This window comes from Molossus molossus, unplaced genomic scaffold (assembly GCF_014108415.1).
Source record: "Molossus molossus isolate mMolMol1 unplaced genomic scaffold, mMolMol1.p scaffold_m16_p_1, whole genome shotgun sequence".
Taxonomy (NCBI): Eukaryota; Metazoa; Chordata; class Mammalia; order Chiroptera; family Molossidae; genus Molossus; species Molossus molossus.
In genome coordinates this window covers 189,651,585-189,795,419 of record NW_023425344.1, presented here as the reverse complement: position 1 = coordinate 189,795,419, position 143,835 = coordinate 189,651,585, and the positions used below count along the sequence as shown (strand labels likewise).

Below are 143,835 nucleotides of genomic sequence, written 5' to 3'. Positions count from 1 at the left end.
CCCATCACTCTATCTAAAAAACGAATGGAAAAATATCCTCAGGTGAGGATTAAATAAAAAAAATTTGAAGACATGAGCTTGAGCCAAAGGCTGCTGTCACTTGCTCCCTTATTTCAGCATCGCACGGCTGCAAGACCAGTGACGCTGCCAGGCAATCACTCAGCTGTACTTTCCCAGCTTTTGTTCTTGAGATGACAAACACCTGGATAAGTGATAATTCACATTTTTTTCCTGATGTTTGCAAATGTCTGGATGGATCATGCCACGTAGACAAAAATCTGTATAATTAACTTGAATATTCACATTTCATCTTGTTATACTAAAAAAAAAAAAGCAACAAATGCTTTTAAAATCTGCCAAAATAATGCAGTCACATGTATCAGACAACCTTGATTAATGTACAATTATTATTGTTTTATTTGAATGTGCACTGTTTCATTTATTTATTTTTTTCTCTTTATTGATTTTAGAGAGAAAGGAAGGGAGAGGGAGAGAGAGAGACACACATCGATGAGAGAGAACATCGATTGGCTGCCTCTTGCATGCCCCTCACTGAGATCAGGCCCACAACCTGGGCATGTGCCCTGACTGAGAATTGAACCGGCAACCTCTTGGTGCATGGGTCGATGCTCAACCACTGAGCCACACCGGCCAAGCAGTGTGCACTGTTTTAAAAGCCTCCCTCTTATTAAATTTTTAAAAATATCCCATAATGTCTGGAAAACTTTAAAACAGCTTTGTAAAAAGTTATCTATCAGAGAGTCACGTTAAAAACTGAATTTATGTTGAATAATTAGTAAAGATAGGTGTGCCAATTCATTTTGCTGCCCACGAGTCTGGCTTGAAGCTATATTTGTGGGTAACAAACATTTTATACTTATTTACTAAGGCTATGTTAAAGTATCATACTGCCATCTTGTTTTGATGCAGATGACACTACTGATCTTTGATCAGTGGGGGATTGTGCATTTTAGTGATATTTTTGGAACTAAGAGAGAATCTGTGCTAAGTTGGGTCACATTTTCTCACTCAATGAAAGGTTGGCAATACTAACTTCTTATGTGATCAGCAGAACACTTCTGATGTATTTAGCCTAACTCAAAGCTATGCATGTAAACAGAGATAGGCCTCTACCATAGTCACAGTTGTAAACACACTTATATACCAAACTCCTTTTAGTGGTTAAAAAAAAAAAAGCTTATGTAAGAAAGCAAGACTATCCAACATGAAAGTGGTTCAATCATTTTCAACTGCTGTCACCCACTAAGATCTGACTGTGTCCATTGGTACAAGTCGCCGGAGGTGCCCATGAGCAAATAAAACTACTGTATATATTTAAAAACCCAAGATAAATAAGTAGTGCTAAAAAGAATACAAATTAAATCATCAGTTGTGTGGTTAACGGAAATGAGCAACCTTTGCTAAAACAGTCCCGATGAGGAAGGAGAAGAGATTTTGTTCATGTTCAAATGGCTGCCGTGGTCAGACCTCGCCTCTTGTAGAAATTTACCTTCGATCTCCTTCAACTCGTTTTTTACGAACTAGGTAAGAAAGAAACAAAGATTAAAAAGACAAAATGAAGGAATACTCCCTAAATTTCAGATAAACAACATTAATCCCACAGGAGAGCAATCCCACACACTTGAGGATACAGTTATCTTAAATTTCAATATTCAATTACCCATTCAATAATGATAATGAGAGAATAATCCTGTGTCTTGTGGGATTTACATTTAAATAAAGCTATGCCTGATACTTGAGTCTTTGAATGTTAGAACTTTGCCCTTTCTTTTCTTTTCCTTCCTTCCTTCCTTCCTTCCTTCCTTCCTTCCTTCCTTCCTTCCTTCCTTCCTTCCTTCCTTCCTTCCTTCCTTCCTTCCTTCCTTCCTTCCTTTCTTTCTTTTCCTCACCTGAGGACATTTTTGCACTTATCTTGAGATAAAGCAGGGGGGAGAGAGCGAGGAAGAGAGAGAGAAACATCGATGTGAGAGACACACACGGACTGGTTGCCACCCATAAGATCCCAACCGGGGCCGGGGACAAACTACAACCGAGGCACGTGCCCTTCGTGGGAACCGAACCTGGGACTCTCTGGTCCGTGGGCTGACACTCCAACCACTGAGCCAAACCGGCCAGGGCAGACCTTTCCCATTTCTATGGAGTAGAATAGATTCACGATGTAGTGAACTTCTAAATATTTTGTGGTCACTTATCCACAGCCCATCTCAGCTTCTGAGCCACTCAGTCACCAATTAGCTTTAACTAAGTGCTCCAGGATGACATTCACAATCTGTTCATTCTGATTGTGGCTTAAAGACCAGGAGGATCTGCTATTAGAAGTTCCAAGTTTCAAAACCTGCTGTAAATAAAATCTAAGTATCAACTTCCAAGGAAGGTGTGATTCAGATGGCAAGGGAACGCAGAGATTAAGGTTCCCCTAAACTGGTTCTCAGTATCAAAGAAGTTGCCTGGCTGCCGGGCCCCAGTTTTTGCAACTCTCTTCTTCCCCCTTTCACCTCCCCACCTGCAGGCTCTTCTGGTGTGTAGGAGGAGGGCTACTCTAACCCTCCTGGATTTGGCAAAAATGGTGGCTTGGCTGTGGTCCTGCCGCAACTCTCCACTTTAAATAGCCCAGCCTACTCCTGTGTAGGCTTGAGAAAATTCAAAGATGTTGCCCACAGCTACTGCTCCTGGGCTCAGGATTGCCTCGGTTTACTCAAACCTCTTGTGCCTGTTTTCCTTTGGTCTCCATGTTGTTCAGCTGTGGACCCCCTCTGCTTTTCCTAGACACCTTCCGAATGTGGCCTCCACTGTTCCCCGAAGCCCTGTTTGCTGAGATACCTCCTCAGCCTCACCCTCTGCACCCCGAAGGCAAGCACTGCCGTATGCCTGGCCAGCCAGCCTCGAGATGCCACACACTGTGCTTTGGCTGGGCCTCAGGGTCTTGGCTGAGCATGTGTGGGCAGGGAACTGGACACTAACCTTTATCTGTCCCCTTATGGTTCTAACCCTAATGCTTCTGTCTGTCTGCTATCTGAATCCTCCCTGTGGCCAGCACTATCCTTGGTGCAACACTGTGCACAGTTCCCCTGTCCAAGGTCTGGCATTCCGACCCTGAACCTCAAACTGGGAACTAAGGTCTGCTATTGGCTGACTGCTTTCCAAGTGGACACTGCACTTGGATGTCCTTTTGCCATGCTGCCTCAAGTGGCTGGAATGTCTCCAGACCAAGCCTTCCCAATCTGTCCCCATCTTCTGTTCTGTGGTTGATTAGGACACACTCCATCTCATTCTAACAGGACAGATGCCACAGATCCTCAGCAAAGAGGGGACAGCAGGAAAGATTAATGAGAGGCTCACTAAAAAAGCTACTTCTGAGTTTACCTTCATGTCATAGTTCCATTAGTTCATTTCACATGTAAATTACCAAATATCAGGCATAGCCATATTTAAACCCAAGTACAGAAGCACAGTCAGGACTCAGTGTATGTGAACTGGGAATGTCTGTGTCATGGTGTCCATCTTCTGGTGTAGAAGATAAGAAGGTGATTACATGCGATAAATAGTAAAGGAGAAGCAAACACATGAAAGGAAACCAAGCAAAAATCATAGGCTCTCTGGAAAAGGAACACACAGTTCTTCAGAGAATGCTACAATAAAACTTAAACTGTGAAGATGATGAGGATTCCCATGACCATGGAACAGTGTGCCTTTGACGAAGGGCTGGCACTAAAAGCCGGTGGAATGGTGAGATGTTACATCTGAAGTGGAGAAATGAGTGATCATTATGCTCTTCTAATTTCTAACAGCACGTATTATGACTGCATTACCCAGGTCATTATTCTTTGTGATGGCAGCTGCCACCCTTGTTCGTGGCCCTTGCTTAGTAAACTGGTATCCAAATTTGAGGATCCTTGAATTCTCCTCGAGCATCTGGGCAATTTCCATCTCAACAGCTGTTCCCAACTGCTGTCTCTGGTTGCAGGTGCAGACACATACAGAGGATGAGGAAGAAGAAAGAAGAAACAGTTACTTGTGTGGGAAAGATACATGGCTCTTTGATAGAAAAAAAAAAAAAAAAGACAAAAGTCTCCAACTGAATGGGACAAAGTCATTTGGGACATTTCTTCACATGCAGTCATTTGTTCTGTGTCTAGAAGCAAAACCCAACAGATAGACAGCCAAGTCTGCTGGCATGCTAATCCGAGGACGAAGCCAATTATTTATAAAGAAAAAGATGATTCCAGATGTGAAATTAAAGCAAAATTAAATTGGTGTTTCCATTTACCCCAGTATCTGTGGTTTAAACAAAGGGTGTTTTTTAATAGTGAAATTGTTTTATAGCAATCAATCCAATTACTGAATTTTGTATTCTGGGATCCATAGCCAAAGATAGTCAAAGATTATCCATTATTGGGCCATTCTCTCAGCAGAGTCTCACCAGGAGATCCCCAAGAGGCTTTACTGTGGTTTGAACCATAGCTGGGTGAGTTCTCAAATACTAAAGGGGTTACTGGTCTACAGAAAAATCCCCAAGTTTTTATGTTTGTGAAAAGAAGTATTTTGCTTGTCTTTTATGTTGAGACATAAAATAATAAAAACATTAAAAGTATGTATTTTTTTTTAAATGGCAGCATGTAAAAGTAAGAATTTAAAATTAAATGTAAGGGACACAGTATATTTTTTCATAATATATTCAGTAAATATTTTTTAAGTAAAAAAGTACAGGCTTGTTTAGAAAAAGCAAACAAAAAATTGTATCAAGTATAAAAGCTCCCTTCCCCTAGTATCCCCATTCCCCACAGAGACAGCCAGTTTGGCATACAGTATGTAGTCTCTTAACATCTTCTACGCATTCACATGTGTATGTGATGTCATGTATGTCTAAGCTTTTTTCACAGAAATGGATTCTACTAGTATATTGTCCTGAAAGTTTTTTCTTTTTCTTTTAACATTAATAACACCTTTTCATGTAGGTGAATATACATTTACCTCATCCAACGGCTGCACAGCATTCCATTGTAGTAATGGGCCATAATTTATGTAGCTAGGTCCTAATGACTGATGGTTACATTGCTTCCCATTTCTACCATTTCAAACAATGCTGCAGGAAACTTCCCTTGCACACACAGTATATCCTGTGGCATTTTTGTAAGTGTACCTGGAAGGCAAATTTTAGCTGGGTCCAAGAATAAGCATGTTTTAATTTTAAAATATTTTTTCTTTATTGATTTGAGAGAGAGAGAGAGGAAGGGAGAGGGAATAGAAACATCGATGAGAGAGAACATCGATTGACCGACTCCTGCACGTCCCCCACTGGGGATTGGGCCCACAACCTGGGCATGTGCCCTGACCGGGAATAGAACTGGTGACCTCTTGGTGCATGGGTCAATGCTCAATCACGGAGCCACACCTGCTGGGCACATGTTTTAATTTTTAAAATATGGTTTTAAAAAAAATGTTTTTATTGATTTTTCAGAGAGAGAAAGAAATATCAATGTGAGAGAGAAATACTGATTGGCTGCCTCCTGCATGGCCCCCACCAGGGATCGAGCCCATAACCTGGGCATGTGCCCTGACTATGAATCGAACTGGGACCTCTCAGTCCATGGGACAATGCTCAGTCCACTGAGCCACACCTGCCAGGGCAGCATGTTTTAATTTTTGATATATTACTGATTTACTCTCAAAGATTATGACAATTTTTACTTCTGCTAACAGTGTTTGAGAGTTACTGTTTTCCCTACCCAAATCAACACGGGATATTACCAACCTTTCACCTTTGTCAATCCAATAGGCAAAACATATCTCATTTGTATATATTTAATCGCTTTAATTTCTTTTCTCAAATTATGAATAAGAACAATTAATTTTCTCATGCATATTTATTTCTTTTTTTGGAAACTACTAATCTCTGTAATTTGCCCATTTTTCGCCCCTCCTGGGCTTTTTATTATTATTACTGATTTGTAAATTTCTTATATATTAGGAAATTAGCCCTTTGTCAAATTTGTTGAAACTACTTTTCTCAGTTTGTCTTTCTTTTTGATTACTATAAAGACCCTTTTTCCCTTTCATATGGTCAAATTTATCAATCTAGATTTTATGTCATGTTTACAAAGTCTCTACTCCTGATTTGTTCTACTTGTTTTATGATTTTGCATATTGTAATATTTAAATTTACTTCATCTGAAATGAATTTTAGTATAAGAATTAACAGGCCCTGGCCAGTTTGGCTCAGTGGTTAGAGCGTCAGCCAGCAGACTAAAGAGTTATGGGTTTGATTATGGTCAAGGGCATGTACCTTGGTTGCGGTTCATCCCTGGCCCTGGTCAGGGTTATGCGGGAGGCAGCCAGTTGATGTGTTCCTCTCACATCAATGTTTCTCTCTCTCTCCCCCTCCCACTCTATCTGAAGATAAATAGAAAAATATCCTCAGGTGAGGATTAAAAAAAAAAAATTAAAACAGAACACCAACTTAATTTTGTTCCAAAATGCTAACAAATTGTCCCACCATCTTTTACTTCATTTTTCCCTCCATGATTTGAAATACCACTTCACTGCAAAATTCTTAGGTATACTTAAGTGTTTCTAGACTCTATTACTCTGCCAGTCTATTTCTCTGTCACTATTATGCAACTGGATTGCTTTACAATATATTAAAATATATATACCTTTTAAATTTGGAAAATTTAAGTATGGAGTAGATGAAGGAAAAAAGTTTATGGAGAAAGTTTTGTGTCCTAGGCAGGTTCTAAGGCTTAACTTGGCTCTTCATCTTTCTTTTCATCCAAGCACCTGTCAATTGAGTATCTTACCAAGACATTAACAAAATGTGGTACTTCCAGTAAAACAACAACAGTTTTGGAAATCCACAGAGTAGAGATTAGCATTATAAGCATTGTGGGTCTATGGGAGGGAGAAGCAGCAATAAAGTAAGAGATACTGACCTCATAGTATCATGAGCAACTTTAGCTCATGACACACTTTCAAACAATAGACTGTATAAGGACTGAGACCCAATGGGCCAAAGTGGTGCTATCCAAGGGCAGCAGGAGCTCAATGGTGGGTGTGGTCAACTGAGAGAGATAATATAAAAGTCCCTTTACTTCCCCTTACACATCTTAAGTATTTGGAGTTCTGCACTTGGGTAAATTGGAGGATGGCATGTTGACGGTGATGTAAAGGATATAGGAGATGAAGAAAATTATATTGGGAAGGGGGCATATAACAGAAGAGGAGAAAGTAATATAACATAGGGCATCTTTGTTTCTCAGCCTGAGTCCTTTTTAAAAAAAATTTTTTTTTTATTTGAGGTCTTTTATGTTATAGAAACCCAGGACACCATAAGGGCACCAAAAATTTCTTATCATTGGCACAGTATCTTTGTCTTTTTTAAGTCACTAAGTACAAAGAAAAATAGAAACAAAAGTTCAAGCATACATTTCTTCAGATTACCTTCTGTTTTCTTTAAATAATCCATTTTCTCTATTCAAATTTATTTGTTGATAAATACGTATCACCGACTGTTTTTCTCACAGGGCACCTGATTAACTCTGAGTGACCTGGAGCCCACACAGTGGCGGGTTCTTAGCGGGCTTCACCTGGGGTGCTGCCTGCTGCAGTGATCCTAACTGGGTCTCAGCTGTTGGCCTTGGCTGAGGACACTGTCTTAGAGATGAGTTTGTTTCATCATTAGACAGATGAGGAAACTGAGATGTATTTCTAAGTCTATGAGTCAGTGAACAAAACTGTGGATGGCAGTCATGTTTTGACTGAATTTCCTCGTTCTTAGAATAAAGCAAAGAATTTTTCCAGTTGTCACGAGTAAGGAGAAGTAATTTCAGAGGCATATTGGGGGACTAAAGTTGAAAAATTACACAAATCCCTGCCTAGCTGACTGAAGAGGTGATGAGGTAATGCTTCCAGGGGGACTTAAGAGAGACTGTGTATATCAGGGTCTCCTTCACATGCGGTGTAAAAAGCTGCTCTATTCTAAATTTTCAGGATTTCAGCTCATTCACTAGGTATAAGGTTGTCAGATTTAGCAAACAGAAATACAGGACACCCAGTTAAATCTGAATTCCAATAAAAAGCAAATAATGTTTTAGTATAAGTATGGGACAGACTTACACTAAAAATTAATTGTTACTTATCTGAAATTCAAGTTTAACTGTATTTTATCTGGCAACCCTAACTAGATGGTATTTTATAAGAAACTAGGAACAGAGTATCTAGAACATTCTTTCAGATATGGTGTTTCACTATGGCCTAAACCAACCCCCAAAATTAAATATACTTTGGAATCAAGTGTCCACTTCTATCTTAGATCTCCTGGGAATATTTACTAAGCACCCTCAACTTCTTCCAAATATGAATCTATTTGATAAATATCCCTGAGCTCTCACTTCTTTTCCTTTTGGCATTTTTCTCTGGCTTGTTTTCCTGCTCTCCCACTCCCTGATGATTCTTAATTTACTAGCAGCTGGACACATACCAAGATACACAGCGTCGAGCGTCCCCTGAATGTGTATGGTCATCCCCCTGTGCTCCCCTCCACACCTCTGCATTTGGAAAGCTGTTTTGGTGATGCCTCCCTGTCTCCTGGTGGGGTTCCTCTGCTCCCCTGGCAACAAGCCTCGGGAGGAATATAGGGCCTGAAAAATCCCCTTGTCCTGGTTAGCAGAAATAGAGAGTAGAGCTGTCCATGGAACCTGTTGGGGGTCTCCAGGCTTAGGCAAAAGTCCTGGGTAGGACCCCAGGGCTCTATCAGATCTTAGAAAATTTCCCAGACATGCAGGGGGCAGTGTCAGCAGACACTTCCCCCACTGTCCCTCCCGCCACCCAACAGGGGAATGCTCACAGTACAAGTCTCCTTGCTCTCTTCTCTTTCTGTTCCCTTTCAGGGCCTTGTCTTCCTACTACACAGTGTCTAGACCCCTCCAATTCACTGAATCCCACTGCAGACACTTCCCTGTAGCCAAAGGGGCAGGGCTACATGCTGAGAACTGAGACCTGCGGTCTGTGGACGGGAGCCAGCTGAGCAGCTCCGGAGACACTGCAGGCTGACTCTGGGAAAGAGAGGTCTTCAGGGGACAGGAAGTGGTGGCTCCAGGGAAAAGGACTTGCTTTGGCTGTTGATGGGAACCTAAGAAATGCTGTAATGGAGCTGAGATAGTGACTGCGCTATGGGTGAGGCCTAATGCGACTACTCTAAGCCAGGCCATCTTCTAGAACCCGCCTTCCCTTAAATGGGCCCTGTGGCCGGCACCAGACTGCAGGAGCCCAGTCTGCTCTTTCCTTCAGCTCTGGCAACCTCCATCCACCAACAAGAAGTCTGTCTCTGGGAGTGGCCACTCTGCTTTCTCCTTGTAGCCACAGTCCCCAGTGACAGGGAACAGCAAGGCTGGGACAGGTACGGTTGAGATTCCTGCTAAGAGGCAACAGTGATGATGGCTGAACGAAGCAGCTGTCACACCTCTGCCCCACCCGTCTTTCTCCTCTAGGGCCTGGCTAGCCCAGGGCTGGGGGCTCCTGGCTCTTGGTGTCGCCAGCTGCCCCACTGTGCATTGCTTAATTATTAACATGCTCTCCGCGACTCCCCCACAGGCCAGCAGCTGTTATAATTTATAGGAAAGCCAGAACATCAAATCGAGTGATGGAGCTGTCCCTCCACTGTGGCATCCCTTTCACTTGTACCCCGTGGGTCAGCTTACCTGGTTGTCGATCTTGATTTCTGTCAAGGTGTCATTTTCTCTTAGTGCCTCTACCAGGGCCAGGATCCCAGCTCCAGTTATAAAGTTGGATTCTATGTTCAGACTTTTCAAGGTCTTGTTTGCTTTCAGCATATCTGCAAAAGCCTTATTATTCAAAAAGGAAATAACTATTAGGGTTTCTAAAGATTCATTTCCTGAACTCCCCACCCCAAATTAAGTATATTTTTTACAGTACTTAAAACCATAAGTCAAATCGTACTTTCACCTTCAAGTGACAAAGATAATAATTTAAATATGAATTTCACATATCTGCAAAAAGAACATTACTGATAGGATCACCAACTTTGCTTTGTTAAGTAAGAATATTAAAAAAAACAAAAACCAACTGTCATCTGTTATCATTATCAGTATTTTTTTTTTTTTTTTTAGAAAAGGCATTTTAACATGAGAAAATATGTACAAAGGACATAATTTCAGAATTATTTTATTTTGTCTCTTCTAGTATGAATGGATTAAAGAAACCAACTTTACCACTGACTAGCATTCAGGCACTACCGATTTAGTCATATTATTTCAGGTCATCTAGAAATCAGAATTCCTGAAAGGTAACTCTTGGAACAAAGTCATCACTCAGAGTGGCAAGCCCACTGGAGACTCTCAGTTCAAGTCCCCAGACAGCACAAATGTACCTGCTTGCTCCCAAAGTTTTCCACTTCTTGAGGAAAGATATAATTTTTAAGTGACTGAAACTCTCACAGTGTAAGAAAACAAACACAGAGGACCAGTATCTTGAAGAATTGCTAAAATACAGAAAATAGAAAGACTGGTGGAGAAATTAGCACAAAGCTGCCTAAGAAGCCAGAGCTAAGTCCTGACTGGGGCATTTCATTAAAGCGCTGCCTTAGGTCCTGGCTGGTGCGGCTCAGTTGGTTGGAGCGTCATCCGTTCATTGAAAGGTCATGGGTTCGATTCCTGGTCAGGGCACATACCTAGGTTTTGGGTTTGGTCCCTGGTTGGGGCGTGTACAAGAGACAACCAATCGATGTTTCTCTATTCCTCCCCAACCCATCTCTCTTAAAAAAGAACCACCTTAGCCCTGGCCGGTTTGGCTCAGAGGTTAGAGCGTCGTCCTGTGGTCCAGAGAGACTCAGATTGGGTTCCCGCTAAGGGCACGTACCTTGATTGCAGTTTGTCCCGGGCCCTGGTTGGGTCATGCGGGTGGCAACCACTCGATGTGTCCCTTTCACGTCGATGTTTCTCTCTCTCTCTCTCCTTCCCACTCTATCTGAACAAAAGAACCACCTTAGGAGCAGATGAGATAACCAGAACAGGTGGAGAGCACACCACCCCTCCCTGTGGCTTCCCCCCAAAAGAGTACCAGCCGGCACAACTACCAGTGAAAACTCTTCCGGGAAGAGCCTCTAGTGAGGGTGCTAGGACTTGAAAAAGAAGCAGTGCAGAAATTGAGGCACCTCTAGACCATCACCAGATACAGCGTGGGTGGAAGGAGGGGACAGGCAGCTATTGCCCAGGAATGAGATACACTGAAGTCTATTCTTGCCAAAAAAGCCCTCCTAACTGCAGCAGTTGTGGGGGTTCCCCAGCTGTCTGCCAACTCCTCATACACTCACTACAGAGAAGGTCAATTCACCTGCCTGCTTGCAAAAGCATTCATTCATTCATTCATTCATTCATTCATTCATTCAAAAAAAGGTTACTGGTCTTCTACTATGTTCCAGCAGCAGAGGAAACAAAAATTCCTATCCTAGGGACCTTATATTTGAGCAAGAGAGCAGAATTGATCATTAATAAAAGATGTAGCCTGTCAGGTGGTAAATCAGATCTACACAATGTCAGAGGAAATGATTCTGGTTTATACAAGTTAAACTTGTTCTCCATTCAGAAATATGAATGGGCAACCAGTGACTGCCAGTCATGTTAGGAAAGCCAATATCACGAAAGAGAGAAGTTTATGAGATACTAATGTTAAGAAATGCTAAGAGAAGCCCAGCCAATGTGGCTCACAGGTATATATATGTATCTCCCAATAATTGTAAATGCTAGTGATAAGTTTTAAATTTTGGAGTCAATTGATGTACATAACATAAAATATAATGACAGAATGTATAAAGCTCAAATGTGGGAAAAGAATAGAATAATTACAATTTGGTGACAGAAGAGAAAGGAGGGATGGAAGGTAGAGTGAGTTCAGAAATGCCCTCATCTTTTCTAATAGAGGATCAAAAGTTATCTAAGATGATATATTAAAGATGAAAATGTATATATAGTAGTATTTTTCTACCCTGGCTTAACATTAAAATGACCTAGAGTCTGGCTGGTGTGGCTCAGTGGTTGAGTGTCGACCCATGCACCAAGAGGTCGCCGGTTCGATTCCAGGTCAGGGCACATGCCCAGGTTGTGGGCCTGACCCCAGTGGAGGACATGAAGGAGGTGGCCAGTTGATGTTCTTTCTCATTGATGTTTCTATCTCTCTCTCCCTCTTACTTCCTCTCTCTCTAAAAAAACCAATAAAAGAAAAAAAAAAAAGACCTAGAAGCTTTAAAAAAATATACCAGTGCTTGGGCCCCATCCCAGAATAATTAAATCAGAATCTGGTGATCTGGATAGCTATATTTAAAAAAAAAATTGTTGACAGTATTACAGATTGCCCTCTTTCCCCCTTTGCCCTCAGTTTGCCCCCAGTTTGCCCCCCTCCATCCAAACCCTGCCCCACCCCAGGCCTTCAACACTCTATTGTCTGTGTCCATGGGTGGATAGCTGCATTTTGTTGTTGTTAATCCTCACCTGAGGATATTTTGGTGGTATTTTTCCATTGATTTTCAGATAGAGTGGAAAGGAGAAAAGGGGGGGGGGGACACCGATGTGAGAGAGACACATGGATCGGTTGCCTTGAACCCGCAGCCCAGGTATGTGCCCTTGACCAGGAATTGAACCTTTGACCCTTTGGTCCGCAGGCTGATGATATAACCGCTGAGCCAAACCGGTCAGGGCAGATAGCTGCATTTTTCAAAAGCTCTCAGGTTGACTAATATTCAGGATGGACAGACTAATTAAAGTTGTAAAGACAACAACTAGAAGAATGAAAAACAAACTAATAGTGATTGCTCTGGGGAACAGAATAAGGAACTAGGTCTAAACTATTTAAATTGTCTTTATAGAGGAAAAAACTGGAAAAGGAGAAGGAATCTAACTTGGGTTTCTCGGGCTCTGCATTGTTGCCCTTGAGGCAGGGAATTCTTTGTTGTGGGGGGTTGTCTTGTGTTTTGCAGGTCTAGCAGTCTCTGAGACTCACTAAATGCCAACAGTACCCATCCCAGTATGACAACCAAAATTATCTCCAGACACTGCCAAGTGTCCCCTGGAGGGCAAAACTGCCCTGAGTTGAGAACCATTGGACTAGAAGAATAACCCTGTGTATTAGTCAGGCAGTTGCTTGAACTACAAAGAAAGTTCAAAGATTTGAACTGACATTATTGTAGACCATGTAAATCAAAGTGCATTTATTCAGCGCTGGGTCTTTAATTAGAATTAAGTGTACACATTTTAATTAGAGCACCAGGGGAATGCATCCATAAGGAAAGGCACCTTATGGACGCTTCAAGCTTTGGGAGTTACTTTCATCATTAGAATAACAAAATGTCAGAGCAATTCTGCCTGTAGAAAAAGCTGCAGGACCTCCTGGCAAGCAGCCACATCTTGCCAATTTCTTTTAAACTTGACAAAACACTTTTCTCATACTGGACAAAACAGGGAAGACCCAGCCAAACATAACCCTGGGCTGCAGGCCCAGGTTCATCCAGTTCAGCAAATATTTGAACATCTATTATATGTGCTGGGGATGACAACATTAGTAACACAGAGACTAGATTTCTTAAATGCTACAGAAATAGAGTGAAAATACATTTTTAAAGAGAAGGCTCTGCTTCCTGTATTTTACACTACTGTATGCAAATGCAGTTTTCTGTGCTATCTAAACCTGTGTCGTCCAAATGGTAGCCACTCGACACATGGGGTTTTGGAGTCCTCAAAAAATGGCTGCTCTGAATGGAGACATGTAAATATAAAATGTAAAACACACACTGGGTTTTAAAGAAGCATATGAAAACAATAAGGTAAAATACCTCATTATATTTTCAATATACATTTTGAAATGGTAACATTTTGAATATATTGGTTTAAATAAAATATATTATTAAAATTAAAATGAATTTCATCTGTTTGTTTTTTATTGTGGCTACTAGAAAACTGAAAATTATACATATGGCTTACATTTGTGGCTGTCATTTGATTTCTATTGGGCAGTGCTGTACTAAATGCTTGATTTTCTGAGGGGGGGGCATCATTGTTAATAATAGCATTTTTTTTTTTTTTTTTTTTTACATATTTGGGCCTTTCTTCTACATTGGCATTCAGTGAGGACAAGTTCTATTAATACTCACTTCTGTAGTTGTGGTTATATGGAAGCACATGGTGAAATAAACTTGATTATAGATAATTTAAACTCACTTCCTGACTTGACTTCATGCTGTGCCATGTTAGTTAAGTTACTCAACCTCTCTGAGCCTCAATTGCTTCATCTGTAAAATGGGGATAATCCAATCTCATATACACGTAGTTTGTCTACATTTGCAATGATCCCACGAGTGCCTCCATGAGTCAGTTTTTGAACCTTACACAGAAAATATCTTGAAGCTCTTTGCTTTAATGCTGATTTTTACTTCTCAACAGTGAGGCATTCAGTCATAAACACAGTCTGATGATCTCTGTTGCCTGTGGGGGAATGGACCAATTTTCAACCTATACAAAGGTTCTTTCCCGACAATGGCATAGCTAAAAAGGGGGTCATCTGGGGGCATCCAGGTAAGAGCTGGGCCTTCTTGGAATAAAGTCGAAAAAGGCTTTTCTCTTCTCACCCTGAAGGACAGTTATTCTTCCAAACAACTGTATGGTGTGCCTGTCACACAGTACGCATTCAGCACACAGTTACATTAAAAACAGCATCAAAGAGATTATTATATTTGCAACTTACTTAGTTCACTTAGAAAGTTATCTATTTGACTTGAATAGGTTGGATTATTTACTAGTAGTGTTGACAGTGGATTATAAACAATTCCCATCCCTCCCATTTTACTCTAAATGATATATTAAATAAGAGTGACAAATCATTTCTTTATTCATCCCTGTAGTCACTTACATACAAAATGCATTGTGAATATTATTGCTTTATTGAAAACAAACCTACTAAAAGGCAGATTATGTAAAATCATACGCAGGTAAGAATCTTTAAATTGTTAACTTCATCTTACCGATGATCTAGTTGTACTCTTTTTCTAATTTAATGGTAGGTTTCAAATTCAAAACTGCTTTCAACTCACAAATTTAGATACGAAATAACTGCCGGTGAAACATCAGTGTTGTAGATTAGTCCCTCTTTTACATGAGTGCTTATGTAATCACGGAAATATTTTCTACTGCTGAGAGGTTGGCGGGCACACTCGTTCATTCACTTTAGAAGTGTTTTTCAAACATCTACCCTGTGCCAGCACCATAACTTTCATATTGTCTGTTTTTAATGGTATTTTAGATCTTCCAAAAGACATGTTATTTGAAATCACACCATCAAATAAAAGAAAGTTTCTGTTTTTCTAGTTGAGTATTAGATGCTGGAGAACCACAGGGTGATACTCAGGATCCTGATAACTGACATATTTTAGCAAATATTTGACAGTGAGGCATTGCATGTACCTACAGCATAGTTTGATGGTTAAGCATTCAGGCTGTGGAACCAGGAAACCCTGGTGGTGAATCCTGACTCTACTGCCTACTGGCTGTGTCACCTTGGAAAAGTTAATTAACCTCTCTGAGCCTCAGATTGCTCATTTGTTAAAGTGGGAACTAATAATAGTACATACCTGTCAGTAATACACAGGGGATTAGGTGAGAGACGTATGTAAAGCATAGAGATCAGTGCTGGGATTCACTAACTGCTCAAGAAATGTTAGCTATTAATAGGAGGAATAACACTGATGATGGTGCTGGTAGCAATATTTAATTGGGCCAAGGGGCTTCCTTATTTAGCTGAATTATCTAAAGTGCATAGAAGGAACAGGGATTTGGTTTTTTGTTTTCATGTTCTGGTTAATAATGTCAAACAAAAAACATTTCAAGATGTGGTTGTTAAAATAGTTTTGAAACATATTAATCCATTTTTAAGATTGAAATAAAATATACTTTAATATTTTCATATGTGCCAAGTTCCTGTAGGATTTGGGGTCTTATAATATCCATCGATTGTGATGGAATGTTACTGTAGATGCAAAAGTTTCAGAAAATTTGTACTAAGCTCAGCACAAAAATCCAAATATTTATTTAGCAGAATGCTTAATCTAATTCTGTTTCTTTCTCCTAAAAGTGTATTGCTAACAAAATTCTACTTAATTCAACATGCCTGACAACTGGGTCTGTTTTATTGTCTCATTTTAACTAATTCTGTTTATTAACTGTGTAGAAAATACATTTATCAGAACTACAAGTCGTAAGACAAATTAAAGAGTTTATAATGAATTTAAACTTTTCATGTTATATTTCTAAGAATTTTACTCACAATTGCCACAGGGTCATTGCTGCGGGTTGCAGCCAGGCTGAACTTCTTGACATGAGTGTTGGTCTCCAGAGCCTTTGCAAATTCCTTCAGGGTTGGAATTGGAATGTTCTAAGATAGTGGAGGTACAGATAGTTGATGAACAATCAGCAACACCCTTACCCCAAGCTAAGGACCCATAGCTTTTAAGTACTTAATTATATATTTAGATGACTAACTGCATGGCATCCTCTCTAAAAGACATTTATCACCCATCTTCCAGCAACCAAGCCATCCCTGGCCAACAGCAACACTGAGGGTCCAGTAAGGGAACGTAATACAATGTGACATTCTGGCATCACCTTTCTGTTTACTAACCTAGAAGTTAGGCATAAACCATATTCCCCTCTTTTCTTTTGTTCTCTATATTCTAACCAGGATGACCTGTTTGCTTTTCTTTTTTTTAACTTTTTTTCTTTATTGATTTTAGAGAGAGAAGAAGTGAGAGGGAGAGAGAGATAGAAACATCCATGAGAGAGTGCACTGATTGGCCGCCTCCTGCATGTCCCTCACTGAGGATCAGGCCCACAACCTGGGCATGTGCCCTGACCGGGAATCGAATCAGTGACCTCTTGGTGCATGGGTCGATGCTTAACGAGTGAGCCATACCGGCCGGACTGCTTGTTATTCTTTTAATATACCAGGGTCTTTCTCTCTTCCATCCCTTTAGATATGCTTTTTCCTTTGCCTGGAAATTCCTTTGTCCTTTCTCTGATCAATTCCCACTCTTGTTTTAAGACCCAGCTAAGCCCTGGCTGGTTTGGCTCAGTGGTAGAGTGTCAGTCCGTGGATCAAGTGGATCAATCGTGTGGGAGGCAACCAGTCGATGTGTCCCTCTCACATGATGTTACTCTCTCTCTCCCTCACCCTCTGTCTGAAGATAAATAGAAAAATATCCTTGAGTGAGGATTAAAAAAGGAAAAAAAAAAAAAGACCCAGCTGAAATATCACCTCTTTTGTTTATTGGCTCTCATAGGCAGAATCAAAGTTTTCCTTACCTGCAATTCCGTATCATTGTGTTTAAATTATTTGTTTAGTGTTTTTCTCCTAATAATAAGTTCTTCATAACAGACAAAATGAATCTTAGTCCTTCTTCTACAGCACTTAGCACGGTACTGCTCACTGGGGAGGGAGACAACATGGGGTGCAGCTGGAGGTTGACATGAGTCCTACATGTGCTACAGGCTAGTTCTGGGACTGTGAGCAACTTAACCTCTGTAAGGCACACTAAGGATGAAATGAGATCATGACTATCAAGTATTTAGAAGAAAATCTGGTACATAATGAGTACTCAATAAAAGTCAGTTATTATTATTAAATGCTAGAAAGTGGCCCAACAAGCATGAACAAAACATATAAAACATATGTCAGACAATGTTTTCTCTCCTTCTCTCTTACACACACACACACACACACACGCATATCTCCATTTGATAGTGACATGACCTACTGTCAAATAGAATAAAGTGGAAGTACCAAAATGTGACTTCCGAAAATAAATCATAAAATGCATTGCGGCTTTCTGACTGTTCTCCTTTTCTTGGATCACTCACTTTGGGGGAAGCCAGCTGTCATGAGGGAAGGACACTCAGGCGGCCCTATGGAGAGGGCCATGTTGTAAGAAACTGAGGCTTCCTGTAAAGAGTCACACGCGCACACCATCTAGGAAGTAGATCCTCCTGCCCCAGTTGAGTCTTTAAGATGAGTGCAGCACTGGCTGATAGCTTCACTACAGCCTCATTTGAAATAATGAGCCACAACTACCCAGCTAAATCACTCTCTGATTCCTGATACTCAGAAACTGTGTGAAATAATACATGTTTCTTCTCTTAAGCCTGTAGGTTTGGAGTAATTTGCTATTCAGCAATAGATAACCAGTACACTATGTTTAACATAACGACTGTTACTGTTCTCGAGAAATCACTTTTTTTACACCCACTTCTTTTGAATAGGATATGTTGCCTCAAAATCAGTGACTCAAAAGATTTCAAACAGGTACTCAGTCATCTCCATTAAGTTCTCTAAACTCATAATAAATCAAGTGACTGACAACAGTCATAATGAGATACCTTAATGTTGTTGAGATTGACTTCTTGGAGGCTGGGATCGTTGGCTTTCATCTGCTGCAGACTTACTTCCACATTTGTGGGGTTGGGTGGTTCCTCAAATACAGGCTTAACCTTTTCGCCTTTGACCACATCTGAGATAAAAGTTTTAATTAGAAAAAAATAAGTAAGAGCTCTCCTGTCAAAATCAGTGATGATTTCCCCCCAAATGATCTTTCTTTTATATGTTCTGATTCTAATAATACTTTATCATCAATGACAGTAAGCTTATTCTCAATAGCAAGCATGAGAATGGTATGGCTCTGAGTCACAGTTTCGAAGGTTGATGTTTCTCAATTGCAATGAGAAGTCTCAGTGACACTGCATGGAGTCAAAAGTCAAACCTCAAAAAAAAAAAAAAAAAAAAAAAAAAAAATCCTGGGCAGCTATTGCTGCTCTAAATGGACCTCTTTCAGATTATAATAACCAAACCCTATGGTCTGGGATGCAAGAAAGAAATAATGAATCTCCTTATTTCCCAAACCTTAATATGCCTCTGGCTTTTTGGTCATAACCCACTCTCCTCTGATTTCCATTGTGGAGTGTTAGTTTTGAGGAAGTTATGGGAAGAGAAAGGAATAGAAAAGAAGAATGGAAGAATTTTCAAAAGCATTTAACAGAAAATGTTTGCATTATATATATATAAAATATATATAAAGGGTTAACATTCCAAAATACAGAGCTCCTATAAATCAATAAAACAACGCAATTAAAAATGAACAAGTAAAAAAATGAACAAATAATATGATCAGAAGAATTTCTGTCACCCAACTAAAAATATTAAAAAATAATTAAACGCTGAAGTAAAAAAGATGATATACCATTTGGTTAGGGGAAAAAAAGCACAAGACCATGACATTCAGAGCTGGCAACAGCGTGGAGAAAACGGCACTCTCACGTGTTGCTGGTGGAAATGTGAACTGGCGCGTGGGTTTTGGGACAGTAATTTGGCATCGCCTATCAAAACTGAAAATGTGGAAACTCTATGACCCAGCAATTCTATATCAAGAAGTCTAATTTACAGAAAAAATAGCATGAAAACATAAAGATACACATTCAGGAATGTTCACTGATGTATTACTGGTGACAGTAAAACATGATAAAATGTCCATCAATGTGAAAATGGTTAAATAAGTTATAGCACAATCACCTAATAAGAGGCTATGTAGTCAGTAAAAAAAATCAGGCAAACCTACATGTAGTGGTAAGAGAAGAGAAACCACAATTTAAAAAAAAGTTAATGAAAAATAAAACACTGAGGTATAAACCTGACAAAATATGTGTAAGATAGGTATGAGAAAAACTATAAAACTCTTGAAAAAAAATTAAAGAAGAACTAAATAGAATGTAGACAGTCCATGTCCATGGATAGGAAGACTCAAGATCATCAAGATGTCAGTTCTTGACCAACCTGACCTCTAGATTAAATGTAATCCCAATAAAAACCCCAGCAAGTTATTTTACAGATATCTACAAACTAATTCTAAAGCTTATATGGAGAAAGTAAAATATCCAGACGAGCCAACACAATATTGCAAGAGAAGAACAAAGTAGGAGAACTGACACTACCTAACGTCAAGACTTACTATAAAGCTACAGTAATCAAGCCCTGGCCAGGTGGCTTAGTTGGCTGGGTGTTGTCCCATGCACCGCGGGTTGCTGGTTCAATTTCTGGTCAGGGAACATGCCCAGTTGGGGGCTCAGTCCCCACTGGGGGCATGCGGGAGGCATAGACTGATGTTTAGCTCTCACATCAATGTTTTTTTAAAAAAAAAAATCTAAAAAAAAGTTATAATAATCAAGACAGTGTGGTAATAGTGAAGAATATACAAGTAAATCAGTGGAATAGAAGGCCCTGAACAGACCCACAGAAATATAGTCAACTGATCTTTGACACAGGAACAAAGGCAGTACAATGGAAAAAAGATGGAACAGCTGGACATTCACATGCAAAAAATGAATCTAAACACAGACCTTACACTTTTACAAAAATTAACCCAAAATAGATCACAGACTTGAAAGTAAAATGCAAAAGTATAAAATTCCTAGAAGATAACATAAGTGAAAATCTAGGTGACCTTGGGTTTGGTAATGAATTTTAAATATAACACCAAAGGTATGATCCATGAAAAGAATCTAGACTTCATTAAAATAAAAAGTTTCTACTCTGTGAAGCTACTGTGAAGAGAAAGAGGAGATGAACACAGACTGGGAGAAAATATTTGCAAAAGTCACATCAGATAAAGGACTGTTATCCAAAAAATACAAAAACTCAACAATAACAAACCAACCAGATTAAAAAATGGGCCAAAGACATTAGCAGATACCTCACCAAAGAAGATGTACAAATGGCAAATAGGTTAAGGCCTATTAAAAATGAAATTCTGTAAAAATAAAGGCAAATGAGCATGTGAAAAGATGCTCCATATCACGTATCATCAGGGAAATGCAAATTAAAATGAAACACTACTATACATCTTCTAGAATGGCCAAAATCTGAAACAATGATAAAACCAAATGCTGGTGAGGATGTGGAGCAACAACTTTTATCTTTATTGGTGGGAATGAAAATGAAAACTGTCTTTGGAAGACAGTTACATGGTTTCTTACAAAACCAAACATACACTTACCACAAGATCTAGCAATCATGCTCCTTGATACTCAAAAGAGGTGAAAAGTTATGGCCACACAAAAACCTGCACATAAGTGTTTATAACAGACTTGTTCATAATTGCCAGAACTTGGAAGCAACCAAGATGTATTCCAGGGTGAATGGGTAAATAAATTGTGGTACATTCAGATAATGGAATACTATTCAGCACTAAAAAGAAATGAGCTATCAAGCAATGAAAAGACATGGAAGAACCTTAAATACATATTAGTAAGAGAAAGAAGCCCGTTTGAAAAGGCTACACACTGTATGATTCCAACTACACAACATTCTGGGAAGGGCAAAACCATGGAGACAGAAAGAGATCAGTGGTTGCCGGGGTTAGAGGGGAGGAGAGATGAACAGGCAGAGCCCAGAGGATTTTAGGGCAGCACAACTACTCTGTATGATACTACAATGGAAGATACATGTCATTATACATTTGTCCAAAACCACAGAATGTACACGGTCAAGAATGAATTCTAATGTAAACTATGGACTTTGGGTGACATTGATGTGTCAAAGCAGGTTCATCAACTGTAACACATGTACCCCTCTGTAGCAGGATGTTGATAATAGGGGAGGCTACCCATGTGGAAGGGCAGGGGGTATATAAAATATCCCTGTCACTTCCTTTCAAACTGCTCTAAAAATGTTTTTTTTTTTTTTTTAAAGTTAATGATATGTATGTGTATGTATAAAAGTAAAGACTTTAAAAAGTTTTTATTTCCATCACCTTTGATCCCCTCGATGCGCTCTTCCACCTCCACCCAATCCATCCACCCTTGTAATCACCATACTGCTGTCCATGTCCGTGATTCTCTCTCTCTTCTTTCTTTTTTGCTCAATCCCTCCACCCCACTTCCCCCAGAGCTATCTGCCTGCTCTCTATGTATGAGTCTGTCTCTGCTTTTCTTGGTAGTTCAGTGTGTTCCTTAAATTCCTCATATGAGTGAAATCTTATGGTACCTCTCTTTCTCTGACTGGCTTATTGCACTTAGCATAATATTCTCCAGGCCCATCCATGCTGTCGAAAAGTGCACCCAACTTCTAATAGCAAATATGTTGTCAGAAAGTTTACCCTTTGATGTTCAAATTAACAATGATGAACGTTTTTCATCTGTATGCATAAGAAACTAGGAAGAAAAGGAATACTGCTCATTGTCTGGGTAAATTACCCAGTATAAATGATGATGCATAAATATGCTGCTGAGACTAGAAAGCATCTCCCAAGTTTTCATCAAAGCAAATAAAACATAATTAATCTCAGAAACGCTGTGATCTTTGGTGAATTTTTACGGCACCTAGACCACATTGTACCAAACTCACCTGGTCTGTCCCTACCACAAGCAGATAAGTTCCTTTGGGCAGTGACCATCTTTCTTTTATCTTTGGACCCAAGCCTAGAACACCCCTGACACACAGTAGGTATCTGAAAGATGACTAATGAGTAAGTGGGAGTCTAATGAACTGAAACTTCTCCATGAAAGGCTGACTGGAAGACAGTGTTCTGGCACTTTCTGTGTGAGCAAATCCATGCCAGTGTGTCTTTCCTGCTCTCTGGGGGAAGTGGGTATTCAAATTCTAATGACAAGCAACCATTAATTACTGAGACAAAAAGACACCCAAATAGAGAAAGGAACTTATCTAAGATACTACAGTTGATTAAAACATCCTTGAGAACATGAAACTCTGTTTGCATTCTGTGCTGACTATGCAACCTTGCTATCAGCAATTTTATCTTTTGATTGAAGGGACCTACCAAGAGAGTGTGTTTTGGACAAAACAACTGATTGTTACTAGTTACACTGCCAGACAGAGCTCCCATTATCAGCTACTCTGTTCTGGTTTGAGCCCAGTGATCCTTGGTGAAATGACAAAAGCCACCTTCAAAGCCTGGATTCACTAGGAGGCCCAGCCAACAGGCCTCTCCTCCCAGCAACTCCTGGAGGCTCCCAAGTCTCACCGACCACAGATTCCATGTCAACTCACTTCTCACAGGTCCTTTGCCACCTTTAGTGTCGGATGTTTCTTCATCAAACTTTGGATTATTGAGCAAATTATGTACTCCAAGAACAGCTGAAAGCAAAGAAAATCAGTGAATAAACATTAAGTTTGGGAAAACGTTAGGATATCCACACTATTAATTTGTTCCTTGAAGAGGAATTCTTTGTATCATAAAGACAAGTCTCCAGACCCCCATTCCCTTGCATAGCGAGTGGTACATGTATCCTGTTAAATAAACTCATACATTCAAACAAACGATTTCCTTGCAAGACCACCAGCAATCTTCACAGGTCCTTCTACATCTGTACCTGTGACACCATTTAGGATCTGAGGGGTGGTAGTCTAGTTATGGCCCCAAATTACTGAAAATCTGCCGAGACCTCCTAGTAAAGTAGATCCAACTCTTCAGCTTTCTCATCAGTAAAATGTGAGGGTAGAACTGAGTCTAAGGATATTTTAAGATCCAACATTATATAGATGATGGCATGTATTTTTCCAGAGGTAAAGAGCAGAAAGATCATGGGTCTCTTTCAGTGTAAGCCTCACCAAGAGAAGCGTGTCCTTTCCCCGAGCAGAGCATCCCAGGGGTGAAATAAAAGAGATGCCAGCAATAGAAGGCTGAGCATGCTCCGATTCTGAGTCTCCTGTATTACACGGAACTTGCACCAGGAGGCAGCACAGCATGTGAGAAACAGCACTGGGGAGCATGAACAGCAGGCAGGCTGAAGCTGCAGCCCTGCAACCAGCCTTCCCTTTGCTAATAAAATTACAGGTGAAGGGTCCCAGAATAGCTCATCTGTTCACAGGTGGCAGAGACGCACCTCTGAGCTCCTCAGCAGCTGTGTTATAATTGACATATTAGAAGAAGGGACGTGGCCAGCACACCAAAAGAAAGAGCAAATGTTTAGAGCTAGCAAGTCTAGGGGTTAAGAGGGGCACCCAGCAGCAGTCAGCCAGAGTTTGAACCCTATCATGTACTACCTGTATGACTTGAGAAATTACTAAATGCCTCTGAGCCTCGGTTTCCTCATCTGTAAAATAAGGATAATAATTATACTTTATCTACTACAAAGGTTAAATGACTTCTTATGTGTCAGGCACTGTTCTAAGTGCTTTAGAAATTCCTGCTTGTAATTAAGAATTTGTCACTGTGTTCCTGGCATTGTCTAGGAACAAAATGCCCTATTTGATAAGCACAGGCCACTGAGACCACCCAACAAATATATCTTGCTTTGGCCCCATACTCACTAATAACTTCTAATTATCATTTGGCTCCCATTGCCAAGTGTTAATTTTTGTGTTATCCGTTCCTGTGAACCTGGAAAGCGAGTCAGCCCCACCCCCTGATCCCCAATCTGAGCTGCTATGTCATTGACAAGATCAAGTCTCCAGAACAGCAGAGCTGAGAACTAGACTGGGATGGATAGTGACCATACCGAAATGCGGCCGCTGTGCAGGTGCTCAGTGCAGGTGCTGATGAACCACCTGTCCTGCTCTCGGTCTGCTGTAGTAAGGTGGGCAGGGCACTGCTACTCTTCCAAAGGCTGGCAGCCCATTCACCCAGGGACTGCTCTACATCTTCCTGAGAGAGCCACCCTAGAGGGGACGCTGCCACCCACCCTAACTGGGCTTCCTCCTGAGCGCTGAGGGGCACTTGCTGAGGGAGGGAGGCTACGTAAAATGAATAAGCCAGTTTTCTTTTGGGATTATGCCCCTAGTTTTACTACATGAATTTTAGGATCTAGTATCTTCCAAATGATGGGTGTTTATCTCTTTCTTCCTTCTTAGGTATTTCCTGGGAAGTTAAGCCCAGCCCTGCATTCTCCCTTTGGGCAATTCCAGTACAGACCAGGAGGCAACCTTCCGGAGGAACAGTAACCACGATATGATCCCTCCACAGCAACCACAGGGCTAAGAAGACTGGTCATGCTGTGGTCGGTTTGGCTCAGCGATTAGAGTGTTGGCCCACTGACCAAAGGATTGCAGGTTCAATTCTGGTCAAGGAGGGCATGTACCTGGGTTGCAAGTTTGACCTCTGGCCCCGGCTGGAGTCATGGGGGGAGGCAACCAGTTGATGTGTCTTTCTCACCTCAATGTTTCTCTCTCTCTCATCCCTATCTGCCCCCCCCCCATCTAAAAATCAATGGAAAAATATCCTTGGGTGAGGATAAAAAATAAAATAAAGAAGACTGGTCACTGCTAAGCACCTTCCTAACTGTGGGGCACAGGTGCCTCAGCTGCTGCAGTGACTTCCGAGAGGGATTCAAGAACGTGAATTTAATACTGACCACTGACAGCACAGAAAGAGGCAAGTCAGCTGGAATGGCTTGCATGCTATTAGAATAAGGCATAGCTGGTTCTCCTGGGAGGAAGGAGATTGTAATGACATGTCTTCCAATGGAATAAAAATGTGAGAATTCTTGCTAAAGCTACGGGCTGTTTTTTAAAGCACTGCTCTCCTGTGATGACCTAATGACCCGAATAATCCACATATCCATCCCATTTGGAAAAAAGTGCATCCCACTGGGACACAAATATGCTGGGATACGAGTGGGCTCTTTCTCGAAAGATATACAAGAAATGGGAGGGGGCTAAGGTAATTAAGGTGAGAGACTTACTTTCATTAAATATTCTTTTGTACTTTTGGGGCTTTTTTTTTATCTGCATGTAAAACCAATTCAGATACTATTACCAATAATTATTGTTGCTACTGTTAAGAAAACTAGAAAAAAGGTCAGCAGATTGGACTGAATGTGGACGTACCATACTGAGTGGACAACAGTAAATTACTCCTGTTCCACAGTTCGGTTTAACAGACCTCTTAGTGGGGATCAAATGGAATGGCAACTGGGGAAGGGCAAGAACTTCATGGAAATTTTGTGATGAGAAAGTGCCAAATATGAAAGCTCTTTAGAAAGCAGAAGGGCTGTTGTTTTATCGCCTAACTTCTCAGCACTCCTTCATCTTTATTCCCTGACTTCTTAGAAACTCTTGAGTTTGGTAGGATGGGTATAATTGGGGCATTTTATAGCCGAAATAAAGCAGAATGCTTGCTCAAGTCTTACAGCTACATAAGACTGAAATCAACCAGGCATTACAATCAAAATCAGTAGCTAAGGAGAAGCTCAGAGGCTACTGCTATGGTGCCAGCCTGGAGGTCCCAGAGCCAAACAGGAAAGTGACCCAGAGCTGAAGACTAACCTGCAAGATCGTAGAGTTCGGTGTCGGAGGCACTGGCCAAAGCTTCTTCCAGTTCTGGATCAAGGGTCACTTTTTCTTCTTTACGAGTTTCTATGGGCTTTTCCTTGGGGATAAAGACTCTCCCTTTAAATCAGAAGAAAAACAAAACCATTGTGTGCTGCTGCCTTATTGCAGGGTAAGTAGACCCACTAGAGAATGCAGCTCTGGCCATTAAGAGCCGAGTCATTAAGTCATTGCACATCCAACTGGGATGCCTTAATGGCTGAGATGATGCCAATATCAATAATCCACCATTGCAGGGAAGGAAGGTCAGAGGAGTTCTGCATTCTGCAACACTGAGTTCCAAGGAGACTATAGTCCTTACACAGAGAGAAGTGGCTTCTACCTCCCTCCCTTCCATCAATCAACAGCATTACCCTTAGACTTGGGCAAGGGAGGCCCTGCCATAAAACCCACACTTTCTTATTTTTTTAAATTTATTTATTTTTGTTACAGATGTTTCTCCTTCCCCCCCACAGATTCCCCCCTCCCCTTCCCACCTGCCCTGTCCCCAGCTTTGTTGTCCATGTCCATTGTTCGTGCATACATATAAGTTCTGTGGTTTATCTCTCCCCCACCACCCCCTCTTCTGGGGATTGTCAGTCTGTACCCCACTTCCATGCCCTTGGGACTACCCCATTCCTCAGACTGTTATGTTCGTTATATTCCACAAATAAGTGAGATCATATGATACTTGTCTTTCTCTGTTTGGCTTGTTTCGCTTAGGATAATACTTTCCAGGTCCCTCTATGTTGTTTCAAAGGATAAGAGATCTTTCTTACAGCTGCATAGTACTCCATTGTGTATATGTACCACTGCTTTTTAATCGATTTGTCTACTGATGGACACTTGGGCTGTTTCCAGATCTTAGCTACTGTAAATAGTGCTGCTACAAACATGGGGATACATGTATTCTTTCTGATTAGTGTTTCAGGCTTCTTAGGGTATATTCCTAGAAATAGGATCACTGGGTCAAATGGAAGTTCAATTTTTAATTTTTTGAGGTAACACCATATTGTTTTCCATAGTGGCTGTACCAGTCTGCATTCCCACCAGCAGTGCACTAGAGTCCCCTTTTCTCCACACCCTCGCCAACACTTGTTGTTTGATGATTTGTTGATGGCGGCCATTCTGCCCAGTTTGTCACTCTTCAACTTTACTTTCTTAATAAAATGACGTTAGCCCTGGCCGGTTTGGCTCAGTGGTTGGAGCTTCGGCCTGCGGACCAGAGAGTCCCGGGTTTGGTTCTCGCTAGGGGCACGTACAAAAAAAAAATAAAATGACATTATCAGTGGTGCATGACCCATTGAACACACATGGTTCGGAGCAGCCCGGACGCCTCGGAGGCGAAGGCGGCACTGCTGTGACTCATGCCAGCAGGAGCTGTGTTCCTCCCCCATGGCCATGACACAGGAGCTCAGAGATGGCATTCACGCGATTCCATATTTATCGAGTGCCTCCCCAGTGTCAGTTTCTGTGCTAGGGTGTTAGAGAGACACAGCCTCACAGTGGAGATCTCACTCTAATGTGGAAAACACACAGTATCCGAGACGAATACACAAAAGGATAAATACCGTCACAGTGCTGTGAAAGTAATACATGAGTGTCAGGGCAGAAAGAAGGGGTCTATTCAGATGAAGGGAAAGCTGGAGGCCCAGAATGTAAAAAATGGGCCCTGGCTGGTTTGGCCTAGCGGTAGGTGGGTTCGATTCCGGTCAAGAGCATGCACCTCAGTTGCACGTCCCTGGCCCTGGTCGGGGTTGTGTGGGAGGCAACCAATCGATGTGTCCCTCTCACGCTAATGTTTCTTTCTCTCCCCCTTTCTCTCCTTCTCTCCCCCTCCCAGTCTGTCTGAAGATAAATAAAAAATATCCTTGGGTGAGGATTTAAAAAAAAAAAAATGTTAAAAATGGGGATGTGTGTCAGCGGGAAGAGTCCACAAGAAGACACTGAGATGGGAAAGCAACTCGGCAGGTTCGGGGAACAGAGGGAAGATACTGGGGTTGAGGCTTAGTGAGAGAAGGCAGTCAGAAAGGTGGGCAGGGTGAACTCTCCCAGGACTGTGAGGACCACAGTAAGGATTTGGGGCTTTAAGCAGAGAAGCAACATGATTTGATTTGTGTTTCAAAAAGACTGCGGTAGCCTAGGCTGGTGTGGCTCGGTTGGCTGGGCATCATCTAGTGCACTGAAGGGTTGCCGGCTTGATCCTGGGTAGGGGGCATGCAGGGTGCAGCCCACTGATGTTCACGATGTTTCTCTCTTTCCCTCTCCCTTCCTCTCTCTCTAAAAATCAATTTTAAAAATCTTATAAAAAAGATTGTTGTTTCCATGAGGTTATCAATGATTTCATTAGTACCTATGGGCCCAAGTTGCCATCTATAACTGAAGAACCCGGGCAGGTAATTGGTACCCACTTCTTCCTCCAAAGAGGGTAAGTGTTGAAAGTAAGGAGGCAGGGTTTCCTGTCTTGATCCTGAGTTCGCTCCATACTCCTCAGGGCCTCCCCAGGTCTATCATAGTGTTTCTCTCACTAGACTGCAAGCTTCTTGAGGGCAGGGCAGGGGCTTACTCACTGTGGCCCCAGCACCTGGCACTTGGCTCAGCACAGAGAAGGCAAATGCTGAATGAATGAATGATTTACTGCTCTGACCTCTAAAGGCAGCATCTAAAGGAACAGAGCCAACGCCCAGACGCGGAGTAGACCTCTGCAGCAGGTAAAGCACCGGGCTAAGAGAAACCACTCACACCTACGGACCCTCTTTCAGGCACAACTCTGCTTCACACTTCCAATACTTTTTCTTTGGGAATTAAGATTTTTTTTTTTAATAGAACTAATTTGAGTACCATCACACTCTAAGCATTCATTTAATTAGCCTCCATGCTTCTTTGCTACTTAGTTAATGAACTTTATTTTTGGGAGCAGGTTTTAGATTCACAGAGGAAAGTACTGAGAGTTCCCATATATCCCCTGGCCCCACACTGACAACCTCCCCTCTATCAATATCCCACAGCACAGTGTTATATCTGTTACAATCAATGAACCTACATTGATATCATTATTACCCAAGGCTTATAGTTTACATTACAGTTCACTCTTGGTGGTGTATATTCTATGAGTCTGGAAAAATATCTACACAAATATCCATCAGCCATGATTCCTTTTTTTAAAAAATATGTTTTTAGCCCTGGCCGGTTTGGCTCAGCGGTTAGAGCATTGGCCTGTGGTCCCGAGAAACCCGGGTTCAGTTCCCTCTAAGGGCATGTACCTCAGTTGCAGTTTGTCCCTGGCCCTGGTTGGGTCATGCGGGTGGCAGCCACTCGATGTGTCCCTTTCATATCGATGTTTCTCTCTCTCTTCCTCTCTCTCCCTCCCACTCTATCTGAACAAAAAAATGGAAAAATATCCTCAGGTGAGGATAAAAATAAATAAATAAATAAATAAATAAATAAATAAATAAATAAATAAATAAATATAAAATATGTTTTTATTGATTTTTTAGAGAGAGAGGGAGAGGGCAACACTCCCTACTGGAGATTGAGCCTCCAACGCGGGCATATGTCCTGACCGGGAATCGAACAGGTGACCTCTTGGTGCATGGATGATGCTCAACCAACTGAGCCTCACTGGCCGGGCTGCTATGATTCTTTTTTACTACTGAATCCAGTTTATGGGCTTATTTCCCATTCCCAGGTCATTTTCCTTGCTTGACCTTCCAGGACAACGCTCTTAGGAGTACCTCTGTCCCAAGATGCACCACCTGTTGTCCTTACCTTTCTTTTCTCCAGTGAAAGGCACAAAGTCTTCCCTGTCTTTCTGTTCCAAAGCCTCCTTCTCCAGGTACATGAGGAGGTGCTCGCGGTCAAACGGGCCGGTGGCTGCTTTCTGTGTCTGGTCTTTCTGTCGGAATCCAGCTGGTAGCAGGGCACTCTGATAAGACAGAGGTATGAGCAGGAAGGAAGGTGTCTGCCCAACTGATACTTTGTTTCCCCCCACCCCCCACTGTATATGAGGGAAGCATATGACGGATATCTGTGCGGAGATGTGGGGATGTGGGTGTAAGCTCAGAATGGGGTTCTTTGGCATATCTGAGGCCCTACTTGCTCTAATATCCTGTGCTGAGTGGAGGGCTCCCAGCGAGTGCAGGCAGCACACAGATGGCTGGAGCAGCTTCTGGTCTTCTGCAGCTGCCTTCTAGAACATGATGACAAAAAGCCAGCCTCCCTTCACAGGCTCACAGATCCCACTTAGGTTTGGCCAGATCGGTAGCCAAGGTACAACACGGAAGGCACACGGAGATTCTACAAAGGAGCCATTATGGCTACACTCTCTTATTTCTAACTCCTCTTCTGGGAAAACATCCAAGCAGGTAAGTGAATATTATCGTAGATGTTGATACCTGCTTGATTAAGCTCAGAGATTCCTTCCTTAATTTTAAACAATACAAACAGAATACTTATATTTTTAAAAGTAAATACAGCCTGCCCAGCCGGTGTGGTTCAGTGGATTGAGTGTTGTCCTGTGGACTGAGAGGTCCCAGTTTGATTCCCGGTCTGGGCACATACCTAAATTGTGGGCTCAATCCCCAGTAGGAGTGCAGGAGGCAGCCAATCAATGTTTCTATTTCTCTCTCCCTAAAAAAAAAAAATCAACAAAAGTAAATACAGCCCCAGATGGTTTGGCTTAGTGGTTAGAGCATTGGTTCACGGATCAATGAGTCTCGGGTTTGATTCCAGTCAAGGGCATGTACCTCGGTTGCAGTTCATCCCTGGCCCTTGTTGGGTCATGCAGGAGGCAACCAGTTGATGTGGCTCTATCACAGCGATGTTTCTCTCTGAATCTCTCTCTCTCCCTCCCTCCCACTCTATCTGATAATAAGTGGAAAAATATCCTCAGGTGAGGAATAAAAAAAAAAAAGTAAATACAATCTGCCACATCAGATTATCATATAAATAATTTTTAGTGACATTTTTATTTATAGCAAAATCATTATTTTGGATGCCACTGATTCTAAGTTTAATATAATACCAGCAGGGCTGAAGAAAGTGCTTGCTAAACAAACACTGTAACAAGTTACTTAGCTTTTCAAGAACTCATAAAAATATTAATATACTTGATATCATGGTCATGGTTATTCTAATCTACCTATTGTTGTAGGATCACCAAAGATTTCAAGATATTTATACATTTTTTAAAAATATGTTTTTATTGACTTTTTTAGAGAGAGGAACAGAGAGAGAAAGAAACATAGATGTGAGAGAGAAACACTGATCGGCTGCCCCCTTGCACATCCCCTACTGGGGATTGAGCCCGCAGTCCAGGCATGTGCTCTGACTGGGAGTCAAACTTTACGGTGCGTAGGATGATGCCCAACCAACTGAACCACACTGGCCAAGGTTATACATTTTTTAAAAAACTAGATATAAAAAAGATCTGCCTTTGAGGTTAAAGACCTGGTTTAAATACCATCTCTGACATTTACTAGTATGGGATCTTAGGTAAATTACTTTTTCTAGTTTTCCCCTCATTTATGAAATGGGAATAATATAATTTACCTAAGGGGCTTTTGTGCCTAGCATAACGTGTGACTCATAGAAGAAACTTGGTAAGATTTGTTCCTTTTCTCTCTTTCCTCTCTTGTCTCCCAAGTCAGACTAGTCTTTCATCAACCAATGGAAACTATTTTTCCCCATTTTCGTTAAACTGGTTTTTGAGAACTACTACATTTGCCATATCATATTATAGATGGTTGTTACTGAGGGTCTCCATAAATGTGTAAGAATGTGACTCAGAACCAATCAGGGAAGAACACAGAATTTGCATTTGGGGCTAAGAAATTTCTACACTATTGTTTCAGGACCATGCCATGCTATTTACCCTGGACTATCACCAACCACACTGCTTCAGTTCTAGGTCACTAACCTCAGGATCTAGGTCATCAAGAACATTTTCCAAGTGTTTCAGTTCCTCTTCTGAGAGTTTTCCAAGAAGCTCATCTTCATCAATGTTCTTGTATTTCTCCAGCTCTTTTTGAAAAGGGAGTGCCATGGTTTCTCATATGCCTTTCTCATGGGCCACGGACATTTAAATGGGCCAGCTTCCCGAGACTTCAGAATACTACTAATAAGAAAGAAACACTGTTATCTCCTTTCTGTAAACAGGATTTATTAACAGGAGATGGGGCTATTCTATCTGCCAGTGAAGTCTCTATTGGACGCATAAGTCAACAAAAAAGGCAATATTACTTTCATTTGCAGAGCAACCTGACCACTTACAAAGTGTTTTCCTACATATTATTTTACTTGCTTAGATCTTTACAACAACCTGAAAAGAAAGCCTAGACAAACATTAAGAACCCATTTTACAGATGAAGAGTCTGAGATAAAGAGTGGCTTGAGGCTCCAGAACTGGCATGTGCCCGGCCTTCTGATTCCCAGGGTAGTGAGAGTCTCTCTACCACACTACTCTGCCTCCTCCAGCTTTCCACAGAAAGCTCAGGAACAATGCATGAATTGTAAGGCAGCTGTGAGAAGCACGCTTGTGTCTTTTCAGAGAAAGAGTGATATGAAGAATACAAAATGGGGTTCATTCAGGAAAGAGTGTTTGGGACGTCCGTGTGAGAAAGCATTGTCCAGTGGCTCCTCCGCCATTAAACCAAGTCGATTCTAAAATCCTGGCTGCATGAGCACCCTCTCCACTTTCCTCCTCTCTTTTCCTTTTCTATTTTCTCTTTAAAAAAACAACACCCAAATATATGTATATGTATATGTGTGGGTGTGTATAATTTTTTTATTGATTGCAGAGAGAGGAAGGGAAAGGGAGAGAGAGAAACATCAAACCCTGGCTGGTGTGCTAAGTGGTTAGAGCACTGGCCGACACATTGAAGAGTTTGGGGTTTGAGTCCTGGTCAAGGGATGTACCTGGGTTGCAGGTTCAATCTCCAGCCTTGGTCGAGGTGCCTGTGGGAGTCAACCAATTGATCTCTCTCTCTCTCTCTCTCTTTTTCCCTCCCTCCCTCCCTTCCACTCTCTCTAAAAATCAATGAAAAAAAATCCTCGTGTGAGGATTAACAAAAAAAGAAACAAAAAACCCAACATCGACCAGCTGCCTCCTTTGATTCCCCACTGGGGATCGAGCTCACAACCCAGGTATTGAAAGCATATTGGATGCCCTGACCAGGAATCCAACTGGTGACCTCCTGGTGCACAGGACGATGCTCAACCAATTGAGCCACACGGGCCTGGCTACCATTCTCTTCTTAGTCCCATTTCCTTTTTGTTTCCTGGGCCATCCTGCTTAATTCTTTTTTTTTTTCTATTTTATTAATGTATTTATTTTTTTCTTTATTGATTTTAGAGAGGGAGGAAGGAGAGACTTAGAAACATCAATGAGAGAAAACATCGACTGGATGTCTCCTGCATGCCCCCGACTGGGGATCGGGCTCACAACCTGGGCATGTGTCCTGACCGGGAATCGAACCAGGGACCTCTTGGTGCATGGGTCAATGTCAAACAGTGAGCCACACTGGCCGGGCTCCTGCTTAATTCTTTACACCCCTAGTCCATTCTCCTTTCAGTCCCCTCTTTTTATACCACCTCATCCCTAAACTTCCACTCACAATGAAATTTTTACTCAATCCCTCGTTTTTTTGCAGAGGATTTTACAGGTATTCCCTAGAAATATAATACTGCATTCAGGAAATAACAGTGTACTCAACCAACTGTGTTTCTCCTTAGGAGGTATTATTATCAGTTAAAACAATTCATATTTGCTGTATAGCCGTCCCTCGCCACTTCGTGCTTTGACTTTCGCAGCTTCACTCTATCACGGTTTTTTTAAATACCATACCATACCATACCATACCATACCACACCACACCACACCACACCACACTACACCACACTACACTCGAAAAAACTGCGATAGAGTGGAGCCGCCAAAGTCGAAGCGCGAAGTGGCGAGGGACAACTGTATGTAAATAAAGAATTCTACTTTGTGGAAATTCATTTATTGCAGTAAAGTCTGGAACTGATTAACCGCGATAAATGAGGGCCGACTGTATACCCACTAATTGCCAGGCAGAGTTCTAGGAAACAGGAACACAAAGATAAACAAGATATGACCTCTTCTCCAAGGAGAACACAGCTCAGCAAGACACACACATAGGATAGTACCACTTGCTAAGTGTTGTAACAGAACTGATGTATAAAGTAGGTTTAAAACACATGAGGAAATGATTGGATAAGGGGTCTAAGTTTGAGAGGACACTGTGAAAAAGAGGTTGAGGTTGAGACTTGAAGGAAGAGGTCACAGGGAAGATATGAGTGGGGAAGGGTCATTCTTAGGACAAAGGGACAGCATAAACAAAGGTACAAAAAAGAAGGTACATGGTAAGTTGGTGAACACTTTGTGTGTCTAGAAGGAAGGGTTTCAGGGAGGGGAGGGCAAGAACTAAAGACAAGGAAGAGACCTGTGAAGGGCCTTCCCTATATGCCTTGCCAAGGAACCTGGGCTTTGCTCTGTTGGGAGATACGAAGCCACTTGATGGCACAAATTTTTAAAGTAGAGGAATGACCTGGGTAATTCAGACAGTAAGAATGAAAGATGAGTTGCCATGGAAAGAATGTTGTTCCCTCTCCTTATTAATCCAACTATTCACCATATTCAAGTTGGTGATTTTCTATTTATGCGTTGTTTCCATAGATGATGTAACTCTCTTCCTTTCATCAGCCCATCTTCTTTTAGCTTTAAATGCTATATTCCAGTAAAAACAAAACAAAACTCATCCCACTAAAGTCAGAGAAACCCACTGGATCATATGCACTTTGTTCTGGTCCCAGCTACCACCAATTTACTGTGTGATTCTGGACAAGGATCTCAATCAGCTGGGCACTTAGCCACCAAACGAATTGGTTGAACTACCCTCCCTAACGAATTCCAAGATGCACTGTTTCCCACATCTGAAACTGAGATGTGTCTTACAATGATGGCTCTACAACCCGTGACACAGCAGCAGTCGAGATACACTTGTCACTGCTACATATGCATAAAATATCAAAATGAGCAGAACGGGTGTCAGGGATTTGGAAAAAAATCCCAGGGACTCTTTTACATCCTAGTGACGAGGGAGGGGAGAGGCAGCGACTCAGGTGTATTTAGCGACACTCTCAAAGGAAGGTCCAGATTAGGCCAGTTCCATATAATTACACAATAGCTTAAGAGCCAACATCAATAACTTTTATAAAATTATCATTCTTGATGGCACAGAGGAGAAACTGGGTGGAAAAAACCAGACACTGATGACTGTGAGTCAAAAAAATGATTCAAAAAGTTGGAATCTGAACATGAAGACATTTTAAGAATAGCAGCCAATTCATTTCACTTGCATTTTCCCTTTTAATGTATGCACAGGGATGATATGTTATTTTTAAAATCTGTGTGTATTCATAGCAGCTTTATTTGTAATAACCAGAAATTGTAAACAACCTAAATAATCATTAGTAGGTGGATGGATAAACAAATTGTGATATATCTACATTGTGGAATCCACTCAGAAATAAAAACAAATGAACTATTGATACACATGATGACATGGATGAATCTCAAAATAATGATATGGAATGAAAGAAGCAAGTGCCAAAAGAATGCATATGGCACAGATTCATTTATCTAAAATTCTAGAAAATGTACACTGATCTATGTGACAGAAAGCAAATCAGTGGTTGCTTAGGGATCAAAGAGAGGTACAGCGAGACAGAGGGACAGATGACTAAGGGGCATGAGGAAATGGGGTTATGCATATGTTCATTACTTTTGCTGTGGTGATAGGTTTACAGGCGCATGAATATGTCAACACTTATCATACTGTGTACTTTAACTATGTGCATTTTATTTTATGTCAATGAAAAAAGACTTAAAAAACCTGTGTGTAAGTCTACAACAGCTTTTTTCAATAAAGTAAAAAATTATATATTTTTTTATGAGAAGGCATGTACCATATTTTAATTTTTTCTTAGCGGTACATAAAATATTGGTGTGTTTTCTTTATTGATGTTTAGAGAGAGAAAAAGGGAAAGGGAGAGATAGATAGAAACATTGATTAGAGAGAATACTGACTGGCTGCCTCCTGCATGCCCCTCACTGGGGATCGTGCCCACAACCTGGGCATGTGCCCTGACCGGGAATCGAACCAGAGCTCTCTTGGTGCATGGGTCGATGTTCAACCACTGAGCCACACTGGCCGGGCTATTGGTGTGTTTTCAACTGATTGTATCTTAGAGTTGATAAGGTTCTATTTGTATTTCTATTCCTGGATTCTACCACTATACCCCTACCCCTTTCCTTCCCCTGAAACAGATCTGCTTCCCTGATTTTCTAGATGTTACCACTAACCTACCAGTCAGTCACTTCCGAAGCTCAGACTCCTCCCCTTCATTCCATGTCCGGTTGGTTAGCCATCTTGTAGAATCTTACTGCACGCTCCTTTTCACACCATCCCTTCCTGTCACTCTGGTTTTAAACTTTGGTTTCTCGGGGCCTGCACTACTCTAATCGCATCTTAAAAGATTTCTGTTCTTCCCTCTAGGCCACCCAGAGCACCACGATCAGATCATCTTTCTTAACAGTGCTAACAAGCCACTACCCTGGTGAAGGACCTCAACGGCTCCCTCGTGTCTACAGAACATTCAGACAGGCCAGCATCCAAAGCTCTGTAATTTGGCTTTGATCTGCACTTCCTGTTTTCTGTTTTCATTACTTTCCTAGGGAGCCCTCCAATCCAGTCAAAATGGGTTATTCACTCTATGTGGTAGACAGACTAATACCTCCCTAAAGATGTCCACGTGCGAATCCCCAGAACCTGTACATGGCAAAGAGACCGGAGTGATTAAATCAAAGATTTTAAAATAGGGTAGTTAACCTGGATTATCTGGGTGGGCCCAGTTAATCACAAGGGCTCTTAAAAGAGGAAAGAGAAAAGCAGAGGAGTCAGAGAACAAGATGTGACCACAGAAGCAGATGCAGTTGCTTTGAAGATGGAGGAAGGGGCGGAGAGCCAAGGAATGGGGGGAGGGAGTCTCTGGAAGTTAGAAAAGGCAAGGAAGTAGATTCTCCCCTAGAGTCTTCAGAAAGGAATGCATTCACTTTAGCCCAATAAAACCTGCTTTGGACTTCTAACCCCCCAAACTGTAAGATAATAAATTTGGGTTGTTTTAAGCCACTGAATTTGTGACAGCGGCAACAGAAACGAATATATTCTTTCATCCATGCACTTCCATTTTCCAACGTAATTGTTCTGGACATCTTGTTTGCCCCTCCACATCCCCTCTCCACCCTGTTCTGTGCCCCAGGAGGAGGATGAGTTTACACTGCACCAGTGGGCTCCATTGCTCTCTGGTTTCTGTTTGGCCAATAGGAGGCACTAGCAGGAAACTGGAGAGCAGGGGAGAGGGCGGTCCAGAGGCCACGTCTCCTATTGGGCAGCCTTCTTTATACAGCTGCACTCCCCTTGCTGACTTCAGTCCTTGGGGTGGTCAAGGGTCTGTCTGTGGCTGGGGCCAGATTTCTGCCTCACTGGATTCCTTAAACCCTCCCTACATCTTTGTAAATAGTCTCTTTATGAAAATTCCTTCCAATTATTCAGTTTGAGTGTGTCCTCTGTTTCTTACGAGGGCCATGGCTGATACAGTAATACCACTTGGAATGCCCTCCTTCGTTCTCATGGCTTATCCTTGTGCTCTGCCTTTGAGCCCTGGCTCAGATTCCAGCTCCCTGGGACCACAGTCAGAGCTGACCGAGGCCTCAAAGATCACCCGGTCCAGCAGCACAGATGGGTTTCCTCCAACTTCTCTGATCACTCCGCCTCAGTCTCTTTGGACAATTCCTCTCCCTTCACTGTAAATACTGGCGAGTTGCGTGGTCCTGTCTTAGATCTTCTTTTCTCACACTACACATTTTCCCAGGGGGAACTCATTTCAATGTTTTAATTATAACCCGTACCCTGAAGATCCTTAAATCTTTGTTCCAGACTTTGTTCCTGAGGGCTAGATTTATATATTTCCAACTGCTGAACTGACATCCCTATTTGGCTGCCTCAGGCTCCCCAGAAGTACTCTCACCATCTTTCCTTCCAAACAGCTTCTCTTCCTTGTCTCCTCTCCACTCATCAATCGCCAAATCCTGTCTTTACCCAAATCTGTTAAGAATCCACCTACTTCACTCTACTGCACTGCCCCCTCCCTCTTACCCCCTACCAATCCACTCGCCATACAAATGACCAAAGTGATTTTTTAAAAACAACTCTACTCTACTTACTTAAAATTCTCCAGAGGCTTCCCATTGCCTTGAGGATACAGCTCAAATTCACAGTCTGGCCTCTGTCATCCTCACCAGCCTCATCCTGCACTGCACTCCCCGCAGCTCCTCCTGGCTCCAGCCTCCTGGACCACTTCCAGGTCCTGGATCATGCCTTATGCTGTTCCCTCTGCGGCGCGCTCTTACCCCCTCCTGCTCTGGCTCACTGCTGTCCTGCTCATCTTCTAGTCTCAATGTGAGCTTCAACTCCTCAGCGAGGCTTGTTCAGACCCCCAGACAAGGTCAAGCCACTCCTCACCCCCATGGCACACTACTTGATCAGAGCTTTCTTTGCCTTTATAGCAATTGCTTATTTTATCTTGTTTTCCTTGGTAACCTCGGTGAGGGTGGAGACTCTATCAATTTTAGTCACTGTTATAATCCTGGCTCTCGGCACAGGTCTTGAACCAGAGCAGGCGTCCAATGAATATTGCGCAACAAATGCCAGATGAAGGAAATGAGCTCAGAGAGGTGAAGTGACCTACTGGTCTAGAGCTCATTTCGATATCTGCCTCCACGCTCTGTCAGGGAATTTTCTGAGGCCACAGAAGTTGCTCTGCTTCCTCAGTTAAAATTGCCTATGTTCACAATTTGCTGTTCACCCCTTGTTCTCCCATTACCTTTTCATGTATGTTACATCTATGGTTCTCTTTCCAGCTACACCACAAATTCTAAGAAAAAGGACAATGTCAAAATCTTTACATTCCTTTTCCAGCTCAGGTTTGTATAGTCATTCAACAAACATCTATTAAAAACCCATGTTTTCCAGACACTGCTGGGACAATAGGAGTAAACAAAACAGATGATATCCTGTGCTCCAAATGAGCTTATGGTTTTGCAGTGAGAGACACATTAATTAAGTAGTTACAATGACCTGTGTTTTTAAAAATATTTTTATAGTCCAGCCAGTGTGGCTCAGCGGTTGAGCATTGATCCATGCACCAAGAGGTCGCTGGTTCAATGCCCAGGTTGTGGGCCCGATCCCCAGCAAGGGGTATGCAGGAGGCAGTCAATCGATGTTCTCTCTCATTGATGTCTCTCTCTCTCTCCCTTACTCTCTCTCTAAAATCAATAAAGAAATAAAAATAAAAACAAATGAATAAATAAAAATATTTTAAATGATTTTTAGAGAGAGAGGAAGGGAGAGAGAAACATCGATGTGAAAGTGAAACATGGATTGAACCTGCAACCCAGGCATGTGCCCTGACTGAGAATCGAACTGGCAACCTTTCAGTGCATGGGATGATGCCCAGTCAACCGAGCCACACCAACCAGGGCTACAATAACATGCTAATACTATGGAACAACACCTGGTAAAACAAACTGCAAGTGTTGTGTCAATGTACCAGGGGATCTCAAAGCCAGAGGAGAAAAAAAGAAAAGGTGTGTCCTCCTGGAGTACAACTTTGAGTTGAAGATTTGAGGGAAAGTTATTATTTTTTAATAACAAACACAGATATACTAAGAAGAATGCAGCATTCACATAGCTTTTAAAATCAAGTCGCAGATTCCTGGCTCATGGCTGGCCTGCTTTAGCCCCACCCAGGCCCCAGAAGGGTTCACATTTGTCCTCTCCTGTTAGTGATGCCACAGTGGAAAGTTTGCAAAGCACTCCACAGCCTCACCTCCGGAAAGGGCCTGTCCCATGGCAAGCACTCAGCATGCAACAAGATACTAATGTGCACACTGGAATGAGGCAAGGCCAAACAAGGCTTCAGGAGTCCAGGTGGGCACACACCGAGCCAGTCAGGACAACGGAAACAGGAGTAGGGAGTTGATGGAAGGAGGAATGACTTGGGCCCTCAAATAACTCTTCCTATTACCCAAATATACATGCCCTGAGGAGGAAATCAAGGAGTGCAGGGTTTTTGGTTGTTTTTTTTTTGCTTCCCTTTCCATTACCTTCTTTGTGAACTGTGGGAGGGAGAGAGAGGAAGAGAGAGAGAGAGGAAGAGAGAGAGAGAGAGAGAAACATTGACCTGAAAAGGACAAGGACACATTGAGTGGTTGCCACCAGTACGACCCAACCAGGGCCGGGAACAAACTGCAACTGAGGTACGTGCCCTTAGCGGGAACCGAAGCCGGGTCTCTCTGGACCGTAGGCTGACACTCTAACCGCTGAGCCAAACAGGCCAGGGCTGAAAGGTTGTTTTAAATGGGCAAATCAGTGCCACAAATTGCTTCAGAGTACATCCTTACCTAGGAAAGATACAAAGGACTGCTCTTGGAAAGGACAGACCACATTGGGAGGGAAGGGGGAGGGATATGATTGGAGAAGGGGGACCGGGGATTCAACTGTACTGGTGATGACTTAATCCCAAGCGGGGTTAGTCAGTAAGGGAGAAGTTGTTATTCCTTATCACATATCTTCAATATTTCATAATAATTTTTATAAGAGCCAATCTGTATAAGAGCCAAATCTACATTTTCTTAAGAATAAATAAATTAGAATAAAATCAGCGTATCAACATATCCTTCAATAAAACTTGAACTGATCTTACATATTTAATTCCTTTCTAGCTGTGGGTAAATACAAAGATGTATACAATACACATAGCTTGTGTTTTGGAATCTAGCTATTGAAGATGGCATCGTCAAGTCCGTTTCTTTTTTTTTTTTTTTTTTTATCCTCACCCGAGGACATTTTTTGTTCAGATAGAGAGGGAGGGAGAGAGAGGAAGAGAGAGAGAGAGAAACATCGACGTGAAGGGACACATCGAGTGGCTGCCACCCACACGACCAACCAGGGCCGGGGACAAACTGCAACCGAGGTACGTGCCCTTAGCGGGAACCGAACCCGGGTCTCTCGGGACCGCAGGCCGACGCTCTAACCGCTGAGCCAAACCGGCCAGGGCCCGTTTCTTTTTTTAAACAACCAAATGGCTCCTGCCATATTCTAGATAATTCTTGCAAGAGATAAAGGACAGAGAATAGGTTGAAATAAGGAGGAATTTCAGGCAAAAGATGTGACTAGGCAATTGGAGGGAACAAGCTGAAGGAGAATGAGAAACAGATCTTACCAGAATGAAAAGTCTGTATCTGAGACTATTTGTTCTTAACTTGCCAATCTTACAACACGAAAGGTGGCATAGCTCAAATTGTGCTTGAAAACAGTCTCCTTTGAAAACAAGGTGCCCACCAGGGACCATCCCCCTCCAGGTTCAGAAGACGGAAGACTAAAAGCATGAGCCCTGGAGTTAACCAGCCCTGGGTCTGACGGTTACAGACCCACGAGTGGATGACAACCTCTCCAAGCCTCTGTTCCTTTCTCTATAAAACAGGCAAAAGACAGTCCTTTTCTCAAAAGGTGGAGGTGATGCTAAAAGTCATCATGTGTGTACTGGGTTCAGTGCCTACCACACACACACACCCTCAGTCAAAGCCATTTCTCGTCTGTTCTCGGTCTGGGGATAATCTGCTTGGGGTACGTGTTTCCTCTGTTATCTTTGTCAGGCTGTTGAATGTAGAGCGGCAGCATGCTGTAAGAGCCCTGAGTCAGTGTTGCCAGCTGCGGCAAGCCACCGTGTGTAGGCTTTCGAAAGATAGGTTTCTACCTGGGCAGGAAGCAGCCAAGAAACTTCTTGGCTGGGGCAGAAGCTCTTTAGCATGAAAGTCTTACTGTCACCTGGTTTCTAATTCTATTGTCAGGTTCCACTTCCTGCTGCTGCCTTATCCCTTTGTCTGGCCGTATTCTGTTTTCTGGGGAGTCTGTGATTCTGCCTCCTTGCCTTCCACTTGGCTATTTGTGTCGGTTTAGTTTTTAACTCCCTATTGGTTCTAGCCATGTCCTCTCATCTTGCCTTCAGGAAGTTATCAGCTTTTCACTTCCTGACTGGCACTAAGGGTTCCCTACTTTGTGTCTTTTGACTTATGTACCCCTCTGGCTTCTGCCGGCTTATGTAGTTTTTGACCCATCTACATGGTCTCTTTCTCTGGTGTCAGTATCCCAGGTGTTTTTTTCATCCTCACCTGAGGACATTTGCATTTATCTTCAGATAGAGCAGGAGGGAGAGAGAGAGGAAGAGAGAGAGAGATACTGATGTGAGAGAGACACATCAACTGGTTGCCACCCACGTGACCCCAACCGGGGCCAGGGACAAACTGCAACCGAGGTACGTGCTCTTAGTGGGAACTGAACCCGAGACTCTCTGGTCTGCAGGCTGACGCTCTAACCGTTGAGCCAAACTGGCCAGGGCTGTATCCCAGGTTTTGACCAATGCTTTGTTATGACTTATGGGTATGTGTGCACCTTGACTCACAAATGCTTACCAAGTGATATGCAAAATATTTAGCAACTGGTATGGAATGGGCACTGCCCAGTCAGAATGGTTGTCTGCTATACACAACAGAGATGGCTGTCCTTGCATATACTAGCTGAATAGAGGCCCAGTTCACTAGACTCCAGACCACTCCAACCACTCTGATGACAGGCCTCCTGTTTCTTTCTTAAGGCTAGTGCCTCAGACTTGTTTCTTACTCCTTATGTCCAGGCCTGTTTCATGAACTCCTGTTATCCACAGTTCTAGAGATGACCTCTCATTCCCACTTTATTCTGCTGTCTCCAGGGGAATCCCTATACACACACACACACACACACACACACATTTCAGGAGAGCAAAAATATCCTTGTAGCAAAAGGTTCTTATAACATTAAGTGATGTATATTAAGAGTTATTTCTGTTTTCTTGGTCTAGAAAAAGGAAGTAGTCATTGCACATGCCTTCTATGAATGTTTTGTAACCACTTGGAGTCTATGAGGAAACATTTGGTTGTATGTAATTTACAAATAAAGGGAATGAAAGGAAACCCTACAACTTCTGTCTGTCAAAAAGCTGGATGTCTTTCCTCCAACACTTCCCTAACTCAAAATAAAAAGAACCACCACCTGGACTGTGCTTCTACATTTACACAGATCTTGAACAAAGAGAGAAAAGGAACAGGGCTTTCAAGATGGTTCGTGGGTAGGGCTAGAACTTCTAAGGTTTGGGGATTATTAATACTTTGAGGTTAGCGTTAGGAGATGGGGTGTCCTAAGAAAATAATTGATAGTGGCCAAATGAACCAAAAAGGGGAACAAAATGATCCCGCTCATATCTGCAATAGTGTTTAAATGTTGGGAACTTGAGGCCATAGATTCACTGTAAGTGCCCACTTCGCTGCATCTGTCTGTCACAGACCACACAGCCTTCCTCAGTGCTCTCTTTATTTACTTATCTATTTTATTGATAACCCTCAATTTTTTAAGATACGTTTTTATTGGTTTTCTAGAGAGAGAGCGATAGAAACGTTGATGTGAGAGAGAAACATTGCTCAGCCACCTCCTGCACGCCCCCTACTGGGGATCGAGCCTGAAACCCAGGCATATGCTCTGACAGGGAATCGAACCGGGACCTCTCAGTCCATGGGAAGACACTCAGTCCACTGAGCTACACCAGCCAGGCGATATCCCCCAATTTTTTTAATTCAAAAAGTTTCAATCTACAAAAAGGCAAAAGAATACTACAATAAGCACCTGTATACCACTGTCTTTGATTCACCAAATGTCATCACTTTGCTGTATTTCTGAGCTTGCTGTCCCACTTAGACCTTTATTCCTGAACCAGCTGAAAGTTACAGAGATCATGACACTTTGCCTCTAATACCCACATCTCAAAATAAGTACAGAGTCCTACATAATCACAGTACCACTACTGCACTTAAGACAATTAAAAGTAATTCCATATTATCATCTAATGGCCAATCCATATTCAACCTTCCTCGATTGTCTCCAAATCATCTTTTATAGCTCTTTTTTTTTCTGATCTAGGATCCCAAGTTCACAAACTCCAATTGGTTGTCACACTACTTGAATATTTTAATCTTTAACACTCCCCTCTCCTCCAGTCTTCTTGGTAGGAACACTCCATAGTGAAGTTATGAGCAAACTTATTGCAAACCAACAGGAGACCCATTCTAGGTACTGGCAAGCCTGATCACTAGGCTAAAGTGACAACCTCCTCATCTCTCCAGTGTAAGGACACATTTTCCCCAGGTAATCTATGGTGAGATACTTTGAAATAATGTGAGAATCCTGTTCTCCCACCACCTTTCACTCAAAGGTTTTGTACCTTGGATGAGTCTTTGTCTGAATCAGTTATGTTAGGGTTGGCAGTGTACTGGTTTTCTGATGCCTTCTATTGTGTAGTATTTATTACTCAAATAAACCTTTCAGTCAGCACCTGTCCTCTTTCCTCAGTGTGCCTACTTTCTGGTTACTTCTTGCTGGGGATTCCTCCCCACAGCCTTACTGATCACATCTGACCACTGCTGCCCCGCCCTGGGGAGCCATTTGCTTCTCTCTTTACCTGCTGATCTCATCACTTCACCTTCAGCAAATCAAAAACAAATACAACATGTTGCCCACGCATTTACAGTAATCTGTAAAAATTAAAACAGTGGTTATGCAATTTTTATTGGGTGAGACTAAAGAGAGTAGATAGAGGAAATCACTTTTATTAAAAAAAAAATTACATTGCCTAAGCCCTGAAAAATCTTTCCTCCTCACTAGGGTAAAGCCTGTCACAGCCTTTCACAATGATGTTGAACAGAGCACCCTCATCTCTTCAGTTCCCTGATGTGCCAATCTTGGGAGAATAGAGGTTTAGAAATCAATTACCCAAATGTCCCATTTCACATGGAAGAGGAGGCTCAGAGAGGTGAAGGGACTTGCCCAGAATCCCTCAGCTTCTTAATGGTAGAGCTAGGACAAGAACCCGTCTTAAAAACACCTGTTCCAATGTTCTTTTCATCCCCTTTCCAAGTACCTCGTGATTCGGATATGGGTAAGATGAAGCCGTAGCATTTCATTGCTAATTTGCATTTGGCCCGCATCACCTTCTCACCTTTGAATTCTTTTTTTTAATCAAGTTTTAAAATTGTTAAAATTTTTTCTTTATTAATTTTAGAAAGAGAGGAAGGGAGAGGGAAAGAGAGATAGAAACATCGATGAAAGAGAACATCCACTGGCTGCCTTCTGCATGCCCCCCACCTGGGATCTGGCCAAAAATCTGGACATGTGCCCTGACCCGGCATGTGCCTGACCTCTTGGTGCATGGGTCGACGCTCAACCACTGAGCCACACTGGTTAGTCACCTTTGAATTCTTTAAAATTCCCGATGAAGCCTTTTATTAATATTATTTTTTAAGGCATTTAAAAATCAACCTCCATTTCTGCATGTCAACGGGGAAAATTTAGGAAGACTCAAGGGAACACATGCTACCATTTCTTTAACCAGGGAAAATAGAAGGGTCTCGAGGCTCTGCATCAGGCCGCTCTCTGAATGCTCTTTCTCCGAGGCGGAATCGCCCTGCAGGTGACAGCTCCAGAGATCTTAGAAAAAGGCTCCAGCCGGAATCGAGCCGGAGTCCACCCTTCCCCACCCTTCCCCGTCGCCCGCAGTAAGGAAGCAGTGAGAGGCATCAGTTGGGCTGCAGGCGCTCGTCAAACGTACACAGGAGAGGAGAAAGTGGGAAACAAAGCCCAGGGTGGAAAAACCCAGCCCCGCAGCCCTGGGAGGACAGGAGACCGCGCCCTCACTGCAGCGGCCGGCGGGCTGCAGAGGCTGCAGAGGCTGCAGAGGCTGCGGAGCCGCAGTGCAGAGTGTGGGACCCACATCCCGCAGGCAGCTCCCGCCCGTGCAGCCCCGCGCAGCCCGCGGGGCCGAAGACGCACGAGGCGGCCCCGCTCTCCGCGCCCAGCCTGCCGAGCGCCGACGCCGCAGAGCATCCTCCAGCCGCAGGGAGGGCGCGGCCGCCCCCGCGCTGCCGACCCGGGCTGCAGACAGCGCCAGCCCCGGCCGGCCCCCACCACCCCCTGCGCGCTCACCCGTCCGTGCGCCCATCCTGGAGCCGCGGTGCGAGCCGTCAGTCCGTCAGCCCCGAGGTAGCGGGGCCGCGAGCAGGGGCGGCGCCGTGGCTGGGCGAGCGCCGCGATCAACAGGCGGCTCCCGACCGGCGGGCGCGGCGCCCGGGCGCGCGGCGGCAGCGGAGCAGGCTGGGAAGCGTAGTTCCGGCGGCGCGGTGTCCGCGCGGAGGCGGGACCCCCCACCTGGTCCCCGCTCCCCTGGTCTCCACTCCAGTCTTTCCCTGCAGTGTCTTGTCCTAGAACCTCCGTCCCTAACCCGTAAGCGCTCTGCAGGCCAGGAGAGTCTCAGCCTTGGGAAAAAGCTGTGCAGGCTCTTTGAGAAGATAAGGCGGCAAATAGGGTGGGGTGGGGGTGGGGTTGGCCAGGGCTCCTCAAGCTTGTGGGGAGCTGTGGGGTGAGTGAGCATCTTTGCATGGAAGTCTTGTCAGGACCCAGTTGAGATACAGACCAGGCTCAGATACAGACAGGCCTGCCCTAGGTTTTACTGGTTTCCGCGGAGGAGTAGCTGGGTACCTGCTTGGGGATGGGGAAGTATGCGAGCAGATCTGAAGTTTGGGGGTGAGGGTAGTGGAGATCCCACGCACATGCAGTAGAAGCTTCGTTCGATGCGAGGCCGAACTACATATAGCCTTTGAGAGCCTTAGTATCCTCATTTGTAAAGTAGGCTTAAAGCATGATTGTGAGGACCAAACGCGTATTAGGTGCATGCGTCAAAGTGCCTGTTTCTGGCACGTAGCACATGCTCAATAAAGGTTCCTTCCTTGGGAGTTACAGGGACCTTCCCGGACACACTTTTTACCTGGAATGCCCTACATAGAATGCTAAGCTTAAGATAGCTGTGCCTTGTTGGGCTGGGTAAATAAATGTTAAAACTCACCGGGTTTATTGTCAGCTCATCTTTGAACATACACTGAGATGTCATCTTTGCCAGGTTCCTGGGAACTAGAAAGAGAGAAATGGAAGTGGGATGTGGTGACATATGAAAAAATACTGAAATTACCAAAATGTATGGCATAATGGGGTTATCTTCCAGAAGCTTTTTCTAATTAGACCTGATCTTCTTTTTGAACCCTTACTACATACTTATAGTGTAACTCTTGCTTACAGCACTTATCTGGACAGTTTAATGTACTTTGAGTTTTGCAAGTAGCTACTATGCAGTATTTTACACTAAGGTGAGATTTACATGTCACAGATGTGGTGGAAGAAAAAACAACCGATGCAGCATTGCTGATGTAATCTCTGTTTGAAATAGGCAATGGGTGAATGGAGGTGAAACAGCATGATAGTCTGGCATGACCTGTGCAGTAGTCATGTGGCAAAAATAAAATATAGTAGAAGCACTGCAGAGGAAATTCCTTATCTGAAAATAATAATACAACTTTGCATTTGTGAACATATTTTCCTATTCATGATCTCGCTTGATTTTTGCAACAACTGGTGAGATGCAGAGTGAACATTTTTCTCCAGTCAAGGTTCCAAGAGGTACAGAGAGGTGATATGACTTATTCACGGTCATCTAGCTGGTCATTAAGCCTATCTCCCCCCCCCCCCCCGCCCCCCCCCCCCAGCATTCTGGGCATTCCCGGAAGAGGCACCCTCAGCACTGTCTTTCCTTTGTGCATTTCAAGAAAGGCCATACCTTCCCCGGCAGGTGGGCTGCATCAGAAAATTAAATGAATTCTCTAAGGCATTTGGAACTAGCATGATAAACAATGGCACACAGAAGCTGCTGACTGAGAGACCAGTGTGGATTCCACTATCAACTGTGATAAGGGACTGCACCCTGGGCCTTCTCACCAGAATGACAAATCTGAGCTTGGAAAGAGTTAAATGAAATGGAGGTGTGACCAAACCCGCTTAAATCACATTCCCTTGTTTTCCTGTACATTTATTATTCCAAGTGTCCTGTGTAATAGACATGATATCTTTTTATTTTTTCTTCATTGACTTTAGAGAGAGAGGAAGGGAGAGGGAGAGAAACAGAAACATCGATGAGAGTCCCGGTGCATGGGTTGATGCTAAACCACTGAGCCACACCGGCCAAGCCAGACATGATATCTTGACTTTATGTTGTGTATTTGTCACAAAACACAGCATTCTGATAAATAATGAGACAGCTTACAGATCAAACCAGCAGTTTTCCCAGAGAAAGCTAATGGTAGGCATATACTGAAAATAAAGCAATTTTATTCAAGCAAGAAGAAGGAGTAGCAAAGGTTTGATATAGCAAAAATACTTAGTACTGTAGAATGTCTGTGGATGATGAAATGAATGGAACATTATTCAGAAAAAGACTGTGAAAGGAAGCAGGCATAAAAATGATTTCTCAAGTTAAAGTCATAGTTGGCAGCCAAAGCAGAGATACAAGAGCAAGTCCCAGAGCTATGGGTAAGCTCCAGGAGGATGTTGACACCAAACGAAAGAAACATTTTGAAAAGGAACTTCTAATCAATTTCTGTCTGTACCAGGAGGGCTAGAAGCTAGTAGGTGTTAATGGATGAGTGAGAAAGATAGAACAATTAACCTTTCTATTTTTATGTTAAAAATTAATGGACAGATATCATGCATTTCAATCTGTTTAGCTCTTTAAATCTATGTCTAAAAATTTTTAAGGGAGAAAAGGATGTCAGCCATGCCTATGATCAGTTGAAACCCATCACTATTTCTGGACCATATATTATAGGTTTAAGTATTCAGTTTGCTTTTTGAAAAATGAAAATGTAAAATTAAAACAGAACTCCTAGCCCAGCCAGTGCGGCTCAGTGGATTGAGCATCGTCCCATGGACTGAGAGGTCTCAGTTTGATTCCCGGTCAGGGCACATGCCTGGGTTGCGGGCTCCATCCCCAGTGGGGGAGTGCAGGAGACAGCCAATGGATGTTTCTCTCTCACATCGATGTTTCTATCTCCCTCTCCCTTCCTCTCTCTAAAAATATCACTAAAAAACAAACAAACAAACAAACAAACAAACAAACAGAACTCCTAGAGCTGGAAGGGACCTTACAGATCCTCTTGTCTAGTCTCTTCTTCATGCAGATAAAGAAGCTAATAGATCAACAGTAAAAGTAATTTGGTAGAAAGTTAAAAGAAAAAATTCTGTGTGGTTGTTGTAATGAAGTATTTTTGTTATTCACAATAGAAAATGTAGCATACCTCATTAGAAACACATAGTAGATATTGTTGCTTGCCTACTCAACATCTGTTCCACCCTCTTCCTTCTTCTTTACAGAAGCCTGTACAGGTGTTCACCCAATAGGGAAGGTGACCCTATGACCATCTCAGAGGTATACTCCTAAACCTATCATGGGCAAGGGGAACTGGATCCTCTTGACTGGCCAATGAGAGATTAGAGGTGAGAATGTGACCCAGTTCTGAGGAGAGGTCTTCTGAAGTCCTTCTGGGAAAGGTTTTCTTGTTTGTTTGTTTTTAGTCCCTTTTTTTTAATCCTCACCTGAGGATATTTTATATTTTTTTTATATTTTCTGTTTACCTTCTATTTTCTATATTTTCTATTTATCTCCAGATAGAGAGGGAGGGTGAGGAGGGGGAAGAGAGAGAGAGAAAGAGAGAGAGACAGACATCCACGCGAAAGGGACACACTGACTGGTTGCCTCCTGCATGACCCTGCCCAGGGCGGGGACGAATCACAACTGAGGTACATGCCCTTGGCCGAAATTGAACCTGCAACTCATTGGTCCACAGGCCGATGCGCTACCGCTGAGCCAAACTGGCCAGGGCTGTTGTCTTGTTCTTAAACAGAAACATACAAGGAAATACGCCCCTGTCTCCACTGGATGATTTTGCTTACAGCTGTGTTACTTGAAACTGGAATAAGCCTTAGACACTGATGATGGCAGAGTGAAGAGATAGAATGAACCTGGGTCTGTGATGCTGTTGTTGAGGCAGTAAGTCAATCAGCCCTGGTCTGCCCTACTTCTGGATTTCTTGTTATATGAGATAATAAATATCCTTATTGTTGAGTCAAGTTGAGATGGAGTTTTCTGTTACTTGAAGCTGACAGTATCCTGAGTGTTACAGATGAAATGTGAAAGTAAGTTCTTTGGATGGACCGAAGAACTTCCCAGAGTTGACAAAAACAAAGAACCACAACCCACAGGCCAAGGATGGGGATACTATCATGTAATAGATAGTGGTATGGTTTTTAACATTAGACAGTTCTGGGTTTGAACCCAGACATTTACTGCCTGCTTGACTGTGAACAAGTTTCTTTAATTTCTCTATGCCCATTTTCTTCATCTCTAGACTGGGTATAATAATACTTACCATACAGAGTTGTTACACAATCAAATTAGATAAGTTGTGTCAAGTATGCTACAACCAATATGGTAAGTACCACAGCATCAATGACTGTGTTGATGAACCATGAATTAAGTCATAGTGCAATTGGCAGTAAGCATCTAAAAGTGAATCACTATATGTAATAGCGATCATGTTAAATGTTAGATGTCACAGTAATGCAGTCAGCAAAATCCAGAATCGTGAAACTCTACAAGACAAACAGCCTATTTCTTCAATAAAGGAATTACAAAAAAAGTAAAAGAGAGAGAGCATATAGATGCATAGAAATAAGAGAGAAATAACCAAATGCAGCGTGTAGATTTTGATTTGAACAAAGCAACTCATTAGGGCCCGACTGGTTTGGCTCAGCAGTTACAGGGTCGGCCTGTCGACCAATGAATTGTGAGTTTGATTCTGGTCAAGGGCACATACCTCGGTTGCCTGTTGTCTCTGGCCCTGGTCGGGTCCTGTGGGAGGCAACCAGTCGATGTGTTTCTCTCACATCGATGTTTTTTTTTTCTTTCTCTCTCTCTCCCTCCCACTCTGTCTGATGATAAATAGAGAAGGATCCTTGGGTGAGGATTAAAAAAAAAAAAAAAATCACAATAGGGACCCTGGCCTGGATGGCTCAGTTGGTTGAGAGTCGTCCCTGCTGGATTCCCAGTCAGGTCCCATGCTCAGGTTGCAGGCTCGATCCTTGGTCAGGCTGCATGCGGTTCTCTCTCACATCCATGTTTCTCTGTCTCTTCCTCTCTCTCTCAAATCAATGCAAACATTTTAAAAAGCAACAATAAATCGCATTGGGGGAAATGTGAACATAAGATATATTATTATATTGAGGTATTATTTTAAATCTTTTGGATGTGATAATAGTTTCTATTATGTTTTTTAAGAAGAGTTTTTATGTTGTGGAGACATACTACTGAATATTACTGAAAAAATACTAAATTGTTATGGAAAAATACTATTTGGGGTTTACTTTTAAAATAATCCTGTGTGCCCTGATCGGTTTGGCTCAACGGTTAGAGTGTCAGCCCACGGACCAGAGAGTCCCGGGTTCGGTTCTCGCTAAGGGTGTGTACTTCGGTTGCAGTTTGTCCCCAGGCCCGGCTGGGGTCGTGTGGGTGGCAGCCAGTCGATGTGTCTCTCTTGTATCGATGTTTCTCTCTCTCTCTTCCTCCCTCTCTCTCTCCTGCTCTGTCTGAAGATAAATGCAAAAATGTCCTTGGGTGAGGATAAAAAAAATAAAAAATAATCCAATGTGAGAGTGGTGGTAGAGTGTCAGGGTGAGGGTACAGATGAAACAAGGTTGGTCATAAGTTGATAATGGTTGAAGCTGAGCGATGAAGCCTTATTACATTTTTAAGTGCAGCTTCATTGAGATATATTTCATGGACCATAAATTCACCCTTTTAAGTGTACAATTCAGTGTTTTTTAAGTGTATTATGAAACTGTCACCCAATCTAACTTTAGAACATTTTCAAAATCCCCAAAAGAAACCCCATACACATTAGCAGTCACTCTCTCTTCCCACCACACTCCCAGACCCTGGAAACCACTAATCCGTGTTTTGTCTTCCCTGGATTTGCTTATTCTGGACCTTTCATATAAATGGAATAATAAAGCATGTGATCTTTAAGTCTGCCTTCTTTCACTTAGCATAATGTTTTCAAGGTACATCCATGTTTGTAGCATGTATCAGTACTTTATTTTTCTTTTTGACCAAATAACATTTCACAGTATGGATATAACTTATTTTTTTGTCAGCTGATGGACAGTTAGGTTGTTTCCACATTTTGGCTATTATGAATAATGCTGCTATGCACATTGGTGCACAAGTTTTTGTATAGCTATATGTTTGTTTTTTATCCTAACAGGAGGACACTTTTACATTCATCTTCAGACAGAGCTGGAGTGAGAGAGGAAGGAAGGAAGAGAGAGAGAGAGAGAGAGAGAGAGAGAGAGAGAGAGAGAGAGAGAGAGAGAAACATCAATGTGAGAGAGACACATCAACTGGTTGTCACCCACACGACCCCAACTGGGGTGGGGACAAACCGCAACCGAGGTCCGTGTCCTTAGCGGGAACTGAACCTGGGTCTCACTGGTCTGTGGGCTGCCGCTCTAACCGCTGAGCAAAACTGGCCATGGCTAGATATATGTTTTTATTTATCTTGGGTATGTACTTAGGAGTGGAGATGCTAGGTCATATGGGTTACTTCCAATGTGGCTGTACCAATTTACATTTAAAAATTTTAAAATATGTGAGGGTTCCAGTTTCTCCACATCTTTTTGTTGTTGTCAATCCTCACCCAAGGATATTTTTCCATTGATTTTTAGAGAGAGTGGAAGGGAGGGAGAAGGAGAGAGAGAGAAACATCAATGTGAGAGAGTCATATTAATTGACTGCCTCCTGCATGACTCCAACTGGGGCCAAGAATTGAACCTCAACCCAGGTAGGTACCCTTGACCAGAATCGAACCCTTGACCCTTTGGTCCACAGGCCAACATTCTAATCACTGAGCCAAACCAGCTAGGGAAATTTCTCCATATCTTTGCCAAAGCTTGTTAATGTCTGTCTTTAAAAAAATTGCCCTGGCCAGTTTGGCTCAGGAGTTCTCTCTCACATCAATGTGTCTCTCTCTCTCCCTCTCTCTCTCAAATCAGTAAAAACATTTTAAGAAAACAACAATAAATTGCACTGGGGGAAATGTGAACATAAGATATTTTATTATATTATTATTTTAAATCTTTTGGATGTGATAGTAGTTTCTATTATGTCGGCCCATGGATAAAAGAGTTGAAAGTTTGATTCTGGTAAAGGGCACATATCTCAATAGCGGTTCAGAGTTGTGTGGGAGGCAACCAATCAATGTGTCCTTCTCACATTGATGTTTCTCTCTCTCTCTCCCTCTCCCTCTCCCCCTCCCCTCCCCTCCCCCATCCCCCTCCCCCTCCCCTCTCCCTCTCCCTCTCTCTATTCCTCTTCCTCCTGCTCTACCTGAAAATCAATGGAAAAATATCCTCAAGTGAGGATTAAAAAAAAATTATAGCACCCAGCCGGTGTGACTCAGTGGATTGAGCGTCCTCCTATGGACTGAGAGGTCCGGGTTCAATTCCTGGTCAGGGCACATGTCCAGGTTGTGGGCTCAACCTGGGGGTATGCAGGAGGCAGCCGATTGATGTTTCTATCTCTCTCTAAAAAAATCAATAAAAACATATTTAAAAAATTATAGCCACCCCAGTGAGAGTGGAATGGTATTTCATTATGATTTTAATATGAATTTCTGTAATGACATTGATCATTTTTTCATGTGCTTGCTTATTGGCCGTTTTTATATCGTCTATGGAGAAATGTCTTTTCAAATCCTTTGCCTAAGTTTTAATTGGGTTATTTGTCTTTTGTTATTGATTTATAATTTTTAATATGTTCTGGTTGTAAATCCCTTATCAGCTATGTGATTTGCATATATTTTCTCCCATTCTGTGGATTGTTTTTTCTTTCTCACTTTCTTATTGCTTTAGTAAACATCCTTTATCAGTTTGTGGAAGTTTCTGTCTACTTCATTTGATGCTTTTATCATGCAAGAATGTTGGATTTCATCAAAGGCTTACCCTGTGTCTGTTAAGATGATCATGGGTTGTTGTTTTCTTTCCCTTTAGTCTATTAATATTGTATATTACATTGATTTTTATTTTATTTTTTTTGGTATGTGCCCCTAGTGGGAATTGAACCCAGGACTCTCTGGTCTGCAGGCCAATGCTCCAACCGCTAAGCCAAACGGGCCAGGGCATTACATTGATTTTCAGAAGTTGAAATAACTGTTTATTCCTGGAATACATCCCATTGGTCATGGTGTATAATCCTTTTTATATGTTGTTGGATTTGGTTTGCTAGTATTTTGTCGAGAATTTTTGTGTTCATATTCTTAAGAATATTGGTTTATAATCTTTTTTTCTTTTGATGCCTTTGACTAGTTTTGGTATCAGTAACACTATAAAATGAGTTAGGAAGTGTTCTCTCCTCTTCTATTTTTTGGAAGTGTTTGTGAAGGATTGGTATTAATTCTTTAAATGTTTGGTGGAATTTACCAATGAAGCCATCTGGGCGTGGCTTTTCTTAGTTGGAAGTTTAATTTATTTGCTTGTTCTATATCTATTTAGATTATATATTTCTTCTTGAGTCAGTTTCATTAGTTTGTGTCTTTCAAGGAATTTATCCATTTCCTCTGAGTTATCTAGTTTGTTGACATACAGTTGTGATCATATTAATTTATTATACTTTTTATTTCTGTAAGGTCAGTAGTGATGTCCCCTCTTTCATTCCTTATTTTGGTATTTGAGTCTTTTCTCTTTTTTTCTTGGTCAGTCTAGCTAAAGGTTTGGCAATTTTGTTGATCTTTTTAAAGAATCAACTTTTAATTTTGTTGATTTTCTCTATCATTTTCTAGTCTTCATTTTATTTATTTCTGCTCTAATCTTTATTAGCTTTATCATGGCCCCAGATAGTTTCACTGGTGAATTTTACCAAGTATTTAAGGAAGAAATGATACCAATTTGCTGTAATTTCTTCCAGAAAACAGAAGCAGAGGAAATGCTTCTTAATTCATTCTGTGAGGCCAGCATTATTCTGATAACAAAACCAGACAAAGACGTTACAAAAAAGGAAAATTACTCATAAAAATAGATGCAAAGGTCCTCAGAATTACTAACAGATAAAATCCAACAATGTATAAAAATAATTATATATTACAAACAAGTGGGATTTATTCCAGTTATACAATGCTGTTTCAACATTCAAAAAAATCAATGAATGTAACCTATCATATCAACAGGCTAAAGAAAAAAATCATATGATCACATCAGTAGATTGACAAAAAAAGCTTGTGACAAAATTGAATATTCATTTATGATAAAAAGCTCCCAGCAAACTAGAAATAGAGGAGAACTTTCTGTGTGATAAAGAACATCTGTAAAAACGCTACAGCTGACATCATACTTAATGGTGAGAGACTAGACGCTTTCCTCCTAACATCAGAAACAAGACAAGGAGGTCTCCCTTGACATTCCTATTCAACATTGTACTAGAAATCCTAGTTAATGCAATAAGAATTGGGGCGTGGCAGTGGGGAAGGTATATACAGATTGAAAAGGAAGAAATCAACTGTGTTCATAAATGACATAATTGTCTATGTAGAAAATTACAAAGAATCATTTTTTAAAAACCTCCTGGAATGAGGGTGCTATAAGTAATCACAGCAAGGCTGTAAGACACAAGGTCAGTATACAAACGTCAATTGCTTCCCTGATTGGAATTTGACAAAAGCTAACACCATTTAAATTAGCACAAAGAAACAAACAAAGAAAAAATACTTAGGTATATGTATAATATCTATATGAAAGAAACACGAAAACTCTGATAAAAGAAATCAAAGATCTAATTAAATGGAGAGATATTTCATATTCATGGATAGGAAAACTCAATATTATTAGGAAGTAAATTCTTTCCTATTTGACCTATAGATTCAATGCAATCCCAATCAAAATGCTAGCAAGCCCTTATTTTGTGGATATCAACAAAATTATTCCAATGTGTATATGGAGGAGCAAAAGACCCAGAATAGCCAATACCATACTGAAGAACAAAGTCAGAGGACTTACACTACCCACCTTCAAGACTTACTATTAAGTTACAGAATTCAAGACAATGTGGTGTTAGTGCAATAATAGACAGATCAGTGGAACAGAATAGAGAGCCCAGAAACAGATTTATGCAAATATAGTTAAGTTATCTTTGACAAAGCCAAGGCAATTTAATAGAGAAAGGCTAGTCTTTTCAACAAATGGTATTGAAACAGCTGGACATCAATATGCAAAAGAATGAATCTAAACATAGACTTTTCACCATACACACACACACACACACACACACACACACACACCCCATAAGATGAATTATAAACTTAAATGCAAAACACAAAACTATAAAACTTTTAGAACATCACATAGAAGAAAATCTAGGTGACTTTGGATTTGATGATGACTTTTTAGAGACATCACCAAAAGCAGATCCATGAAAGAAAAAATTGATGTTGGACTTCATTAAAGTTGAAAACTTTTGCTTGGAGAACAACTCTGTTAAAAGAATAGACAAACAAGCCACAGACTGGGAGAAAAATATTTGTTTGCACAGATGTAGAGAAGTTGGAATCATCATAAATGGCCAGTGGAATTGTGAAATGGTACAGTGCTATGGAAAACAGTTCAGTGATTCCTCAAAAAGCTAAACATAGCCCTGCCGGTTTGGCTCAGTGGTTAGACTGTTGGCCCGCGGACCAGACAGTCCCAGGTTCAGTTCCCGCTAAGGGCACCTGCCTCGGTTGCAGTTCGTCCCCGACCCCAGTTGGGGTTGAGTGGGTGGCAACCAGTCAATGTGTCTCTCTCTCTCATCAATGTTGCTCTCTCTCTCTTCCTCCCTTTCTCCCTCCAGCTCTCTCTGAAGATAAATGCAAAAATGTCCTTGGGTGAGGATAAAAAAAAGCTAAACATAGAATTACCTACCACCCAGCAATTCCACTCCTAGGTATCTACCCAAAGAAATTAAAAGAAAGGACTTGAACAAATATTTTATTGCAGCCTTATTTACAAGAGCCAAAATGTGGAAACAACCCAAGTGTCCATCACTAGATGAATGGACAAACAAAATGCGATATATCTCTACAATGGAATATTATGCAACCATGAAAAGGGATGAAGTTTTGATACATGCTATAACATGGATGAACCTTGAGGATATTATGCTAAGTGAAATAAGCCCCATACCAAAGGATGAATATTCTACGTTTTTACTTACATAAAATATCTAGAATGGGCAAATTCATAGAGATAGAAAGTAGGTTAGAAATTACCAGGGGCTGGGAGAGATAGGAATGGGAAGTGATTGCTTTGTGGTTACAGTTTCTGTTTGGAGTGATGAAAAAGTTTTGGAAATAGACAGTGGTGATGGTTGTACAACTTTGTGAGTATAATTACTACCACTAAATTGTATACTTAAGAATGGTTAAAATGGCTAATTTTATATATAATTTACCATTTTAAAAGACTAATAATATAATATAATATGAATATGCAAAAAACAATTGAATTGTATACTTTAAATGAATAATTATATGGTATGTAAATTATTTATTAATAAAGTTGTTAAAATATATAATCATACAGGTATAGTATAATTTACTTATCTATTCTGCTGTTGATGAATAATTGATTGTTTCCAGATTTTTGTTGTTCTGAACAATGCCTCAATGGACATTCTTGCACACATCTCCTGGTATATAGGTACAAGATTTTCAACAGGGCATATACAGTTTCTGGTATTAGAATTTATGATTTTTAGGTAATGCACAAGTACAGCTTTGCAAGATAATGGCAGGGTGTTTTGCAAAGTGGTTGTACCAATTTGTATTTCTCTCAACAGTGCATAGAATTTGTATCTCCACTGGTAATTGGTCTTGCCAAACTTATCTTTTGCCAATCTTCTGAGTGTAAAATGCTTACCCTTTGTGATATTAATGTGAAGTTTTCTGCTTATTAATAACTATTTCATCTTCTGTAAAATTCTAGTTATGTCATTGGATTATTTGTCTTTTCTTATTGTCATGTAGGAATTAGCTCTTTAAATATTCTAAATATCAATCTTTGGCTGGTTGTATATGTTACAAATAAAACATTCTTTGCTACCAGAGCTATGCAGTTTCTCAATTCAGATAGCCAGAGTGCAAATATTGAAGAATACCTAGTGTTCAAAACCCATTGGTTCCTGATTTTCTTTCTTTCTTTTTTAAAAAATCCTCACCCAAGGATATGTTTCTGTTTATCTTCAGATACAGTGGGAGGGAGAGAGAGAAAGAGACATCTATGTGAGAGAAACACATTGATTGGCTACCTCCCGCATGACCCCGGCCAAGGCCAGAATTAAACCCACGATTCTTTGGTCTGTGGGCTGACACTCTAACCACAGAGCCAAACTGGCCAGGGCAAGGTTCTCGATTTTCATATAAAAATTAGCTGGAGTTTGGATAATGAGGTAAACAATATTCAAATATTTTTTATTCCTGGAACACCCGTATCTTCTCTTAGTCTCTAATTTAATTATTCTTTAAGGTATCTTTTGGTTAGCAGAAGTCCTTCATCTAAATGTTCTTATCAATCTTTTATAAGTAAAGGGTTTTTTTTTCTTACTAAGTCCTTTCTTATCTTGAGATTATAAAGATACTTTGCTAAATATTCTTCTAAAAGTTTCAAGTTTTATTTTTCATAGTTAAGTCTGTGATCTATCTGAATTAAATACTGTGTGTGGTAAGAAATAGAGATCCTACCAAGTGGACAACCAGTTGTCCTGACATCATGTATTTCATAGGTCATTCTCCAGTGATCTGCAGGGACCACCTTTATCATATATGAAGTCCTCATACATTTGTGATTTTGTTTCTGGGTGTACTATTTGTATCCATTAAGTTTACCAGCCTCAATATCATTTATTGTCCTAACTATTATAGGTCATAATAATTCAATATCTGGTAGTACAGTTTCCCTTTCCTTATTCTTCAAAAATATCTTGGTTATCTGTGGGTCTTTGCTCTTTCATATCAACTTTACAATGAGCTTGTCATGTTTTTTTGCAAAGCTGTATTAGGATATTTATTGCTGTTGCATAAAATATGTAGATCATTTTGGAGAGTGTTGACTTTTTATAATATTGAGTCTTCATGAACATAGCATAGTCTTTTTTTTTCACTCTTTAATGTCTTTTTAAATAAAAAAAGTTAATATATTTTAATAAAGTTAAAAATTTTTTTTATAAAGGTCTTGTTCATCCTTTATTAGATTAATTCATTAGTTCTACTATTCTGTCATTTAATCAACTAATATTTTAATATTAAAGCACCCTTAAATTTCTGTGATAAAATCATCTTGTTCATGATGGGTTATCTTTTGTGTGCACTGCTAGGTTTGGCTTAATAATATTTTAAAGATTCTTATGTTCATATTCATGAGTGTGATGCCTTCCTCAATTGGTTTTGGTCATGGTTATATCATGATATATACATGGAACTGGATTATGGTTACACTGTGAACTGAGTTGGGGATTGTTCCTGCTACTTCTGCTCTCTGAGAGTTTACATAAGTTTGGATTGCGCCCTGGCCAGTTTTGCTCAGCGGTTAGAGCATCGGCCTGTGGTCCAGAGAGACCCGGGTTCGGTTCCCACTGGGGGCATGTATCTTGGTTGCGATTTGTTCCCGGCCCTGGTTGGGTTGTGCGGGTGGCAACCACTCGATGTGTTCCTTTCACGTCGATGTTTCTCTCTCTCTCTCTTTCTTCCTCTCTCTCCCTTCCACTCTATCTGAACAAAAAATGAAAAAATGTCCTCAGGTGAGGATAAAAAAATAAAAGATTGGATTGCTCTGTTCCTTGAAAGGTGAATAGAATCTTCCAACAAGATTTTCTGATGCTGATATTTTTTTGGTGGCAAGATTTTACACTCTAGTACTGATTCAATTTCTCTTAATGATTATAGAACTATTCAGATTTTCTATGTCTTCATATATTAGTTTAGGCAAGTTGTTCATGGTTCTAGCTTTCAAGTGCCTCTTGGTTAGATATATAAGGCTGTCTCTTTTTTTTATTGCCAGCTCAATTATCAATTTAATTTTAAAAATTATTCTAAATTGTAAATACTTGTACTAGGAAGACTTCATGGTAGTTTAGACTTCCAACTTGCCAGAACCAGATTCCAGATATGTACTTCAACTTTACTAGATATTGTCACATAATTCTTCAAAGTAGTTGCACCAATTTCTACTGCCACCAACTCTGAGAATTTTGATTGTTTCTATAACTGGACTTAGAATTGTCTAGTTCTTTAATTTTTGCTAATTTTATGCCTGTGAAATTGTAGTTTTAAATTGAGTTTTTGTGCTTATTGGTAAAGTTGAGCATCTTTCCCTAGGTTTATTAGCCATTTGAGTTTTATCTTCTGTAAATTGTCTGTTCATAACTTTTTACCATTTTCTAGTGTATGCTTGTCTTTTAATAACTTATTGACATGTTAATATGTTCTGGATAGTAATACTTTGTCAGTTATATATATGCAAATATATTTTCCCATTTTACACCTTGTCTATTCGAAATTTTAAGGTGCCTTTTAAGGCATAGAACTTTTAATGTTGAGATATAGAATTTACAAGTCTTTTATCTTTTTCGTTTGTATTTTTGATATCTTGCTTAAGAAATCCTTGCTATCCAAAGGTTATAAAGATATTGTTTTTAAAGTGTTAGATTTTCTTTCTCCAATTATATCTTTAATCAATCTATAATTGATTTTGATTTATGGTATAAGATAGAAATCTAGAAATCTAACTGCATGTTTTCGAATGGATAACTAATTGTACCCATAGCATTTATTTTATTATTATTTTTTTATCCTCACCCGAGGACATTTTTCCATTTTTTGTTTAGATAGAGTGGGAGGGAGAGAGAGGAAGAGAGAGAGAGAGAAACATCTATGTGAAAGGGACACATCGAGTGGCTGCCACCCGCACGACCCAACCAGGACCAGGGACAAACTGCAACCGAGGTGCACACCCTTAGTGGGAACCAAACCCGGGTCTCTCTGGACCACAGGCCGACGCTCTAACCGCTGAGCCAAACTGGCCAGGGCTACCCATAGCATTTATTGTCATAGATTAATCTCTCTGACACGTATTGGTCTGTTTCTGGGCTTTCTTTGCTGTCCTTGTGTTATATGTGTCTATCCCAGCTTCACCCCTGCAGGATGGTTTACTTCTCATCACTTTTGTAAGTCTTGATGGCTGTGAAGGTTAAGTCCCCCTTCATCATTCTTCTTCAGGAATGTCTTCACTATCCTTAGCTCTTTATCTTCCATATGAATTTTAAGATGAGCCTGTCATATTCTTTGAAGAATCCTATAGGGATTTTGATTGGAATTTCAATGAGTTTATGTATTAGTTTGAGAAGAAAATTTTTTTTCTTTTCTTGGTACGTGCCCCTAGCGGGAACCGAACCCGGGACTCTCTGGTCCGCAGGCCGACATTCCAACTGCTGAGCCAAACCGGCCAGGGCGAAAATTTTATTTTTATTACTTTGCATCTTTTCATTCATGAACGTGGTATATCTCTGCTTTTATTTATATCTTATTTTATGTCTTTTAATAGAATTTTACATTTTTTTCATATATAGTGTGTTTCTCTTTTATTAAGTTTATTCATAAATATTTCTGGTATCTAGAAGGTCATGTTTTCCACAATTATATTGTCTGATTGATTAATGCAGTTGATATTTGCAAATTGATCTTGTGTCTTATAACTTTGAAGTTTGAACAGTTCCAGTGTACACATTATCTGTGTTGCCTGTAAACATTTTAGTATTGTCTATTACTGGTAAATAACAGTTTATTTCTTTTTCAATATTAATTTCCCTTTCTTCCCCTTTTTCTTAGTGCATTGGCTAGGACCTCTAGAACAAAATTAAATAGAAGTAGTGATGGAAGGCTTCCTTCTCTTATTCTTGACCTCACAGAAAATGCTTCTAACAATTCACCATCAATTGTGACGTTTGCTCTGTGTTGTAGGTGAATACACATAAAACTGAAGTGGAAGAAGAAACAATAAATATACAAAAATTCAATCTGCGACACAAATTGTAGATGTTAATATAGAATAATATCAGTACAAAATTCTCAGAAAGACTAGATATTTGGAAACAGCCAAGATATCTAGAGGAAAACAACTCACAAAGACCCCTAACTATAAAATACCAAGCTGATTAATTTGTTAGATTTAGAGGAAACACCAGTGAAGATCACAAAAAGAAATCATGGAGAAAATACTGAGAACAGTGTATGATTTATTTCAGAGCATTTTATAACTGCTTTGGATGTGTTTTTTGACCCTGGATTTATTATGGCTGGAGAAATTGAAAATAGCTACAGACAGCTTAGAAATTAGCTCTAATAAGAGAGAAATGGGATGGCATTTAAATCTCTATATTTGTGCTGGTAACCTTTTCCTGCCCTTTCACAAAGGCCTTGGCCACTTTGTAAAGGAATTAAGTGCTCACCACCTAGACTTTCCACCTTGGCTCATTTTTCTGCTCCTTACCTTATTTAGGTACTTACTGTTCTGTCTTTTGGTAATCTCTGACTTCTCAGTGTCATCTTCCTGGTCCCTTATTGAGGCCTGTCTCTCCCCACCTTAATTCCGCATTTCCTGAACTGTAGAAATTGGGGAGGGGAGCATGGTGGTGGTGGTGGGGAAAGTGTTTAATGGTCAAATAAATTTGGGAATTATGGTGTCAAGCAACAATTCAGTAGCTTATCTTACTGCAGGACTTCTAGAGCCTTCAGTATTCTTACATGTATTGTGAATCAAAGGGAAATAAAGCTTGCAGATGAGTTTGTGAACAAAAACCAACTGTCTTTGTGTGTTGGATGATGCTGTGACCTCTAACTACCCTTACTGTCCTATGTAAGCATACCAAAGCCTTCTGGTTGATGATTATCTGTGTCCCATACAATGTAGCCATACATATTTTTGTTAGTTACTACCAGGATGGCATAACAAACCAAGATAAATATAAATTGGTGATAGGACCGATTATAAACCATCATCTATCATAAGAACACTAGGAGGTACAGCCCCTGGCATACTGCATTCTTTGTCCTTTTGCTTTGTCAATCATCAGTACTTGAGTTATATTATAAAAAAAATGTACCATAACAGGGGTCTGGTAGTAAAGGATAATTCATGCAGAACTGCTGGGTCGTCTGTCTGCTCTGACCCTACATTCCTGTACATAAATTACCCTATAGTAAATTCTGTTATATTTTATGGAGTCGTCTGCATCATTTTTTAGTCTGAAAATACCTTCTAACTGTGGTGGCCGATACACCTTTGCCCCACTGTTGGCCATTACCCAATTAATTCATTATGGAAGCCTTTCCAAAGAACCTAATGACACATCATATAAACAAGTTCATTGATCTTTAAATAAAAACTTCTAAGTTTTTCAGTAAACTTTTCCTTAGTGAAAGACATGTTATATGCTATCTCACTAGTAGACTGTAAACCCTTTGCGGGCAATTTCTTCTGTTTCCTTAAAATATTTCCTGATCTTGCCCTGGCTAGTTTGGCTCAGCGGTTAGAGTGTTGGCCTGGGGACCAAAGAGTCATGGGTTCGATTCCAGTCAAGGGTAGGTACCTCAGTTGCAGTTTGTCCCTGGCCCTGGTCGGGGTTGTGCGAGAGACAGCCAGTTGGTGTGTCTTTCTCATATTGATGTTTCTTTCTCTCCCCCTCTCTCCCTCCCACTCTACCTGAAGATAAATGGAAAAATATCCTCAGGTGAGGATTTAAAATTATATATATATATTACCTGATCTCATGTATATATTAAAACTCTGTGGTTCTCTTAGATCCTGGGATGGGCACACTGGGTACCACTCAAGAGTTGTATGGAAGATTCTTGCTAATGAATTAGGTTTCATGATCTTTTTACTACATCTCAATTCAACTACTTTTGCTGCTTTATTCAAGGCTCTGAGCTAGGCACTGCTGAGCTAAAAAGATGAATAAGATCTAGTTGCACCTCCCAGGAGCATATATAGAGGCGATAAGACAAGCACATTCACAAAACACAAATTAAATATTAAACAAGAGGTTCAAACCACCTTGGGGTTCAATGAAAAAATAATAGCAGTTGTGTCGCTGGGGGAAGGAGAAGGTGAGAAAACTCAGAAACTATCTCATGGAGGATGTATCATTTGGGATAAGCCTTACATTTAAAAAAATATAGACAAAATATTGGAAGAATAGCATTACAGGCAAAGGGCATAGCATATGCAAGGCACAAAGGCAGAAAGAGGGGCAAGTTCATGTGGCTGTGTGGCAGGAGCAATAAGGAGTGTACAGCTGGGCCAGTGTGGCTCCCTGGATTGAGGCCGTTCCAGGGACTGAGAGGTCCAGGTTCAATTTCCAGTCAGGGCACATGCCCGTGTTGGGGGCTTGATTCCCAGTAGGGGGCATGCAGGAGGCAGCCTATTGATGTATCTCTCTCACATCAATGTTTCTGTCTCTCTCTCCCTTCCTCTCTCTCTAAAAAATAAATAAAAACTTATTTAAAAAAAAAAAATAGGGAGTGTACAGTATGAGTTGTAGATTGGCAATTACCAGAGCATAGATAATAAAAATGCAAAGAATAGCTTGAATACCAGTGTGAGTTATGTTAATGCTGTCCATAGGGAGCCACTGAAGAATTTTTATTGGAAGGGTGATATGAGGACCACTTGCTCCTCTCCCATCATTTGTTGTCTCCAGAGTTCTAGGTCCTTTGCCTCTGTCCAGCACATCAAGATACGGCAACTTCAGCCAACGAATCAAACTTTTGGTCTCTTAACCTGCCTGTTAGGTACCTCATCTCGGAGAGCTGTCCGGAGTACAACAGAAATCCAGGACTATCCAATGCCAGAACTTTGAGGAGAGGGTGTTCAAGATGAAGAATACAGATAAGAGGTAATTGGTAGATTTAATGATAATACTTTGGGGAGTTATGGTTTCAGGGTATTAAAGGGAAACCAAACAGATAAGAAGAAGAGATGTGTGCAGATAGTACATTCTAAGCAATGAGCCAGAAGAATAGACCATAGCTAGTCAGGTTCAAGGCAGCCCAGGGCTGAAGTTGGTACTAGGGTGCAATGAAGGCTGGAACCCAAACAACTGGAGGTTAGTTTGAGGTCGCTCACCAGGCCTTAGAAGCACGATCCTCCTGGTGTAATGTTGAGAGGACTGGACCCTCCAGGCTGCAGAGATGGATGGGCCTGGAGAGGTTATGTGTGTTTATTGGTGTTAATATTTTCTCTAACGTAGACTTAGAGGTCACCCGGGTAATCGACTGGGGAGAGGGAAGTACCCTTGGCACGGAGACAGCTTGAAGGTCTGAGAAAGCTGGTGCCTGCTGGGGAATCAAAAAAGGGGGCAGAGCAAAGCTCTGGTGGTGTGCTGTGGTCAGGGCGGGCTCTAACCGGGCTCGGTCAGCCTGGCGCCGAGGACACCTAAGGACAGGCCCCGTTTAGCCCGGTTTCTTCGCACTGCGGGGCCTCCCGGTCTGGGCGCAGGGTGGAGCGCGGCAGTCCGCCGGGCGCTGCGGGAGCTGCGGGCGCCCTTCCCCTCGCAGGTGAGCCCGGCCAAGCAGGGACGCGGGGGAGGGGTGCCAGCCATGCCCGGCCTGCAGCTGCCCGCCGCCGCCTCCAGCCCGCCGCCCCCGCGGCACCGCCATCCGCAGCCTCAGTGAGGAGGAAGCAGGGGCTGCGGCGGCAGAGGAGGCACCGCCCTCTTGGCCGGCTTCCCGACCTGGCGGCCTCCGCAGGACCCATGGCGGATTCCGCGCCCGCGCTGGCCCTGCGGGAAGGCGGCCTCCGTGCGCCCCGGCCATCGGCCTCCTCGCCGCCGCCGCGCTCGCGCTCGGGCTCCGAGCCGGAGGAGGCCGAGCTGTCGCTGAGCCTGGCCCGCACCAAGACCCGCTCCTACGGCAGCACCGCCAGCGTGCGGGCGCCGCTGGGCGCCGGCGTCATTGAGCGCCATGTGGAGCACCGGGTCCGCGCGGGCGACACGCTGCAGGGCATCGCGCTCAAGTACGGAGTCACGGTGAGCAGGGCAGGCCGCCCGCGCGGCGGAGGGGTGCGGGCGGGGGGGCGGGGGGGAGCCGCTCGGGGCGGGGCGTGCGAGCACTGGGGGTCGAGGAGGCAGCCACCTGCCCCCGGTCCCAGGCCCAGCCGGTAGCTCTGGCTCCGTGCGCTCTGCGGGGACAGCGATGATGGCCAAAGCTGGTCTGGTAGCCAGAGGGGCGGGCCGCCAAGGCTCCCTCCCCAGGTAGGTGCATCGAGTTCCCGGTGCCCTGCCCAGACTCGGACCAGATCTGTCTCGTGAGGAACACCGAAGAAGACCGGGGCTTTGGCAGCACCGGGAACCACGTCCACCCGGTTTTCAGTCCCCGTCATACCACCACGTATATATTTACTCAAAGCCGAGCTGACAAGTGGACGTGCGCAGAGAATTTTGTTTTCTGTGCAAGCAAGCACTGTAATGAGTCAGGAATGGTAGTTTTTCCCGCAGGATGTTCTGGTTCTATAGATTATGCTTCTTTATTTAGAAGTGAAATTACACCCCTGGGCTCACTGGCAACTGTGAATGTGACACCTGTCGCTAAGCAGCAGCCAAGAACTGTGGTCTAGGTGAGCTGGAGAGCTGCGTTTATTATAAATTTATAAGTGTGTGTGTCTTGGGCATATTGCATTACACCTCTGGGAAGAACATGGAAACCTGAGGGAACATATTGTTTCATTAAAATTACTTATAATTAACTCTGAGCTATGTGATGGCCTTTGTGCATTTGAGTTCTGTATCAGTTTTCAATGTTCTTTCCTGAATCACCTTAGACAGGGATGGGAAGAAAGGTGATCTTATCTATATCTTTCTCTTAAAATGAAACTCTTTCTGGCCCTTCACGGAATGACAGAGACTGAGTAATCTATTTTGCACATTCAGGCTGGTATATGTTTACCTAACAGGCCTTTCTATCATTTAAACATTTTGCTGTGCAGACGTGTACTGACATCATGCCATGGATAATCCCATTCTGCCCTCTTGGGAGTTTCTAAATTTGAGCTTAGAACTTATATGCATTAATGGGGCCTGATTTTGGTCAAAGCCAGAGGAAAGCAGAGTTGGCAAATAACAGTTAGCTACCTTCTGCTGAATGCCTGCTATGTGCCAGGCATTGCATTTGTCCTGCTCCATCTTGTTCTTAATTCAATTTGATTTTCCAAATAAGCCTTGAGATAGGTGTAATCTCTTTACAGATAAGAAGATGCATGGGAGGTAAGGATATTTTCCAAGTATGCTTATCCATTGAGACTGGCTTAAATCTGCACAGTGGTAAAGCACTGGCTTTTCTCTAGATGTTACTTCAGATTTCCACCCATATTTTTATACTCCTGATAAGAGCTCTCTTAACGTCTTGGTTACTAAAGAAGGAACGCCTTTCTGTCTGTTCTTTGTGGGTCTTACCTACTAGGCCAGGGTGACTGTACCTAGGAACTCATAATATCTAGACAAGTGGTATTTCCCTGGTCACTACCCACATCAGTCTCTCTGCAACCCACTGCCCTCCATGGTTTCAGTTGACTTGCTTAGAACTTCTAAATATCTGCTCACCGCAGGTCCCCACCTTAGATCAAATGTTTTCTAACCTGTTTTTTACTAGTATAGATCCTGTTTCTTATAACCTTATCACTCCTTTCTGTTAAAGTATAAATACGATTTTTTTATTAGTTTTATAAAGATGATTTTAAGATGTTAAACTCAAGTATAATGAGTTGGGAACTATAATCTATAGCCACAAATAGTCTGTTACAGGGTTTCTCAGCTGCAGCTCTGTTGATATTATGGCCTGGATAATTCTTTGGGGGTGGGACGGCTATCCTGTGTATGGTAGCATCTTTAGCAGCATCTCTGGCCTCTGCCTATCGATGCCGGTAGCACCCCCACTCAGACATTGCCAACTGTTCCCTGGGAAGAAACTCACTCTTGGTTGAGAACCATTGGTTTATTACATATATACCATTTACTTTGGGTCCTGAACTATACAGTTGATTAAATTTTTAGAGACTCTTCCACGGATTATATAGAACCAGTGAACGTGATAATACTGTAACAGTGAAGTAATGTTCTTGCTTTAATTAATATCTGAAGACACTAACTGGATTTACTCATTATAAATTGAGATTTTAGGTGGAAGCTAAAAAGGCAGAAAGGTTTTCTTCTTTTCCTGACTGAGCAGAAAGAATTTGAGTAAGTTTCTAATATTGACTGCCAAGATCATCATTATATTTAAAGTATTGGTTAAAGGAGTAGGTGATGAGATGTTGGAGATTTATTTATTTATTTGTTTATTTATTTCACCCTCACCCGAGGATATTTTTCTGTTTCTCTTCAGACAGTGTAGGAGGGAGGGAGAGAGATAGAGAGACAGGGAGAAAACCGCAGCCGAACTATGTGACCTTGACTGGAATTGAACTTGTGATTCATTGGTCCGTAGGCCAACACTCTAACCACTGAGCTAAACCAGCCAGGGCAAGAGACACTGGAGATTTAGAGACCCAAGGCAGTGCACCTGGAAATTAAGAGTGAGTCCAGGCACACTTTGACCTGAACATCTCATGTCTGGCAAGAGCAGAGCACAGCTCTGCAGTCTTACTTAGCGGAGCAGGAACTCTGAGGGAAGCCTGTCTGCCGATGACAGCTCCCCAGTGACCCAGATGGGGGTCCAACCAGGTCCTCAGCCCTTCGGTGGTGGGGACTGGTAAAGGCCAGAAGTATTTTAGTTATAAGGAGGTTCCCAGAACAGATGCGCTGACAAGAAGTGAAGATGGAGACCTGGATGCAGTCCTGGGTTCCTAGGGGAACAACGTGGAAACTAGTTATCTGCAGTGGGGCTCAGTGGCTAGCAGCAATGCTGGGGAAATAGATGTGTCCCTCAGACTCACCTGGATAGGAGAATGCCTGGGGACAGAGTAAAAAGAAAGGATTCTAGCTGACCTTGAACTTACTGGATTAGAATATCCAGAAAAGGGACCAGGAATCTTCATGTTTTTGATGCATGGCCTCTTTGCTTGGTTCTCAAAGCACTGCCCCTTCTCGGGGCCTTTGCACTTGCTTCCATCTGTGTGGAACACTCTTTTTCTGATAGCGACATGCAGGGCCCCATGCATGGGTGTGTGACCTGTGCAGTCACACAGAACCCCGTGCTTCCAGGAGCCCTGCACTCGGTTTAATGCTCTGCTGTTGCCGTCTTGAAGTTTTTAGTAATTTATGAACAAGCGCCTCACATTTTCACTTTTCACTGGGCCCTACAAGTCATGTAGCTGATCTTGGCTGTGCGACTTCCTCCCTCACTGCCTTCGAGTCTTTGCTTAAATATCTCCTTCATGAGACCTTCCTGACCACTTGATGTCACATTGCAGTCCTCCCCCCCTTCCCTGCCATGTGTTCCCAACAGTATTTATCATTCATCTAATTTTTCTTTTTTTCTTTTCTTTTTTTCCAGCTTCTTTCTGGTGATACATTAGTGAATAAATAAAAATCCATGCCCTCATGGACTTATATTTTAGTCAGTGAAGACAGTAAGTAAACAAAATATGTTATATGTCAGGTATTGATAATCAAAATGAAAAAAAATTAAATTAAGCAGGGACAGGAGATAGGGAGGGCTGGTGGAGGTGGCTGCAATTTAAAATAGTATGGCCATGGAAGACCTCACTGAGAGGGAGCCATGCGGATATCTGTGAAGAACATTCCAGGCAAAAGGCACAGCGAGTGGCGCAAAGGCCCTAAGGTGGGAACATCATTGACAAGTTCCAGGTATTGTATGGCTGGTGCTTAGACTACAACAGAGTGTATATAGACCGGATCACTTAGGGCCTTGAAGGCCATTGTAAAAACTTTGGCTTTTTCTCTGAATGAGTTGGAAGCTTTGGAGGAGTTGAGTAGAAGAGTGACATGATGTAATATGCATTCAAAGGATCACTCTGGCTGCTGCTTTGAGAATAGGCTGGCATGGGGTGGCAGGTGGGTGAGGGTAGTGGAGGTTGGGGGGAGGTGAGTGCCCAGGCAGGGAGACTAGATAGGAAGGATGCTTATAATAATGCAGGTGAGAGCATAGTAGCTTGGACCAAAGCACTAGAGAAGGAAATGGTGAAAATGGTTGGATTCTAGGTAATTTGTTGATATGCTATACATTTTCTGCTAGTTTACTGTTTTGTTTGAGTACCTCTGCCCTAGAGATGGGCCAAGGGATTCAGGAGGCTTTCCTATAGGAAACAAGAATGTGGATGTTCAAGAACCTGGCCAGGTCTGACACCTGATGGACCCCACTTCTGCCAGTGACTTAGAAAATATCTTAATGACTCTTTCCACCATCCCGTTTAAAGTCACTTATAGTTATTAATAACTGACATTCATTATTTTTAAGTTACTTTTATTGAGCCTGGTTTGTTTGAGGCCCTGAGCTAGATGCTAGGGCTACAAGATAATATATACTGTTCTCTTTCTGTGCACAGTTAGTGTATCAGCTACTGCTTCCAGCAGCCTATAGCTGTGTGAGAAGAGATGGGTCGTGTGATTTATTTCTGTATATTCTGTGTCTAGCCTGAGTCTGGCACGCGTTAGGCCCTCCACATATGGGTGGGTTTCATCCACAGGAAAGCCTGACTGGTATGAAGACACTAGGCCCTGGAATTCAGTAGACCCTTAAAGATGGGGCCCAGGGTACAGGTTGAGTGAGGGGGTGCAGCCTGCTTGACTTGAATTACAAAGTTTGATTTGAGGCCAGCTCTCTAACCTGCAGAAAGGAGACTACGGCTGCAGCTGGACTTGATGCTTCTTTCCTCCCATACCCCCAGTACTGGGCCTTTATATTGAATTAAATATAGATTTAGATTTGAATATCTTTACCAGAGTAAGAGGCATTTGAGAAAGTGGGTCTGGGGAACTGAATCTCTTTGGGCTGAGTTGTGAAACTATTAAATAAGGTTCAGACCTCAGACATGAACTTGCTTGGCTGGAATTCCCCTGGCTGTCTTACCTCCTCTGAGACATTAAGGCCCCTTGCCTAACCCAGCACACTGGATTAAGCTATGGCTTTTGCAGCAACCCTGCTCTTCTTGGGTGGATGCAAGCCTCTGGAGGAGAGTAACCAGCTTCAGGCAGCATCTGGGAACTCTTCGTTGGGAAATAGAAAATCGTTCAGAGAACAGAATAGAAACTGAAAGTGGGTAGGAAGCAGTGAGGTGGCCGATTATTTGCATAAACTTTCCCTTCATCTCTTTGCTTTCCCCTGGCAACTTGCCTGTCCTCAGCCTCTCCAGAGGCCACATTGCCCTCAGTCACTTCCTGTCTCATTTTATGACCAGGGTCTTCTCTTTCTCTTCTAAGGAGCTGCTAAGCCCAGTCACTTCTTAACACTTCCCCTAACAGAAGTCATCTTGCTGAGAAAAAGTGAACTGATTGGTCATTTTAGGGGGAACAAGTGTTGGGAGTCAGAAATGTAAGTGTATGTAAATCTTCGTGTTTGTAACTTGAGCCTCTGCTGCTGCTGGAAATTGTTGACCCTTGCTGGTCCAAGGGAAGAGAACCATACATAAATAGTGCCACTTGTAGTAAGAGGTATGGCAAAGTAGCCTTTAGTGCTTTGGGGTTTTAGTAGATTCTCATGTATTCTTTTTAAAAAAAATTTGTTGAGGAATAATTTACATAGCACAAAATCCACTCACCTTAAGTGTACAATTCAAGGACTTGTAGTAAATTTACAGAGTTGTGCAACCATCACCAGAATCTAATTTTAAAACAGTTGCATCACCCTGAAAAGATCCTGTTCCCTTCTCCAACCCCAGGCAATCACAAATCTACCTACTGACCTATAGACTTGCCTTTTCTGAACATTTCATATACATGGAATGTCATATGTTCTTCTGAGATAGTGTGGAGAAGAAAAACATCTTTTTCCCCATTAGCACATGGCAGTGAAGGAGTCTGGTTGCCACCCGAAACCTAGAACTTAACAGGGAACAGTGGGGTGGGGAATCTAGCACTTACTAGAAAATGATCTTGAGAGAATCTTATAATATGAGTCTGTTTCCTTTTCTGTAAAATGATAATCAAATGAGAGTTGTGTATATATGAAAATATTCTTCAAGCCAACAGTACTATGTAAATATTACTTTTTAAGTATCCTAAAATATCTTTGGAAGATGTGTCTTTTTTAAGGAATAGGGAGTGTTAACCTATAAATAAAAGGCCTTTCAAAATGAGAGACAAATGCATTTATTGAGATCAATAAGAACTATTTGGGAAACATTAATTCAAGCAGAAGCCTAACTAATTTTCTGATTAGGAGACAAAGGCAATGGGTATTTGTGAGAATGGGAAGGGAGACAATTACATCAATAGACTGAAATCATTTTTATGGGTATAGATAACATAACATAGTGATGTTCATTCTAAACAAGTGTTTTAAATTTTCAGTCCAGCAGTCATAATAACTGCTTTCTTGTTATCTTTGCAAACAGTGTTTTGGGAAACATGTTGCATTAGGCTCAATCTAAAGGTTATTTTGCCTTGTTTTGAACATTCCAAGGTGTGAGACATGAGACATGGACATGAGACATGCAAGGCAGTCCCTCTGGTATGGCAGCTCCTGCTCCATTTTTTTTTTTTTATCCTCACCAGAGGACACTTTTCCATTCTCTGTTCAGATAGAGTGGGAGAGAGAGAGAGAGAGAGAGAGAGAGAGAGAGAGAGAGAGAGAGAGAGAGAAACATCGACGTGAAAGGGACACATCGAGTGGCTGCAACCCACATGACCCATCCAGGGCCAACCGAAGTACATGCCCTTAGCGGGAACCGAACTCGGGTCTCTCCGGACCACAGGCTGATGCTCTAACCGCTGAGCCAAACCGGCAAGGACTCTAGCTCCATTTTAACGTGGCTCCATTTATAGAGTTGTTTATAAGAGGAAGAGCAAAATTGTTGAATTTTGCATTCACCGTGAAGCACGCGGCCTGCCGACAGGGGCCAGAGTTGCCTTTGGGGAGAATTCTTAGCCATGCTCAGCAGCTGCTGTCGAGCTGTCTTTTGTGAGGGAAGTTTTGTGATTGCTCCCATAGTAAATTCTCCTTTACAGATGCATTTACAGGGAAGTCATTTTAAATGAATTGTTTTTAAGTTGTTGATGGCATTGGTTCTAACTAATTTCATTATGGGTGACCTTGTGGCCACCCTGTTAGCTCTTACTTACTCTGTGATCTGTCTCTTAGTGACCAGACAGTAGACTTTGTTGAGTCATGCTATGCTATCTTGGTTTAAAAAGAGTTTTGAAATGAAAGCATCTGATTGTTAAACCTCTCCCTACTCATCTGCCCCCAAGAAACAGAGGTTAGTTCTGTGTCACCTTGAAAAGGTCATTCTTTCTATTCTCAGCATTAATTGGGTATTGGAAATTGTTTATCAGGTGAGACAGCTGTAGAGTCTTCCAGGTCTTCCATGGATTGGATCATGACTTTTTTTCATTTTATGTGAGGTGAATTTCCTAGAACATTAGGCCCATCTAAGTTCAGATAAAAGTATGAAACATTCCTAAAACGTCACTTCACTGTTGGGGATTATTTATAGTCGCTTGAATGTGCTACTGCGGTTTCCTCCATAACTCAGCTTCCCTGTTTCCACTGATGCCAATCCATTTTCTACAGTGATCTTTAACTGTAGTCAGATCATGTCACTCTCTTCCTTCACCATCCAATGTCTTCCCATCACTTAAAAAAAAAATCCAAATCCCTGCCCTCGGCATCCAAGGCTGAGTGGCCCGGGGTGCTCTTTGCCACGCACTCGAGCCACAGCACTTTTTCCTGCTCTGGGCATCTAGCTGCTCTTTCTGCCTAGAACGCTTCCCACCCCCTGGCATTTTGCAAGGCTGGTGTCATTCCTTGACTTCACTATAGGTAACATAGTTCGGAGCCTGTGCAGTTGGTTCAAGCCCTTGGGTGTAAGGGAGAACAAGTTAAGACGAAATTAATTACCTTTGAAAACAAAGTTCATATCTCAGGGCATTGACAACATACAGTGTTATGCATCCAGGCTTATTTATATGAAAAGAATTTTAATTATTTTCTTACTTTGTGGGAGAGAAAAAAAAATATATATATGTATACACACACACATACACACACACATATATATTTATTTATTAAATATATATATTTAATCCTCACCCAAGGATATTTTATTGGTTTTTAGACAGAGTGGAAGGGAGGGAGAAGGAGAGAGAGAGAGACAGAGAAACATCAACTGGTTGCCTCCCGCAGGACTCCAACTGGGGCCGGGGTTGGAACCTGTAACCCAGGTACGTGCCCTTAACTGGGACTCAAACCCGAGACTCTTTGGTCTGCAGGCCAGTGCTCCAACTGCTGAGCCAAACCGGCCAGGGCAGATATATTTTCTGTTGGGAGAAATTCTTACCTCCTTTCTTCTTATTTGCTGAATGTATGTTAGGGATCTGCTCTTACCTGTTGCTTTCTCACTTTTAACCAAAATTAATGATAATAGTTGCTAACAGTTTTGAGTGCTTCCTGTGTGCCTTGCATGCATTGTTCTAAATGCTTTACATGAGTTAAACGATTTAGTTCTCCTAATCCTCATATTATAGATAAAATACTATTATTTTCCTTACTTTACAGAAAGGAAAACAGACATAGAAAATAGTTAGAAAGTGGCAAAGCCAGGGTTTAAACCCAAGAAGTGTGGCCCCAGAGCCTGCGTTTCTAACTACAACCTGTGTTAGACTCATGTACCTTGGTCACCTTCACACTCAAAGTGCCCATCCTGACATTGTTCCCACCTTGATGCCAACTATGTCTGGAAACCCCTGATGTCGTCCATGTTGGCATCGCGTGTGTCATCTCGGAGTCTACATATAAAGGTCAGCGTGCATCTTAAGTGCTTGGCGACAGCACTGAGGTGGCGCCCGTGCGGTCCCCGACTAGGGAAGCTCATGGGCTAGTTAAGAGGCAGTTCTGTCGGTGACTCAGTTGTACAGCAGCTTGCACAAGAGCCAAGGGAGCCCTTCCCTTCACTCCCAGTGGACTCTGTGACTAGCCCCGGCCTTGGACTCCGTCACATTCTCTCATGCTCCCTGTCATTGCCCCTTGCCTGGCTGTGAATGACAGATTTATGTATCGGTCAGGGTCCCCGCAGGATACAGACTGTGCTCAGAGCATATGGCCAGAGAGGTTTAATAGTGGGACATTCACAGAAGTCTGAGCAGGGTTAAGGGAAGCAAGAAGGGATGGTGAAGCACCTGAGACAGACAGCAGCAGGGAGATGTCACCGCTGGGCATGAAGGCCAGGGAAGGAGCAGTGCAGCAGGTGCTGATGCACAGGGGACTGCCCAGCAGGCAGTCTGCCACCGGGGTGCCGCCCCCGAGTCATGGTGTGCTTGTTCTGCCGGTGCCTTCGTTTGGGACACCAACTGGAATTCCAAGGACAAGGGGGCCTGGGCAGGGCAGTTAGAGGCCAGCCTCCTGGGGTTCAGAACAGGCTCAAGAAGAGTGGGAGATAGATTGGGAGGTCAGGATGGGTTTAGAGAATAACCAACACAGCAGATAACTTACTACCCCTTTCTGGTTACTTCTCTGGGTTCATGTTTGAGGTCTGTTCCTCTGACCTGTATCTATCCATCCATCCACCCATCCACCCACCCATCTATCCATCCTAAGCACTTATTGTGTATAAGATCTTTGTTAGATTCTGGGCTATACAAATAACGGTTCTTGTCCTGCAGGAATTCAGTTTTCAGATTCTCAGCCCTGCCTCAGCAGTCAGCTCCTGGCATTTCTGCCCTCCATAATCATTCCCCAAAACAACCACTGTTAGCAGTGGTAGGTCCCTGCCAATAAGCAATTCAAAGGGCACTGTATCAATGAGGACTCTTTCACTTACAAGTGGCAGAAAACCTAACTCAAATTGGCCTAAGCAAAAAACAAAACAAAACAAAACGGCATTTACTGGCTAATGGAACTCAGGTCCGGGGGTATTCTAGCTCCAGGCGTTGATGCAGGGGTCTGGCTGCTGTCCTCCAACATGGCCTCCTTGTCGGGTTCCAGGAGGTGGGAAGGGTGGTTGCCAGCAGCTCCTGGCCTGTCTCCTTCCAGTTTGGCAGGGGGAGTGCTTTTCCCTCCCAGAGCCAGCATCTCTGAATTGTTCTGAGATGGGACTGTGACCCATCATGAAAGCCAGGACACTGTGGCACCAAAGGGCAGAAATGAGTCACATGCTCATGCTGGAAGCCAGGGGAGAGCTCAGTGTCACTGGAAGCCCGTGTGCTAAGAGAGATGGAGGAGGTGGATGCCAAGTGGATGCCAGGTGGATGCAAATACAAAGGGTAGTAAAGGCAGATTAGAATATACCTGAACCTGCTATGCATATTCAAGTTATTCAACTCTCAAATCTAAGCCTCAGCTAGACCAGAGATACTTAGAATTTTTAGATTTTTAGTTTTATCTCTAAAATGCACTGGCCAATTCATGTCCTCTCTCTCTCACCCTTGCCTTCTCTCCTTTAACTAAAAAGTAGAGCACAAAAGACCACCCACCTTATACAGAAGGTACTTTTTAAAAATCCTCACCTGAGGACATTTCTGTATTTATCTTCAGATAGAGCGGGAAGGAGAGATGGGGAAGAGACAGAGAGAAACATCGATGTGAGAGAGACACATCAACTGGTCGCCACCCACACGACCCCACCAGAGCCGGAGACAAACCACAACCGAGGTACGTGCCCTTAGCAGGAGCCAAACCCAGGACTCTCTGGTCCGCAGGCCGATGCTCTGACCACTGAGCCAAACCGGCCAGGCTACAGAAGGTACTTTTAATGTAATGTCTTTAAAAGAAAAAAAAGAAGGCTAAATTTAAATATACTGTTAGTGTGGATTCAGCTTATAGTAAGAAAGCAGGAGGAACAGAATCCATTTATTTAACTAATGATTCCTCAGGCTCTTTGAAGTAAGAGTCTAATTTTTTCAATCAGTTTGGCGTTAAAGAATCTTGGTAATTTGTTCTCATTAGTCATGCACTTTAATTGTGGTGTTGTGTGGGCCTTAGTGTCAGAGGGAAATTCCGGCTCATGCATTTAAAGAACCATATGCGCTTGGTCCAGTGACTACCTCTTGTGTGCCTCTGTTTCTTCATTGGAATGGAGAGGAGTAAGTACCATGTACTGCCAGGTGCTCTGCTAAACAGTCTCTATCTCTATTCTGTCTGTTTGTCTCTATCTATCTGTCTGTCTGTCTATTTATCTATCTATCTATCATCTATCTATCTATCTATCTATCTCTTCTTTGCAAGTATGTGTATAAACAAACTCTCATTTAATACTTCTGACAAGCCTGTGATGAGTTGGTGATACCTGTTTTACACAAGAGGAAACAGGCTCAAAGAGAGAGCTAAGAAGCTCATGTTCATATAGTTTGAGTTGGTGGAGTTGGGATTAGAAACCAAGTCTGTCCGATTCCCAGGCCTGTGCACTTAGCTATTGTACTAAACTGTCTCAGTTACATGTCTCACAAGAAAGAGTTGTGGTGAAAACTAGATGGTTCAGTGAACATAAAGAGCCTGGTGTGAGTCCCAGGCTAGTTGGGTGGAGAAGTCAGCAGACACCTTATGAGACGAGATCGGGCATGTTCAGGGTGGTATGGCCTAGACTGCAGACACCTTATAATATGGTGTGATGGATGTAAGAGTAGGCGTTTCGCCCTGGCCGGTTTGGCTCAGCGGTTAGAGCATCGGCCCGTGGACCAGAGAGTCTCGGGTTCGGTTACCGCTAAGGGCATATACCTTGGTTGCAGTTTGTCCCCGCCCGGTTGGGGTCATATGGGTGGCAACCACTCCATGTGTCTCTCTTGCACCCATGTTTCTCTCTCTCTCCCTCCCTCTCTCCCTCCCGCTCTATCCGAAGATAAATGCAAAAATGTCCTCCGGTGAGGATTAAAAAAAAAAGTTATAAAAATAAAAGAGTAGGTGCTTCTCCAGCATGCTCTGTACCAGCATAGTTCGAGTCCTGCGCGTACCTACCAGCATCGTGGACTCAGGCGTGCCACTTAACTCTCTTGACTCTTCGTTTCATTTGTAAAAAGGAGATGCTAATATCTAGATTGCAGAACTATTATGAAAGTTAAATGAGGTTAAATAACGTATGCAAGTTCCCTTCCCCCTTTCACTCCCTGCTCCTATCTCTGCTTCTGTGGTTTGGGGTGAAGCATCCACGGTCTACAAAAGAGTTTGAGGTTATTGAAACCTGTATTAAATTGTAGCTTCTTCATCTGCCAGTTGTATCAGGACTCCATGGGACATAACCTCTGTGAACTCTGTTTCTTTTATTTGTCACCTGGAGCTTCAAAAACCTACTCCATAAGGCAGAGTAAATGAGACGCTATATGCAAAGTGCTGCCCATCTCCTCTCCTTACCTGTCCCACTTCTGCCTATTCAAGGTCCATTTAACATAAAAGAATCAAAATCAGAACCCCACCTTCTCCGTGAGGCCTTTCTTAATGACTGCAGCCCTGGCCTGCTCCCTTCTTCCGAATTCTCATACTCATCTCTGCACCACCTCCTGCGTCCGTCATGTTGACCAAAGTAATTCGGGAGACACAGGAAACACACCAGAAGTAAAATAACAGCACTGTACATTTTTAAAAATCAGATAATAGAAATGTTAAAATAAAAAAGGAATTTATTAAGTGCTGAAAATTCTGTAGTTTTTAACTTCAGGGATTTAACTCTGCTTGATAAAAGCTGCCTTGTAGAGCAATTAATATAGTAGGGGGAGATTAGTCTTTACATTTTTTAAATTGGGATACAGAAATTCCTGAGGTCTCTCAAAATAAGTAGAGGTATCTGGGGAGATGATAAAACCCAAATTACGGATCTCAGCTCCAGAGAAAGCAATGCACACATTGTTCTCATGAATGTTTTTATTTTATTTTACTTTTTCATTTTCATTTTATTACATGAGTGTTTTTAGTTCTGTGTTGTATAATAAGCCCTGCTTCCGGATTTATTTGTATGTAATTCTGTGTTTCTTTTTTTATATTTTAGATGGAGCAGATTAAAAGGGCAAATAAACTGTTTACCAATGATTGTATATTTCTGAAGAAAACTCTGAACATCCCAGTTATTTCAGAGAAGCCTTTGCTGTTTAATGGACTTAACTCCATTGATTCTCCAGAAAGTGAACCTGCTGCAGGTTCTCTGGAAGAAGGGCTGCCGGCTGCGGCGGTGGAAGACCCTCCCAGTCCTCCCGCATCCCCTGCTCCGCCCATGTCGCCGGAGGAAGTGTCAGCCAGAGATTTCCTGCAGAGACTAGACTTGCAGATTAAGTTATCAACGCAGGCAGCCCAGAAGCTAAAAGAAGAGAGCAGGTAAACATACACTGGTAAAATGTCAGAGGCTGAATAAATTTCTCTTAAGATGTTTTCACTTGGTCAGATTTTCTTTTCTTTTTCTTCTTCTTCTTCTTCTTTTTTTTTTGCAAAAAAAAAAAAACACTATGTTTTAATTCCAGAGAGGCATTTTTAATATATGAAATCTAAACAGAGTCACTGTGTTCTGCGTAAGGCTTTATCCGTTGCAATGCTTTTTCTCTGTGATTTATTATAAAAAGTTTGCTTCTTTGCTGTAGCATAACTGTCCAGCTAGCAATTCTGGATAGCAGCCAGGTAGAGACATCTAGTTGACACCTGCCTTGGAGAATACTTTGTTAAATACTGATCCTTATAAAATTTGTCTAAGACAGTGTCCATTGTTTGTTTTCAGATATTTCTTACTTAAGATCTCATGTGAGTTTTCTTCTTTGTTCTTTTTTTTCCCCCTTCACCCGAGAACATTTTTCCATTTTTTGTTCAGATAGAGTGGGAGGGAGAGAGAGAGAGAAACATCGACGTGAAAGGGACACATCGAGTGGTTGCCATCAGCACGCCCCAACCAGGGCTGGGGACAAACTGCAACCGAGGTATGTGCCCTTAGCGGGGACCAAACCTGGGTCTCTCCGGACCATAGGTCAGCGCTCCAACTGCTGAGCCAAATAGGCCAGGGCTTTTCTTCTTTGTTCTTTAGTTTGGTACTAGGGCAAACCTTTCTCTCTCCTATAGAATTGGTTTCCTTCTTCCCTTTTTACCATGACTACCGGGAAAGTTGCAACTAAAATTGATGCTCAGTTCAACCACTAGAATATTTTTTATGGTTAATATATTTGTATTATTCTCTTTTCCTTAGCCCTGATTTTAAATTTCTTTTTATTCATCTTATTATATATATATCCCCTTTGTTGTAGGCATCTCAAATCCTTTTGAGAAAGAGGTGAAATATTAAAAATATAAACAAATAAGAATATAATTAAATTATACTTTAATATAAATTTTATTTATTTAAATGTAATATAAATAAATATAAATATATAGCAAGGTCTGGCTGGTATGGCTCAGTAGTTGAGCATCGACTCATGCACCAGGAGGTCGCCAGTTTGATTCCCAGTCAGGGCACATGCCCAGTTGTGGGCCAAATCCCCAGTGCAGAGCATGCAGGAGGCGGCCAATTGATGTTCTCTCTCATCATTGTTTCTATCTCTCTCTCCCTCTTCCTTCCTCTCTCTCTAAAATCAATAAAGGAAAAAAACTATATAGCAAGTACTATTCTTTATTCCAATAATTGAGACACCAATAAAATGGAATCAGTAAGGTACACCTCAATCACTATTTGATGTGCACAGTATTATAAGTTGATAACACCTGCACTTCTTTGGCAAGTAGATATTAAGTTGTATGATAAATACATGTGTTAGTTTTCTGAATAGTTTTTAAACACTGGTTTATGATATATGTGTGTGTGTGTGTGTATTTTATTTATTTATTTATTTATTTATTTATTTATTTATTTATTTATTTATTTTTCCAGAGATGAAAACAATCTCTATGCAGCTTCACTCTATCACAGTTAGGTGAACAGAGGGCATAATACCACCTAAGAGATGGTTGGAGCATCAGGAAACCAACAACTGAAGATTCAAAAGCATCCTTTTGGGATTCTCAGAGTGTACAACTTCAAATCACAATTAAGTAATTCTACCCACTGCAGTTGCACCGAAGTGATTAGTTTCCTCTGGCTTTCTATAATTTTAAGTCTGCATTATGGCATGATAAAATTGTATCCTGAAGCTCATCACTTTTGTAGGTGGTGGTGGTTTCTAGATATGCTTTTGTAAATACTAGTTGACATAAAGCATCAAAGACTATTTACATAGTCAGGCTAAAAACAATGTTTATCTCTTGAGAATTCCTAATTATGTGAAAAACATGGTTGCTGTTTAAGTGATACCAATTTTGCTATGTGTTTAATAATTAAGTGCTATATATATATATTTCGATATGTATTACATATTCTGTATTAATATAAAGAACCAAATTTTGTCTGTTATTTTGTAAAAGTAAACTACCAAAGTCTGAAAAAATAAACTATGTTTTTACATTTGAGTGTCCAATTTTTTTAGCAAATGAGAAAAAATGGATTTTAAGTTATATTTTTAAAATAGTGACAGCTTTTCCTCTACTTTTACGGTTTTTATTATTTTAATTGCAATTTTGAAAAAGTTTCAATGATTTCTCAGTGGTCTTTATACACCTCTCTGCTAAGCCTGAGTAAATGCTCAGTGACGTTGTCTTTGACACTGGGTCATTTCTTGTCTTCAGAATTGACTTTGGTTCACTTTGTAATTAATCAGTACTTTGGAGGTTCTTATGAAAGTTTTACATTATAAAATGCTAACACAGCAATCTATACTTAGCCTAATATAAAACTCTGTCACTCTCAACACAGACACACAGACACACACCGCCCAGCTCACCCTTGACTGGATGGTGGGTGAGCATTAATATTTGCTCCCTCTTGTGGTTGGCTGTATTGGTATGTCCATATTTGATGACAGGCTGCACCACTCAGCAAAATCTAGTTCACAGATCATTCCAACATTGTTCCGTCCCTGCTACAGTCGCATCCAACACTGGTGTTTGCCAGCATAACCTCTCTTCAAGAATGTTCCAGTGGGTACCAAATAAAGCATCAGGCAGGAGAAAGAAGGCAAAACATGGCCGATGGTCTACTCCCTTATGACCTTTTCCAACGGGTTGTCTTCCCCTCAGTTTTCTTGTTTCAGAGACAGTGGAAACATGGAATATGACCAATAGAAGAAAAAAGCAATATCATGACTTGACGCACTAAAGAATTCTTGTTTAGGTTTCACTGATTAGTCACCTTATCGAGTGTTTTGTAGTCACTGTGCTCATTTGAATTAAGGGTTAGGTTTTTATTCACATAATTTCATTTGTCTTACTTTTGTTATATGTATAGGTTACACTGGGAAACTTTAAGCAATATGTTATTTACAGTTAAATATTTTTGTTCTCAATTTCTATTCAAATGCTGGGTTAAATAAATCTTTAAGCTTCCACAAAATTCCTTATATTTATTCCTCCCCAACATCCCCCCAAAGGACCTTTGTTTCTCACCTTGTTTCCTCTTCTCTCTCTCATTCTCTTCTCCCCATCTCGCTCCTCCAGGTATTCCTTCCATCAAGCTGGAGACAAGTGCCCTCAGGTGTTAGTGCAGCGGAGCTCACACAGCCAGAGCTGCACCTGTCCACCCCCTGGGGCATGATGGGAAATGGCGGCCATCTGCCCTTGTCTTGAATTCCTTGTTTGTTCACAATGTACATAATCCATTGTAGGATTTTTTTTCTCTTTATTTTTCATGATAATATCTCGCTTTTATTTCTCTTTTGTTTTTTTCTCATGATATTATCATCTGTGCTAGAGAGTGATCTCTTGATCATGCTTTGCTGTTTTTTTTGTATCCTAGTACCTGAACAATGGGGAGTTAGTTGGGAGAGGAGAAAATTAAAAGAAAAAATAAGTGAAGAAAGGAAAACAGTTGTGTGTGGAAGAAAAGGCTCTCTGCGGAGGCCCAGGAACTTTAAAAATGCAAAGTTATCATGCTGATTAACATAAAATTATCTGAAATTTGAGAGTAATCCAAAAGACAGATCCAAAAATGCTATCCAAAAGATATAACATATGCTGAAAATTGAAATGAAGACCACAATCTCAAAAACATTTTTTTTTCTTTATTGATTTTAGAGAGAGAGGAAGAGAGAGGGAGAGAAAGAGAGAAAAACATTGATGAGAGAGAACATTGACTGGCTGCCTCCTGCATGCCCCCCACTGGGGATTGGGTTCACAACTTGGGCATGTGCCCTGACCGGGAATTGAACCAGCAACCTCTTGGTACATGGGTCGATGCTCAACCACTGAACCACACCGGCTGGGCTCAAAAACATTTTTCTGAGTATTCTATTTTTGCCTATGGGTCTCTCTCAGCAATTTCTAGCTGAAGCATCTCTCCCCTCTTTCAAGTTATTAGAAACTTTGAATTGTCATGGCTACAGTGATACTGTCCAGGACCAGTGTTCATTTTTTGTCTTTTAATTCTCAACTGAGAAAATTTTTTTACATTGATTTTTAGAGGAAGTAGAAGAGAGGGAGGGAGGGAGGGGAAAAAGAAACATCGATGTGAGAGAGACACATCGATTGGTTGCCTCCTGCAGGCACACTGACCAGGGCTGGGGATCAAACCTGCAACCCAGGTATGTGTCCTTGACCGGGAGTCAAACCTGCAACCCCTAAGTGCACGGGTCAATGCTCTAACCACTGAGAGCAACACCAGCCAGGGCATGGGCTAGAGCTGTTCAGTCCTTGTCTGCACGTGGAGTCACGGAGGAAGAGTGGGCTGAGATCAGACACCTGGGTTCTAGTTTCAGCTTCACCACTTCCTTACCACTTGTGTGAGTTTGAGCATATCTTGTGCCCATGTGTTTATTTTTTGTGAACCAGTTTTCTTATTTATAGAACAGGACTGATGATCTCCCTTTTGTCTTGGTTATCAGAAGGAGCTAATGCATGTCAGTGGGCTCAGAAAGTTACAATAAACTCACTAAATACATTTCTTATTTTAAAAAAATACTGCATATATATTTAGATAAATCAGAGAAAAGCAAACGGATAAAAAGCTGTTGTCACAGCCAGTCTTTCCTCCCTGATGGAGAAGCAGCCCATTTGGACTCCAGGACGTGGGTGAAGTGAGTGGGTCACGTTATCAAAGATGACTCATTAGAACAAGTCTGACTCATGGTGCTTTGGCAAGTGCAGTTTGGATAAAGGTGTTTTTAGTTCCCTCTCACCGCTTACCAGAGAGTACAGGCCTTTCTAGACTATATTAAATAAAGAGCTTAGTGTTTTTGCCGGTCAGGCTTTGGTTTTGTTATTTTTGCAACTCTAGAGAGGACAAGAGGAGCAGCAGGGGTCTTCCGCCTCTTCCGTTTTCCCGGTCCTCACCAAAAAGTGAATGCCACGTAGAGGCACTTAAGACGGGCATCAGAAAGCCATTTGAAGTAGTGACCGCTAATATGTAAAGTATTATATTATTTTTAGGATTTTCAACTGAAATATATAGAAAAATATATAATTAATTTATACCGATTAACCCATTTTCAAAGCATTCTTTGGTTTGGGAACATTCCCCATGAACATTTCAGAAGGCCCTTAGGTGATTGTGTTTCCAGGGCTATGTTTGTGGTGGTGGCCGAGGGAGGGGCTTGCAGGAACTCGCTGTTCTTATCCTTTTCCTCCAGAGAAGCTCATCTAGCAGCTTTGGTTCTCAGGGAAGGGGATGGTTTTTATCTTCCTGTTTACCCTGCTCTCTGGCCCTCTTGCTCTCTGATGGGAATCCAGGCTTGGATTTAGATAACTCAGATCACCCAGATCTGTCAGACATTTGTACCTTACTCTGTGTAGTGTTTATGACCTCATTTTCTGCTTGGAGAGTCCATAGTTAGCCCTCTTTTTTTCTTTATTGATTTTAGAGAGAGAGGAAGGGAGAGGGAGAGAGAGGTAGAAACATTGATGAGAGAGAACATCAATTGGCCTCCTCCTGCATGCCTCCCACTAGGGAACGGGCCCACAACCTGGGCATGTGTCCTGACCGGGAATCGAACCAGTGACCTCTTGGTGCATGGGTAGATGCTCAAACACTGAGCCACACCGGCCAGGGATAGTTATCCCTCTTAATAAACAAAATCATTGTCTGAAAACTCACTGATAGAAAATATGAAGAGTGGGGGGAAATTGTTAACAAATCCAGCAAATACTATGCCCATTTTTCAGGTTCCTTTTTGTGCCATTGAGTCTGATATAGAACCAGCAAAAACAGCTTTAGGAAAAAAGAGCAGATAGCCTCCTTCTGGCTGTCAAGGCTTTGAGGAAAGGTGAATTTATTTCAACCCAAAGGGAACTGGTGGAAAGGACATCCCGTGACATGTATGCTGTGAGTGCTTTGGGAACCAGCATGCCTTGGAAACAGAGCCCCGGGTCTCCAGGGGCTGCTTACAGGTGTGACACAGCGGGGCCAAGTTTCAGTATTAAGGTCAGTTCATTACAGGCTTTTCCAGAGCAACCTATCTCTGATTATAAAATGTAAGTCTATAAGGAAATAAGGATTCTATATACAAAATCTCAGCGTACATACAACTTTACTTTTCAGATAGTTTTATGGCAAGAAAGCTATATTTTAACCACTTCTAAAAGGTTAACTGCTGTAAACCCAGCACTTTCTAATAATCCTCGGGTCAAAAGAACTTTAATCACAGAATTAGAAGAGTTTGAAGCGATATTATGTTTTCCGAAACAGCGTAAAGACTCCTGGACCGTTTTGCCTTGTTCACAGGCTGCTGTAAATACGCTTGATGGCATCGGCTTCTTCTCGATCAAGGATGCCTTTCTCCACATAAGCATCTGTCTGCTGGTTGATGAAGTCCCTCATCTTTGAAAGGTCATAATCTGGAAAACATCATTAGGGCATCATGAGAAAGGTCAGGAAAGAGCAATCCCCTTACAGTGATTACCATTAACCAAGTGCTTTGGCACCCTCACAACCATCCCCGTCTTTCACATCGAAAGGCACTTTAGGTCTTGGCATTTGTGCAGAGATGTGTAGTTTAAAATCACATGTATATGCCCTGGCCGGTTTGGCTCAGCGGTTAGAGCGTCGGCCTGCGGTCCTGAGAGACCCGGGTTCGGTTCCCGCTAAGGGCATGTACCTCGGTTGCAGTTTGTCCCCGGCCCTGGTCGGTTGTGTGGGTGGCAGCCACTCGATGTGTCCCTTCACATCGATGTTTCTCTTTCTCTCTCTGTTCCTCTCTCTCCCTCCCACTCTACCTGAACAAAAAAAAAAATGGAAAAATGTCCTCGGGTGAGGATAAAAAATAAATAAATAAATAAATAAATAAAATAAAATCACATGTATGGCCCTGGCTGGTCTGGCTCAGTAGTTAGAGTGTCGGCCCTCGGACCAAAGAGTGGTAGGTTTGATTCTGGTCAAAGTCAGGTACCTCGGTTGCGGTTTGTTCCTGGCCTTGGTCAGGTTGTGCGTAACCAGTCGATGCCTCTTTCACATCAATGTTTCTCTCACTCTCTCTCTCTCTTTCTCTCCCCCTCTCACCTTCTACTCTATTTGAAGATAAAATGGAAAAATATCCTCAGGTGAGGATTAAAAAAATAATAAAATAAAATCATGTGTATGTGTATTATATTAGCTCATTTGTTCTCCAGCTTCACACCTACTAGGTGTTCAGGTGGGGAGTACCAGCCTCATCTGACCTCGGAGGAAACAGGTTAGAGACCAGGGCCTCACAAACTGGATTGTTTATACCAATCAGCTGGGACTCTCAGGAAGTTGCACCTTTGCGTTCAGTGGCTCCAAGGTGGGGCCCCTGAGTCTTCTTTAAAAAAAAATTTTCAATTACAGTTGACATTAAATATTGTATTAGTTTTAGGTGTACAGCATAGTGGTTAGACATTTCTATACATTATGAAGTGATCACCCCTAATAAGTCTAGTACCCACCTGACACCATATATAGTTATTACAACATTATTGTCTATATTCCCTATGCCATACTTTACATTCCTGTGACTATTTTGAAACTGCCAATTTGTACTTTTTAATTCCTTCAGCTTTTTTAACCAGCTCCCTGACCCCCTTCCATATGGCAACCATCAGTTTGTTCTCTGTATCTATGAGTTTGTTTTGATTGTTCATTCTTTTGGTTTTGTTATTTAGATTCTATATATAAGTGAAATCATACTGTACTTGTCATTCACTGTCTGACCTATTTCACTTAACATGATAGATACCCTCTAGATCCATCCATGTTGGTGAAATGATAAGATTTTATTCTTTTTTTAGACCAAGTAATATTTCATTGTATATATTTATATATGTACCACATCTTCTTTATCCAGTTGTCTATCGATGAACACTTAGGTTGTTTTTATATTCTGGCTATTGTATATAAAATGTCCTTTGTCTCTTATTATAGCCCTTGCTTTAAAATCTATTTTGTCTTATAATCTGATATAAGTATTTCTGATATAAGTATTGCTACCCCAGCTTCCTTTCCATTTCCACTTGCATGAAGCATCTTTTTCCATCCCTTTACTTGCAGTGTGTGTGTGTCTTTCAGTCTGAAGAGGGTCTCTTGTCTTGCTTTCTTCTCCATTCAGCCACCCTGTGTCTTTTGATTAGAGCATTTAATCCATTTAGATTTTAAGTAATTATTGATAGGCATGTAGGTATTGTCATTTTATTATTCATATATTTTATCTTTTTCTTTCTTCTTCAGGAAGCCCCGTTAACATTTCTTGAAATACAAGGTTAGTGGTGATGAATTCCTTTAGCTTTTTCTTATCTGGGAATAGATACTTCATTTGATTTTTAATTTTATTTACTTTTACTTTGTTAATCCTCACCTGAGGGTTTTTCATAAAAAATGTTTTTCAAGATAGAGTGAGGGGGAGAGAGGGAGGGAGAAAGAGAGAGAGGAGTTCTCTGTGCTACTTAAACAAACAAAAGCCTATGTAAATCATCAAATCACCCACCAAAAATAAAGAGATCCTTCAGTAAAGAGGCTACCTATGAAATCCTTCTGAAGGCTTAAAAAGAAACCCACATCTTCCCTTGATTCTTTAAGTATTATATGCTTTTATTTTAAAGAAACCATCCAGAAACATGAAAATAAAATTTAAATCACCTGAGTTCTATTAATCATAGATAACCACAGTTGATGTTTGTTCTATTTCCTTTTAGCTTATTAAATATATCTATCTCAACCCAGAACTGAGATCGCAGTGTACATACAAACTTATAACTAGCTCTTTAAGTTAACTTTACACAGTGAGCATTAATATTCTTCATAAACAGCACTGTTACTGGCTATGTGCAATACACCCTACGGAGGTATCAACATTTATGACACGTATGCCTCATGGCTGGGCACGTGGGTCTATTATACCACAGAGCACTTGGGGAGGCCCCTCCAGACTGTGAGTTGCTTAAGGCTGAGTTCCTTGAGGGCAGTGCCATTCGTCTTGGCAGCTGGCAGCTCCTGGACCAAAGAGCCCTGCCTTCTTTCATTTGTAAAGGAATGAGAAAGGGGAGCATGGGGTACAGAGCGCACAGGATCCCATGGCCTCTTTAGCTAGCTTGGGTCCCTTGGGCATCTCTCAGACCCTGCTTAAAACAAAAAACAAGGCTGGCCGGTGTGGCTCAGTGGTTGAGCATTGACCCATGCACCAAGAGGTCGCCAGTTCAATTCCTGGTTAGGACACATGCCCAGGTTGTGGGCCAAATCCCCAGTGGGGGGCATGCAGGAGGCGGCTAATCGATGTTCTCTCTCATTAATGTTTCTATCTCTCTCTGCCTCTCCCTTCCTCTTTCTCTCTAAAATCAATAAAGAAAAAAAAAATTAAACAAACAAAAAACAACAACAACAAAAAACGAAGCCTGAAGGACCCCTCTACAGGCACGTGGTATTTATCATATCAAGGTGAACTGAGGCTTAGAGAGAGCTTGTTTTCACCAGGGAGGGCATCTGCTCCCCACTAGGGCACAGCCTTGAGGATTAAAGAGATAACTCTGGGCACCGAGCGCTTTACAATCTTATGTGCTCTCCGCAAAACTCCATGAGGTTAGCATTAGTATTTCCATTTCAGAGAGAAGAAGCAGGACCGAGGAGGTAAGTCCTGTGCTCAGGTCCTGGTAGCATCAGGTTCCGAACCCAGGTCGGTCTGTAGTCACTGCTTTGACCACTCTGCGGCCTCTAAACAGTGAACAGGAAGCATCTAATTGGTGCAGAACAAACGTTCAATAAGTACTTTGGGTTTTTTGTTGCTGTTTGACTTTCCGTTTCTCTCAGGCATGAAATAGAGAACCAAGCTGATGTACATTTTGTCTCATTGGCTGCTTCCTGGCTGACTCATCGATTCACATTAATGCTCTTCAGACTTGGTTGCAGGGTCAACATCTTCCGTGGGACAAAAGGCACACTCCCAAGGACGGATGTGAGGAGGTCCAGGTGATTTGAACGGACAAATGGGAAAATACTGTGCTCTTTTGAAGCGGAAAAAACTGTATCTTTATGATATAGCTCCCACCACGTGCCAGGAAATCCAGCCTGGGGCAGAGGAAAGGCCGTTAGCAGGCTGGGAGAGTACACAAGTCACTCTCCACCTTCCTCATCCTAAAAGTGGCTTTAAAGTTTTTAGGCACAAGAGACAGTGCTGTGATTTACTTTTTTAAAAGTACACATTTAACACAATGGCTGCATAAGATTTTATCATCATCCTCATTGTCATATCACATGGACCTTTCTCTCCTGGGTTTGGGAAGGAGATTCAGTTCCCCCAGACAAATGCATCCGGACGTTCAGGAAGTCAGAGCTAATGCTGCAGCGAGAATTCCCGCTCACACAGCTGCAGCCACTCCGTGGCCACAGGGTCTCCATCCGCACGGCTTTGAGAGATGACCTGTCTAGCTGAGCATATCTGAAGGCAGGAGAGGAAAAGCTCTCTGCTTCTGGCTTCAGGAGGGTGTACTGCATGTCACCCTCACTTTCCGGAGGCAGAGGGAACATCAAACTCAGCCCTGTCATTCTAAGTTTGCTCCCGGATCCTTTGATATGCAAGCACCAGAGTTCCATGCTTTCCTAGGCTGGTTGTTTCTTGAAGTGAAAGACGGAATTGCAGGATGTTGCTGGTTACGATCAGGAGTTTGAGTCATATGTTAATCAGTGAAAGAAATAACATAAATTGTCTAAATTGTTGGACCACATAATTTATATTGGTTTCGGAATGCATTTTGGTCCCTACTGTTTTAACACTGATTTTAAGATAATTTTTTTCCAAGTCTTTGCAGCAATTGTTGGCATGTTATACTTTTTCTTCCTTAGTAGTGCATCAAACAATGGTGACTTTTTCTAATCAATAACAGATTTGATGAAATACAGTTCGTAAGAACTTTAATGGAATGGACAGCTTGGAAATTCACATTATGTTGAGCCAATAAAATGAGTATGTGTGAAGACCTGATAATTGTTTCCATCTTGCTCAACTTACAATACCACAGGATAAAGGGGGATGAAAATACATCTTCCTCCTACTGTGCTCTATCTCTGCAGTTCTCAAATGGTGAAAAGATGGGGAGTTTAAAACATATCGATGCCTAGGTCCTGCCCCTCGAGTTTCTGATGTACTGGTGCCCCTGGGCATCCGGGTATGTAGAAGCTCTGCGTGTGTTTTGAATGCACTTGAAGGTTTGAGAAGCACTGCTCATCTCATTTTATTTTTTTGTAAAGAATAGTTTAATTCAAATTTTTATATCAATTTCAAGGAACTGGAAGTACACGTCCACTGTTTGTTCTGAATGAATGAAGCTTTTCAAGTGAGTTACTCATATTTCCAGCCAGCAGAGTGGTAGGGAAAGTCTATGTGGTAACAAATGCAAAACAACTGATTATTTATTTATTTTTTAACCAAAAGCCCTATATATTTTTTAATAGGTGTGCTTCTTAGTGCTCAGCTCATTTTAAAAGCATCACTTTGCGCCCAGTCGGGCAGCTCAGAGGTTGAGTGTCGACCCATGCACCAAGAGGTCACCGGTTTGATTCCCAGTCAGGGCAACATGCTCAGGTTGTGGGCCCAATCCCCAGTGGGGGGTATGCAGGAGGTGGCAAATCGATGTTCTCTCATTGATGTTTCTATCTCTCTCTCCCTTCCTCTCTCTCTAAAATCAATCAATCAATCAAAACATCACTTTGTAACTGCTCTGTCCAGACACCTGGGGATCATACTGGATTCCTGGTTCTCAAATTTCTTCCTTCTTCATTTTCTCTGCCTTACCCTGGTTTAAGCCCCATCATTTCTGCTCTAAATCCTTGCTTCCTATTTCTCTCCAGCCTTCTGGGATCTTATTTTTTCAATCTATAACCACACTACATGCCAGATAGATTTCTCAGTTCTTAACTGAATTCTGAGAGCTTAAGTAAGCCCTAATTTAGACTCTCTGATTAAAATAAACCTCCTTTGCAGGGTGCACAAGCCTATTGCTGGACTGACCACCTTCCCAGCCCCACTGACCTCCAGTGTTCTTGGAAAACTGAATCGCTCCAGTTCCCAGAATGCATCACTCGTTTTTGCCCCTTTATGTCTTGGCACCCAGTGTTCCCTCTGCCTCCATCTCTCCTCTCTTCCCTTTCCAGTGAAGGCTTTCGGACGGCCCTTCCTCCCAGTAACCTCTGTCTCTAAGGTGTGTCCTCTCCTCTTTCCCCGTTGTGCCCCACGCCCATCTGTGACAGCACCAAGCAGGGCTAAGCAGGGTTTACTGATGCTGTGAGCGACTTGGCAGGGGTGGGGTGGGGTGTGTGTGAGGGGTTGTGCTGCATTTGACTGCGCTGCACATTTCTGGCACTCAGAATAGAGCCCACTTAGTGCCGTGCATTAGGTGAGTGAGCGAGACTGCCGAGTGCACCTGGTAAGTGCTCAGAAAATGCCTCTGTTTAAAATACTCCAAGAAAGGGTGGGGGTAGACAAAACAAGATTGGCAAAATGATGATAATTATTATAGATGGGTGATGGACACATGGGGATTCATTATACTATTCTCTCTATTTTTGTCTGATATCTTTTCATCATCAAATGTCAAAGAAGGGGGGAAATTCCTTTCTTTAAAATGACTGGCTTGAAAAATAAGAGAAATGGAGGTTCCCTTCTGCATCTGAGAAGCGCTAGAATCTTTCTGGGCTCTGAGAGGAGACTTTAGCTTAATTTGATTGTGGCGATGTTTATTTAATAAGAGCGCCCGACACATGGGTGAAGTTTGCAATTTATAACCACACTAAAGCCTTACCTTCTTTATTTCCTTTTGTGTTGTGTTTCTTCAACCATTCAATATTTTTTCTGATGGCTTCCAAATAGGCTTCTGTTTTCCCTGGAAAAGGCAAGAGAATCCATATCAAACACCCATAAAATATCATTGTATCTCTTTTTAAAGACCACAATTATGGGTAAAAACAGACAAAATATTAGACTTACTGAGCATTTGCGAGGTGGGATCCCTAATGAGGTGGTGTGCAAATGTATGTGTGTGTGTGTGTGTGTGTGTGTGTGTTGGGAGAAGTGTCAAGGAGAGTGGATGGGGATAAGATTCTAGGAGGCAGGACCAAGAGGGTAGGTCCATTATCCCCCTTCCCAAATAACTACAGTTTGATGTCCTGGCAGAGAAGTGTTTCAATTCAATTAACTGGATAGGTGGGACCTTAATTCTTAGATTGGGTCATTTATGGTTAGGGATGGAACTTCCAAACCGAAGAGCATTGTCAGATACTTAAAAGAACCTTTCACTGAATATGTGATGTTAAGTAAATCCAAATGTGTGGCTTATATAAGCTGTTATGCAAGTCTTCAGTTCAATTCTGATAAAGATAAAGAGGGTGACCCAAACCTCATTTCAAAGTTTGGATGATGAATCTTATAACTCATTCTAGTAAAACTCCCCTGTAAGTAAACCATTGTCTGATGGCCTCAACTGTGGCAGGAGAATACCTGGCACTACCTGTTCGATGGCCTTATGTGCCTTGTTGCCTGCAAATATGTATTATCATCAACTGAGAAATGAGGAAGCTAAGTCATAGAGAGGCTAAGTGATTGGGCTGAAGATACACAGGAAATAACAGAGACGGAGTTTATATTCTGATCTTGCCGTTTCTGTTACCTATACAATTTTGAAAGATTACACCTGTATTCAGACATGAACACTGATGTATCCATGTTCTGTCTCAAAGAGATCAACCATCCCCTTAACCAAGTGAGGTCCCTAACACTCAGAGTGTCTGTACCAAGAGACAGAGGGTTCGGGAGGGTTCTGGATGACCTAAGTTAAAAGGCTTTCAATGTCCAGGGACTCTGCAAAAGTAATGGAACACCAAGGATTAGCATGGTGACCACTGATTCTGCGCCCCCTTTGAGTCCTATTACCTCTAGTCTGCTGCCCAGATTTCTTGGTTGAACTACTTGTACTGTGTGATTTTTATGTGCCAGCGGCTGTGCACTGTGCTCTGAAATGTCTCTTTTACTCTTCACAACAACCTTTTGAGGCATTCCCATTTCACCCCCATTTTACAGACAAAGAAACAAAGGCATAGACTGAAAAAAGTAATAGACTGATGATCACATGGCTAGTAAGCAGTAGATCCAGGTATGAACATGAGTACATTTGACTACAGTCCCTGAACAATGACACTGCCTTAAGATTTGACAATGTTCTGAGGATCCAAGATGGTGCAGAGTAGGTAGATGTTACACTTACCTCCTCTCAGAATGAAACTGGAATTATAACTAAAATACAGAACAAATAACCTGAATAACCATCTGAGGACTAGCTGAACAGTCTTATAACCAAAGATTTAGAGAAGAAGCCACATCGAGACTAGTAGAAAGGGCAGAAACTCGAAAAGGGCTGATGGCTGGCCCACGTGCACAGTGTCTAACGTCTCAGAGGGATGTCTCAGCTACAAAGGTTCCACTGAGAAGTGTGGGTTCTCAACCCCAAACTGGGCTCCCTGCCCAGAGCACCAGAGCCGGGAAGAGGTGCCCACGTAACATCTGGCTATGAAATTCAACAGGGATTCTGTCCTCCAGGGAGAGACTGGAGTCTGTGAGAGACACAGGTGAATTCTTAAAGGACCAACACACAAAATCTTGTTCACAGCCACTTATTCTGTGCTCCACCGGAGGGAGAGTGGAGAAGACTGGAGTCGTATGAGGAGAGATGGGATTTGTGGCTCTGGGGAAGAGCTGAAGGGACAGACACCAGGATCCCTGTACTGAGTCACTGTTCCACACTGCAGATGGCATCTTTCTTGGGTGGAACACTCCCATATGGCATCAGCCTGGGGGAATGCAATAACCCCACCCTCTGGGTGCCCTGTCGCCCCACCCTGCAGAGCTCACACCCATCTGAGGAGTCAGCTAGCTGGGCAGGAGTGTAGAGGTCTGGGCACTGACACTCGGGGTGTCAGTGACTGAGTTGTGTGGATTTAGGCTTGTGTGGATTTAGGGTGGGGGCCAATCCCCCCACTTTCCCATGAACCTGATTGGTGTCTCCCCTCATGGGAGATCCACTAGCCCCATTCTTCTGACTTTCAGTGGCCCCACCTTGCTGAGATCAGGCTCCTGGTAGAATCTGGGACAGATTGAGTCATGTGGCTCCAGGCCAAGGGCCATTTTTCCCTCGTATATCTGACTGGTGCAGCCCTCCCTTCACACAGCCAATCTTGGCTTGTTTGAACCTGATAAACTCTGCTGACCTCACCCTGATGACTCCCTGAGACCCCACCCCATCACAAAGGTATATGAGCACCCACTGGCGGCAGCTAGACCTAGTATACCCTGGACATTAGCTGAGTGGCCTCAGACCGAGCACTAGCATCAAGTTTGAACCTGCATCATTCTGGTAAACACCACTCGTCCCTAGCTGGTAACTCACTGAGAACCTACCTCATGCAACTCGAGTATAGCCAGAGGCTCTTTCAGTGACTGAGCCTAACAGGCAGCCAACGAGCAAAGGCAGGAGCAGGTGGAACTCAGGGTATCTTGGGACTTTTGCTGACCTACCCCTGACACAGTGTTTATAAAAGTCGGCCTTGGCATGCAGCTTGGTCCTTCCTGCACACACCCTGGCCCAGCAGAGGCAGCCACAAACTGTGGGTCACTTTGTAGCTCCAAATAGGTTACTCAGGACCACTCACAAGCAGTGTCTGATATTGGCCTGCACCAGTTTCCCTCCCAAGAGGCCCTATAACCAACACACCCTGTAGCCAGCTTCAGACTTTAGAGCAGGATCCAATTAGCTTCACAAATGGCATGTCCAAAAGGAGATCTTGGGAGGTAGCAGACCCTACTGAGGCGAATTCTGCTTAGTGTGGTCAGCACCTGTACAGCAGCTTGGTTTATATTTGCAGTAAGCAAGCCTGAGGGTGGACCCCATGCATGAACAGGCCAATAGCAATCAAGATTCAGTTTTAACAGGAGGGCTCACAGAATTCACACAAGGGATATTCCTGGAACACTCAGCTCAAGTGATTAAGGACACTGCAGGACTGGGTCCCACAGGTCATCTATTATATAAGGCTCTAGGAGTCATAGTAGATCTACATAATACATAGAAACAAACACAAAGAGACAGCCAAAATAGGATGACAAAGAAACATGTCCCACATGAAAGAAAAGGAGAAATCTCCAGGAAAAGAGCTAACTAAAATGGAAACAAGCAATTTACCAGATATAGAGTTTTAAAAAAAGGTTCCTTAACCTATCCTCAGCAGTTGGCGCATCAGCCCGTGGACCAGTGAGTCATGGGTTCGATCCGGTCAAGGGCACGTACATCGGTTATGATTTGTCCCTGGCTTTGGTTGGGGTGGTGTGAGAGGCAGCCACTTGATGTGTCCCTTTTATGTTGATGTTTTTCTCTCTCTCTCTCCCTCCCACTCTATTTGAAAAAGGATGGAAAAATGTCCTCAAGTAAGGATTTAAAAAAAAAAAGAAAAGAAAATGGGAACACAGCAACCCAAAATCTATGAGGCACAGCAAAGCAATCCTAAGAGGGAAATTCATAGCATTTCAGGCCTACCTCAAGAAACAATAAAAATCTCCCATAAACAATTTTACTTTACACTTGAACTAGAGAAAGAACAACAAACAAAGCCCAGAGTGAGTAGAAGAAAGGAAATAATAAAGATCAGAGCAAAAATAAAAGAAATAGAGTCTAATAAAGACAATACAAAAGATCAATGAAACCAAGGGCTGGTTCTTTGAAAAGATAAACAAGATTGACAAACCTTTAACCAGACTCATCAAGAAAAAAAGAGAGAGTACCCAAATACATAAAATCAGAAATGAAATAGGAAAAGTAACAACTAACACCAAAAATATACAAAGGGTTGTAAAAAAATATTATGAACAACTATATGCCAACAAATTAGACAATATGGACAAAATGGAAAAATTCCTAGAAACATATACAATCTCCCAAAACTGAATCAGGAAGAATCAGAAAAATCTAAAAAGACAGATTACAACTAATGAAATTGAAGCAGTAATAAAAAAATTCCCAACAAAGTCCTAGACAGGATAACTTCACTGGATAATTTTACCAAATATTCAAAGAAGAACAAACACCTATCCTTCTCAAGCTATTCTAAAAAATGTAAGAGGAGGAAGACTCCCACACTTATTTTATGAGGCCAGCATTATCCCGATTCCAAACAAGATAAAGACACTACAGAGAAAGAAAATTATGAGCCAATGTCCCTGATAAACATAGATAAAGGAATCTTCAACACAATATTAGCAAATCTGATCCAGCAATATATTAAATAATTATATACCATGATCAAATGGGATTTATTAGGGGGATGCACAGATGACACAATATTCGCAAATCAATAAATGTAATGCACCACATAAACAAAATAAAGGTAAAATCACGTGATCATATCAATAAATGCAGAAAATGCATTTGATAAAATCCAGCACACATATATGATAAACACCCTCAGCAAAGTGGGAATAAAAGGAATATACCTCAACATAATAAAGGTCATATATGACAAACCCACAGCCAACATCATACTCAATGGGCAAAAACTAAAAGTGTTTCCCTTAAAATCCGGAAAATGCCATGGCTGGTTTGGCTCAGCAGTTAAAGCATCAGCCTGTGCGCCAAAGTGTCACATATTTAATTTCCAGTCAAGGTTATGTACCTGGGTTGCAGGTTTGATTCCCTGCCCTAGTCAGGGTTGTGCAGGAGGCAACCAATAGATGTGTCTTTTTCTCATTGATGTTTTGCTCTCTCTCTCTCCTTCCCTTCCACTCTATTTCTATCTAAAGATCAATGGAAAAATACCTTTAGGAGAGGATTAACCAAAAAAAGAAAGGAACAAGACAGGAATGTCTACTTTTGCCACTCTTATTCAACATAGTATTGTAAATTCTAGCCACAGCAATCACACAAGAAGAAAAAGAAGGCATCCAAATTGGAAAGGAAGAAGTAAAACTGTCATTATTTGCCAATGACATGATACTGTAAAGATTCTACCAAAAAAGTACTAGAACTGATAAATGAATTTAGTAAAGTAGCAGGATACAAAATAAATATCTACAAACCAGTTGCATTTTTATACACTAATAATGAATGATCAGAAAGGGAATCTAAAAAAAATCCCATTTACAATTGCATCAAAAAAAAAAAATACCTAGGAATAAATTTAACCAAGGATGTAAAAAATGTGTACTTGGAAAACTGTAAGACATTGAAGAAAGAAACTGAAGAAGATACAAATAAGTGGAAGCATATACTGTGTTCATGGATAGGAAGAATTAACATCATCACAATGGTCATATTACCAAAGCAATCTATAGATTCAATGCAATTTCTATCAAGATACCAATGGTGTAGTTCATAGAACTAGAACAAATATTCCAAAAATTTATGTGCAACAACAAAAGACCCCAAATAGCAGAGCAATATTGAAAAAGAAGAACAAAGTTGGAGGGATCACAATATCAGATATCAAACTATACTACAAGGCCATACTAATCAAAACAGCTTGGTACAGGCATAAAAACTGACATATAGATCAAAGGAACAAAATAGAGGGCCCAGAAATAAACCCACACCTTTATGGTCAATTAATATTTGACAAAGAAGGCAAGAACATACAATGGGTTAAAGATAATCTATTCAATAAACAGCATTGAAAAATTAGACAAATACATGCAAAAAAAAACCCAGACCACCTTCTTACACCATACACAATAAACTCAAAATGGATTAGACCTAAATGTTAGATTCAAAACTATAAAAATCCTAGAAGAAAACACAGGCGGTAAAATCTTGCACATTTCTTATACCAATATTTTTATCTGATATATCCCTTTGGTCAAATGAAACAAAAGAAAACATAAACAAATGGACTACATCAAACTAAAGTTTTTGCACAGCTAAGTAAACCATCAACAAAATAAAAAGACTACCCACTGAATGAGAGAACATATTCGCCAATGATACATCTAATAATGGGTTAATATCCAAAATTTATAAAGAGTTTATAAAATGGTCGGCCCACAGTCGAATGAGTTGCAGGTTCGATTCCAGCCAACGGCATGTACCTCGGTTGCGATTTGTCCCTGGCCTTGGATGGGGGTCACGTGGGAAGCAGGCACTCGATATTTTTTTTCTCTCTCTCATCCTTTCTCTCTCTCCCACTCTATATCAACAAAAGTGGAAAAAAAAAAAAATTACATGGAGACCAAAAAACAATTCAAAGAATCAAAGAAACAAAGAGCTGGTTCTTTGAAAAGATAAACAAGATTGATGAACCCTTAGCTAGACTCACTAAGAAATAAAGAGAGAGAACCCAAATACACAAAATCAGAAACCGACACTACAGAAATACAAAGGATTATTAACAAATATTATGAACAATTATACGGCAACAAATTCAACAATCTAAGTGAAATGGACAAATTTCTAGAAACATATAGTCCCCCAAAACTGGACTGGGAAGAGATAGAAAACTTGAACAAACCAATAACAACAAAAAAATTGAAGATGTAATCAAACTCTCCCAGCAAACAAAAGCCTAGGCCCAGACAGCTTCATGGGGGAATTTTACTGAACATTCAAAGAACTAATACCCATTCTCCTCAAACTATTTCAAAATATTCAAGAAGAAGGAAGACTTCCAAACTCGTTTTATGAGGCCAGCATCATTCTAATTCCCAAACCGGAAAAAGACACTGCAAAGAAAGAAAACTACAGGCCAATGTCCCTGATGAACATAGATGCCAAAATCCTGAACAAAATACTAGCAAATCGGATCCAGCAATACATCAAAAAAATTATTCACCATGACCAAGTGGGATTCATCCCAGAGATGCAAGGCTGGTACAATATTCGCAAATCAATAAATGTGATACACCACATAAACAAAATGAAAGATAAAAATCATATGATCATATCAATAGATGCTGAAAAAACATTCCATAAAATCCAGCACCCATTTCTGATAAAAATGCTCAGTAATCTGGGAATAGAGGGATCATATCTTGACATAATAAAGGCCATATATGAAAGACCTACAGCCAACATCATACTCAATGGGCAAAAATTAAAAGCACTTTCCTTAAGAGCAGGAACAAGACAAGGATGCCAACTTTTGCCACTCTTATTTAACATAGTACTGGAAGTCTTAGCCACAGCAATCAGACAGGAAGAAAAATAAAAGGGGTCCAAACTGGAAAGGAGGAAGTGAAACTCTCATTATTTGCAGATGACATGATACTATACATAGAAAACCCCAAAGACTCCATCAAATATTTACTAGACTTAATAAATGAATTTGGCAAAGTAGCAGGGTACAAAATTAACGTCAAGAAATTGATGGCATTCTTATACACCAATGATGAAGTCATAGAAAGAGAAACTAAAAAAAAAAAAAAAATCTCATTTACCATTGCAGCAAAAAAATTAAGATATCTAGGAATAAACTTAACCAAAGAAATAAAGGACCTATTAGCAGAAAACTACAGATCATTGAAAAAAGAAATAGAGAAAGATATAAAAAAGTAAAAGCACATACCTTGTTCATGAATTGGAAGAATTAACATCATTAAAATGTCCATACTACCTAAAGCAATCTATAGATTCAATGCAATCCCCATCAAAATACCAACAACATACTTCACAGAACTAGAACAAATACTTCTAAAGTTCATATGGAACCAAAAAGACCTCGAATAGCTACAACAATCTTGAAAAATAAGAACAAAGTTGGAGGGATCACATTACCAGATTTCAGGTTATACTACAAAGCCACTATAATCAAAACAGCCTGGTACTGGCACGAGGACAGGCAGATAGACCAGTGAACAGAACAGAGAACCCAGAAATGGACCCAAGGCAATATGCTCAATTAATATTGGATAAAGGTGGCAAGAACATACAGTGGAGTAAAGACAGCCTCTTTAATAAATGGTGTTGGGAAAATTGGACAGCTACATGCAAAAAAATGAAACTAGACCATCAACTTACACCATACACAAGAATAAACTCAAAATGAATAAAAGACTTAAATGTGATTCATAAATCCATAAAAATCCTAGAAGAAAATGTAGGCAACAAAATTTCAGACATCATACACAGCAGACTTTTCACTGATACATCACCTAAGGCAACAGAAACAAAGGAGAAAATGAACACATGGGACTACATCAAACTCAAAAGCTTCTGCACAGCAAAAGATACAATCATCAAAATGGAAAGGCAACCCACTGTATGGGAGAGCATCATTGCCAATGATACATCAGATAAGGGGTTAATTTCCAAAATATATAGAGTACTCATACAACTCCACAAAAGGAAGACAAAGAACCCAATTAAAAAATGGGCACAGGAACTAAATAAACATCTCTCCAAACAGGACATACAAATGGCTAAGAGACATATGAAGAAATGCTCAACATCACTAATCATCAGAGAGATGCAAATTAAAACAACAATGAGGTATCACCTCACACCTGTCAGAATGGCTGCCATCAACAAATCATCAAACAACAAGTGTTGGCGAGGGTGTGGACAAAAGGGGACTCTAGTACACTGCTGGTGGGAATGCAGACTGGTGCAGCCACTGTGGAAAGCAGAATGGAATTGCCTTAAGGACCAGTGATTCTACTTCGGGGAATATATCCAAAGACACCTGAAACACTAATTTGAAATAACACATGCACCCCTATGTTCCTTGTAGTGTTATTTACAGTAGCCAAAATTTGGAAGCAGCCCAAGTGCCCATCAGTGGATAAAAAAACTAATGTACACAGTGGAATACTACTTGGCCATAGAAAAGAAGGAAATCTTACCTTTTGTGACAGCATGGATGGACCTGGAGAGTATTATGCTAAGTGAAATAAGCCAGTCAGAGAAAGACAAGTACCATACAATTTATACTTATATGTGGAATCTAATGAACAAAATAAACTAACAAACAAAATAGAAACAGACTCTATAGATACATAGAACAGACTGCCAGCTGTCAGAGGGAAGGGAGGTTCGGGGGCTGAGTGAAAAGATTAAGCAAAACTAAACAAAACGAAACAAAACAAAACAAAAAAACCCAAATAGCTCATAGATGGACAACAGTATGGTAATTACCAGAGGTAAAGAGTAGGTGAAGGGAGGTGAATAAATGGTGACGGAAGGAGACTTGACTTGGGGTGGTGACCACACAATATAATAAATACACAGATGCTGTATTATAGAATTGTACACCTGAATCCTATATAATTTTATTAACCAATGTCACCCCAATAAGTTCAAATTAAAGGAAAAAAAAAGAGATTTAACAATGTTCCAAACGAAACAAGACTCACAGATACAGAGAACAGACTGATGGCTGACAGAGGGCTGTGGCGGGAGGTGGACAGGGGTTGGGGAGACTGGGTGAAAAAGGTGAAGGGATTAAGAAGCACAGATCTGTAGTTACAAAATATGCACAGGGATGTAAAATAGAGTGGGGAATATAGTTAATAATATTTTAATAACTATGCATGGTGCCAGGTGGGTACTAGAAATATCAGGGGGAACACCTTGTACAGTAGATGATTGTCTAACCACTATGGTTTCCATCTGAAACTAATACAAAATAATGTTGAATGTAAACTGTAACTGAAAGATATTAAATAACTTTTAAAAAGAAAAGTACATATGCCTTGTGGGACACCTATAAGGACCTAAAAGATATGTGACTTCGGAGGTCTAGGCTGTAGAAATTAAAAAACTACAACGTGGTTAACGAAAAGAAAGAAAAAGATTGACAATATTCCAATTTCCACCACTGCATTTACCTAAAAGTCGTCCTGAGAATCTTTCTTCTTGCCTGCCTCACCACTGGGGCTCCATGTTATATGGTCCCCAAAGAAGTACAGAGAAGCTCTTTGCAAAGAGTGGACAATAGTCCCTATTTCTTCAATCTCCTGTGTAGAGAAATTGATTTTCAGTGCCCTGTTCTCTAGAACGTTCGAGCCCATAAAAGACCAGTGTCCTGTGGGTGATGTTACACAGTCACAGCACAATGAATACAGAGATTTGCATCGTCTGTTGCCCCTTTGGCAACATAAAAACACTGTTCTCTGTTTCAAATTAATTTAGTTAGGAAAGTCATTTTGAACAAGGAAAGAAATCTTAGTGCAGATGATTTCTAAAGAATGTACCTTCATTATTTTTAGATTTTAAATCAAATTACTGGATCCAATAGGGCTTGCTTTAATGGACAGATAATAATTTGTTATTGGCACTTGAGGTAATTAGGGTTTCTGAAACTTTTGAGGATGTGTGAAAATAGTCTCGTTCTTTAATTTTCAGCATTTTCCTTACAAGCTTATCTATGATATTGTATCATAATGCGGAAAGCTTGAGAAAAGGAAAACCAGAGCTTAGACTCTGTTTAAATACTGTACTAAAACTTCTGAATTAGGAGAGTAAAAATAACTACGAGGTTTTTGCCACAGTATAGTGGACATTGTTGATTCCTTATCCTCATGCCTCCCTGTTTACATATGCTGGGTAGGGGCTCTTAAGGGACGGTGGACAAAATTGGTAAATACTCCAGCTTTCTTACTCCTCAAAGTCTCTCAGAGGTCCTGGGGGGACTGAGCCCCAGCCGTCCACAGCTGAAGCCCTCTCATGGATGCACCTATCCTGGCCTCTTCCTCTTCCCTGGGACACATACCTACCAGTGGGGCTTCCTGGCTCACCTCCCAACTCAACTACTCGACCTCAAACCTTCCTTTCAGGGTGTGCTGGGAGGGAACCCAACCCAACACCATTTGAAATAGGAAAATCAGCATCATCTTTTTAGGTTGCTTTTCGCTCAGGAACCAGTTACCTATATAAAAATGATGTTGAGCCCTGGCCAGTTTTTCTCAGTGGTTAGAGCATCAGCCTGTGGACCGATGAGTCTCGGGTTCAATTCCGGCCAAGGGCACACACCTCCGTCGTGATTCATCCCCGGCCCCGGTTGGGGTCGTGCGGGAGGCAGCCAGTCGATATGTCTCTTTTATGTTGATGTTTCTTTCTCTCTCTCTTCCTTTGTCTCCCTCCCACTCTATCTGAACAAAAAAATGGAAACAAAAAGTCCTCGGGTGAGGAAATAAATAAATAAATAAATAAATAAATAAATAAATAAGATATTGAATTTATGAAATGCACTAAAAGTGATTTTATCCACTTATATTGCCATTATTAACCCACAACAGAGAGTGAGTTTACTGCAACTCAAAGAAAACTAGACTGCAATCCATTAAAAATACGACCATCTTGTGGCTCAGAACAAACTTAATTAGGAAATGTCTCTAACACAAACCCCCATCTCCCTCACCCTCCCTTTTCTGCTTTATTTTTATCCATAGCACTTAACACTTTCCACCATATCACATAATTTATTTAAGTTTATTGTCTTCCTCCCTTAGAAATATTTCTTGTTTGCTGATGTACTCCCATGCCTAGAATAAAGCCTGACCCATAGGTAGGCTCTCAATAAATATTAGTGGAATGAGTAAATTGGTACAAGCTTTTGATATAGTAGCCAAATTATAATCAGAAAATTACTTGATGAGAATGGAACCAAAACTAGAGAAAATGCAATTTAAAAATATAAATGGTATTCCTTCCCTCCTTCCTTCCTTCCTTCCTTCCTTCCTTCCTTCCTTCCTTCCTTCCTTCCTTCCTTCCTTCCTTCCTTCCTTCCTTCCTTCTTTCTTTTTTTATTATTCTCACCCAAGGACATTTTTTGATATTTTGTTCAGATAGAGTGGGAGGGGGAGAGAAAAAGAGAAACATCGACGTGAAAGGGACACATCGAGTGGTTGCCACCCACACGACCCAACCAGAACCGGGGACGAACTGCAACCGAAGTACATACCCTTAGGGGGAACTGAACCTGGGTCTCTCCGGACCGCAGGCTGACGCTCTAACCACTGAACCAGACCGGTCAGGGCTCTTTTTTTTTACACAAAAGTAAACTTTATTGGAAAGACTCGAAATTTAATAAATTCTGAATTTAAATGATGGTTATATCAGAAACATTTGTAATACCTCCAAATGTGCTAGACATACTATATCCATATGTTATTTAATCTTCACAGAGCTCTGAAATAAGCATTATTATTCCCATTTTACTCATGATGGAACCAAGGCTCAGAGAGGTTAAGTGACAGGCCCATGGGGACATAACTGAGTAAGCGCCAGAGCCTACTCTTGAACTGGAATGAGCCTCTAATGAGTGGCTGGGCAGAATCCACCTTTTAGATCAATAAAGCAGTGGTTCTCAGACTTAGCTACACATTAGAATCACTTTGGGGACCTTTCAAAAATCCCAAGGCCCAAGTCATTCCTTCCTTATATCAACTAAGTCAGAACATCTGGGGGTAGGGTCCAAGTATCAGGTATTTTGTTGTTGTTTTTCCTTTATTGATTGTAGAGAGGGAAAAGGAGAGGGAGAGAGAAATAGAAGCATCCATGAGAGAGAACACTGATTAGCAGCCACTGGGGATCTGGCTCACAACCTGAGCATGTGCCCCCACCAGGAATCAAACTGGCGACCTCTTGGTACATGGGTCAATGCTCAACCACTGAGTCACACCGGCCGGGCTTGTTTTGATTTTTTTACAATCCTGAGATGATCCAATGTGGGATCAAGTTTTGGAACCACTGCCGCGGGTACTGGACCTCCAAACAATCAGAGGAGCATGTAACAGTGGGAATGAAATCAGGTACGCCTCTGCTCTTGGAGAGAAGCAGCTGGTTTCTATTTACATGTTCTCTTCTCAGGAGCCGGAAAGCAAATCTTTTGTTTACACAGTGTGCACTGAAAGCCCATGAGAGTCCACTTTGGAAAGTGGGTTATTTTTTTCAAATTTATTTCAGCTTCCTGTGGAAAAAAATAGCTCATGGCTGAGGTAATATGGCACAAGCCTGAAAACATATGCTGCAGCAGATGGGAAGAGGGCCAGACTCCCGAGGCAGCCCCGCTCTTCTGGCTGCTGGGTTTTCAGCACTGCAAAAGAAATACCCCTTTTTGTACATGAAGTTGTCCTGACCCTGCTACGCTATCCCGATCCACACCCCCTTAGAAACGTTGTGGAAGAGTTAACCTATTGAGTACTGGGTATACTAAAGATATTAGAGCTTCTAAAAGAGTGTTTATGAAAATTAAGTTTATTAGATGATGCTTAAAATTCTTTCAGTAAAGATTATATGATGACAATTTTGAACTACATTAAGCAAAGCAACTGATGCTGGTATCATGGATGCCAACATGGGCCCCAGAGCCATCCAATTCAAGAATTTCTATACAATGATGACATTTTATATGTCCAAAATATACAGCATGGAATAGTGGAATGCGTACTGGATGAGGTGAAGGGACATGAGTTCAAGGCCCAACTCTGGCGCTATTTTTGTTGCTATCCTCACCCAAGGTTATTTTTCCCATTGATTTCCAGAGAGTGAAAGGCGGGGGGAGGGAGGAAAGGAACGAGATGGGGGGAGAGAGAGAGAGCAAGAGAAAGAGACACATAGATGTGAGAGAGACACATTGATCGAACCTGTAACCCAGGTATGTGCCCTTGACCAGGAATCAAGCCGGAGAGCCTGTGGTGTGCAGGCCGACGCTCTAACCACTGAGCACACTGGCCAGGGTTCTGCTGCTCTGTGGCTAGGAGATATTGGGTGAGTCACTTCATCTTCTGAGCCTTGGATTACTTATTTGTAAATAAAGGAGCGAATCCTGAAAGGATGATTCATGATTTCTATGGGAAGACATTCTCCTTGCTGTCCTTGGAAAACCTGTGTTGGTGGTAGGTCTCCGTGCCTGTGCTTAGCTCTTGGTACGCTTGCTAATTCACAGTGGGGAAGACAGGACTCACTATTTTTGGACATTTCTAGCAGAATGCCTTGGGGCTTGAATAAAGGCATGAATATTCTCCTCTTAAGTTGCTTTTAAAATAAAAACATCCACATGAGCTAGTCAATTTATCAATTTATTCATTAAGTAGGCTACCTTCTCTTTCCTGGCTTCTGTAAAAATGTGGAAATGATAGAATATTTAAATGAAAGGTATGTTAGAGATCACTTTTTAAACCCAATTTCATTGTCTGGCCATAAATCTGATGAAGTGTAGCACTGGAATGAGTTTATGGGTATTATAATGTTTATCTCACCCCTTAGATGATATCAAAATCTATAAAAAAGATCTTCAGTGACTCGTAAAGCAGAGATGAACGAGTAAAAATTGACTGGCAAAGAGAGCACACTCAGATCACGGAGTCAAGTTTTAAAGTACTTTTCCTTGGTCTCCAGAGAGCAATGTACTTGAAAAGTTAAGCAACTTTATAGATATGGTTGAAAGTAGAATACATTTTATTTCATTGGCACATTCCTAAATTTAGGAATAATTATTAAATTATTCAAATACCTACACCAAGTAGAAATCAATATTTTAAAATATTATTCTTAATGTGTGTCCTTGTAGAAAGCAAGAGTTTAAATAATTTAAGTAAATAATATTCATGGGAGAATGTGTCATATTTTATCATTGGTAATTAAATTGGATTTTTTATATTGTCTGCCTGAAATGAGATACATGTAAACATGGTCCATAAGTTGGAGTTATATAAATGTAGGTTATTATTATCATTATTACTATTATTTCTATTCCCCAAGGATTCAACATATGCTTGGCATGGTTAATAAATATTTGCTGTCACACCTCACATGCAAAATCAAAAACAGATTCCCTACAGACATTCCTGCTAATGTGTCTAGCTTATAATTAATTCCTTAAGTGGTTTTAGCTGGGCCATCCCTTGCTCTGCTCTGTAATGTCCTCCAACTTGCTCTCTGAAGGGAGCCTGTTATAAACACTCCTGCTTCATCAATAAAGGAGGTGGTTTGTGTTACACTTGCCCACAGGTGGGTTAAGAACTACTCTCAGGTCATTTGAAAGCTTGCTTGAGTCCTCAGAGCCAAGCGGTGGTTCTTATATTCTTTCTGTAGCTCTACTTCCTGAACACAGTGCCAGGCAGGCCAGCAGAGTAAGTGTTTATTTAGTGCTGAGTAACTGTCTCAGAAAACCCAGTCAACCCTACCTTCACCCATATGGATGCTTTTATTTTTCTGCGTAAAGACAAGTGTTTTCCTCAGTGGGTTTTATAACAGAGAAGCAAAGTAGCTTTAGAAAAAAGTGCAAATAAAGCAACAGTGAATGTAAAGTTATATATTATAATATGTCCTTTGGGGGATTAATTACAATTTGCTCTTTCAAGAAATGTGCGCCCTTGACTTAGAGCTCAGTTTGGTATTTTCTAAAGTGTACTAGAATCACTTTTCCTTATCCCAGAGTAATAGGGGTCAGGAATAGAATGAATAAATTAAACTCTAAATAATGGGGTGGGGGATGGGGGACTAATTTGAGTCTCAAATCCCTACCTCTTTCTAATGTTTCAGAAGAGCCATTACAAAGAGTAACACTAAATGGGTGGAGTTTTTTTTTTTATTATTAATTTATTCTTGTTATAGATGTTTCTCCTTTTTACCCCCTAGATAAACGGGTGGAGTTTTACGCTCCTCTCTCCTCATTATTATCTGATGGAAATCTCAGTGAGAAAGAAATCTAACCTCCTCATTAGTCTCCACTCACTCATGTCCTAAATAGGCAATAGTGGACTACCAAGAATCAGTTCCTTCACATTCTTTTTTAGCATAATATTTTCCTAAAATAAGCCAAGAGACCTGTCAGCACCTATTCCTAGAAATATTTGCACAGCGATATAAGGTGGTGTCTTAGGCACTGGCTAGGGCATGCTGCCTTAGCAAGTCAAAGGACCCAGCCAATTGTTTGCCGTGTTCTAGGGAAACACCTTCATTCCACATGCGTTACTGGCAGAGGAGATGGTTCAGGCAGACCGGGTTCTGCTGGAGTGAGCGGCAGAGTTTTGAGCTGCTCGATCCCTGGCTCTCTGTTTCGGGCCAGAGGACCACTCTTTCCCAGGTTAGCTATCTTTCAGAACTTTACCACTCATCCTCCACATCATATCCATTAGGATGGCTACCATAAAATATAAAAAAGAGAAAACAAGTTTTGGTGAAGATGTAGAGAAATCAGAACACTTGCAGTGTGATGGAAATGTAAAAGGGTGCAGTTGCTATGGAAACAGTATGAAATTCCTCAACAAATTAAAAATAGAATTACCATATGATTTAGTAATTTCACTTCTGGAATTTCCCGCCCCAAAACTGAGTGTAGGATCTCAAGGAACTATTTGTACACCCACATTCAGAGCAGCATTATTCACAATATCCAAAGGGTAGAAGCAACCCAAGTGTCCACAGACAAATGGGTGGATAAACCAAATGTATATACATACAATGGAATATCATTCAGCCTTAAACAGGAAGGGAATTCTAACATATTGCAATAGAGATGAACCTTGAGAACATTATGCTAAGTGAAGTAAGTCAATCACAAAAGGACAAATACTGTATGATTCCACTTACATGAGGTACCTAAATTAATCAAATTCAGAGCTAAAAGGTAGAATGGTGGCTGCCAGGGGCTGGGGAAGGAGGAGGAAATAAGTAGAGCTTCAGTTTTGCTTTAAAAGAGTTCTGAAAATGGGTGGTGCTGATGGCAGCACCATGGCATGAGTGTACTTTAAGCCACTGAACTGTACATTTTTTAAAAAAATTTTGTTTTATTGATTTTATTTTTTCATTTTTATCCTCATCCGAGGACATTTATTGCATTTATCTTTAGACAGAGCGGGAGGGAGAGAGGGAGAAAGAGAGAGAGAGAGAGAAACATGACGTGACAGAGACACACGACTGTGGTGGGGGACAAACGGCAACCGAGGTACGTGCCCTTAGCGGGAACCAAACCCGGGTCTCTCTCATCCGCAGGCCAATGCTTTAACCACTGAGCCAAACTGGCCAGGGCTGAACTGTACATTTAAAAATGGGTAAGATGGTAAATTTTATGTTGTATGTATTTTACCACAATTTCCAAAAAAACCACAAAGATATTAAAGAAAAGTTTATCACTGATCCAAAGTGGGTGTAGGGTTGAGTAGAAGTATCAAGATAGTGTGACTGGTCTCCAGAGTCAGCAAACATGGCAAATACCTCACCAATTCCCCCTTCTACCTCCCATGACAAACGTTATAAGTAATCATTCCAATATTCTTTCCTCCTGAGCCCAGATGCAACATTGTCACCTTTCTTAACACAGGCCACTACAGAGCTGATATGTCAGCAATGTGAACATAGAAAAAAATTGTGAACATCTTTGAAATCCATACCAGAGAAAAGGAGGGTGCAATAATATAAAACTTCATAAGATAGAAAAAATCAACATGAATTTTATATATTAAGAAAAAAATTCTTTTTCAACACTGTCTCCAAAAAGTCCCAAAATAACAAATGGAAGCAATACCTTCGGCCAACATCACCACTCATTTGAACCCATATAACCCACGTTCAGGTCTCTATATTTTCTGCAAAAAGGAACCAAGAATCCTTTGAAGGTGAATTGATTTCAAGTCTTGGCACAGGAAAGTTCAGAATGGGTCTAGAATATCCTATTGTTGCAGAGAGCAAAGATGCTTTTAAAAGCCACTGGATCAGTGCTAGAAGGACAGAAGACAAAGTTGGGGAGGGGGTTCCTACGGCCCAAGCTATTCCCATGGAAGCATAAAGTCATCATTATCACCATCTAGAACAACATACATAAATGGAAAAAGTTAATATGAAGTGTTAAAGGTAGTTGTAATATATAAGGAAAATTGTAATTTTCTTGCTTTTATTAAGCTACAAGGTAGTAACTACATAGCTAATTAATTAATTATTTATTTATTTAATACACAGACACTGTTAAGAATGGGTCTATCGCTCTGACTGGCTTCTCAGTGGTTAGAACATCAGCCTGCACGCCAAAGTGCTGTGGGTTTGATTCCCAGTCAAGGGCATGTATCTGGGTTGCAGGTTCTATCTCTGGTCCCTGTTGGGGCTCCTGTGTGAGGCAACCAACCGATGTGTCTTTCTCACATTGATGTTTCTCTCTCTCTTCTTCCCTCTCTTCTACTCTCTCTAAAAATCAATGGAAAAAATATCCTTCAGCGGTGAGGAGTAACAACAACAACAAAAATGAATGGTCCTATCAAGTATGAATAGAATGGTTTCTATTCATATATGCAGGGGTAATTGGGAACTGTAAGTGGGCCAAGCAGTCACTTCAAAATTAAGAGCTGTGACGTAATCATACTATACAGGGAATAAACAAAGTCCATCAGTTCATTGCCGTTAATGATTAGACATAATAAACAATGAAGAGAATGGTGTGTTTTCAGATGATAAATTAGCTGAATGTCATGCCCACTCCCAGGGAGAGCCATGACCCACTCCCTCAGCTCTCAGGGGAAATAACCTCTAGATGACCCTACGAATGAGCCACTGATAAGACGTAAGTAAAGTTCTAATTATGCCAAAGAGGTCAACATATCAGAGTGACAGAAAAATAAAGTAGGCTTATGCCACCTGTTCAATATTTCTGGTAAAAAGCACTGAATTTCCGAAAAAGAATATCTACCTGAGAAACAGGGCTGTAAATACTCCATGCTCTAACTGGCATACTTTGTAATAAAGGGGCTTGAACTGCTGGACTATGCAACCAGATCCTGTATCCTGACATGAAATCAAAGGGTTAATGACTTAGAACTTGCAGCCTCACAGGGTCTTTTTCTTCATGGTATAATAAAGTTTCTAAAATCTTAGGAAGATGTAAATTTTATATCACATAGAATTGCTAAGGCAGAGTAAAAATATAACCCTAGGAATATGTAAGAATAAAGATAAAACCATAAATTATGTAATTATTGAACTAGTTTAATGTGGCTTTTGCTTTTTAAGGTATTTTGCTTATTTAAGAAAATTTGATATATTATTATTATTACTATTATTTGTTAATCCTCACTCAAAGATAGTTTCACTGATTTTTTTTTTTTTTATTATTTATTTTATTTTTTTTATCCTCACCCAAGGACATTTTTCCTTTTTTTGTTCAGGTAGAGTGGGAGGGAGAGAGAGGAACAGAGAGAGAGAGAGAAACATCGACGTGAAAGGAACACATCGAGTGGCTGCCACCTGCACAACCGACCAGGGCTGGGGACAAACTGCAACCGAGGTACGTGCCCTTAGCGGGAACCGAACCCGGGTCTCTCAGGACCGCAGGCCGACGCTCTAACCGCTGAGCCAAACCGGCCAGGGCTGATTTTTTTTTTTTTAGATAGAGTTTTAAGAAGGGAGGGAGAGAGAGAGAGAGACATTGATGTGAAAGAGACACATCAATTGGCTGCCTCCCCTATGCACTGACCGGGCTTGGGGATCAAACTTGCAACCCAGGTACATGCCTTTGACTGGGAATAAAACCTGCATCCCTTTGGCCCGAAGGCTGAAGCTCTAACCACTGAGCAAAATCAGCCAGGGCTGATTTATTATTTTTAATCAAGTCTTTAAAAGTGTGTGTCAGGTTGCAATCACTGTGAACAATTAAGAAAATTTGCTTTGTCAAATCCATAAATTTTGATGACTGTTGAATAAGTAGTATGTGACTATGAGAGGAATGCCAACAATTACATTTAAAGAAATATTGCTTAATAAATTCCTAAGATTATAAATTGAACATGGTTGTTTAACGCACAAATGGTCATGAGTATTCCTCCCCGAGCACAAAAGTCCATTAGACATTAAAGACCATCGCAAAGATAAAACCAATTTGCCATCCCAGGAGACTCAAGAACATTAAAAGAAAACATTGCTCAATGTTTTCTATACAGATGGTGTTAATTTTTCTGATTTGGTGGGACTTGACTTGTGGATCACCCTTCCAGGTGTGGTGAAAGCTTTGCTTCCCCAATTTCATTGCCAACCTAGAGCTGTCAATTCCGTACCTGTTGGCGCATCTGTTTTTCCTCTTGGGTTATCATCTTTTGTGGAATCCTTCAAGGTTCCATATTCCTTTTCCATCTTAGCAGCTTCTTCCTTAGTACTATCTGTTTCTTCATGACTCTTCACTGATGGTGCTGTAATCAGATTGTGCTCTATTGTTATAACCCTATCCCCTATCTATTAATTAGTTCCTAATGTAGAAATAAACTTCATTGAAAAGGTACTAAGTTTGAGCTCAGGTCTTTTTTTTTTTTTTTTAACTGAAAGAGATCTTAGTGATTCTCTACTCTAATTCCCTCCTCCCATTTCATAGAAGAGGAAAGTGAGACCCAGAGAGGGGAGAGTTAGCAAAAGAGGTAGGCCAACCTACCAGTTTTCTGGATTTTGGTTTAGTGTTCTTTTTCTTCTGCCATACTGTGTCATTAGAGCGTAGATTAATTCATGTAGGCAATCAAGTGGGATATGTCAGGTCTCAAAGTAAATTTGAATCTTGATTCCAAATAAAAGTAAGTCTGTGGTTGCACACTCTCTCCTTTATGTTGTATTTTCGAACAAGTTTATTACTCAGAGTAACACTTAAGAATCTGGGACTATGGCAGCTCAGCTGTTTGGGGCTATGCCTACTTCCTAAGATCTTCAGTAAAGGGGTACATCGATTTCCAGTGCTTCTTGGGGTCAGATTTCTGTGCTGAAGCTGGCCACAAAATAACCAACATTGTAGACACAATCCTATAGTTGGAGTTGAGATTTTAAAACTTTTAAAATCTATAATTCTTTATCAATGTTTATTGAAGTTCATTATTTATTACTCAAAAGTTATTGGTGTGGTAAAAGGTAGAAAAATAGTTAAATAAATCATACCTGGGAAAAGCTTGCTTTTATTGTCAGTAACATTTTTTTCCAACTTGTTCTTGGTCTGAAGAGCAATTGTTTCATCCAAGTTTTCTGGAGGAAGGAGGGGGAAAACTATCAAACTTCTACCAGAAATGTTTAAGTCTTACCAGAAATGTCACAATAGCAATTTCACAATATTAACACTGCTAGTAAGATGCTTTGACATGGATTTTATTTCTAGGACTCATAGACTCTCAGGATAAAAAAAGAATACTATCTGAGATTCTCAACTTCAGCCTTCTACTCAGTTCATTGCAGAAGTTTCTTCCATATTTTTGTGGCCACTGCTATGCTAGAACATGCCCAGGATTGAAACCTACTCAACACCTTCTGTAACTACACCTTAATTTTCCTTTGGAGACCTCAGACCCTTCTCACTCTCAGCACATTTGGCTCAAGTCAGGGTTGAATTAACCAGGCCAGGATGGTCAAGGTCTTCCCACCTACTGGCTACAGCGATTGGTTCAAGGAGAAGAACATGACTCAAGCTGGGTCATGAGACTCAGTGAGATTCAGTGCTAGAATCGCTGGGAGAAAGAGGCTCTCTTCTCATCGGGATTGTTGTACTGTGAGGATGTGAGATTGGAGCTGTGCTTGTACCTATAAGCCAGGGAACAGCTTGTTTGGAATGAATCAACATATGGAAAGTCAGAGCTGCGAGATGGGGAGTGAGAGACTCCTCACACTGTTGGACTTTACAAACTTGAAGCCAGACCACCTCTTAAGCCTGGACTTTACAGTTACATGAGGCAATTAAATTTTCTTTTTGTTTAAGCCAAAGAGTTGGATTTCTATCATTTAGGGTCCTCATTATTCATGAAGCAGCCAGTTCTGTTGTTAGATAGTCTTAAGGGTAAGAATTTCCCTGTTGCTGTCAAGGTGAAAACTATGTCCTTGTCTTTGTTCTAACTTTGCCCTTTGCCGTAATATCATATAGGTGTCACTAGACATGAATTTAGACAGTAACCACCTGAAGGTAGACAATGCATTAAAATCCACACTTTTTGTATTCAGTTATTCAACCAGCCACATACATCCCATTAATAGGGCAGGCTTTTTTTCCTTTCTATTTGCAAACAAGCATTTCTTTGCAATTAATCTGTAAAGAATCCATTATTACTTTGCATTATTTCTCCCCAAGTAAACTCCTCCTTCCATCCTACCCCATGACTCTTTTTTGAGAAGGAAACCAGTATATTCTATTGTACGATACATTCTGTTTTATTCCAGATAACATTTTGGTATATTTCCTTCCAACTTTCTATACATATATTCATCTTTTAACACCAAAGTTGAGGTCACATTCTAAATGGCTTTAAGCATTCAACAGTATATCGTGAACATTTCCTCCTGTCATTAATCTTTTTTTTTTTTTGGTACGTGCCCCTAGCCGCTAGGGCCTAGCGGAAACCGAACCTGGGTCTCTCTGGTTTACAGGCTGACGCTTCAACTGCTGAGCCAAACCAGCCATGGCCTGTCATTAACCTTTATAACCAATTTATATTGTATATGTAATGAACATCCAATTATTGAAAACACAAACATTTATAAGTAAAGTTTAAGTAGTCTAACATAAGAATAATGAAATAATTTATTTTGGATATTCTCCTCCTATGGAGTATCTGAGTCATTTCTATTGTCTTGTTCCTCTAAACTGGTGCTGCCCAATAGAACTTTCTGCAATGATGGAAATATTAATTTTTGTATTGTTCAATATGGTAGCCACCAGGCACATGTGGTAATTGAGTGCCTCAAATGTGCCTAGTGTAGGCCTGGCCAGTGTGGCTGAGTGGTTAGAGTGTCAGCCCTCAGATGAAAGGATTGCAGGTTTGATTCCCACTCAAGGGCATGTACCTAGGTTGCAGATTTGATCCCTGGCCCTACAGGAGGCAACCAGTCAATGTGTCTCTTTCACATTGATGTTTCTCTCTCTGTCTCTCTGTCTCTCTGTCTCTCTGTCTCTCTGTCTCTCTCTCTCTCTCCTTTCCTCTCTCCATTCCACTCTCTCTCTTAAAAAAAAAAAAAAGTGCCCAGTGTAAATGAAAAACTAGATTTTAAGTTTTGATTTCTTTCCATTTCAATAGCAACATGTGATTAATAGCTACCATATTGGACAGCACAGCCATAAACAGCAGTGAAAATATCTACCTTGCACATAAACCTTGTGGCATATCTAATTTATTTCCATAGGATAAATGACTAAAGTATGGAAGTTCTGAGTCATGGGGTAGTGGTATGAAACAATGACCGATTTGAAACAACGTCTTTGATCTACTGCTAAGTGAGTAAGTAGGCCACAAAGCACTGTGGAACAGGAATCTGTTTTTTGTTAAGGAAGGTAAAAGAAAGAAACGACACAGGTATAGATGTGTGCTTTCACACACACACAGAAAATATCTGGAAAGACATAAACCAAAATATTATATGAATGCTAGTGTTATGAGTGATTTTTTTTACTTCATTTTTTGCATTGACTGATTTTTAAAAAAATAAATGTACTCTTTTATAATCAGAAAAACAACAACAACAGTAAAACTCTTTTTATGTAGAAAAAAATGAAGTTCATACAGAATAATTCTAGATTGCTCGGTCCTTTGAGATTTTCTCTTCTGTTTAATTCTCCCTCCCTCATCAGAGATCAGAGTAAAAGGCTGTGAAGTCATCTTGCCCAAAGGACATCAGGGATGAATGGTATTTGTTGATTAACTAAACTAAGCAGGAAAATAAAAGACTTTAAAAGAACAACAGCAACAACTTGTATGCAGAATCAAAAAATGTCCAAGCTTATTTATAAAGTTCCAGGAATCAAAGTTTGATAAACTTTTTCTGTAAGGGCCAGATAGTAAATATTTTTGGCTTTCCAGGCCATATGGTCTTAGCTGCTCAACTCTCGCCCCATGTCACAAAAGCAGCCACGGATACTAAAACAAACGTGAATAAATATGTTCCAATAAAACTTCATTTACAAACAATGAAATCTGAATTTTACATAGTTTTCTCATGTGACAAAATACTATTCTTTTGATTTTTTTTTCAACCATTTGAAAATATAGAGGCCATTCTTAGCTTGTGTGCTATACAAAAGTAGGTGATGGACCAGATTTGACCCATGGACAGTAGTTTACTGTCCCCTGTTATAGATAATAAAGTCCTTTATTTGAGATGCAAAAACTGAGGCGTTTGTCTTCATCCACATGACAGAGCTGGTCTGAGACAGAACCGATGCCCAGCCCAGTGCTCTTTCCTCCTATTCACACACAGACCTCACTGTTTAAAGTCAAGACTCTTCATCCTAGCTATTCAAATACAATTGAAAAAATAATAATAAGCTCAATTTTAATAAAATTGTCTCTGTGTTGGCAAGATAAAACATAACAAATGTGAAAGATGTGTGCTCAAACGGTGTCTATAAAGATGAGAAGTTTATTAAAACTTCTGGTTAATTTTATTTGTATGCATTATCAAGCTGGAAAATTTTGGTTACCCAGATAATTCAGGCTATTTTGGCGTAAATGATGAGATTAGTGAAGAAGTTATTGCCAAATCCTTAACTCACTTTGGATGATGAAAACTAACCATAGTAAAAACAAAACAGATAGGACTCTCACCAAGATAGGAAACTCCTTCTTCTGGAGATATGGTGCCATACTTTACCATCATCTTCACAAAGTCAATCAACGTTTTCATGATAGTAATCAGTGTTTCTTTCTCTTTTGGCTCTTTTTCTATATAAAAGGACAAAATAATTTTAAAAAATTAGTGGCATATAGCTTCACCTTTCAATGTCAATTTATAAAGTACAATATCTTATTGAAATATTTCTCCATACATTTATACCTAAAACCATTTATATTTAATTTACAGAAAGCCTAAGACTTGATTGGGAATACAGGACAACATACAGGTATACTAAATTTTCTCAGCAATGGACCATTATAACTTCTCCAAAAAGATTTACTTTAATCTAAGATATTTAATTAATGAAGTAGATGATAGAGACAGTTTATGACCCAAGACAACATGAACTCTAAAGGATAGTTAGAAGATTGGTAATCAAACAACTCTTCTCTACTCAGGCTGTACATTTTTGATGGCAAAAACAACCCATTTTCATTAATCAAAAAAATATATATATATCTTCACTTGAGGATATTTTTTCATTGATTTTTTTTTTTTTTTTTTTTTAGGTAGAGGAGGGTGGGAGGGACAGAGAAAGAGAGAGAAACATCAATTGGTTGCCTCCTGCACAACCCCAATCGGGGTCGGGGATTGAACCCATAACCAAGGTACATGTCCTTGACTGGAAATTGAACCTGAGACTCTTTGGTCTGAGGGCCGATGCTCTAACTACTGAGCCAAACTGTCCAGGAAAAGTTTAATATTTTAAATAAGAACATACATGTATGTTTATTATTTAAATGTAAGGTTTATTTTTTACCAGTAAGTATATATTACTTTCTATACTTTCTTTCATTTGAAAGAATATATATATACACACACACATGTACATATACATAAACATATACATATACATATATATATACAGTAAAAATATTCCAATAGTACAAAAGTACATAATAGTCAAAGAAACATTCTCTTCCTCCTCCCAACTTCTCCTTCCCTATAGGTAACTACTAGTAAGCATTTCTTGGGAACTTTTCATATTTGGCATATTGTTCTGCATCTTGATGCAACAAGATGACCAATAATTCCATAAAAGTTCAGTAGATGTGCTAATTCTAAAATCAGAGCCCTGGCTGATTTGGTTCAGTGGTTAGAACAATGGTCCATGGACCAGACAGTCCTGAGTTCAGTTCCCACTAAGGGCACGTATCTCAGTTGCAGTTTGTCCCCAGCCCTGGTTGGGGTTGTGTGGGTGGCAACCAGTCAATGTGTCTCTCTCACATCGATGTTTCTCTCTCTCTCTCTCTCTCTCTCTCTCTCTCTCTCTCTCTCTCTCTCTCTCTCTTCCTCCTTTTCTCCCTCCCAACAAATGCAAAAATGTCCTCAGGTAAAGATAAAATGAATGAATGAATGAATGAATGAATGAATGAATGAATGAATAAATAAATAAAATAAAATCATGAAAAAAATCTATTTCTATTTCTGAAAAAGAGAAAAACTAAGATGCTAGAAGAGAGCTCATTTCCCTATTCTTTTAGCTGCTATGAAGAATTTCTTTTACATATTCCTAGCCTTTCCCCCAATCTTTTCAGCCTTCCCATACATGTGACTAGTAGCCAGTAGACATCAGTGTACATTTCTCTACCAATGGGGATTGGAAATCTTTTTTCCTTCTGCTCCCCTGGAACAGTGGAAAGCAGAGACCTGAGGAAAGCACCTGATCCGCACACTCAGGCCATCCCTGAGACTGGCTGTTTCAAGAGCTAGACTGAGGAGCGGGAGTGCAGGCCCACCGTGGGCTCTCGTCCTAAGCCTCATTCCACAATACACTCTTTTTTTTTTTTAACTTTTTACTTATTTATTTTTTCTTTTTCTATCCTCAACCCAGGACATTTTTGCATTTGTGTTCAGATAGAGTGGGAGGGAGAGAGGGAGGAAGAGAGAGAGAGAGAGAGAAACATTGATGTGAGAGAGACACATCGAGTGGTTGCCACCCACACGACCCCAACTAGGGTGGGGACAAACTGCAACCGAGGTACGTGCCCTTAGCAGCATCCGAACCCAGGACTCTCTGGTCTGCGGGCCAACGCTCTAACTGCTAAGCCAAGCCAGGGCCCACAATACACTCTTTATCAGCATCAGAGATATTTTGGTTTTCTAATCACTTTATTATTTCTCAATTGGTTCAGATTTTGAGTGAGAAAGAAGGGTACTATCAAAGACCTCAGTGTAAATATTTAAATTAAAAGTCTACAAAAATAAAGGCAATATGGAATGGGGTAAAAAAACCAAACAAACAAACTGGAAGATTAAAAACAAATAAAATAAGAAACATTCCATGCAGTGAAATCTTTAAAATACCATAAAAGTCACAATGTCGGGAGCGAGGAAAGGTAAGAGAAGAGGTGTGGGGGAGATTTTGAGAAAGGGTTGGTAAATGACTTCAGTCATCCTATTATTTGGTCAAGGTCATATCCATACAAGTCTTTGGTATCACACTGATGCTCTTCACTGGCAAGAAGTAAATCACCAGGATGACAGCAGTTCTGAGCTGGGCATCTGCCAACCAATGGGGCAAAATGACTCAGAATGGACGCTCAGGATCACCAGCCCTGCAGTTGCCAGCAGAGGGGCTGGTGCCATCTGGCCAGTGTCTGGAACCGAAGGACAAAGGATGTTCTCCAGTAATGAAAGCTTACTCTAAAGTCACTTCTTGGGGGAAATATTGTTACAAATACAGAAACCCTTATTACAAATGTTCAATCCAGGACTGAATCTTTGAATAGGAAGAAGAAGAGCCATTAACACAGGGCAGGGCATCTGTCCAGACAATAACAACAACAGAAAATTTGTTCAATATTTCCTCCTCACAGATTAACCAAAAATAAACATGAACTGAAATCTTCAGTTAAGTTATTTTGGTACACATATAAGAGAAAAGAGCAAGACACATTAAGAACTTTGTTTTTAAAAAACAAATCATTTCCCAAGTGTATTTTGGGCTCCTGACATCCTTTAATCTAATGTTTATTTCACTGTAAGTATTTTTGAAGATTAAAGCTGAAAATGTCTAAAAAGCAAAATTCTGAATCATTAAAAAAAAAATCAGTTATGTTCCCACTAAGAGAGGAAAATGAATAAAGCCTTTAAAAAGATATTTGCAATAAGAGTTGAGGCTGAACTGCATCAGGCTGGGACACTGATTCATCTGCACACCTGCACAAGGTTCATCCAACACCATGAACGCAGCACATGTTCAATAACTGTTTGTTGAACAAATAAATGAACCTCTGTTGACAAGATTAAATTGTCTAGAAACTCCACCTTTCCTGATTATCCTTTCCCAAATATTTCCATGACTCGTACACACCTTTAGAAAAAATTGACATGAACTATTTCCCCCAAGGCCACAATAAATGTCATCGAGGATTGCATTTGGAAACTGAAAACAGGAAGAGAAAACCACCCACACATTTCCTGGAATTACTGTTTCTGTTCCACATGGTTAGAAAATAGTTTTTACCTGAATCAATGCTTTTCAGGAGTGCATAGAAGTTTGGAAAATATTGGAGTTCCTCAAAGTTGTCTTCACTGTAGGTTTTAGTTCGCCTTTCTAAGCCATTTGTCAAGGTTAAGGTGTTAGATACTGTTTCATCATTTTCTCCATTAGCAAAACCATCTTGAATTGCTGCCATTGGAGTCTCCAGAGGGAATTTTAAAAAATCAATGAAAAATAAACATTTTGTTAGAACTAATGACACTCCAGCCGGATTCTTTCCTCTGTGTGCCCTTGACTGTGCAGTACAGGAATACCCCCTCCTTTGCCTGCCCTGCAGGATCAAACCTTTTTCTAGGCATGAGGGTGAACATCTAGTCACATGGGAAAGTCATTGGGACATAGAGACTGAAGACCCTGGATCCTGCTTAGGGGAGAATTAGGGAATTTCTAGGTTTCTGCTCTGGCCAAGTTCCCCTCCACCAGTTCTATCTCCTGGTAAGATTGCCTTTCACCAAGAAGAGGAGAGTTGAGTTCACAGACTCTACCAAAAAAGACGGTACAAGGTATAGGAAAGCTTGTTGGAATACCTAACGTAAGTGGGGCAGTCACACCTTGGAGATTTCTGGGTGGCATTGTAAAGGCTGTCTAGAAGGGTGCATAAGACTCTTTTTCCTTGATCCATGTCCAGTGTTCATCATATTAATGATCCATTCTCTATTCAGTGAACTAGACAGAAATTTATACGCTGTTTTTCTTCTTCCTCTTCCTTTTCTTCCATTCTATCCATCCCTTTTGGCCCTACTTTCACAATTTGTCCCAAATTTATACATTTCTCCCCTTCTCCCTACCCGACTCCTATCCAAGCTGTCTTGATATCTTACCTTCTAACTGGTATACTGCCCACCTCCAATCTATTCCCAACATTATATTTTCCACATTTGTACCCAGAGTTATTTTTTAAAAACCAGACAATGTGACCCCTTTGCTTATAATCCTTCAGTGTTTTTCTATCATTATGATAAAGATTGGAATCTATACAGTAGGTGCCTCATAAGGCACTGCCTGGTCTGACCTGGGTCCACCTCCCCAGTTTCATCTCTCATTGCTCTCCCTCTATATTCCAGCCACACTGTGCTCATTTGAGTTCCTTGGATACTCCACACATTCTTCTTTACATGCTGCCTCCCATGGATGGTCACAAGTTCATTCCTCTTCAGCCTTCAGTTTTCAGCTCAGGTTCCTTCCTCAGGGAAGATTCCTTGAGCCTGAGCCCAGGATAACCCTTTTTAAGGTTCCTAGAGCCGTGTTTCTTTTTTTCCTCAGAGTACTTGATGCAATTAAGTTGTAATTAAAATACATGACTATTTAAAAACTATCTACCTCTTCCATTAGATCTTAAGCTTCTTGAGAGCAGGGATTGTATCTTTTAAAATAAGCATGATATTCCCAGTGCTTGGTACATAGTTGGTACCTCAATAAACATTTATTTAAAAATATTTTATTTGCATTGATGTATTTAGATACCATGAGTAAACAGATTAAGAATAAGGACATTTTAAAGATAGAAAATAAGGAGTATATAACTGGAATGAAAATAGTTATGTCAGTTTCAGTTAAGTCTGGTAAGCTTGAGTGAAAGTCATGAGTTCTTTGATAAAGCTAAAAAAGTTTTTTACATTGGATAGATCTTCAAAAACTGCTTAGAAAGATGGCAGCTAATGGGGATTGGAAGTAGGAAGAACAAACGAGAGCTTTTAGACCATCTAGTAACAAAAATCCAGATCCAATTTATGTGTTTTAGCCTCCTCTTAAACAGGAGTATATAATCTTTTTTATAATCATTTTAAACCTATATAATCTTTTCTCTGGTATTTGGAATAGGATGTTGAAGGGGATGAGAGGCCATGGGGTCTAGGTGCTCTGGTGGAGAAAGTCAGAGTTTGATATCTTCCTATCGTTAGCTCCATCTAGAGTTTTAAAGAGAATTCAAGGAGGAGACAAAAATGTCAGCAGCTTGGCTGAGATTAAAGAGGAGATGAAACCCTGGCCAGTTTGGCTCAGCGTTTAGAGCGTCGGCCTGCGGTCCAGAGAGACCCGGGTTTGGTTCCTGCTAAGGGCATGTACCTTGGTTGCAGTTTGTCCCTGGCCCTGGTTGGTCGTGCGGGTGGCAACCACTTGATGTGTCCCTTTCACGTAGAAGTTTCTCTCTCTCTCTCCCTCCCTCCCACTCTATCTGAACAAAAAATGGAAAAATGTCCTCAGGTGAGGATTAAAAAAAAGAGGAGATGAAGAGGCATGGAGTCTATCAAGGAAAAGGAAGAAATAATGACTGGTCTCAGTAAAGGATAACAGACAGACCTGTGACCCAATGAAAAGGGGAAGGAGCAGGGTAGAGCAGAGGTAGCTCAGGCAACTCGCTATGGGGAATATGAAAGCTGGTTTGGCAGAAGATCAAATCAACCTGTTTATTTTATTGTGTTTTTAATTTTGGGGGCATATTATGGTATCCACAGTGAACAGAAGTTGGATACCAAGAGAGCTGTGAAATATTTAATTTCAGTACACTGGGATTATACAAATAGTTGTTATGTGAAATAACCATTTTACATATTATGTGTTATTATACTGTGGGATATACAATATAATCTTTACTATTTAATATAATGTCACAGGTATTTCTAAATTATTTTCAAAGTAGAGGTCATTTATATCTTTTAACTTACTGCTATTTCATGAATATTTAAGTGGGATGAAAATGTTGCATACCCCAAATCTTCCAATGAGGTTCTAATTATATTCAGATTGTATTAATTATATATAAATACAAGTATATATACACACACACTCATGTCCATACACATGCACACTTAACGTACATAGCATGCTCACGTACATTCACATATACATACCACTTTCTCTGGTATTTTTCCAGACTGACTCTCAGTCTTGCTTGTGGGTTTATTGGGTATCTCATAACTGTTGGCTTCCTTGGAGATTAATTTTTGTAAAACCTCTGCTACTTCATCTTCCAGTGTGTGTGCCTGGCTTTCTGTTATCTGTTATAAAGAGTCAAAGCATATATAACTGTTATTCCCATTTTTATGGTTTAAAAAAATCTAGCCTAAATTCTGTAGTTAAATACATTTTCAGAAGACAAGAGAAACTTCTGATCCCTCTTCTGAACAACGCTTGTTTATGCCTCCAGACATGTAGGTCTTCATAGTGACTGACCAGCACTCCTGGGAAGAAGTGACTTTGGACTCACTGTGCAAGTGGTCAGTATTGTCTGTTGGCACCCACAGAACACATCTTGAGAATTGTTTCTCAACCCTCAGATGCAAGTCAAGGTCAGGTAACCTTTGAAACCTGCAAATTTAGCACCCTCCTAACGCCTGCCAGGGCTGTGTGGGGCTGGGAGCCAAGCTGAGGCAGGGTCAAATTGGATTGCTTAGTTTCCCAAATATTGCACGTCTTTGTTCATGCTATTTCCTTCTCACCTCACCCATGCCTTTTACTTAACCTGGTTAAATCCTAACCATCTTTCTAAGCTCACTTCGAACACCTCCTCCTCTGAAGATTTGCCTGATAGCTCAACTGGATATAATCCATCCTCTGGCAAACCAAATCAATCTTATGGTTCTTATGTAGCTTCCATTATATGCATGGGTGTACTTGTCTAATTTCTCTGATATACTATACATTTCTAGAGGGAAATAATGGTGCCTTACTTGTCATGGAAACCTATGGTGCCTAGTATAAAGTAGATGCCTTATAAACATTTGGCTACTTAAATCAAATGGCTTGGCTTCTTAGCATATTCTGTACTAAGAATTTGGTTTATTCTCATGTATATGACTCACTAGGCCAAGATTCAGAAGTTTAGAAACGATCTTGTCAAATACTCCTCGGTCATTTTCCTCATAAATCCTGGTAGCAATTTTCTGGACAATGTCTTCAGCGGTTAAAGGAGTTCCATCCAGCTGATGAAGGCCATCTGGATCATCTAGACAGAGTAATCATAATTCACATCATGGTAAAAACATAGGTCTATTTCTTGGATCATATTAGCTTTCTAATCGATATCTTGCTCTTGTATACTTAAATATCTTTGGAGTATATTTATAGTGGTACTTGGTCCCCATAAACTCTTGGTTTGAAATAAAATTTGACTTTAAGTAAAGAACTTAGATGACAATGGAAATTCTGAAAGCCTCTTATGTAATTATAAGAGGCAGGAAAATCTGAAGTCAACACAAAAGTCCTCTCTATTTTTTATTACCACTAATAATATAAACAATATTACACTTTTTTGTTTTGATAGTATGCCATATTTATCTAGTATGCCATATTATTTAAAGTGCCCTTCTATATATTATATGATACTCCATTTCCATGCAAGGAGTAGATTAGTAGTATCCACACATGTACTCTATTTGCAGGTAAATTCCTGGGCAGAGGGTGAGGAAACCTGCCTCACACCTAGAATCAGAGAGTGTGTACTGAAGATTTTATGACTTACCTGGAAGAAATGTTTGCTTCTAAGTGATCATGTGCCAGAGTGCCTTTATATTACAGCAGCTTAATGTGACAAGCCTGTTTCTCCAGAAAATAGGAAACTTATTTTATGTGCCTGGAATTTAAACTTTAAAAATGTGACAACAGATTTGCACAAAGTAGTTTGTAAATCTATGTAAATATCTGCAGATATTTCCTGGGCTTTCCGGGGAATACTTATAGCAGCATGTGGTAGGACTGGTGACAAGGAAGCATTGCACCTCGTCCACGAAGAACTCCCAGGAGTCAACTGATCTTTTCCGACCCCTATCACATGGAGCAGTCTATTCATACACGCATGTTTACAAGGCACTTAAATACCCTTTTCACCTCTAGGCAGATTGGAAAGATCAGCATTTTAGCTCCAGTGATACATCTTATTTATATATCCTTGGATTGCTGTAGAGAAATGTAGTAAAAGTATCCATTTCAAGGGATTGTGAGGATGAGATGAAATAAGTTGCGCCCTGGCCTGTTTGGCTGAGGTTAAAGCCTCGGCCTGTGGTCCAGAGAGACCCGGGTTCAATTGCCACTAGGGGCGCATATCTTGGTTGCAGTTTGTCCCCAGCCCTGGTTGGGTCATGCGGGTGGCAGCCACTCAATGTGTCCCTTTCATGTCGATGTTTCTCTCTCTCTCTCCCTCCCACTCCATCTGAACAAAAAATGGAAAAATGTCCTCCAGTGAGGATTAAAAAAATAATAATAAGTTGCAAAGTATTATGTGAAAGTTAATGTACTATTATAACAGACAGTGGATTTGTACCTGAAATAAAAGAACTGTGATTATCTTCTAGAGCAAATAAACATTGAATCCCTAGCTAAATTCTGCCCAAATAATTCTGACCATATTCACTTAAAGAGGAAGAAGCTAGTATTTCTATTTTGATTCTGCCCTTTTCTTCCATGGCTTCCGGGGATTCAAGCAAGAAATTTTGTCCATGGTCTTTTTTCCAGATTCTATGGAGATGGAAGGATATGCAGCCTCAGGCAGACTATTTTCTCGTTTGGAAAGACACTGAGGAAAATGAGTAGTTATTTTGCCTGGAGAACTGAAAGTTTTCTGGCAGTATATTGGGGATGCTGAGCTGCTGACCAACCCACGAACTCTGATCCCTTTGAGCCCTATTAACCAGAGTGACTAATGAACACAAAAATTCCATAAAATCAGTTCCCTTCCTGGCTGACTGAAAATTGAGTTCATCATCTGTTTTTGTATGTTGTTCAGGAGCAGAGGTCCATTATCAGTTAGGTCTGATTTTTTTTTTTTTTTTTCCATTTGTGAGTTGAAGGTCAGACTCTTGGGAATAGGTGGGGCAGAAACTGCCTGGGTCTATGTAGAGGTGGAATAATTGATTTCCCATCCCACTATCCTCAGGATCTGAAAAAGAAAGACTATTAGTTGCTGGCTGGAACTATCAATACTCTTCCTTTTCCAGATCCCAGGTTATAAGTGGGAAAGAAAATAAATAACTGAGATAACTGCTTTTCAGTTCATTTATTTCACAACAGGGAGAACATTAGTAACACTCAAGAAATAGCCTCTTTCCTCTGCTGCACTGTTGTACTGTCTTTGACCAGGAGCTCAGGCCTCCCTTAGCAGAGCTTTGCTAGATAGGGCCAATAATTGAGCACTTGGGCCTTGATTTTTACCTTCTCCTAACTTCCCCTGGTGCCTCTAAAATGGACAGAATTAGCCCAGCCTGCGTGGCTCAGTGGACTGAGCGTTGTCCCATGAACTGAATTCCTGGTTTGGTTCCTGGTCAGGGCACATGTCTAGGTTGCAGGCTTGATCCCCAGTGGGGAACATGCAGGAGGCAGCTGATCGATGTTTCTCCCTCACATCAATGTTTCTATTTCTCTCTCCAAAAAATCAATAAAAACATATTTTAAAAATAAATAAAAATGAATAAAATGGACAGAATTACTCAGAATGACCTCTCTAACACTCATGAAGGGGTATGTCATCCTGTACAGACTATCAAGGGGAAGCCAAACATGAGTTCAACATTTATAACTTTTTAAAAAGCAGTTATAACATTCTAAGTGAATGTAAAAGGGCCATGTTCTGCCTAATTAGGTTTTGCTAAGTTACATTTTGAATCTTCAGCATCTAATGTGGCATTTGACATTCATTTACTCAATATGTTTTTTTTATCCTCACCTGAGAACATTTTTGCATTTATCTTCAGATAGAGCAGGAGGGAGAGAAGGAAGAAGAGAGAGAAAGAAACATTGATGTGCCCTGGCCAGTTTGGCTCAGTGGTTAGAGTGTCGGCCTGTGGTCCGGAGAGACCCGGGTTCAGTTCCCGCTAAGGGCACGTACTTCGGTTGCAGTTTGTCCCCGGCCCTGGTTGGTCGTGCGGGTGGCAGCCACTCGATGTGTCCCTTCACGTCGATGTTTCTCTCTCTCTCTCCTTCCTCTCTCTCCCTCCCACTCTATCTGTACAAAAAATGGAAAAATATCCTCGGGTGAGGATAAAAAAAAAAAAAAGAAACATTGATGTAAGAGAGACACTTTGACTGGTTGCCACTCACATGACCCCAACCGGGGCCAGGGACAAACTGCAACCGAGGTATGTGCCCTTAGTGGGAATCGAACCTGGGACTCTCTGGTCTGTGGGCCAATGCTCTAACTGCTGAGCCAAACTGGCCAGGGCATGCTCAATATGTTTTTATGAAAATCTTAACATGAGACGGAACTGGAAATAAGAGTGACGAAGAGTTTAGGCATGGTCCCTAACTACATAGAGCTTATTGTTTAGTTCAGTGATTTTCAACCAGTGTGCTGCAAAAAATTTTAAAACATGCAATACCTCACTATTTAGTCAGGAGCACTGACCTCTTTTCACTTAGATTATAAAAAAAAAATGACAACAGCCAACACAACAATAGCCATCCGGTGTGAATGAATCAAAATTATACCTTTTTTTGGAGTCAGATCAGCAAAAAATGTAATATATTGTTTTTTGGTGTGCTACAGAATTTTTGTAATTAGTTTATGTGTGCAATGAGATGAAGAAAGTTGAACATGGCTGGTCTAGTTCATAGACTGATGCATGGTAATTGCTCAATGAGCATTTGTTTGGTGAATGCACATAGGAACCTGAAAGCACTACTTCATAAAAGAAACTTAGAAAAAATCCCGAATCACACATGCTGCAGAACTCACTGAAAAGAATTGATGGGTCCTATATCACAAGCTCATTTGGAGGTTTCCTAAAGATTTGAAAGCTCCCTGCAAAAGTTAGGTTCCCTCACCCCCTGCCCCCCTTTCTTTCTGGGGATGTAAGTCTGTATGCCTAAGTTCTAGTTACCTAGGTGGTATCAAATGTTCTGTTTCCAGGATTTCCAGAGTGTGAGAGAAGACCAGCAATTCACTCACAAATCAGTAATCTCCAGTGGATTTAAAATCACTCCTAAGGGAAACTAGAGCCATCAGGACTAACACTTGGTAGTTGAGAACCCATCAGGGATGGTAATAAAATGTTGAATAATTTAAAAGTAAGTTGCTCAAGTTAGTGATCTGATCACAAACCGATCTGTGCCCCTGCCTGAATGTACAATCAGTTTGACCAAAAAATTCAGTCAAATAAATATTAGGCTATTTTTTAATTTTATTAAATCAAATGGTCAGTTCAAAGTAGTTGAATCTTTTTTGTATGAAGCTATGCCCAGTGTCTATTTCTAGTCAAAATATTTTAGGTTAAAACAAAATTCAAGAAAAAAAATTTCCTGCCCTGGCCGGTTTGGCTCAGTGGTTGGAGCATTGGCCTGCGGACCAGAGAGTCCCTGGTTCAGTTCCAGCTAGGGGCACATACCAAAAAAAAAAAAAAAAAAATTTCCTGAGTAGTATGTAACATAAATTGTGTTAAAATATAAACCATCTGTCCCACCCTATTACATGCACAACACACTTCTGAAATCTTCTTGGGCTGTGATATTCTATAAAAGTAAAATGTAATTGGCAGTTGTTTTCTGGCAGAGATAATCAGCATAATCTCTTGTGGCCGTGGAACAGAGCAAGGACATATAAGAAAATCTGTGGTCACTCCTAAGTACTGGTATTCAGGATGGAAAACACACTCTCTTCGTCAATGCCTAGGTAAATAGTTCATTTATTCTCTCATGTATTCTTTTATACGTTTATTTATTCATTTATCAATTCATGCAATGTATTCATGACCATCCAGACACTGAGGCTACACTGTCTCTGTTCTCCTGAAGTTTTCAGTTTAGTTTAGGAGAAAGAGATAAATCATAAGTAGGCACACTTAAGAATGTAAAATTACAAATTGCATTAAGTGACATGAAGGAAAGGAATAAGGTTTTTATCAGATCATGTGTGCTAGATGAACCTAGAAAAATAGAAACTAGTTCATGCAGGACTGTAGAAACCATGTTAAGGATTCTGGTTTTTATCCCAAGAGAAATGGGAATCTATTAATGGGTCTTATGCAAAAGAATTACACATTTGTGTGTTGAAAAGATCACTCTGGCTGCTACATAAAGAATGAGTTGGAGAGGGGGCAAAGTGGGTGTTGGAAGATCCATTAGAGGATTTTGCTGAGTTGAAGGGAGACATGATTAGAGATTGGTAATTAGAAATAGAGGGGAAAATTGACAGATAGAAGAGGTGAAATTGATAAGATTGGTGGATTACAACTTGAGAGATGAAGGAAAAGTGAAGTAGTTTGATTCCTAGATTACTGTCTTGAAAAACTGCACGAGGAATAGTGCCTTTTTTAGAGAAAGAACACTCTAAGAGGGCTAGGTTGTAAGGTGTACAGATATTATGAGATTAATCTTGGCCATGCTAAGTTTGAGGTGCTTCTGAGACTGCTAAGGTAAGATATTAAATACATATACATATATATCCATGTCTATATACATATAGATATGTATGTATGTATGTATGTATCAATAGCTCAGAAAAGTCTAGGCTTAGTGATATGTGACATCAGGATATAGATGGTAACTAAAGCCATGAAAAGGTTAGAATGACCTAGGGAGAAAGGCTATAGCTAGAAAGAGTACCCGGAAAAGGGAGTAATGGGTATTTCACCTTTGGGAAGAGAGTATTTTGTTGATTTAATCATTTGAGAATTATGATATTTGTTGATACTAATAGTTAAAATATTAAATAGCATAGAATATAGATAGTAGGTTTAAATTTTTTTCAAAGTATCAGTATAGGGACCTTTAAAGAAAAAATAAAATTTGGGTTTCTGTGGAACTGGCACGTTGTATATTGTCAGTAAATTTGGGCTTTATCTCAATTTTGGACCTGACTAATAGAAGATTTTGAGAGTATATATATATATATATGGCTTTCTCCTAACCCATAATGAGAAACTCTAAATTAGAGAAAATATATAGCAAATATTTTTTTCCTCATTTACCTTGAAATTTATGATCCAGTCCACTCTTAGTAGAATCATAATCATCAACTAGTCTACGATTCTTGGTTGAATCAACATCTTCCAAGTTCAATTTATTATCATATGGGGAGCTTCTTACGGATTGTCTTTCTTTCTCAATTTTTTCCTTTTCTGTTATTGCCTTTAGCAGATTCAAGTTATCAACAAAGGAATAATTGCTTTCACCTGGCTTGTTTTCTGAAAGAAAAGCCCCCAAACCCAAAATACCCATTTTAATTAAGATTTTCATAACCCACTGTCACTTAAATTAACACTAATATAGTTTCTTTTTACCTGGAGGGTATGTGTTTTTAATCTTGTCTGCTTCTGCTTCAGCAATCTGTGAAAGGATATAGATCTGGTTTTAAATCATTGCTCCACCACTGACCAAATATGACAGCTAAATGATTTAATCTTCATAGGATTTTGTTTTCTTGTTTGTAAAATGTAGTTAATAATTTCTATTTCAAAGCATTGTCATAAGCATTGAGATAAAATAAAGGATAGACGGTTTATAAGCATTAATTCCCTTCTCCTACAATATTGGTGAAAAGTAAATCTCTGATAAATTAAGCATTCTTACAATAGAGTGGAAGTGATGTGGTCCTCACAGTGTTATTATACATTCAGCTTTATGTATTATACAGATATTACCAAAATTATATTTCCCATCCTAGTTTCTGTCAATTTATTATCAATCCCCTGAAGTTTGTGAATTCAGAATAGCTAAAATGCCACAACATAATTACATTAAATTATAATAACTAAAATAAATTGAAGTAGCATTTATAACTTTATTTTTGACCTACCTGTTCATTCAGAGGTCTTTCTGCACTTAATTCTTTATTATGTATAGGTTTGTCTAGAATAAACATAAAAATATAAATTTAACTGTGTATTGGAAAGACACAATATGTCTCATGAAATAAAATCTCCATAAAGAAAAACCAAATATTAGAAGACATATTTTGTATAACCATGAAATAAAAATACATATTAACAAAGATTATCAAGATTATGCAATAACAATGACCATCGTGTTGCCTTGCTTATTATCTTGCTGTGTTTCTTGAGCTAATAGAATTACACTTTTTTTTTTCCTGAACAGAAACTAACATATAGTTCTAACACTTGGCTTACCAGCTGTTTTCAACTAGATAAAGCATAATTTGGATTGGTTTTATTAGCACATTAAAAGCTCTTTTATCGCACCTGTTATTAATAGAGTATCTGAGAAAGATTGTAAAACAACTAGAAAAAAACAGAACAAAAAACCCAAGCCACTGTATTAGGCAGAAAAGCCACCCCCTCCCAATTTCAAAATAAAACCTTTGAAAACAACCCAGGTTGTTGCTTTATTATATAAAAAGTGAGGGAGGATCTGACTCTAAATTCGAACTGATTTCTCTGTCAATATGCACGGATATGAGCTAATCAGAAAATGAGGCAAGGTGATTTGCAGCTCATGTATTATGCCAAGCTTTACCTTTTCGCGGCGAAGAAAAGGGAGGTGGGAAGAAAAGTGTCCACGTACCTTGGCTGCTTTCCGGTTTGGGGAAAGCCTGAATTGGGCTGCTGTGGACTACCAAAACCAGAATCCAAGTGCCGGTCCAAAGAAACCCCATTCTTCCACTCTTGGCTTCAGAAACAGCCTGGCGCCGGCTTCCGGAGCTGTAGCTTTTGTTATGAATGAAAAAGAGGAGTAAAAACAGGAAGAGCTGGGAGGGCGGGTGCGGGGTGGAACGGTGGTGGGAACCCAGCAGCCGGTGAAGCTCCACGCGACTCCCGAGTAAAGGCTGTGGGCGCTGGAGAGTCAGGTCCTCAGGTGGAGGAGAGCGCTGTCCGCCCCGTGGGTGCTGAAGTTCCTGTGACGCGGAGCCGGCCGCGGATCGGCTAGGGCGTAGCCTTACTCTCTCCTTGAGACCAAGTGAGCAAGGAAGCGCATGCTCCCTGCAAGCCAGAGGCGGGAAAGGATGGCGTCAGCGACTCCAATGCTACTCCAATCCCCTGGGAAAGGAAGGGGGGAAGGGTGACAGATCGGCTAGCGTATTTTCTGTGCCGCAGTCCTAGGGCTGCTCCTGCGCTCAGGGTCACCTGAATTGCCGTAAGCTTGGACACCATTGTCGTAATTCCCCAAGTAAACACTGCCTCAAGGACCAAATGCCTTCTCTGTCGGTGCACCTGTCAAGGGAAAGTAGATAACCCGTGTGAAGGGTTCTGCTTTGGGATTATTCTGAGATATCTGCTCCAGAATCCCTTATTTCTATTCCACCTTGTGTTACACGGTAGTTAAAATCCTTAGAAAAGTCCTGCCTTTTGTGATTGGGTTGACATATCAAGCGTCCCTTGGTGCTCTTGTGTCACAGCTCTATGGAGTTTTATTTATTTATTTTATTAATCAATTTTTGTTACAAATGTTTCTCCCCCCCACCCCCATTGACCCCCTCCTCCAGGTCCCGCCCCCGTCCCCGTCCCCAGCATTGTTGTCCATATCCATGGTTATGCATACCTGCATATAAATTCTGTATTTTATCTCTTCCCTCCCCTCCCCCCAACCCCTTTCCGAGGATTGTCAGTCTGTACCCTACTACTATGTCTCCGAATCTATTTTGTTCATCAGTTTGTTTTTGTTTTTTAATTCTGAAATTTATGAAACATTCTTTCAAATAGATTGCTGCAACACATTCTCACTCCTAGATGCTGAAACAGAACTAAAACAAAAACATTGCCTGTTCCCTAGGAATGAATGTCCTCATCAGTCCTGGGTAGGTGAGCAGCAAGAGGCAGTTTTATTTTAAAATTTCCCATTCTCATCAAGGGGAACAGCTGCCCCCCCCCCCAAAGTAAACAACAACAAACAGCTGCACTTCTGTAAAATTCTTCCCAAGGATTCAATTATACCTAAATACCTGGTTGTTCCAGTGTTCTTGAAGAGAGGGGATAGTGATGAAAAGCATTTTTCATCATAAATAGGTCAAGGAGGTGCTTCCTATATTCTGAGAATATTCCCAGAAACCTAAGATTACTGTATAATAAAAGATTTTTAAAGATGAAAGCAAGCAACACTAATGTGAGCAGGGTGCTGAGTAAGCTCTTTAGTCTCTGATTTTTAAACAGAGCTTGGACCCTTTCCTTTGGACTGCAGCATGCTGGGAACCAGTCTGAATAATAACAGAAGAGAAGGATTCAGCACAATCAGGCCTTTGATTTCTGCACCCCTGCTTTTCAAGGAGCAAGTTAGTCATTCAAGTACCTAAAAAACAAACAAACAAACAAGATGACAAACAAATTTCCCTCCTTCTGGAGGTTTTTGAGTTTGGAAGGCACTCAAATACTTGATTTACGAATCTAAAGAGTACTTTTAATCTAGCAATTATTTTAAAACAAATAGTTGTTTCTTGGCAGGGATAACACAGCATTATTATCTCAGTATACTGCATTTAAAATTTTTAAATCACAATTTAAAGTCCCAGTTGAGTTAAGAGTAAATTTCCTATATCCTCTTCTTTAAAACAGACATGGCAGGCTCTGTTTACTTCACAATGTTATTGTGGAGATCAAATGGGTACATATTTAGATCAAGTAATTTTGATGTCAGGAATATTTTGACACAGCCTAAAAAATAAGTCATGAAATGGTTTCAACTTTTAAGAAACATTAGCAAATATTATGTGAAATAACCATTCACTGATTCTGAGGCTCTATTGCTGACCTAATCTCTTAGCCTCGCTCCATTCTTTCTTTTTGTTGTTGTTGTTAATCCTCACCTGAGGATATTTTTCCATTGATTTTTAGAGAGAAAAAGAAACATTGATGCAAGAGAGACAAATCGATCGGTTGGGCATTGAACCTGCAATCTAGGTACGTGCCCTTGACCAGGAATCGAACCTGCAACTCTTCGGTCCACAAACTGATGCTCTAACCACTGAGCAAAATCGACCAGGCTCTCCCTCCATTCTATGTCCTGTTCCTGACTCACCTCTCCCCTCAATATGTGTTTGCAGTTGGGAGAGGCTCAAGATAGAAAGAAAGTAAAGGATGATTGTTGAGGATGATTGTTGCTTGCCAACAATAAAACAGGGTATTTGACTTTGCCTTTTGGACTAAAAGTGACTATGTTAAATGGACACTAAATCTAGGAACATGTTATGTTTCTGATCAAATGAGCCATGGAGCACTGAGTAAATTGTAAGGCATGAATTAGTTTATATTCCTCAGTCTTATTAATGTTTTTACTGAACTTAATATGGGTCTATGAATGGAGTAATCCTAAGTTTTATTTATTCACACATTCATAAAACAGATATTTATTGAGCAGTTGAAATGTACCAGATATTGAGACAGGCAAAAACAACTAAAATATGATTACTGGTCTTGTAGTGTAATAGAGGGAAAGGACTGTGATTATAATAACAATAACTACAGCTACTATTGCCCAGCTGGTGTAGCTCAGTGGTTGAGCATTGACCCATACTCCAAGAGGTTGCAAGTTTGATTTCAGGTCAGGGCACATGCCCAGGTTGTGGGCCAAATCCCCAATGGGGGCATGCAGGAGGCAGCCAGTCAATGTTCTCTCTCATCGATGTTCCTATCTCTCTCTCCCTCTTCCTTCCTTCCTCTCTCTCTAAAATCAATAAAGAAAAAAAGAAACTAAAAAAAAAAAAACTGCTCTATTTACTGAATAGGTTTCATTGATGTCATTTAAATATAGTTAAATGAATAAGCACAAGAGTGTGTTATGGGTTCCCTGTTATATGTTCAGAGTTCAGGTGGAGTGCAAATAATGAAATGAATGGTCAGTAAAGGTTTTACAATAAAATTCAAAGAAGAAAACATAGGTACTAAACTTATGGACCTTGGTCTTAGAGAACATTTTATGAATTTGACTCCAAAGACAAGAGAAGTAGGGGCAAAAATAAATGAATGTGACTATATCAAACTAAAAAGCTTCTGCACAGCAAAAGAAACCATCAACAAGACAAAAAGGCAATCAACTGAATGGGAGATATTTGCAAACAAGAGCTCCAACAAGGGGTTAATATCCAAAATTTATAAAGAACTCATACAACTCAATACCAAACAAACAAGCAATCCAATTTAAAAATGGGCAGAGGACCCGAACAAACACCTCTCCCAAGAAGGCATACAAATGGCTAACAGACATATGAAAAGATGCTCAACTTCACTAGCTATTAGGGAAATGCAAATAAAAACTGCAATGAGATATCACCTCATGCCTGTTAGAACAGCTATTGTCAACAAGACAGGTAATAACAAGTATTGGAGAGGTTGTGGAGAAAAAAAAACAAAAACCCTCATCACTGCTGATGGAAATGTAAACTGGTACAGCCACTGTGGAAAACAGTATGGCAGATCCTCAAAAAATTAAGAATTAGAGTTACCATATGACTCAGCAACCCCTCTTCTAGGTAGCTACCCAAAAAATGCAAAAAATCTATTCACAAAGATATATATACCCTATGTCCATTGCAGTATTATTCACAGTGGCCAAGGCATGAAGACAACTAACATGTCCTTTGATAGATGATTGAATAAAGAAGATGTGGTACATTTATACTATGTATATGATGATGGAAGAAGATTTGACTTTGGGTGGTGGGCACAGAATACTATATACAGATGATACATCATAGAAATGTACACTTGAAACATATATGATCTTATTAACCAATGTCACCCCAATAAATTTAATTTAAAAATAAATAATTTTTAAAATTAAAAAGACTAGAGAGACACAATAGCTAAATACTATGTAGAGATCTTATATAAATTGGATTATAACAAACTAGCTATAAAAAGATATTTTTGGGAGACCTGGAAAATTTGAATATGGATTGAATTTAGAGGACACCAAGGAATTATTGTTCATTTGTTTAGATGTGATAATAGCATTCAGGTCAATGTAAGGTAATGTTGATGTTTTAGAGCTTAAGGATGAAATAAAAACAGTATAAAATTTTTATTAACACACTCCCACCCCCTAAAAACGAACATGACAAGTATTTCAAAACATTGATAATTATTGAATCTGGGTGATTAGTAATAGGGGAGTTCTTCATAATTTTCTCTGTTTTTGTATATTCTTAAAATTTTTCATAATAAAAATTAAAATTAATAAACAAGGTTTCAAAGAAAATATGCCTCTGTCTTGATAATAAAAAGATTAAAATATTTGCCCTGGCAGGTTTGGCTCAACGGTTGGAGCATCAGCCTGCGGCCCAGAGAGACCCGGGTTCGGTTTCCGCTAAGGGCACGTACCTCCGTTGCAGTTTGTCCCCGGCACTGGTTGGGTTGTGCGGGTGGCAACCACTCGACGTGTCCCTTTCACGTCGATGTTTCTCTCTCTCTCTCTCTCTCTCTCTCTCTCTCTTCCTCTCTCTCCCTCCCACTCTATCTGAACAAAAAAATGGAAAAATGTCCCCGGTGAGCTTAAAAAAAAAGATTAAAATATTTAATTATTGTGTGTAAGCACACTATAAAGGTTGAATAATATGAAATATATGTTGAAATTGTAAGACAAGTGTCATTGACACAGATCAGATGATCATGAAATAGACAACATGTAATGTAATGTTGAGTGCTTGCTTGTGTAGTCATCAGCATGCACGTGGATTTATTGTCGTTGCTCATTCATTAGTGAAGATGCCTTTTTTTAAAAAAAAAATCTGTTTATCTTCAGATAGAGTGGTAGAGAGAGAGAAACATCAATGTGACACATGGACTGGTTGCCTCTTACACAACCCCGACCAGGGCTGGGGACCAAATGGTGACGAGGTACATGCCATTGATTGAAATCAAACCTGTGACTCTTTGGTCCATGGGTCGATGCCCTACCACTGAGCCAAACCGGCCAGGGCTAGTGAAGATACCTTTTGAGCTAGGCTTGAAGATATATTAGAAGGATGCTTTTATTTATTATAGAAAATATTGTTATATTAATTGTCATTGAATATATTACTATACAAAATTTCAAACACAAAAGTAGAGAAAATATTGAATGTACTCCCATGCATTCATTACCTAACTGTAACAATCATTAACTCATGACCATTTTTTTTTTTTTTTTATTTCCAACTACTTGGCACACCCAATGGCTTATTTACACATAAAAATCCCAGATGTCATATCACTTTATCCATAAGTATGTCAGTATGTTTACCTAAAAGATAAGAATTTTTTCCCCAACATTACTGTAATACCTTTATCATATTTCATAATAATAATACTACCTTAGTATCATCAAATATCTAGGCAGAGTTCAGATTTCCCCACATGCCTTATAAATATTTTTACAGTTGGTTTGCTTGGACCAGGATTCAAAAAAGGCCTGTACTGCATTTGGTTGGCATGTGGAAGACATATGAGTGTAAGACTAGAAAAATAGATATTGTGAAGTTTTCTTTGATTTTTCCAGATAAGTTAGCTGCTTCCTCAGAATACAGTGCACATTTCCAATACAGCATGTATCCGATTGTGCTGCTATAAAAAAAAAGTTCTAACTTATTTAAGAGAGAGAGAGAAAGAAACATCCATCAGGTACCTCCTGCATTTTCCCTACTGGGGAACGAGCCTGAAACCTGGGCATGTGTCCTGATCAGAAATTGAACCCACCACCTTTTGGTGCATGGGATAATGCTCAACCAACTCAGCCACACTGGCCAGGGCCTATTGCATTGCTTTTTGTACATGCTTCCTTTTTTTCTTATTTCAAAATTAATAGATATACATTGAAGGAAAAATTCCATAAATATAAATGAGAAAAAGGGAAAGAATAATCTGATAAAGATAACCACTGCCAACTTTTGGTATATGTTCTTTTGGTGCATATTTTTTTCTAAGAAAATATTTTATACACATATCTATAAAATTGAATCTCTCACTGTAATTATCTGCTTACATATCTAGCTATCTATCCTGCTAAACTGTGAACTCCTCCAGGGAAAGGATCTTGTCTTATCTTTCATGTCTCAGGCCTTCTTACAACATCTAGAAATCCATTTGCTTAAATCAATGAAGTGACAGAGGGCTGCCTGTTTACCTTTGGTCTTCAAATGCTGAGGTTATTATGGCTGTCCCACGTTGGAGGATCATGACAGTCTTGCAGTGCTGGGAGCTGCTAGCTCCTGAAAGAGCTCTTAGCCACTCTGCCAGTGTGATTCTCCACTGGAATGCCTTATTACCAGGGTTCAGTCCTTTATATACATATCTGCTAAGAAGCCATGTTCTTAGGAAGGCCTGCTGGCTCAGGTTGGGTTCCCTGAAAAGCAGACCCTGAAATGTAGATTAGCATGCAGAGGCTTTAGTAAGTTATGCTCTTGAACCAACAACTATGGAAGGGAAAGGCTGGGAAAGATGCAGGATTGTTTCAATGGAGCTTTAGCCAATCTGTCCTGAGTTGGGGCTAGAGGTGTAGGCATTTATATTCTTGAATAGTTCAGTCACTGGTTCACAGGAAAGCATCATAACCTTGGATGAAGTGGTTCTTTTCAGCAGCTCGGAGATTAAGTCCTTCGGTCCTGAAGTGAGATCCGAGTAGCACACACCAAAGTTCAGCACACATACTCTAACCCCCTTAATTAAAAATGTAGCCTCTGCACCTGCACTCTCCCTCCCCTCTGCTCCCCTGCCTTATATTTCTCCATTGCACTTATCACCTGATATACCAAATCATTCACTTATTGATTTTATTTTTATCTTTCTTTCCAGCTAGACTGTGGGCTTTTTGTGGACAGGGATTTTTGTCTACATACTTAAAAAAATTTTTTTCTTTATTGATTTTAGAGAGAGAGGAAGGGCGAGGGAGAGAGAGAGAGAGAGAGAGAGAGAGAGAGAGGTAGAAACATTGATGAGAGAGGACATCAATAGGCTGCTTCCTGCATGCCCCCCACTGGGGATTGGGCCCACAACCTGAGCATGTGCCCTGACTGGGAATCAAATCGGCGACTTCTTGGTGCACAGGTCGATGCTCAACCACTGAGCCACACCGGCCAGGCTCTACATACTTTTATTCATTGCTGTATTTCAGGCATCCAGAGTAGTGTCTGACATATAGTAAGTGCTCAACACATATTGATGCCTGGAATATGCTTTAAAATACCCCAGAAAAAATATATATAGTTAGATAAATAGAAAAAGAATTGTCCATTAGTTGATAATTATTGAATCTAGGTAATGAGTACTCAGAGATTCAACATATTATCCTAAGAAATTTTGTATGTGCTTGAAATGTTTCATAATAAAAACTTTTTGAAAAAGGTTCATTTTAAATTTACTGCTTGCAAGTGGAGAGAGTAATAAGAGAGACTGTTTTCCCTTCCTCCCTTTCTCCCAAAGGCTTTTTGGAAAACACAATTAAACATCTTCCTGAATGGAAGAGAAAATCATTATCTTTGCTCTGGTGCTTCAAAGCCTGTCTTCCAGCCATCTCAGTAGGCAGGCTGCTGCCATGGGGACACAGGTGACTGCTACCAATGTCCCTGCAGGGTTAATGGTGCAATTTTAGTTTGCTTCCCCTAGGATGCCAATATTTTATAAACATTGGAGAATCAGGCCAGCATTTTTTGTTAGGTGCTGCACAGATACAATTAGGCAGGACTAGTGCATTCTGAGAAAATAAGCGGGATTATGAATTTCCCCTGTTGTCAGTCATGGAACAGTGGCTGGAAGGAGGCTGTGTGAGAGCGCTCACCTCTCCCAGCCTGGAGGGCGTGTTGAGAGGAGAGGGGAGCAATGACCTCTTCTCTGCTGCCTCTTCCCCAAGCAAATCCCCAAGGAAGACCCCACATTATATGGCTTCTGTGGCCTCTCTGACCGTATTTCCTCCCCCTCCCCCTGAAGCTTATGAGCTCTAGCTATACCGGCTTCTGTTGCTCCCAATATGACCAGACATGCCCTCGTCCTCTGCCTGTAATAGTCTCCACATGGCTCATTCCCTCACCTTCTCCAGGCCTTAGCTCAAATGTCACCTTCTCAGTGATGAATTATTTAAAATTGCACCCATTTCTACCACCCCTGTACTCCCAACCCTATTACCTTGCTCTGTTTTTTTTATTATTCCTTATCATTTTTTACCTTTCAGTTATATAATTTGTTTATCTATTTCTCCCGAGTGCCTATACTACTGCCTGGCACATAAATAGTGAAAAAGTAGAATGAATAAATGGAGCTCCGAGTCCTGTGTTTCTCAAACAGTGTCCACACATTCAAGATTTTTAAAGTCAGTCCTGGTTTTTAACTGTTACTGTCAAATCTCTCTGCTTTCCTTCCTCTTGCCCTACACCCCCATCCCTCCAGTTTATACTTTTAAACAACCAGAGTGATCCTTTTAAAATGTAAGTCTGATCACAGGTAAGAGTGGAGCTTGGGTGAAGAAACATAGAAGGTGCAGCAGCCTCTGCCTAGTCACAGCTGGGAGCCGTTTTAGCATTCAGGGCCTGAGAGCTGTACAAAAAGGCCACCGACAGGAGCTGAAGCCTCCGTAAAGTATGCATCCAAGAAAGTACATCTCCTGAGTCCACTCTCTTCCCTTCCTCTCATCTCCTACCAGTGCTCTGCCATGGCTGAACTCAGCCAGAAGCCAGAGGGCAAGGGAACCACTGATGCATTCCTTAGAAGTCAGCCTTCTTGGGCACAGGGTAGGGTGGACAATGAATCTGGAGGGAGGGAGAAAATTGAAGATATCCACCTTTTAATCTTCTTTCATGCTGTTTATATCATTCCCAGAATATGACAAACTTTCCCTCAACTCAGGACTTTTTTTACTTGTTCTTCTTCCTGCCTGCTCCCTCATAAAACTAGCTGCTTCTTGTCCTGGTAAGTGCCCCTTTCTATATATCTATATACATTTATCTGGAAGCCAGATAAAGGAAAGTTGATTTGGGGATACATTGGGTTTAGTGAGATATTTTAAGGAATTCATAGTCACTTTCATGTAAAGTTAGTGCTAACCTGTCTGATGTAGAAATGGATTCCAGGAACACGCCTGCTGCCGATTGTGCCCACTCATCTGGTGTTCCAGCATGCAGGTGCAGGGATAAGGGTCCTATCACAATATGAATGTGTCCTACCGCTTCTGGCACCAAACTATGCCAATAGTGAATGAGAAACAAAGTCACAGGTATGGTGGGGCAACTTGGGGGTGATCAATGCTGCTGCAAAGTACAACCTGAAGAGCATGCAAACGGACCAAATACTTTGATTGAAAGACAAAGATGATCAGACTGGGTGAAAAAACCAACCCAACCATATGCGGCTCACAAGATACATACTTCAAATATAAAGACATTTGAAAGTAAAAAGATAGAACCCGACTGAGACAGAGCTGGCATGTAGAAGTGTAAAATTATAATTGGAAGACTCAGTTCTCCATGCCTAGTCAAAATGGGAGCTTTCTCTTTTTAGTAATACACTTGACAATGCTGCATCAACAGTTTTAAGTATATACCTTTTTTTCTCACACAGTACTATTTATCAGAATCCCTGTGCTTGTGGGGCATAAAATAAATCTGTAGCAGTACTAAAGTGTGTGTGAGTGTGTGTGTATGTGTGTGAAATATATATTTCAAGTATCCCAACAATCAAAAATAAAAAACAAGTTTTGATCAGTATGCCATAGGAAAGATGAATGACTCCTTCTATTGTCTCTATAGAAATTGATGCTATAAAATCCAAGTCATGTGAAAAACTTGCAGCCCAAAAATATGGGGAAGAAAGAGTGTACAGGTATGTCAGGCAGTTAATGAAAATGTGATGTATTTTTTTATTTTATAGTGTTTTTTATATTTGTCAGCTTTTCAAGATCTGTAATTTGTTATGATTTTGTTGCTCATCCAAATAAATATTCACCTTTTGGTATATAACAATACCACAATTTGTTTTTTTTTATCCTCATCCAAGGACTTTTTTTTTTCTTTTTTGCATTTATCTTCAGACAGAGAGGGAGGGAGAGAGAGAGGAAAAGAGAGAATAACATCGATGTAAGACAAACACATTGAGTGGTTGCCACCCACATGACCTCAACCGGGGCTGAGGACGAACTGCAACCGAGGTACATGCCCTTAGCGGGAACCAAACCCAGAACTCTCAGGTCCGCGGGCCAACACTTTAACCGCTGAGCCAAACTGGCCAGAGCCAATTTGACATTTTTATTACCTTTTTGTTTTTTTTAAATCCTCACCCAAGGATATTTCTACATCTATCTTCAGATAGAGTGGGAGGGAGGGGGAGAGAGGGACGCATTGACTTGTCACCTCTCGCAGGACCATGACCAGGACTAGGGATAAACTATAACCGAGGTATGTGCCCTTGACCAGAATTGAACCCATGATTCATTGGTCCACAGGCCAATGCTCTAACCGCTGAGCCAAATCAGCCAGGGTTTTACAGCATTACTTATTTTAAAAGAGGGCCTCAAAAATTTTATAAGCTTCAAGTGCCCCCTTCCCCAAAACTGATGCCTTCCCCTGCCCATATGCCTATGAATGAACTGTAGATAATAAATTAAACAAGTCAGACTATTTCAAATAAAAATGTGGAACATGTAATTGAACAGCTCTCACAGTTGAATAGGCTATATTACTCTGAGCATTGAGCTCAGCACAGTTCCTCTGAGAAGCTGAGACTCTAATCCATCCCTTCGGAAAAATTTTCAGTCTTTCATGTAAACTTGCAAATAT

The 143,835-nt window shown here is 40.8% G+C and overlaps 3 protein-coding genes across 9 annotated transcripts; 1 reads left to right on the top strand and 2 right to left on the bottom strand.

Moving 5' to 3' along the window:
* Window positions 1-643: 643 nt before the first annotated feature.
* TMOD2 (tropomodulin 2) lies at window positions 644-46,657 on the bottom strand. Of its 2 annotated transcripts, none has more exons than XM_036270781.1 (10): window positions 46,593-46,657; window positions 32,300-32,497; window positions 30,151-30,307; window positions 26,341-26,463; window positions 23,125-23,211; window positions 18,447-18,577; window positions 16,342-16,449; window positions 9,717-9,860; window positions 3,831-3,975; window positions 644-1,541 (listed from the first exon to the last, which is right to left on the bottom strand). In XM_036270781.1, exons 2-10 carry the CDS (start codon window positions 32,423-32,425, stop codon window positions 1,507-1,509), a joined length of 1,056 nt encoding a protein of 351 aa, XP_036126674.1. In that variant the 5' UTR covers window positions 32,426-32,497; window positions 46,593-46,657; the 3' UTR covers window positions 644-1,506. The 2 variants fall into 2 exon arrangements, with proteins under 2 accessions (XP_036126674.1, XP_036126665.1); XM_036270772.1 differs by having other exon boundaries at window positions 32,300-32,494.
* A 19,693-nt stretch (window positions 46,658-66,350) lies between these two features.
* On the top strand, window positions 66,351-82,179 carry LYSMD2 (LysM domain containing 2). Of its 6 annotated transcripts, XM_036272586.1 has the most exons (4): window positions 66,777-67,235; window positions 68,794-68,853; window positions 79,704-80,026; window positions 81,558-82,054. In XM_036272586.1, the coding sequence occupies exons 3-4, from the start codon at window positions 79,704-79,706 to the stop codon at window positions 81,598-81,600; spliced, it is 366 nt and encodes a 121-aa protein (XP_036128479.1). In that variant the 5' UTR covers window positions 66,777-67,235; window positions 68,794-68,853; the 3' UTR covers window positions 81,601-82,054. The 6 variants fall into 6 exon arrangements, with proteins under 6 accessions (XP_036128460.1, XP_036128479.1, XP_036128487.1 ...); XM_036272567.1 differs by lacking the exons at window positions 66,777-67,235; window positions 68,794-68,853 and adding an exon at window positions 66,351-66,648 and having other exon boundaries at window positions 81,558-82,179; XM_036272594.1 differs by lacking the exon at window positions 68,794-68,853.
* Window positions 82,180-86,221: 4,042 nt separating this feature from the next.
* Window positions 86,222-133,256, bottom strand: SCG3 (secretogranin III). Its single transcript, XM_036266065.1, has 13 exons — window positions 133,235-133,256; window positions 132,675-133,147; window positions 131,950-132,002; window positions 131,435-131,480; window positions 131,123-131,338; window positions 125,030-125,172; window positions 124,079-124,225; window positions 121,194-121,371; window positions 117,655-117,771; window positions 114,014-114,097; window positions 113,155-113,286; window positions 92,948-93,028; window positions 86,222-86,545 (listed from the first exon to the last, which is right to left on the bottom strand). The coding sequence occupies exons 2-13, from the start codon at window positions 132,763-132,765 to the stop codon at window positions 86,427-86,429; spliced, it is 1,407 nt and encodes a 468-aa protein (XP_036121958.1). The 5' UTR covers window positions 132,766-133,147; window positions 133,235-133,256; the 3' UTR covers window positions 86,222-86,426.
* Between the last annotated feature and the right edge of the window lie 10,579 nt (window positions 133,257-143,835).

Excerpts from the sequence above, each read along its gene's own strand:
- SCG3 (XM_036266065.1), bottom strand. The coding sequence starts at position 132,765 with ATGGGGTTTCTTTGGACCGGCACTTGGATTCTGGTTTTGGTAGTCCAC. Across the intron at positions 121,372-124,078 it reads GAAAAATACCAGAGAAAGTG|ACTCCAATGGCAGCAATTCA; the intron begins GTATGTATATGT and ends TTCCCTCTGGAG. Across the intron at positions 113,287-114,013 it reads TAAAAGCAAGCTTTTCCCAG|CACCATCAGTGAAGAGTCAT; the intron begins GTATGATTTATT and ends ATCTGATTACAG.
- LYSMD2 (XM_036272567.1), top strand. The coding sequence starts at position 66,376 with ATGGCGGATTCCGCGCCCGCGCTGGCCCTGCGGGAAGGCGGCCTCCGT. Across the intron at positions 66,649-79,703 it reads CGCTCAAGTACGGAGTCACG|ATGGAGCAGATTAAAAGGGC; the intron begins GTGAGCAGGGCA and ends TTTATATTTTAG. Across the intron at positions 80,027-81,557 it reads AAGCTAAAAGAAGAGAGCAG|AGATGAAAACAATCTCTATG; the intron begins GTAAACATACAC and ends TTATTTTTCCAG.
- TMOD2 (XM_036270781.1), bottom strand. The coding sequence starts at position 32,425 with ATGGCACTCCCTTTTCAAAAAGAGCTGGAGAAATACAAGAACATTGAT. Across the intron at positions 9,861-16,341 it reads GCAATGACCCTGTGGCAATT|GCTTTTGCAGATATGCTGAA; the intron begins GTGAGTAAAATT and ends TTGAATAATAAG. Across the intron at positions 3,976-9,716 it reads AAATCAAGATCGACAACCAG|AGACAGCAGTTGGGAACAGC; the intron begins GTAAGCTGACCC and ends ACCTGCAACCAG.